Here is a 121,896-nt window from a genome sequence, read left to right as displayed (position 1 = left end):
CATATGCCTGTGGTCCCAGCTACTCTGAAGGCTGAGGTGGTAGGATTGCTTATGCCTAGGAGGTCAAGACTGCAGCACTGCACTCTAGCCTGAGTGACAGAGCGAGACCGTGTCTTTAAAAAAAAAAAAAAAGGCCGGGCGCGGTGGCTCAAGCCTGTAATCCCAGCACTTTGGGAGGCCGAGACGGGTGGATCACGAGGTCGGGAGATTGAGACCATCCTGGTTAACACGGTGAAACCCCGTCTCTACTAAAAAAAATACAAAAAACTAGCCGGGCGAGGTGGCGGGCGCCTGTAGTCCCAGCTACTCGGGAGGCTGAGGCAGGAGAATGGCGTGAACCCGGGAGGCGGAGCTTGCAGTGAGCTGAGATCCGGCCACTGCACTCCAGCCTGGGTGACAGAGCGAGACTCCGTCTCAAAAAAAAAAAGAAAAAAAAAAAAAAAAAAAGCTGCAATCAAAACATCTTGCTCAGAAAGTTACCAAGCCCAATCTTCACGCAGTTCCACCAAGAGTTTAGTGAACAGACATTGCCAATGTTATTTAGGACACAGAACTATTTATTGAGCACTATATTCACTATTTGGGTGATGGGATCAGTAGAAGCCCAAATGTCAACATCAGGTAACATATCCATGTAACAAACCTGCACATGTACCTGTGAAATGAAAATTATAAAAAAAAAAAAGGCGGGGCGGGGGGCGGGGGGAGAAAGAAAAAAATGAAACACTTACTAAAGCATTCTGCCAGAATAGCTTAACTTGGATGCCAAAACCAGGCAAGGTGCTCAAAAGCAAACGTAAACAAAACAAAGTAAATTTATCAAATGAAATCCAGTAGTGAACTATTTAATACATTATGATACAGTTGGATTTAATTAAAGGAACACAGGGTTAAATAATTTGAAAATTTTAAGGTAATTTAGACTTTCCTACATTAAATAAAAAAGTGGAACCCCATGATTTGAGGAAGCCTAAAATTAAAAAAAAAAAAAAAAATAGGAGAGGCAATATCTTAATTTTGATGTGAGCTACAATAACATTTAATAGAAATGCTTCTAACCTTTCACTGCAAAATAAGAAGGAACAAGTGCTATTACAACATTCCTGGCAGTCCGAACCAATGCAACAGGAAAATAAAAATTAAGAGGCTTACATTTTTGCAAAGAGAAAAACTCATGTGTAGATGTCATGACTGCTTATTTAGAAAATCAAAGTGTATCAATTAAAAACTATGGGGGGGGAGGAAGGGGGAAACAAACAAAAATTATTAGAACTAATAAACGAGTTCAGTAAGACGACTGAATATAAAGACACAAAAATCAAAAGCATTCTTTTTTTTTTTTTTTTGAGACAGAGTCTTGCTCTGTCACCCAGGCTGGAGTGCAGTGATGCAATCTCGGCTGCAACTTCTGCCTCTTGGGTTCAAGAATTTCTCCTTCCTCAGCCTCCCGAGTAGTTGGGACTACAGGCTTGCACCACCACTGTAATTTTTGTATTTTTACTAGAGATGGGGTTTCACTGGTCAGGCTGGTCTTGAACTCCTGACCTCAGGTGATCTGCCCACCTCAGCCTCCCAGTGTTGGGATTACAGGCGTGAGCCCCCATCTCCAAATACGTAGATATCAATCTGTACTATCATTTTTAAGACATGGAACAAATATACAAGAACTGCTGTAATCATTAACAAATTATGGTTATGTACTTACTTATTTTTTGAGATAGGGGTCTCACAGGGGAAAGAAAATGTGGCAGGTGGGGAGTACTTTCACATTTTTTTTTGAGATAGTCTTGCTCTGTTGTCCAGGCAGGAGTGCAGTGGCACAATCTCGGCTTACTGCAACCTCTACCTCCTGGGTTCAAACAGTTCTCCTACCTTAGCTTCCTGAGTAGCTGGGATTACAGGCGTGTGCCACCCCGCCCGGCTAATTTTTGCATTTTTAGTAGAGAGGCGGGGTTTCACCATGCTGGCCAGGCTGGTCTAGAACTCCTGACCACAAGGTGATCCGCCCACCTTGGCCTCTCAAGAGTGCTGGGATTACAGGCGTGAGCCACTGCACCCAGTCTTTTTATCCATTTTATGTATTTGTCTTCTTAATAAGATTTTTTTGAACCTGATTCACACAATGGACTAGAACGCTTCTGAAGTCCTATTGAGTACTGACAATCTTAACAGTCTATTAATTAGTTTTATCCCTGTGTGATTAGTGGGCAAGAATATCTTAGTTTTAGCTAACTAAGGCTAAGCTTCCTGTTCTTCTCATATAAGATCATGTATGTTCAGGAAGATGAGTTAGTTTTATTAATATACAAGTAAGAAAATTAGTTGTGGAAATAAGTATATGCATGAAAGGTTAAGTGACAGAAAACTAAAAAAAATTGGTGATTTTGGAAATCTGCCTTTACTTCACCTGCCATCTCCCTAGTGACTTTAAGAATGCTACATAAAGTTTATAAACCAAGAACATTTGGACAGATTTTGAAGGTGTGAATTAATGAAAAAGTAATTTCACCTTTAATGATCAGCTCAGTTACTACTGTAAAGTTTCAAGACACTAAAATTAGCATACTCCAACAAAGTTATTTATATAACAGCTGTTTTTCTAGTCTAATTTTCCAGTATTTCTTGGAAATTCCCCAAATTTATTTCAATTCTCTAATCTTATCCCAGCCAATATCATGTTCTGTTTAATGTTTAACATGCTCGTATTATTAAAATATAGAAGTCCCAGGTCTAACCTTCAATGGACAGAGTTGTATGTCACTATTTTTTTGCCCCAACACTTTTTAGATGAATAATTAAGCAACACATATCCCTTTTGCTTTCATTGCCATTTTAATAAAAAAAGAATATAAACTCCTATATTACAAAATATATTTCGTATTGATGTCGCAATGGAAATTTTACAAACATAGAATTTATAAAAGGGTGTCAAGAAGCCAATTCCAGATGAAGCAAAGACATGAAAACAGGGAAGTTCTAGAAAAAGTCTAAATAAATGTATTCATATTCTATGAGTGAAAAAGATACTTCAAAAGGACATCCGTAAGGCTGGGCACAGTAGCTCATGCCTGTAATCCCAGCACTTGGGAAGGGTAAGGTGGGTGGACTGACTTGAGCCCAGGGAGTCTGACACCAGCCTGACCAACATGGTGAGACCTTGTCTCTATAAAAAATACAAAAATTAGTCTGGTGTGGCAGTGCCCACTTAAAGCCCCAGCTACTGGGGGGACTGAGGCAGAAGGATTGTTTGAGCTCAGAAGGTTGAACCTGCAGTGAGCTGTGATCATGACACTGCACTCCAGCCTGGGTGACAGAGTGAGATCCTGTCTCAAAAAAAAAAAAAAAAAAAAAAAAAAAACCCACAAAGAACTCATATATATTAATTTTGTATAATTCCTCTAAAGGAATTATTCAAAGATCTCAAAATATTTCACTGATATTTGAGTCCTGTAAGTTTCCATTTCATACAGTGATATAAGACCATGGGTAGAATATATCAGCGAATACAGGAAGACATGCCAAATGTCTCATCTGAATGTTTTGACCACTCCATGATCTTTGGTTCTCACACTGCTGCATAGTTAGGTTTCAGAGGCTGGTCTTCGAATTAGGTCACCAAAATATGCAGTGATTGTCTTCAATTTATTGTTAAGGAAGTTCTGTTCTATTTCCACTTGCCCTCCAGGCCCAGCTAAGGATGCCACCTAAAAAGATGAACAGAAGAAAGTCACACACACACATAAGCATAATTTCAAAAGTCTTCCATTTGTACTGTTTTGTCAAATAATAGGAAGACTCTGGCTTTTAAGTCCTTTGAATAACGAGGCATCTCAAATGTTCACTGCTACTTCCCAGGCGTCGATGCAGTATTTGGTGGTAGGAATACTTGTTTCAGGTCCTTTTGATATTATAGGAAAGTTCATAGTGTTACGCTGTTGTATAGGACTTGATCTCTCCAATGCCATAGCTAAAGAACTCAGAGGAAGAAAAAAAATGAACAAATCCTTCCCAAACATCAGATTTATTAAAAATTTTTATTTTTATTTTTAAACATTAGAGGCAGGGTCTCACTTTGTTGCCCAAGCTTGTCTTGAACGCCTGGTCTTAAGTATTCCTCTCACCTCTGTCTCCCAAAGTCATGTTTATTTATTTTTTTTGTTTTTTGAGATGGAGTCCTACTCTGTCGCCCAGGCTGGTGTGCAGTGGTGCGGTCTCGGTTCACTGCAATCTCTGCCTTCCGGGTTCAAGGAATTCTCCTGCCTCAGCCTCCTCAGTAGCTGGGATTACACGTGCATGCCACCATGACCAGCTAATTTTTGTATTTTTTTTAAGTAGAAATGGAGTTTCACCAAGTTGGCCAGGTTGGTCTTGAACTCCTGACCTGGTGATCTGCTCGGCCCAGCCTCCCAAAGTGCTGGGATTACAGGCCACCGCACCTGGCCTAGGTTTATTTTTAAAATATTATTACTATTTTTCTCACCCTTTTTCCTCCTCCTCCCCAGGTTTATTTCTTAACAAAAATATTTAAAGAGTATTTCCCTTTCCTGAAAGCCTTTGTCCTGTTCATCTTACTGTCTGCATCTCACCCTCTCATTCATTCGACAGTATTTACTGAGTACCTGCTACATAATCCTAGCTCTGATCCAGGCCAGGATCCCTACTCTCATGAGGAGTCTAGCCTCTAGTGACTTTTCCTTCTCTCACTGATCTCCTTTCTTTTCTCCCACCTTGGACCACCTCTTCTACCTGTTGCCCCTTTATGTATTTTAAATGCTTTCTACAACAATTTTGGTAAAATACATTGCTCTTTTTGAGGTCTACCAGAATATAGTGACTGACTCCTTTATTAGGAAGCTGAAAGCACTGCTCCTTCCCCACCTCCACAGTTAGCATCAAAAGGATGCTAGCCAAATGACCAGCATTTGACAGTGGAATGGGGCAGTTAGCTGCTAAAGATTCTTTTGTTCCATGACAGTAATGCTTGCACTCACCTTGGTACATTATAAAGTAGTAATGTTTTACCCTAAGTTCTTATACAGGTAAGGTTTTGTTTTTGTTCAGTACTTTTGTCAACCAAACTCTCAGAAATCTTTTAAATAGCAAATATGTTACTTTGTAACTCATGATTATTTCACCAGAGATCAGTTTTTCAGGGTAGTAAGAGGAAAGATCAAGAGAAGGCAGAATGCAGTGGGGAGCCTTGGCAATCAGAGAATAGAATAGAATAGAAGACACAGCAATAGAAAAAAGCACACCCAAAGTATTAGGGACAGGCATAAACAACAAGAAACAAGCATTTTCTGTAACTGTAATCAGCAAAATTATAGTTGTGGATTTTGTCAAGAGAGGTGCTCAGTCAGTCTGGTTTGGTTTTAAGGGTTGAGAGAATGTAATCTCAGTGGTATTATGCATACCACCCCGGCTTCTGGTAGAAGGGAAGATTTATTGTGCATTTCCAGTGAGTATGTAAAAAGTCACAGACACAGAAATAGGGAATAATCAACCAGTCATTCCATGGTACACTATGTGAAAATAAGTCAAATACAGTAGTATCCCTTATAATGATTAAACGCACCCTCCCTACTATCTTTTTTTTTTTTTTTTTGGTAAGGAATACTTAAAGTGAAACTAGAAATGTAAAAATAGCCAAGTAGACTCACAGTAGCAATTATTAGGAATAAATGTTTTAAATTCTATTTTGGTATCTTTATGCCAGTCTGATATTTTTACAAGAAAGGGCAAAAAAAAAAAAAAAAGTTATTTTGTCTTTAGCCAATAAAAGCCATTTTGAACAGTTTATCACTTTTCCACAATAATTTTTCTTTGAGTTGAGATGTAACTCAAATGTAGCATTTCTGCTGTGCCTTTTAACAAATAACTTAAAAATCCCCAGTTCTACCAATAATTTGCTGCATTAATTTAAAAAGCCATTTTTAGGCCCGGCGTGGTGTCTCATGCCTGTAATCCCAGCACTTTGGGAGGCTGAGGTGGGCAGATCACGAGGTCAGGAGATCGAGACCATCCTTGCTAACACGGTGAAACCCTGTCTCTACTAAAAATACAAAAAATTAGCTGGGCGTGGTGGTGGGCACCTGTAGTCCCAGCTACTTGGGAGGTTGAGGCAGGAGAATGGCGTGAACCCAGGAGGCGGAGCTTGCAGTGAGCCAAGATTGTGCCACTGCACTCCAGCCTGGGCTACATAGCGAGACTCCATCGCCAAAAACAAATAAACAAACAAACAAACAAACAAAAAACCACATTTTTGCTGTTGTTAAGAAAGCCATTAAAATAGGCTTTGGCTTTCTAAATCCAAAAAATAGGAATACTGTCTCTCTCCCTAAAAGAGCATTTTAAAGAAAAGAAAAATTTCTGAGGTTTACTTGAAAAAAAAAAATAAAGGTACTATAAATATAATTATTATTTCTTATATAAGCCATATAGGATTACACAAAAACCAATTTCTGAGAAGACAGGGTAGTTTTTTTTGTATCTCTTAACAGCTTTCAGAGGGTTGTCTAGATGTGGCTGCTTGGGATTACAATAAAAAACGAAGGTAAGACGGGAGTTTTCTCAGAAATCGTTGAGTTCTGAAGTCTGTGCAAAAGAGTTCATGAATTACTTTATTCAATAACTATTATTGAGAGCTTACAGGTGTCTGTTCTAGGTAGTGTAGTATAGCAAAAAACAAACAAAAATCCCCACCTTCATGAATTTTACATTCTAGTTGGGAGAGTCAGATGATGGACAAATAAAACAAATATTGTTCCTAATACTGAAGAAGAGGGTGAACCTATGTGACAAAATATAGTGAGAAAACTCTTATCTACTTAGTGTTTAGAAACAAATTTTTTTTTTAACTTAACATGTTACTTTCATGTGTTCTGATTACAAATAATTTCTAACTTTGGCCTTTTTGTACTTTTTCACATTTTCACAACTACATATATTTTAAAAGTTAGAATTTTGGCGTTGGAAAGACTATAAATTTAGTAATTCAAGCAAAATAACCTTGCTTCAGACAAATTTAATGAATGCCATTTTCTAGCTGTCCTTATTTTTCACTAGAAGGTTTAGCTGGCAAAATGTTATTTGGTTCCCTCCCCTTTCTTAGAATGTAGTAAACTGTGAGAGGAAGAGAGGTAGGAAGGACACAGAGAGGGATAACAGCAGGTAGAAACAGATAAAGATTAGCAGCTCTGGATTACTTTCCACTTTTTGGCATATTACCTAAATATATTAATTTTACTAAAATAAATCCCAATTAATTTGGAACAAAACTAGAATTAAGGACTGAACTCTCGACTAGATTTGACATCAGGCAGTAAAGTTATTTGGGGACTGGGAAAGGAGAAACAGAAAAGATCACAATGAAGGTGTTAAAGTACAGAAGATTTAAGCATCAAATATACATTCAAAACTGCATTTTTTCTTTTTTTTGAGACGAGTCTGACTCTTATCACCTAGGCTGGAGTACAGTGGCACAATCTCGGCTCACTGCAACCTCTGCCTCCTGTGTTCAAGCGATTCTCCTGCCTCAGCCTCCCGAGTGGCTGGGATCACAGGCACCCACCACTGCACTCGGCTAAGTTTCGTATTTTTATTAGGGATGGGGTTTCACCATGTTGGCCAGGCTAGTCTCAAAACTCCTGACCTCAGGTGATCCACCCGCCTCGGCCTCCCAAAGTGTTGGGATTACAGGCATGAGCCACTGTGCCCGGAGCAAAACTGCATTTTTTCAAAAGAAACTGAATTTAAAGTAAAAGTGCATGATAACTGAATGAGAGAAAATAACCTCCCAACTGCATCCTACTGGAAGAATATATAATAATTACTAATCACAGATACACTTTACTACAAGAAAGACACAGAAACATCAGAGCACTGAAAAATGCCCTATTACTACATGGAAGAGATTGTATCTACGATATGCAGAAATGTGGGTAGAAGATAATTGTACCAGATAAAGACCATTTTATGTGGCCTTCAGATCTGTGTCAAATACAATGCTAGCAGCAGCAAGCATCTGAAATACTGGCTGTGACTACAAACCTAATGTCACACAGGCCAAGTAAGTGCCTTACCACTAGTTCTTTTTGTCCTCTTTTCTTCTGCTAGATCCAACTAATAATCACACGAAAATAAAACAAAGTTGAGAAAACATTTCTGGTAATTAAAAGTTCTCTGGGAGGTGAAAGAAGAAAATATTTTTTAGTCAGCAGAAAATCAGGCATCATTCAAACTTAAAAATATTCATTAAATTAGTTCCATTCTCTGCACATGGTAAACAGAAATGAGATTTCTATGCTTAAGTAAATAAATCTTAAAGCCACCATCATCAACAGGAACACCTGGTGATAGGTCAAAAAAAAAATTCTTCCAGGCTGCCGGGCATAGTGGCTCAGGCCTGTAATCCCAGCACTTTGGGAGGCTGAGGCGGGCAGATCACCTGAGGTCGGGAGTTCGAGACCAGCCTGACCAACATGGAGAAATCCCGTCTCTACTAAAAATAAATTAGCCGGGCATAGTGGTGCATGCCTGTAATCCCAGCTACTTGGGAGGCTGAGGCAGGAGAATGGCTTGAACCCGGGAAGTGGAGGTTGTGATGAGCTGAGATCAGGCCATTGCACGCCAGCCTGGGCAACAACAGCAAAACTCTGTCTCAAAAAAAAAAAAATTCTCCCAGGCATCACAAGCTAACTTACACTGGTGTCCTAAAAGGAGGCTACCAGGCCAGTTACGGTGGCTCATGCCTGTAATCCCAGAACTTTGGGTGGCTGAAGTAGAAAGACTGCTTTAGCCTAGAAGTCCAGCCTGGGCAACATGGTGAAACCCTGTCTCTACAAAAAATAAAAAAATTAGCCAGGCGTGGTGGCCCGTGCATATGGTTCCAGCTACTCTGAAGGCTGAGGTAGGAGGATTGTTTGAGCTTGGGGTTTGAGGCTGCAGTGAGCTGTGATCATGTGACTGTACTCCAGCCTCGTGGATAGAGCGAGGCTCTGTCTCCAAAGAAGGAAAAAACCCCACCGAAATCCAAAACCAACCAGTTCACTAAGTTCTGTCCTTCACTCATTCTCAGAACCAGATACCGGAAACATGAAGACTGTTCAACAAATTACAGGAAGCACAGGCTATCAGTACAGCACTGGCAGATAGCACTGTGTGGCGCAGAAGAGCTGGGTATCCCTCTAATTTCTATCTCCATCATTTAGTGAGAAAAGTTACCCACAGAAGTGAAGGAGATACAAGCTATATTTAGAAGCATTTCAGCAAAACTGCATTTGTGTCTTCCCAAGTCAACTATGAGGCCAATCAGTCCCACAACCCCTCTAGAGCATGACAATATATACGGTTTAAGAACAAACGATTCTGCTCTAATTGTGCAGCAGCAAACTTCCCAAGGGAAAAGCTGGCTAGTAAATATTAGGAACTGATCACATATTTATCATGAATTGCAGTGTATGATTAAGCAGTGATTTCACTAAGAATCGAGTTGGTCTAGAAAACTGGGAACTGGGCCGGACGCAGTGGTTCACGCCTGTAATCCCAGCACTTTGGGAGGCTGAGGTGGGCGGATCACTAGGTCAGGAGATCAAGACCATCCTTGCTAATATGGTGAAACCCCGTCTCTACTAAAAATACAAAAAAATTAGCTGGGCGTGGTGGTGAGCGCCTGTAGTCCCAGCTACTCGGGGGGCTGAGGCAGGAGAATGGCGTGAACCCAGAAGGCGGAGCTTGCAGTGAGCTGAGATCACGCCACTGCACTCCAGCCTGGGCCACAGAGAGATACTCCATCTCAAAACAAAACAAAACAACAAACAAACAAAAAAACTGGGAACCAGGCTGGGTGCAGTGGTTCATGCCTGTAATCCCAGCACTTTGGGATGCTGAGGTGAAGAATAGCTGGCCAACATGGCAAAACCCCATCTCTGCAAAAAAATATAAAAACTAGCCAGGTGTGGTGGTGCACACCTGTAGTCCCAGGTACTCGGGAGACAGAGGTGGGAGAATCGTTTCAGTCTGGGAGGCTGCAGAGAGCCGTGATCATGCCACTGTCCTCTGGCCTGGCTGTCTCAAAAAAAAATTGGGAACCAATTACTGAAAGAGTCAAATTCTACTTATTGCTCCAATCTCATGGTGAGCTAATATTGTGGTAACAGATAAATCTGTTTCTTCTTGGTAACGAACACTGTGTCAGTGGGAGACAGCAAGGTGTAATAAGACTGTCGCTGTGCGGCAGAATGACCAGGCAAATCTCCATACCTCCATAGTTTAGCCACCAATGAGATCAGGTGCTTCAGAAACATACTGCTCCAGAATCTCATGATGAGTCAATGAAATGGCTAAGAGGACACTGTACACCCTACCTAAGCATGTATGCCAGCTCCTATGCTGTAGATGTATAGTGTATGAATGCAGGGTATTGTTAGTGTGGTAGGAATGAACGCACTGTGGAGTGCTATGAGCTGTAAAGGCTATTTTCAAGTAACTAGCTTGGAGTCTACTATTCCAACATGTACCAGAAGCCCAATCCAGTTCTTAGCCTTCTTTTTACTCTCTCATGCTTCTGGTTCCTAAACCTGGACTAATGTTCTCTACTTATACGAGAGCTACCATTAGATTAGATTTCCACTATATTAACTTAATTCAGAAAAATTTCACACAAATTAAAAAAATCGAATATTTAGAAACCAGTTAGGGCCCAATCTTCCATTTATTAAATACACAGATACTATAATTACTTAGAATATTTGCAAATAAATCTGTGATACATTTTTATTGTATTTAGCCAAAACCACCAAAAATGCTAATAAACTGAATTTAGTTATATTTAAAACATTTTCCACATAACAATATTACCTAATAGTTTTTCATATTTACAAACAGTTCATTATTCAAATACTTACAATTCTATTCTTATATAAGTTTTAGAAGTATGACCTATAAATACCTCATTCCTATCGACCTATCTATCCATCTACCTACCTATCTACCAAAATAAACTATTAGAAGTGACTGTTACAATGAGGAACGTTTCCCTTCCTAGACATTATAGAACAAAATATAAAAAGACAATTGGAGTTTTAAGTACTCTGCCAACTAAGGAGAGATGAGGGCCAGGCGCGGTGGCTCATGCCTGTAATCCCAGCACTTTGGGAGGCCGAGGTGGGCGGATCAAGAGGTCAAGAGATCGAGCCATCCTGGCCAACATGGTGAAACCCGTCTCTACTAAAAATACAAAAATTAGCTGGGCGTGGTGGTGTGCGCCTGTAGTCCCAACTACTTGGGAGGTTGAGGCAGGAGAATCGCTTGAACCCGGGAGGCAGGCAGAGGTTGCAGTGAGCCGAGATCATGCCATTGCACTCCAGCCTGGGTGACAGAGCAAGACTCTGTCTCAAAAACAAAAACAAAAACAAAAACAAAAAAAAAAAAGAGAGATGAATCCCATTATTAAATCTAACATCAATTTTATACTTAGGGTTTATTTAATTATTAGTTAATTTGTAAACTTCTCCACTTTATGAGGAAATAAAGTAGGTAGGGTTTGCCTGGCCCAAATGTTACCATGACATGTGCCTGGGGAAGCCATGGAAGGGTAGAGTGTGTCTGCTAGACAAAGGCCAGGAATTAACATAATACAGTTCATTTTTTAAACATAATTCTTAGGGATGTTGCTTAATGTTGCCCTGCTCTCTGTATTGACCAGCAGACTTCCTCTCTTCGTTCTTGCCTTGGGCTAAGAGACAAGATTCCTTATGTCAGAGATTCCACCCACAAGGATTTCACACAAAGGTGGTGTTTGATAATTGCTGCCTGCATCTTCCTTTGGGAAGGACTAAGTCCTTGTCTGTTCAGAGATTTTTATCTATTTTATCTATTAATATATTCAATAGGTTTATCACTTAAAAGAGAAACCTTTCATGTTTGTGAAGCATGGTAAATCCAAAGCTAGAATTAGTTGGAATTCTCTGGCTGTCCAAGGAAAGAAAGGAAAGCATGGCAAGATACAGGCATCAAGCAGATAAAATATGTTTACTCTGGGCTTTCTGAATTGGATTTGAGATCCTAGCATTTTAGAAAGCTGAGGCAGGAGGATCACTTGAGCCCAGGAATTTGAGGTTGCAGTGAGCTATGATCATGCTACTGCATTCCAGTCCGCGTGACAGAGAGAAACCCTATCTCCATTAAATAAATAAATAAATAAATAAATAAATAAATATTAGTTATTGGGTTTCAACAGCAATTTCAAACAGTAAGGTATATACCTTACCTCCAAAGAGCCTCTCACAAAAAGATATTTTTCTAAATTACTCAGTTCTTAGAGTTCTTAGCAAGAAATGCATGTCTTGGAATCATCTCCGAAGAGAAAAAAGGAATAGAAGATTGAGGTAATAAGGGACCTAGAAAAACATTTCACTAGATACAGAAAACAATTAGCATCATCTCTTACATGGAAATATTTGAGATAAGTTGTATTTGTATTGAGTCCATGCTATTTAGGATGATATAAACATTATCTAAGAGTACAATCTCCCTGGATGGGAAATTAACTATCCTTCACAGACATTTCTATGAGAAAAATACAGCCTGAGTTTCAAACAGCAGACTGTGACACACTTGGGAACTCAAACCATCTGTAAATTCAGGTTGTTGTAACATTCTAAAAGTTCCTTAACAAAAAAAAGTCAATTTCTTTGCAACTGTGATTTCTCTAAATTTTTAGTACTGTCTCCTGTCATTAAAAAGTTCCTACATATGGATACATTTTCTTCATTTAAAAAAAGTTGATTTCCCATTGTAATCTGATCTAAATTTGATAGCAAAAAAATACACTTGAAATAATAATAATAAAATAATACACTTGAAATCTCAGTCTTTCTTGGTTTCATTATTCCCTAGTGTCATTACTCCCTCTAGAGGCAAAAAACATGAATCACCAACTCCAATTCTGGAAAGTTTTTGAAATAAACCAAAAACACAAGTTAAAGAAAAAGTTAACTTTCTCTTTGTGAAACTGTTAATGTAACTAGAAAAAGTTAATCAGCATAAATTGCATGATAAACAGTGATTTCCTCTCATTATTCAAGTACTCAAATGAGCCTGTCTACATTTAATATAACTTCCAGATACTTCCAGTTTTCTAAGAACAGTGAGTCAGGGACTACTCAAAAACACATTCTCTGGTAAGGAAACGTCCTGTATCTTTTACTGTACTTGTAACAGTTAAGACAGAAACTCATGGAAGTTTTTCAGTAATGGCTTACCTGGTCAATATCAGCATTTCTTGGAAGAAAATAAACAATATTATTAGTGATCTTCTTGGAAAGTCTGAAAATTTCAAAGGTGGACAGCAGTTAAGGAAAAATAACGAAAACAGCAGCTAATTTCTAATCAGAAAGAGGTATGTTTTACTTATCGTAACTCAAATGTATTTCAAAATGTAACTAAAAAGCAAAAACTTAAACCCTTTAATGGAACCTAAAAGAGAATTACATATAAAATTTTGTAATTCAGCAAAATACTGTATCGATAATTCAAAGACTAATAGTTAAATCGATTTCAATTATCCTAGTGGTAGGTACTAGGCAAGAGTCAGAAATACAGATCCTTTCTCTGTCATTTCCTAATTATTGAAAAACAGAATAGGAAATAGGAAAGCACAATACCACGTATTCCCAGTAAAGAATAAAGTAACCATGGCCATCGTAGTCTACACTCTAAATTTTATTTTTTAATTTTTGATTTTACTTATTATTCTTGAGATAGAGTCTGGCTCTGCTTATTAATTTATTTTTGAGACAGGGTCTGGCTCTGCTGCCCAGGCTGGAGTACAGTAGTGCAATCTCAGTTCACTGCAACCTCCTCCTGGGTTCAAGTGATCCTCCTGCCTCAGCCTCCTCAGTAGCTGGGACTACAGGATTATAGGCATGTGCCACCATGCCCAGCTAATTTACACTGTAAATTATTATTTTTTTTGAGACAGAGTCTTGCTCTGTCACTCAGGCAGGTTCAAGCGATTCTTCTGCCTCAGCCTCCTGAGTAGCTGAGATTACAGGCGCCCAACATCATGCCCAGATAATTTTTCTATTTTTAGTAGAGACAGGGTTCAGCCGTGTTGTTCAGGCTGGTCTTGAACTCCTGACCTCAAGTGATTTGCCTGCCTTGGCCTCCCAAAGTGCTGGGAGTACAAGCGTGAGCCACCACACCCCGGAGTACACTCTAAATTTTAATAGCAATTTAGAAATGTTTCCTGTTAAGAGTCAAACAGATGATTACTGTGGAGTGGCAGGTAGCGAAAGGGACAAATAACAAATGTTACTCCATGAAATAAGGTTTTGCTTTGACATCTTGGAAGAGTAACAGGAAAAATGGGAAGATACACAGCAAATTAGCCAGCATCAGTGTCAACTGAAGAGTTATAGAATGGTTACCGACAAACTGCAGGGATATTTTTTGAGGAAATTCCCAATTCACAAGACAATAAGTCCAATCTTTGTGTTCTAGTCCTTGTTTTATAATGGTAAAATCGAATAGCAAGCAAGGGAAACATGACCTCATATTTGTCATCACTTTTGGAGATCGACTCCCACATAATTTTTACATCTTGCTTTTTATGTAAAATAAACTAGAATTTACCAAATGCTGTTAGGTAATATTCCGTCTCATCACTAATTTCTCTCTCTTTTTTTTTTTTGAGATGGAGTCTCGCCCTGTCGCCTAGGCTGGAGTGCAGTGGCGCAATCTCAGCTCACTGGAACCTCAGCCTCCCAGGTCCAAGCGATTCTCCTGCCTCAGCCTCCTGAGTTGCTGGGAGTACAGGCGTGTGCCACCATGCCTGGCTATTTTTTTGTTATTTTTAGTAGAGACGGGGTTTCACCGTGTTAGCCAGGATGGTCTTGATCTCCTGACCTCGTGATCCACCTGCCTCGGCCTCCCAAAGTGCTGAGATTACAGGCGTGAGCCACCGTGCCTGGCCAATCTCTCTCTCTCTTTTGAGACAGAGTCCCGCTCCGTTCCCCAGGGTGGAGTGCAGTGGCGCGATCTCAGGTCACTGCAACCTCTGCCTCCTGAGTTCAAGTGATTCTTGTGCTTTGGCCTCCCGAGTAGCTGGATTACACGCACGTGCCACCATGCCCGGCTAATTTTTGTATTTTTAGTAGAGACGGGATTTCTCATGTTGGCCAGGCTGGTCTCGAACTCCTGACCTCAGGTGATCCACCTGCCTCAGCCTCCCAATGTGCTAGGATTACAAATGTGAGCCACCCCGTCCACCCTCCCACACTCCCTGTTTCTCTCACTCTCATGCTCCTTTCTCTCCACAATCACTGTTTCAGTAAACTCTTAAGACTTCCAAAGGATATCCATCAGGAGACATCATCGTCCTAATGTCAAAGGTCTCTGCAGTGGCATAGTCTGGCCCTCCCCAAGGCGGGCTGAGGAACACAACATCAGCCTTTAAACAAGCAGCCAGCAGCAAGAAATCTCCACAGATGAACTCTATCTTATCTGCTATCCCATAAACTTCTGCATTATTACGAGCAAGGGCAATCTTAACAGGATCGATATCAATGGCAATCACTAAAAATGGGAAAAGAAAAAAATGAGTTAATTGACACTGATTATTACTTATATAAGATAGTTTATCTTTTGAATAGTCTGTCATCTTCTGTATAAGAACTCTTTTTAAAGAGGAGGAGACATTTGGCCACATATACCCAATATATAGACTTCCGTTTAAATTTTTTATTTAAATTAGAAAGATTCACTTGTGTTGTACCAAGAAAATGTGACTGCAGGTCTTGGCTTTCTTGTCTCATTCTACAGCTTTTCCTAAGCAAGTGGTAATACTTGCCACAAAATATCTACTGAGTGCCAAATATGTGGCCACCACTGTGCTGTGCTACAGCCTGAGCAGGAAACACTTGAAAAGGTCACTGTATGGACAGCCTGTAATGCTAGGTTTTGGAAAAGACAAACTTCCTCAAAATGTAGCAATGCCCAAATGAACACAAATTCGACAACTTCTAAGGAAAACCAAAATAAAACACATTTTTACAAACTTATATAGCCAAGTGATGAAGAAGAAGTGTAAAAACACCTGCCGATACTTTGGGAGGCCGAGGCGGGTGGATCACGAGGTCAGGAGATCGAGACTATCCTGGCTAACATGGTGAAACCCCGTCTCCACTAAAAATACAAAAAACTAGCTGGGCGTGGTGGCGGGCGCCTGTAGTCCCAGCTACTTGGGAGGCTGAGGCGGGAGAATGGCGTGAACCCAGGAGGTGGAGCTTGCAGTGAGCCGAGATCACGCCACTGCACTCCAGCCTGGGAGACACAGGGAGACTCCGTCTCAACAACAACAACAAAAAAAAACAAAAAAAACACACCTGCCGATAATGTTGAATGAGACATTTTAGGTAGAGGAAACAGATAATATTATGTTTTCACCAAATGGACTTTCATTTACTTTATTCCAATTTTATAATTAGCAACATAGACATAATTTAATTTTAGCCTATCCATGTTTTGCATTAAACTACTCAGTACACTTGCATGTGCACCAGTGTTAATGGCAGTATTCTTTATTTGAAAGGGCTAAGTGGAACAGTGACGCTTACAGCGTGGTTGTCATGGAAATGTAGTTGTTTTCCAGAAAATGCTAGTTCCCAAATTTGTTAACGTTTTTGAGAAATAATGTGCTAAATCACTTGAACAATAAATATAAGCACCAATTATAATGCATTGCAAAATCATACATTTATGATGCTGTTTTTCCGGTTCTAAATAAACTAACATTCACATTTGTAAGAGAAAAGATCCTTTTCAGCTGCTCAGTCTGTTATATTTATAGTTCAGAGACAGGGAAAGATATGCTGATAATACTAAAAATTCAAAAGAAAAAGTGACTTTCAACATCAAATCTATTCAGTTAATCCTATTTTCATCTGTATTTCTTTTGAAGGCAGACTTTTAGGCCTAATAAGAATGGAAGCATTCAATCTATCACATAAAAGAAATGCTGGCTGGGCACGGTGGCTCATGCCTGTAATCCCAGCACTTTGGAAGGCTGAGGCGGGTAGATCCCTTGAGCTCAGGAGTTTGAAACCTCATCTCTATCAAAAACACAAAAAATTAGCCAGGTGGGGTGGCATGTGCCAGCAGTCCCAGCTACTCAGGAGGTTTAAGTGAATCACTTGGGCCTGGGAGGAGGAGGCTGCAGTGAGCTGAGACTGTGCCACTGCACTTCAGCCTGAGTGACAGACCGAACACCTCCACCCCACAACTGAAAAAAAAAAAAAAAAAAAGCTGACAAATGTTAATCCTCAGTCATACTAGCACACCTCAACTGCTTAATAGCCACATGTGGCTATCATATTGGACAGCACACATACAGAACATATAAGTCATCGCAAAAAGTTCTACCAGGCAGTACTGTTGCTAAACTACTGGAATACATACAAAGGGGAAAGATATCTTTAACAACAGCAACATGCAAAACTTTACAGATTCCCTAACCCTTCAGTTATGCACAGACAGCAACTATCTGAGTGGAAATAAATCTGGCACAAAGGATAATCTCAACTATATGCAATGCCATCTTTTTGTATGTATGTTGCATATATATGTAAATGTATAAACGCACATACAGTTCAAGCATAACTGATTATATGAGTATGTATATGAGCACACATGAACATACATTTATGATAGGGAACTCAAAACAGTTAAGTGTAATTGATTATATGTGTATATTTACATATGTACACACAAACGCACTAAATCAATTATACTTTAATTGTTTTGAATTCCCTGCCATAATGTAATTAGCTCAACCATCCTAGGGGCATACTAGGAGGAGTACTGATAACTGACATGCATGGAACACCTGTGAACTACCACTTCTGGTTCAGGGGGCAAGTTATGGGACTCCACTACCCTGAACATGCTGGAGGGTTCCTGAGTTTCCAGTACCACATGCTGCAAAGGCAGAAGTTACGTCATGACAGCACTGGGAAGGCCACGGGGTTTGCTGTCTGCCTCCATTTTTCCCCAGAGGCTGGCAATCTCTAAGTGTTAGTCCCTTTAGCTCGGGACCCACATTAGACATCTTCCTTTAGTAAATGTGCACTAAATACAGAAAGCCTTGGCAAAAGATCTATACTCCTAGAAATACAAATCTATGGGCTAAGGGCGGTGGCTCACGCCTGTAATCCCAGCACATTGGGAGGCCAAGGTGGGTGGTCAACATGGTGAAACCCCATCTCTACTAAAAATAAAAAAGTTAGCTGGGCGTGGTGGCAGGCCCCTGTAGTCCCAGCTATTTGGGAAGCTGAGGCAGAAGAATCACTTGAACCCGGGAGGCAAAGGTTGTAGTGAGCTAAGATTGCGCCACTGCACTCCAACCTGGGCAACAGAGCGAGACTCCATCTCAAAAAAAAAGAAATACATACCAATATATAGATGGTCTGAGTAATAAATCTGAGAAAATTTTCACATCTCTTTGCTACTTTATCAGGGAGCAGGTGTTTCAATCATTGTGTTATGATGTAAGGCCAAAATGAAGAAACATTTTACAACTTTTAAGGAAAAACCATTTTTTAGGCAATAAATATTGATTTTAGCCCATAGGAATGGCTTATCTGGCAAAGTCTGAGAAGAACTTTAGTAGTAAATAGTAAATTCAAGGAAAAAAGAAAATAACCACTACTCTAGTAAACATGAAAATAGCTTATCTCTAGGCTATCAGGAGACCATGTAAAGTTAGCAAATATCATGCCTTGGAGCATAGGAGTATTAAAACAGGGGCCACATTTCATCAGCACTGACCTTAAAAATCTATGTAATGGCAAGGCGATAAGATCATTTTCAGTGCAACTTGATTAAAGTCAGTCTCTCTGACTAAACCGAGCAAGGACTGAGTCTGTTTTTTTCTACAGCTACTACGTGCTTTCCAAAATCATCTTACGCTTCCTACTTAACATTAACTTCATATAAATTAATGAGATTCAGTAGAAATCTGTTGAAATGAAACTATCATTGATATGTATAATATGAAGATATTTAAAAATATGCATCTTCAGAATGAAAACGAAATAAAAACTCTGCTTCTTGTCTCACTGTGGTGGCTCATGTAATTCCAGACTTTTAGAGGCCAAGGGGAGGACTGCTTAAAGCCAGGGGTTTAAGACTAGCCTAGGGAATACAGCAAGATCCTGTCTATACAAAAATTTAAAAAAAATTAGCAGGGCATGGTGGCACATGCCTGTAGTCTCAGCTACTTGGGAGGCTGAGATGGGAGGATCATTTGAGCCCAGGAAGTCAAGGCTGCAATGAGTCCTGATCATGCCACTACACTTTTAGCTTGGGAGATATAGTGAGACACTGTCTAAAAACAAAACAAAGAAACAAAGAAGCAAACAAAAACCCCCCTGTTTTATGACCCAGCTATATCAGTTTGGGCAGAATGTTCAACTTCTTCAACCCAGTTTTTCCCCGGGGAAAAGCACATTACCTACTGGACACAGTCACTGGCAGTTACACAGTGGTAGGGGTTTTCCTTCTTGTGATCCCAAAGTCCAGCAACAAATACTATATGACAATGAGGTAGTATTTAAATAATTTGTAGTCTCTGAAATTTAAAGCTTTTTGAAAGGTGTCACAGAGGTCATCTAAATTCAATGTCTCCTTTAAATTAAGGTTAAATGATGTCCAAAGTCATAAAGATAGTGAGTACAAAGGCTGGGACTCCCTGTCTACTGTTCAATACTCTCCCGTTTTGGTATTTTTGGTTTTATAAAATATTATGATCTTGGCTTCAAGTTAGTAGGTGTGTCAGTATAATCTTGGGCAAGTTATTTCATCTCTTTATGTCTCAGTTTATCTGTGAAGCACAGATAGTAAGACATAACTCACAAGATTGTTGATTAAATAAATTAATACATATAGTTGGCCCTTAACATGGACATTAGGAGCCCTGACCCCTTGTGAAGTCAAAAATCTGTGTATAATTTTGGACTCCCCAAACTTAACTTTTAATAGCCTACCGTTGACCTGAAGCCTCATCAATAAACAGCTAATTAACACATATTTCGTACGTTGTATGTATTATACATAGTATTCCTAAAATAAAGGAACTTAAGAGAAAAAAACTCTTACTAAGTAAATCATAAGGAAAATACATTTACAGTACTGTATTTATTGATAAGGTAGGTTTTTTTTTTTTTTTTTTTTTTGAGATGGAGTCTCGCTCTGTTGCCCAGGTTGGAATGCAGTGGTATGATCTCGGCTCACTGCAGCCTCCACCTCCCGGGTTCAACTAATTCTCTTGCCTCAGCCTTCTGAGTAGCTGGGATGACAGGCATGCGCCACCACACCTGGTTAATTTTGTATTTTTAGTAGAGATGGGGTTTTTCCATGTTGGTCAGGCTGGTCGTGAACTCCCGCCTCAAGTGATCGGCCCACCTTGGCCTCCCAAACTGCTGGGATTACAGGCATGAGCCACCGTGTCCAGCCTATAATTTTTTTTAAGAGCCTGGGTCTCACTCTGTTGCCCCAGCTGGAATGCAGTGGTGCACTCCAGCACCACTGCAGCCTGCAATTTCTGGGCTCAGGTCATCCTCCCATCTCAGCCTGAGTAGCTGGGACTACAGGCACACACCACCATGCCTGGCTAATTTTTAAATTTTTTCTTTAGATGGAGTCTCACTTTGTTGCCCAGGCTGGAGTGCAGTGGCATGATCTCAGCTCACTGCAGCCTCTGCCTCCTGGGTTCAAGTGAGTCTCCTGTCTCAGCCTCCTGTAGCTGCGACTACAGGTGCATGCCACCACGCCCAGCTAATTTTTGTACTTTTAGTAGACGGGGTTTCGCCATGTTGGCCAGGCTGGTGTCAAACTCCCGACCTCAGGTGACCTGTCCACCTCAGCCTCCCAAAGTGCTGGGATTACAGGCATAAGCCACTGTGCCTGGTCAATTTTAAAATTTTTTTCTAGAGACCAGGTTGGTCTCAAACTCCTGGCCTCAAGTGCTCCTCTTGCCTCTAACTCCCAAACTGCTAGAATTATGGGCATAAACTGCCGTGCCCAGGCAAATTTTAACTTTTTACAACAGATTTGTGCATATTTTATGGTAGCAAATGATAAAACAAACTAGTATCTACATATGTTTGATGTATTCATGACATTCTTAACTTTTAAATTATTTCAATGTATCTAGGCTACAGGGGATTCACCTGCATTTTTTTTTTTTTAATTGTCACAAATCTCCAGAACATTTTCCAATTTATTTACTGAAAAAAATCTGGGTATAAATGGACTCATGCAGTTCAAACCTGTATTGTCCAAGTGTCAACTGTAGGAAGCATTTACACCAGTATGCAATACAAAGTATATGCTTAATATATGCTAGCTATTATATCATTTCATATTAAATTATTAATTATATATTAAATCTCAGTAAGATAGGCTGTAGCAAAATCGAAACATTTACTGAATAAACTGGACATAAAATAGTTCTCTCCCATTGATGGCTAATTACCTCTCATTCCTGTTAAGGCAAACTGAATGGTATTTCCTCCAACCCCACAGAATGCGTCTACTACAACATCACACTTGAAGGACTGACTAACACGGCCAGCAATGTGTTCAGCAATCTTCTCGGGTGTAACTGAAAACCAGCCCTCTGCAAAGGAAGAATATTTGTGTTAACATGTTCAATTTCAAGAAGCCAAGGCAAGCATAAACATAGCAAACATTACTATATCTTACATACTTTTAAAAAGCTTAGTTTCCCTTTTTAAAAAATTATAAATTACCCAGTTTTAAAGAAAAAAATTTCAAAGTTTGTTACAAAAAGCAGCACCATTCCCAATTTCCACAGAAATGATGACCTCATTCTTAACCGAATTCTCTTGTAATACTGTGTACCTCCATCTTTGCAATAACTGAATTACAATTTTGATGTTTCTGTTTGAGGCTTTAACTACTGACTCCTGTGGAAAATAGAGAACTAGCTGCTCTAATTGGCTAGCTCCTCACACTCCACTGAGTTTCCCAATAATTTCACTCCTAAGGTTGAAGCAATAGCCTGGATTTGTATTGGACACTCCAGAAAAAACGGAAATTTTTTTTTTTTTTTTTGAGACAGTGTCTTGCTCTGTTGCCCAGGTTGGAGTGCAATGGCATGATCTTGGCTCACCGCAACTTCTGCCTCCTGGCTTCAAGCGATTCTCATGCCTCAGCCTCCTGAGTAGTTGGGACTACAGGCACAAGCGACCACACCCAGCCAATTTTTGTATTTTTAGGAGAGATGGGGTTTTGCCATGTTAGCCAGGTTGGTCTTGAACTCCTAGCCTCAAGTGATGTACCTGCCTCAGTCTCCCAAAGTGCTGGGATTACAGGTGTGAGCCACCATGCCTGGCCAAAACTGCATGTTTTTAAAGGGTCAGAAAAAGCAGGAGCTGATAGCAAAAGGCAACAGGGCTGCAGAAGAACAGGAAGAGCAGAGCCCTCATCATTTTCAGAAATGAGGTCCTGTGTCCATTCTAGAGGAAACAGAATACTGACCTCCTTCTTTCCTAGTAGGAAAAATTCACATTTTTTCAGAAAGACATTTATCTGAACAAAATGATGTGCTGGGCTGGGTGTAGTGGATCACTTGAGCCCAGGAAACATGGCAAAACCCTGTCTCTACAAAAAATTAGCCAAGCATGATAGTGCTTGCTTGTAATCCCAGCTACTTAGGAGGCTGAAGCATGAGGATTGCTTTAGCCCGGGAGGTGGAGGTTGCAGTGAGCCGAGATTGTGCCACTGTACTCCAGCCTGGGTGACAGAGTGAGACCCTGTCTCAAAAATAAATAAATAAAAAAATAAAAATAAAAATAAAATAAAAGAAAAAGAAATAAATAAAAATAATGTGTGTTAATTTTTCCTGTTGCCTCCCCTTACCAAACTTTAAATGGCTCTTCGATACTGGAAAAATAAGAATATACACTTTTATATAATTGCAAGTGTTTTCCACTCTTACTTCTCCTTATAAATTCCTATGTACTTCTTCTTCCAATACACAGCATTTTGCAAATTGTTTTAAAAGGGTTGGAGAACCCCTGATATTCCATCATAGATCAAGAACTTCTGATTTTGATAGTTAATAAAAACCAATATTGAGGTAACCCCAACATGAAAATGAGCATCAGTCTGCAAGACTGAGTTAAGTAAGTTGTTGCAGATCACGGCAGGAAAGTTGGAGAAAGAATTCAAAACTTGCAAAGTTAATTAATTAAATTGTGTCTTTCTGCACTAGGTATTTCTTGATCAGGTTTTCCATTTAATAACTTATCAATCGCTTTTGCTATCTATCCTAAGGTGCTACAAATACAGATTAAACCCAAATCTGAAGTTTTAAAAATACACACACACATATATATACCCAAATTGAAGGACATTCTATAAAATAAATGGCCATTGATCCTTTGAAAAATGTTAGTCATGAAAGACAAAAAAGGCTAAGGAAAGATTCCAGATTAAAGGAAACTAAAGAACATGAAAAATACATGCAATAAATGATCCTATACTGGAAGGAAAAAAAAATGTGATAAAGGACAAGATTAGGACAATTGATGAAACTAGAGTATAAACTGTAGATTATAATATTGGAACAATGTTAAATTGATAATTTACTGTTTTAAACAACAATATACTTGTTCTTAGGAAATATACGCTAAAGTATTAAGGAGTATGGGCATGAAAGTACTGATCAGAAAAAGATACACACACATACAAATGGAGACAGAATGAGAACGTAAATGGGGCAAAATGTTGAAAACAGCTGAATCTGGGAAAGGGGATATGAACATTCCTTGTATTATTCTTACAACTTTCTGTAAATTTTAAATGGTTTCAAAATAAAGCTAAAAAATACATATATACTTTACCTCTGTCCAACTTAATCCCATCATCAAAACGGGAGAAGAGCCTGTACCTCTGGGCCCAGTATTTTGCCAGCTCAGGAACAGCAGCTATTTCAGGAGGCAGACCATTCACCTTTTTGTTCTTCTTCTTGTTCTTCTTCTTTTTAACTTCAGCTAAAATAATAAAGAATATAGATGCTAAGAAAAAATTAGTACCACAGATGAGTTTATCTAAAAATGAAGCCACACCAAATAATTACAAGCAGAAGATGTATATAATGACACGCCCAGAGAAATAGGAAAGCCTGATGGAAATGCCATTGGTTTCAATCACTGCCAGCACTTTGCTACTCATTGGCTTTGTAAGCTTGGAAAAGTAACCGAGGCTCTTTAAGCTCCAATTATTAATTCCTATAAAAGGAATGAATGGGCAGAGCGCAGTGGCTCACATCTGTAATCCCAGCACTTTGGGAGGCCGAGGCAGGCGGATCACCTGAGGTCAGGAGTTTGAGACCAGCCTGACCAACATGGTGAAACCCCATCTCTACTGAAAAAATAAAAAAAATAAAAAAACTTAGCTTGGCACGGTGGCAGGCGCCTGTAATCCCAGCTACTTGGGAGGCTGAGGCAGAAGAATCGCTTGAACCTGGGAGGCGGATATTGCAGTGAGCTGAGAACTGAGAATGTGCCATTGTACTCCAGCCTGGGTGACAGAGAGCAAGACTCTGTCTCCAAAAAAAAAAAAAAAAAAAAAAAAAGAAAAAAGAATGAATTAGTTAGTGAGTAGTATTTAACCAACTTAATTCACAGCAATGATAGGAAATATGTAGAAATACTGCTATAGACATAAAAGTTATTACTTCTGTTAGCCAAGATACTGCTTTATGTGGTGAATTACAGAATCTAAACATTTCCTTTCTATCAAGGACTAGATTAGGCTCTAGCTCTCAGCCACATCAAAGTCACCTGGCATCTGAGAACCTGAAACAAGGGTCACCAGCTCTATTCCATAGAAAACGATCTCATTCATTCAGAGACTGATTTTTTCCTTAATTAATTTTTATCAGTTTGGTTATTTGGTTTCAGTCCTCAGCAAATTAGAAGCAACAACATAGACAGATGAGACTTTTTCAGAGTTAAGTATAAAAACAAGAGGTGATGGCTAACAAAGAATAAGACTCCATTACACACTCAAATGGTCCTCAAGGATTGGGCTATGTCCTAATACATTTATCTTATCATTGTAAATAGTAAAAAGTGTCATCATGAGTCAGTAAGGTCAGATCTTCCCATCCCCAAAAGTGTCACCAATAGCAAAGTACGGTGATTATTTCTCAACAGGGAGTATAATGACATTGTGGGTGGAATAATTCTTTATTGTGCAAGACCATCTTGTACATGACCTAACATTAAGTAACTGAGTACTAAATGCCAGAATTTCTAATGTCATTCTAACAACCAGCATCTTCCAAATGCCTCTATGAAGGTGGTACTACCCCAGGTAAGAACAACCAACATCATGAGAACTGGTGTTCATGGAAGTGGGGTAGTGCAGGAAAATGGGACTTAGCAATCGGAGAAGCTGGTAATGAGTCCTAGCTATGCCACTTACTTGGGTTAATTTTTATATTTCTCTCAGCTTTTCTTTCTGTTATTTCCAGAAGGGAAAATAATTCCACCTACTTCCTTGGGCTACCTTACAGATTAAATGAGAATAAGGCACATAAAAGCATTTCAGAAACCTACAAATGTCATATGAACATCAGTTATTATAACATTGATAATAAAAGAAATGTAAACTACTATAGGTATGCTGTTTAGAATGTAAAGAAATAAGTGATAGAAAGATCAGAGATACACACGCAACCACACTTGCACTAAGAAAAAAAAAAAACAAGACTCAAGTTATTTTCCATAGTAATAAATTAAGAAAAATGATGATCACAATAAATATAATGTTTCATAATACCATTATTAAACTATGTAAGAGCTTTTGTTATAAAAATTCTAATACAAAAGTGCATAAATTGAAGGTATTACTCAGTTCATTCATTAGAGCCAACTACTCTGAATACTTTTTAAATTAATGTGCCATCAAAAACACATGACCATCATTAACCACACACACAAAATAAAAAAATATCAAAAAGAAAACAGTCCGAGCATGATGGCTCATGTCTGTAATTCCAGCACTTTTGGAGGCAAAGGTGGGAGGATTGCTTGAACCTCTGGCAACCAGCCTGAGCAATATAGTGAGACCCTGGATCTCTACAAAAAAAAATTAAAACATTAGGCAGGCATGGTGGTATGTGCATGTAGTCCCAGCTACTCAAGCTGAGGTGGGAGGACTGCTTGAGCCCTGGGGGTCAAGGCGTAGTGAGCTGTGATCGCACCACTGCAATCTACCCTGGGTGACAGAATGAGACCCTGTCTCCAAAAAAAAAAAAAAGGAAAAAGTAAACCAAAGCTACACCACATGTGTAGAGGGCAAAGGATGGTCACCTTTAGCCCGTGGAACTGAGTAGCAGCAGAGGCCAAGCTGAACTGCAGACAGTGGTCTGTAGGCACAATGCTCCCAACAGTCTTTCCTTTTCAACTTGATCATGTTCGCTCAGCCAAGAGTGAGGAGTGCTGTGGGTGCTAAGTCATAGCCAGTTAGAACATGTACACTTAATATGCCTTCTCTCACTTAAAAATAAATAGCAGTGACTCCTTAGGTACAAAAGATTCACAAGTGAAAACTAAGAAAAAACATATTAATGAAAAAAAATTTATCTAAATTCATTAGCAAGTTGAAGTATATTTAGTGTTACCTTCAGTTCCTGCCTGGAGGGAATCTGGTACTTCTTGAATAACACAATCCTGCTCATCTGGAACAGTTGCTACCAAGCTGTCTCCTTCACAGTTTTCTGTTTCAAGTTCACTAGCTGAAGATACGGTCTGACAATGTTCAGGTTCTGGATTACTAGTCTCCAGTAGGTCATCACCTTTTTTAACAGACATGTCTTGTTCCTCTGAATCACTACTTGTGGAAGTGTCATGCACATTGTCATGAGAAGACGATTCCTGTGATGCTTCTTCATCCATTGGTTTGTTAACCCATGTGAGGAATTTTTCTACCTTAAATTTTAAGATGACATCATGAGCAGGAATTCCAAACTACACAGAATCTTCCTACCTTTTACCATCTGTGACTTGACTGACAAGCTGTGTCAAAATTATTGGCTTTGAAAAGTAGACTGCATCACACAAGCTAATAGTAAGTAATTCTGACCTAATCAGAATGTTATCTGGGCATCCTATGACCTTATTAAAGTTTTCTTTAAAAGGAAAAAAGTATCAGATTAAACACTTCCTGCTATCAATAAACACTAAGAGGATAAAGCCAAATTGTCCCAGTGGCTTTTCCATAAGGATTCCTAACAATTTAACTGTGCTGTGTGCAACAGCTACATTACAAATGTACCTACTTACTACTGAATCATTAATTTTAGTTTTTCAAATTATATAGACTTTTCTGCAATGTTCAAGCTGCAATCTATGTAAATGTTATTTAGCATCAAAGATGAACCCTAAAGTTTTAGGGCCAATTTTTCTGTAAGAATAGAAGCAGTGTATCTTGGAAAAAAATGAAAGTTGCCTTTTAATGCAACAGTAGAGCTAGTAAGATATGTCCTAGCAAATGTTTGTTCTTTGAAATGTGAACAAGGCTCAGCATAAGATCATATACTTCTTTGCATCTTCTGTAACATGAATATTCTTCCGATCTTGTCTTCATGACCTTTCTAAGAGTGAGGAAATTAGAATGGAAGTGGTGGACATGATGAGCAACAACCCAAAATCTTCCTCTAAGGGAATATGCCTATAAACAAATTAGGTATCTAAGTTAGACACAGCAGTCACATACCTTTTTTCCTCAGCAATGCCTAGCAGCTATGTTTCTGCACTCATCTATAGATGAATGCATGGGGGCTATTACATCCAACACATTATGGAAAGTCCTACGGCACTGACTGGACTAATACTAGGCAGTCTGTTTTAGATATAACTAGCACCACTAACGTATTTATTAAAATATCACCAGCAGCCAGTCAACCTGAAATGTAATACAAAATAAAACCAGTTACATATATGTAGCATATTTTACAAGTACGCTTAAGTTAGAGAGGACAATGTTTCTTGAGGGGAAACCAGAGTCATCTGACTAGCCTTAAAAACGGACAACAGAAACAGAGTCATCATGGAGTCTAAGATTATGGTCTACTGTCCCAAAGAGCTGCTGGAGATGTGACTGACATCAAGGTTCTGCTCATTAGAAAGCGTTTTTTATCCCTTTGAATAAAGAAGGGTAATTCATCACACAAAGCAATTTCCTAACTAATGTTGTTTCCCAGGTACTTGGATGGTAGATATAGCAAAGTCCAAGAGAGGGAATATGAATATTTCAGGTAATAATGTCAAACAATAAATTGGACTTGTGTTTCATGCTATCAGGGTGAACTTGTTACAGGTATAAACTGACTGATCACTTCTGGAAGAACTCAGAATTAAAGCTTATAATATTAAGCTGTATCAGAATTTGGACTATTAGGATCCTACTGGTATGGTTTGGCTGTGTCTCCACCCAAATCTCATCTTGAATCACAGTTCCCATAATCCCCACGTGTTGTGGGAGGAATCAGGTAGAGATGGTTGAATTATGGGGGCGGTTTCTCCTATCCTCTTCTTGTGATGGTGAGTTAGTTCTTATGAGATCTGATGGTTTTATAAGGTGCTTCCTCCTTTGCTGGGCACTCATTTCTCTCTCTAGCTGCCATGTGAAGAAGGAGTTGTTTGCTTCCCTTTCCACCATAATTGTAAGTTTCCTGAGGCCTCCCCAGCCCTGCAGAACTGTGAGTCAATTAAATCTCTTTCCATCAAAAATTATCCACTCTTAGGTATATCTTTATTAGCAGCCAGAGAACAGACTTATACACCTACTTAGCCTGAAACAGAAGATAAATTGCTCCTTGTTCTTGTCTGTTACTACATAGGTAAGGCAGTGTTTTTGTTTTTTGAGATGGAGTCTTACTCTGTCAGCCAGGTTGGAGTGCAATGGCGCGATCTCAGCTCACTGCAACCTCTGCCTCCCAGGTTCAAGCGATTCTCCTGCCTAGCCTCCCGAGTAGCTGGGATTACAGGCGCTCGCCACCACGCCTGGCTAATTTTTGTATTTTTAGCAGAGATGGGGTTTCACCATGTTGGCCAGGCTGGTCTTGAATTCCTGACCTCAGGTGATTCATCTGCCTCGGCCTCCCTAAGTGCTGGGATTACAGGTGTGAGTCACCATGCCCGGCCAAGGTTGCGTGTTTTTGTTTGAGACGGAGTTTTGCTCTTGCTGCCCAGGTTAGAGTACAATGGCGCCACCTCGGCTCACCACAACCTCCGCCTCCTGGGTTCAGGCGATTCTCCTCCCTCAGCTTCCCAAGTAGCTGGGATTACAGGCAAGCGCCACCATGCTGGCTAATTTTGTATTTTTAGTAGAGATGGGGGTTTCTCCATGTTGGTCAGGCTTGCCTGGTACTGCTGACCTCAGGTGATCTACCCACCTCAGCCTCCCAAAGTGCTGGGATTACAGGCATGAGTCCCCCACGCCCAGCGGCTGCTTTTTTAAAAATCATGTCAGACACTACTACTTTATAGCTTTCAAACACTTCCTTTTCACCCCACCTCAACTTGCCTTTTTGCAGATTTAGTTTACATAATATATGACTTCAAGAAACAAGTCAAAAAAAAAAAAAAATTATGTACCTTGATACCTGTGTAGAAACACGCTTCCTATTTGAATACAACAATTTTAAGAGGTCAAACTTACAAAACATGATTCTATCTACAAGTATACAACAAAATGTATACATACCTTACTCAGAGTTTTGCTTTTCTTGAAAAATGGTTTTTCTGACTCTTTGGTAAAGAAGATGTGTTTGTTTTTCATCTTTACTTGTCTGCGCATGTCCAGGTACTTAGACTTATGCTTCACATTCTTCTCTAAATATCTGACCTGCCGATGACTGAAATTTGGAATTCCACCATATCTGTAACCAGATCAAAACAAGTGATTCACACCTTAAATTCCAGGATTATATTTCCTTAGAGGAAAAGAGAATGAAACTAACATTTTCACTCATTTTTACACCATTTTAGTTCCCTTTTTAAAATTATGAAAGTGAGAAAATCAAGTTCAACTTGCAGAAGAGTTGATGGTCTAACTTTTATGTTAATTCTAAAGCAAATGTGTAACACCAAAGTTGGGAAGCGCAACATATCTAATATAGAGCAGAAAGTATAAATTACATAGTAGACTGCAATAAATAAACAGTGTGTGTGTGTGTGTGTGTATATATATATACATACATAAAACCCTATCCCCTTGTTAGCGAAATATAAATATTCTCAAGGTGGGGTGATGTCAAAGCTCTTTAACACATTTCTGAATGTGTTTGAATTATCTAAATCTGAGCTTACAAAAGCAGCAAAACCTTAGTATCTAAATAATTAGAGAATGTCTGATTTAACCATCTGAAATTTTCTAGTCCTAAAAGATATGTATCTGTTATGAAGCCTCCTTTGATTATAGTAAGCCTCAAATAACTCCCTCTCCTACAAACTGTTAGGAACTTAAGAGTGTCACATACACTTTAGTATTTATAAAATCCAGAATACTTTGAGTTTAAACATCAGGTCTTACTTTGTAGCCATATTATAAACTTCTTTTAATAAACAGGATATTTTATCCTTCTCTTTTAAGTAGAATTGGGTGCTCTAAATAGAAGAGTAGTTAAGTTAAATCTCAGGCAAGAAAAGAAATAGATCTCTACAAGAGTATACTACCAAAATCAACCCAAGGATTCCTCAATAAAACTACATGTGCATAGTAATAAATCCTGCCAGGAATTTAAGAACCTTTTTACATTGCTAAACTTTATGATCTTAGCCTTTAATGATTATATGAACTATTGATTATAGGAACTATAATTGCTTTGAAATACCTAAGGGAGAAAAACTGATAATCTTTAGAAACTGTAAGAGTCAACATGTACTTCTGAACTAATTTGAATTCAATTCAATTTTGAGGCATTCCTCATGTCCCTTTCTTGCTGATTTCATAATGTGTAGGTATCTGTATTTCACAACTTATGACATAGGTAAGTAGGACCTGAAATCTCAACCCTTAGAAACATCAAAGAACCCAGTCATGGTTTAGATTACTGGTGGAAGCTGTCTTTATCAGGCCTTACCTACTCAGTTTAGTCTTCATGTCATGTGCGATAAAATCTCTAGTTGTTCTAACACAATTACCCACTTATTCAAACATGTTCCTTTATATTTAATGCTTGGGCATTTAATCCCAGAGACATCTTATGTCTTCTATACACAAATGTTCACAGCAGCTTTGTTGACTTTTGAAATTTCATTTTATTTTTTAATTTTCTGCCTTGCTATGTTACCTAGGCTGGTCTTGACCTCTGGTTCCAGGCAATCTTCTCACTTCAGCTTCCCCAAGAGCTGGGATTACAGGTGTGAGCCATTCACCTGCACTGCCACTTTATTTGTAAGAGCAAAATGCCAGAAATAATCCAAATGCCCTTCAATTGTTGCATGGTTGAACAAATTTTGGTACATCCATACACTGGAATTCTATTCAGCAATAAGAAGGAATAAATGGTGGCTCATGCCTGCAATCCCTGCACTCTAGGAGGCTGAGATGGGAGGATCACTTGAGGCCAAGAGTTTAAGACCAGCCTGGGTAACATAGCAAGACCCCATCTCTATGAAAAAACTTAAAACAGCACTGCACTCCATCCTGTGTTACAGAGTGAGACACTAAGGAAGGCAGGCAGGCACACGTAATAACCTGGAGGGACCTTCTAAGGCATTATGCTTAGATCTTAGGAAACAATTTACATGTTGTTAATTAGGGCAATTGATAAAACACAAAGCCCTCATTTACAGAATTAGCTAAATGTTTCTACCAACAAGTGTCCATGGTACATTGTTGAGGGAGAAAAGCAACCTGAAGAGTATCTATAATATGATCTAATTTTTCTGTTTTACACAAAGAGAAGCAAAATGCGTGTACATGGCCAGGCGCAGTGGCTCATGCCTGTAATCCCAGCACTTTGGGAGGCGGAGGTGGGCAGATTACCTGAGGTCAGGAGTTTGAGACCAGCCTGGCCAATATGGTGTAACCCCGTCTCTACTAAAAATACAAAAAAAAAAAAAAAAAAATTAGCTGGGCGTGGTGACGCATGCCTGTAGTCCCAGCTACTTGGGGGACTGAGGCAGGAGAATCGCTTGAACCCAGGAGGCGGAGGTCACAGTGGGCAGAGATCACGCCACTGCGCTGCAACCTGTGTGACAGAGTGAGACTGTCTCAAAAAACAAAACAAAACCAACAAACAAAAAATGTGTGTACCTGTATGTAGTCATAGCACACAACAATAAATTTGGAGGGACATATGCCAAACTCTTTTTTTTTGAGAGTCTCACTCTGTTACCCAGGCTGGAGTGCAGTGGCATTATCATAGCTCAGAGCACCCTCAACCTCCCGGACTCAAGTGATCCTCCCATCTCAGCCTCCCAAGGAGCTGGAAACACAGGCATGCACCACTAAACCCAGCTAATTTTTAAATTTTTTGTAGAGACGGGGTCTCCCTATATTGCCCAGCCTCCCAAAGTGCCAAACTCTTTAAAACACTGCCTACATCTGAGAATGACTGGAAGCAAAATATTTTTTACTTTTTACTTGTTATTTGGGTTGTTTTAATTTTACTCTTTCATAATAAAAACAGGTTATTGCAGATTTCAACTTTTCATGGCATGTTTGCTATGGTCTTCACATGTACACACGTGAGATACTAGGTGAGAAGAGAACCATGCTTAGAAGTCACAAGAGCTGGGCCTAAATTCCCTCTCCAGTAAATAATGTGATCTTGACCAAGTCAAAGCCTCTGTGAGCTACAGTTGCTTTATCTATGAAATGGAGTAAGAACACTGGATTGCTATAAAGGGCACCTGAGTTAAAGCATATGAACACATCAAATGTACAGGGATATCTCTACCACAATTCTAACAAGAAGTGCTTTAATGATAACATCTCAACACATGATCATTTATTAGTTATCTGAGTATCAGAGTGCTCTAAGATAGCTGAAGTGGTTAGGACTTTGGGAAAACAATAGCTTTTATGAATAATTACTTTTGTCCTGAGCCATACTTGAATCCTAGAAGGGAACCACTGTCATCAAAGTCTGAAGCTGGGTTTTCATCGATGTCCAGTTCATGGCTAAACAAATAAAGAAAAGGTAAACAGTGATCAGCCATTACTACCAGAGCCCACCAGTTCAGATAAATATAAAAAAGGCAATATAATCGACACATGAAACTTCCCGTCACCATAATCAACCATAGTTCACAGATCCAGGAAACCAGAAAAAAGAATAATTAGAATTTTCCAAATGAGGTAAGTACCCAGGAGTGTTTGGGTAAGTACTCCCGTCTTAATCCATGTCAAGTAATGATTTCTATTCCTGGGTATGGTACAAATATCATCTCTCAATTTTCCTTTTGAAAAACACCAGTAAAAGCTGCAGCCTTAAATTAATCTCCCAAAGTGATTTCTCCAGAGGTTTCCCTTAAAAACAAACAAGGAAAGGTTTGGTAAGTATCAATCCAATCCAAAAAAATTTTAAAAGAAAAAAAATATTAAAAAGAATAACGTTGTGATTCAAGTGATGTTAGGTAACCCTGGAGAATCCACCTACCAGAGATCTTTTAGCAAACAGTGACTACCGCTGGCCATAACTCCAAGTAAAGGAAAATGGTGAGAAATAATTCTTACAAAGTTTGTCCTTAAAAATAAGTTATGCTCATTGAACACACACGATCTTTGCCTTCAGTAACTAGCAGGAACTGGGGAGTTAACAAGCAATGTCTACCATATAGAGGCAGCATAGTAGAGGCACGCTTATTTTTCCAGAAGCCATTTGGAGTACAAGCGTCTTACGTGGAGCACCGCATATCCTGTCAGAGAAATGAAGTGTCCAGCTAACCTCCAAGTTCAGTAATGATTCATCCTTTCCTTGTTACTTACAGCGTTAGCATCTGACTATATCCCACCTTACATTATTCTCTACGTGTTTAATTATGTGTAGAAGTGGTATAAACCTCCAAGAAAAAGATGTAGGGATGAACGCCAAAAAAAAAAAAAGAACTTTTATTTGGTTATAAAACACAAAAACAGAACCGCAGTTTGGGACATAAGCACAGAATGAGGTGGCCTCATGAAATGTCCAAAGAAGAAAGGAAAAGGTTAGAGTTTCACTGAGGAAAGAGGTCACGCATGTTGTTTAGAAAGTTAGTTCACTGGCACTTGCAGCATCTTACAACAAACAGCTGGTGAGCTTTGATTAGGAGAGCCAGAGGTTGTTAGGTGGAACTTGCAATCTGAGAGTTACGGTTAGGCCTCTGTAGTTTTGAATTGGGCTTGTGAGACTGTGTCAGGCACATGTTCCTGTATAAGCAGCTATCTGTTCTTGTGTGATGTTTTGGCTTGGAAAAATTTCTTGTGACAGTTCCTGTTATCAGGCAAATAGTGCATGAGTCTTTCATGGCCTTCCCTGGCGACATTTTACCAGTGTTTGACACAAGTGACTCTGTTTTGACTCTTACAACTTTCACAGTGGTAAATAGAAATTGCACTGCTTTGAGTAGTTGGTCTGGGCTCTGGCTTTAGAGCTGCCATTGCTATGAAGAAACTGAGCAAGAAAGATACTCACTCCTATTTGCCTCAGTGTTCCTATCTATACAATGAAAGCATGACCTTGAGGTCTTTTTCAGCAATACAAATCTGGGATAAGATATATCCAGACCTGAAAAACATTAGAACTGGTGAGAGAGAGAGGATATGAATATAATTATTAGTTAAAAGTTATGATCCATTGATAGCTACTAAGTGTCAGACACATTATATGCTAGCTCCTGTCCACCCAACGATCACAAAAAAGGCATCAGTCCAATCTTATAGATGAGAAATTAAGAAATGTACTTAGGCCAGGTGTGGTGGCTCACACCTGTAATCCCAGTGCTTTGGAAGGTCAAGGCAAGTGGATCACTTGAGGCCAGGAGTTTGACATCAGCCTGGGCAATACAGCGAGACCCTGTCTCTAGAAAAAATTTTAAAAAACTAACCAGGAGTGGTGGCACACGCCTGTAGTCCCAGCTACTCAAGGCAGAAGGATCAACTGAAGTGAGAAGTTCAAGTTCAATTGAGCTGAGGAGTTCAAGATCATAGTGAGCTATGATTGTGCCATGTACTGCAGCCTGAGCGATAAAGCGAGACTGTGTCTTAAAAAAAAAAAAAGAAGGAAATGTACTCAGAGTTTCTGAGTGGCAGAGTTTGGCTCTGACCACAGGTCTAGGTCCAAAGGCTCAGAATCTTACCAGTAGACCCTGCCTCTTCTTACATGATTACCAGTGTTGTGAACGTAACAATCATTTAATAACCACTTGCTTACGGAAACAAATGCTTACTCTAACACGCTCTGGTGAGAGGGGTCTCATGCAACTTACCTCCTCTTCAGTTTGCCTGGCTTATGCTCAGGTGGATCTTCCTCACTTTCATCTCCATCAGTACCACTGGCATGTGGTCTGTCTTTGCTTGTGTTTGTTCCTGAAGACTTCTGTGAATCTAAAGAGGCAGAAATATTGCATAGGTTTTTCCCCTTGGTTTGACAACTTTTCTGCTATTTGCAAAGCCAATCAAAATATTTTAGCACCTTTTCTGCAATGAACTGTACATGTGCATCAAAGTACCAGGTCACATCTACCTGTTTGTGTGTCTACATGCAGAGTCTGAGCATTTTAAAAATCCTAACTATAAGGTTTGCTAAATTAAATTTAGCCTAAAGCTGTCCATGTACACATTTTAAGCTCAGCTTAAAGGTTTCTCCACACATAGTGAACTGTAACCTAATTGATTGTATAAAAAGACTATAACCTACTCTTGTACCAAGCACAGTTTTGGCTAATCACAGGCAGCCAACTGTTCAAATGGTGTTCAAGTAAGGCAAAAACTGGGCTGTAACCAATCTAGCTGTTTCTGTACCTCACTTCTGCCTTCTGTACATCATTTTTCTTTCTTTGTCTATAAATGTTATTCTAATCATGTGGCAACCCTGGAGTTGCTCTGAACCTATTCTGGTTCCGGGAGCTGCCTGATTCGAGAATCGTTCTTTGCTCAATTAAACTCTATTAAATTTAATTTGTCTAAAGTTTTTAACAGGTTTTAAAATGTTCATGATCTAACTACTTAAAAAAAAAACAACAAACTAAAACTACTTCATAGCTGCCCAAATCTACACAAATTAACCCACAAAGTTGCCTTTGTGTAGCTGTTAGCAGTCACATTCTTATGGAATTTTAATTGAAATGACTATAAAGGGGGCATAATCACATTGATTAAGAAGAATTTCTCTTCATTTGCCTTTAATATAGTATGAAAGTAACATCAGTAATGAGAGTAACAAAGACAATACTATCTTTAAGAAGAGTTCTTTAACTTATGGTGACAAAAACTGAGGCACAAATCTGTCTTTGTTCTCTATCTTGTGAGACTGGAAGAAAGCGGGTAGCTGAGACCAGGAGGAAAAAGATGTCTGCAGGGTAGACAGTGGGAAGCTTTGACTCTTTTCAGAAAAGCACCAACCACAAAGAGTAGAAAACATACTTACATAGAAGCATAACCTATACCTTAAATTTTGAACTCATGGGAGGATCTAAAACAAATCAAAATCTAAAACCCTCATATTCATCCTGATGGCAGACAAACTGGAATTATTACAGAAATGGACAATCTATAAACATAAGTAAGGGAACAGGCAACAGAAGGCAGAGACTGTGAGAATTACTGTGTTTGGCAAAGAAAAAAGCAGGCAGATGAGGGAGGAGAACCAAAGAGGGTAAATGAGACAGTAAGTCAGAGGCCAAAACAATGCCCAATGTGTATATTATAAACTTTATGGTCAAAATATGTACAGAAAGGTATCAGGAGAGTATAGAAGAGTATCAGAATATTAATATAAAATCTTCAAATAAAAAAGGATGGCTGTGCATGGTGGCTCACGCCTATGCACTTTGGGAGGCTGAGGCGGTAGGATCACCTGAGGTCAGGAGTTTGAGACCAGACTGGCCAACACGGTGAAACCCCGTATCTACTAAAAATACAAAAAAAAAAAAAAAAATTTAACTGGAAGTGGTGGCACACACCTGTAGTCCCAGCTACTCGGGAGGCTGAGGCTGGAGAACTGCTTGAGCCCAGAGGTGGACCTTGCAGTGAGCTGAGTTCATGCCACCACACTCCAGCCTGGGCGACAGAGTAAGACTCCATCTTAAAAAAAAAAAATTAAAAAAAAGGTGAAAATATATCACCTAAATAGAAAAGAATGAGAATATTATGAGAATATTATGCTGAGGTAGGCTCCACTATAAGAATCTAAGAATACAGAGAAAAAAGCAAGTTGGCAGAGCTCTTTAGAAACTCTCAGCTGGATGAAGTATTATCAGCAATCTGAGATAAGCAAAGCAAATCTGATGGTTAAGTAAAAGGTCAAAACCATTTGTTTCACAAAGGAGTAAGGCTGAGAAGAAAGTTCCTCTACACTAGATGTCCTCAGCATGTAACATCAGGATGCCAAAACTTCAGGATATGCAGATGTCACAATTTCCTCCTCTCTCATTTTCCTGGTGCTGTTAATTGGCAGAACCCTCTCCTTAGCAAGAACACTGATATGGTTTGGATGATTGTCCCCTCTAAACCTCATATTTAAATGTGATCCCTAATGTTGGAAGTGGGGTCTGGTGGGAAGTGTTTGGGTCATGGAGCAGATCCTTCATGAATGGCTTAGTGCCTCCCCCCCATGGTAATGAGCTACTGCAATATCTGATTGCTAACAAGAGCCTGGGACTTCCCCCCTCTCTCTTGCTGTCTCTCTTGCCATGTGGCATGCCTATTTCGCTTTCACCTTCTGCCATAATTGGAAGGTTCCTGGGGCCCTCACCAGGAGTTGATGCTGAGGCTATGCTTCCTGTGCAGCCTGCAAAACTGTGAGCCAAAATAAACCTCTTTTCTTTATACATTCCTCAGTCTTAGGTATTCCTTTACAGCAATGCAAAGTAAACATTCTCATCCCACCCTACTCCGATTAACTCCTTTCAAAGCACTTCTCATTGGCATTCTCTAGTCCTGAGTGGCACCAGTTTGCACAACGAGCCTTTGTTTTTGTTTTTTTTTTTTTTTTTTTATCAGTTATTCAGGAATCAACCAAGTTCCTTATCCTGGATATTTTATTGATGAGAATCCTGAAATTATTCCAGTTATAAATTAATTCTGGGCCCCACTGAGATCTTTTTTCACAGCAAGACTTTGCTTGTCCTACATGAATTCCACTATGACTCATAAGACATTTGCCTAATGTCAAATGTACGTTCTCAATTGCTTTCTAACATGCCTCTTATAAACTCATTTGCTCTGAAAAACTAAAAGTTCCAAGCTCACTCTAAATTAGATTTCTCAAGAGATTCCACGTTTTCATTAGCCACCAAAGTACAAGAAGGAATGTTTTTGAGAACTGTATGCAAATATTCTTATTAACAGAAAAGGGTAACAACTTGTGATATGAAAATAGAATGGATTAAATCATTTCATTACTATATGAAATGTAGTTGGTATTACTGAACTCTACAATAAAGGATTAGTAGTTATTTTGCTGAATGAATTCATTTTGCTAACCATTACATGGCAGAATAAATCTTGGTTAATCTTACCCTGAGCTGGTGGGTCTGTGCTTGTATTCCCTGGTGGGCTGCTTTCCTCATTGGTTCCTCCATTATGTGGTTCACTTTGGCCGGAAGCAGGGCACTCTCTTCTGCTACTAACTTCACTTAGCTGTTGATGACCATCATGACTTGTAGAGGAATCTAATTGGCTCTGTTTTACTGCCTCTGAATTTAGTTTTATGTTACTAATTCCATCAAGTATTTCACTACAATCCTTATCACTTGTACCAGAGCTGTCATTATCAACTGTAATAGGTGAAGATGGAAAAGATACTAAGTCAACTTTCAAGCATTTTTCATCTTTCTTGTTGTCAGCTTCTGTTTTAGATGAGTAAGTATCTGTATCACAGCTTTGCAAGGCATCAAAAGTCCAACCCTGAGCTTCCCAATACTGAAACTGTTCCAAATAATACCAATAAAGTTGACTATAATGTTGCTCCCATTCTTCCTTTGTATCAGGAAAGTTCCAAGGTTCAGAAGATAGTGTTTGATCTGGATGTTTTTCTTGCCAACTCTGCCACAATAGTCCTCCTCCGTATTCATTCCAATACTTTTCCCATTTCTCTGTAATTTCTAGCTTTGGAGATAATGTGTTTTCAACAGGAAGATTTTCTGTCTCAGTATCTTTTTTGCTTTGAAGTTCACATATTCTGGTGTTCTCATACTGTTCAATTGAAGATGGATCATCTGAAGCCAAAATGTGTTCTTCTTCATATTCTTTTCTCCAAGATTCTTGCATAATTTCATCTAAGTATTTCTTTTGATGTTTCTTCTTTTTCTTTTTTATTTTAACTTTATTTCTAGTATTCATAGATACCTACATCAGATAAATAATTTGAATATAAAATGTACTTCATAAAACTATACAAGAAAGCAGAATCCAAGTCTATTTTGACATTAAATTAAACAAACTACTCTCAAAGTCCCACTATGGGCTTTCAGCTCCACAAACAAGTGACATACTGTCTAAGTTTCCAAGAGGAGGAAGAGTCACACGTGAGACATATTACAACTTGCAGTTTTGGTTAATTTATAAATACATACATTTAAAAAGAGGCAGAGAGTACTGATTGTGAATGCATTTAATCTGATAAAAAGTAACTCCCTGCGATATTTTATAAAGAAAACTGAGAGAATAAAAGTAAATTAATATTTACCTCAAAATTCTTATGTGCAGATATCCTACCAAATTGAAGTGGCAATCCCATACTTCTCATGAGTTCAGCCTCAGAATCAAGCTCACTTTCATCTAGGCATATGCCTTTGTTGTCACGTGATTCCGCAGTACCACAAGAATAACCACCTTCTTCCTCTTCTGTCGCCTGGTCTCCTATAGATAGCATTTATTAGCTTAGTTTTAAGGAAAACTTAAGAGGCAGGTTTTCTTATTTTCATTTAAAAAAACCCTGAGATCCAGAGTGACTGATTACAGGACCTGCCCAAAACAAAGGTAGGCAAATGTTACAATATTTATTTTTTATTTTTTAGAGATGGGGGTCCCACAGTACTGCCCAGGTTGGAGTATAACAGCTATTTGCAGGTGTGATCATAATGCACTAAAAAGCTCTGAACTCCTGGGCTCAGTCAGTCCTCTTGCCTCAGCCTCACAAGCAGCTAGGATTACAGTTGCATGCCATCTTGCCTGGCCTGCAAAGTTACAATTTTTAAAGGAAAAAAAGAAAACAAACCAACAAAAAACAACTGATGATATGCTGGGCACGGTGGCTCATGTCTGTAATCCCAGTGCTTTGGGAGGCTGAGGCAAGCAGATCACTTGAGGTCAGGAGTTTGAGATTAGCCTGGCCAACATGGTGAAAACCCGTTTCTACCAAAAACACAAACATTAGCTGGGTATGGTAGCAGGTGCCTGTAATCCCAGCTACTCGGGAGGCTGAGGCAGGATAATTGCTCGAACCTGGGAGACGGAGGTTGCAGTGAGTGAAGATCGTGCCACAAATACCCCAGCCTGGGTGAGAGAGTGAGACTCGGTCTCAAAACAAAACAAAAAACAAAACAAAAAAAACCAATTGATGGACTAGTAACAAAAAAAGCCAATGAAGAATCAAGAGACAATTTCTCGTTGGGCTCTGCCTGCCACTATTCATCCAGCTGCCCATTTAACTTACACTTATTGGGCGTCTGCTCTACGTTGGGCACTGTGCAAAATACTGAGGATGGAAGGAAGACAGAACAGGCCATGTAACCCTGGTCTGTGGAGAAAATATTTATATGTTCACATTCTTTACCTGCAAAATTACTGAACAAAGTCAGTGAATTTAAAAATAATGATTTGTAAAGTTATTTTAGGAGGTGTTAGCAAGAGCAGGTGAGAATTATGTCTTCATGTCCCTCACAGACACTTCAATACATCTGGGACTTAGGTTCTGGGATTCTGTGGAAGAGCTGATTTAATGAAAGGATCCTGCTATCAGAAGTTTGAAATCCTGGGGCTGGGCACAGTGGCTTATGGCTCTAATCTCAGCATTTTAAGAGGCTGCTTGAGGCCAGGAGTTTGAGACAAGTCTGAGCAACACAGCGAGACCCTGTCTCTACAAAAAAAACAAAAAACAAAAACAAAACTACCCTGGTGTGGTGGCACCCATAGTCCCTGCTACTTGGGAGGCTGAGGCGAGAGGAATGCTTAAGCAATCGCCACATGGGCAACAGAGCAAGACCCTCTCTCTCTCTAAAAAAAGAGAAAGGTTTGAAATCCACTGAACTCGAATATTTTTTTTAAGCTCTCTGACTCTAATTCTTATAGAAAAACCATTTATTACAACAAAGTAAGTTTTACTTTACCCTAATATGGTTATCTAACAGTAATTATACCATTAATGGAACATATGCCATTCAAGTGCTCTATTAACTATTTAAAATTTAGATAACAAAAATCATTTTATAGCCGGGCGCGGTGGCTCAAGCCTGTAATCCCAGCACTTTGGGAGGCCGAGACGGGCAGATCACAAGGTCAGGAGATCGAGACCATCCTGGCTAACCCGGTGAAACCCTGTCTCTACTACAAAATACAAAAAACTAGCCGGGCGAGGTGGCGGGCGCCTGTAGTCCCAGCTACTCGGGAGGCTGAGGCAGGAGAATGGCGTGAACCCGGGAGGCGGAGCTTGCAGTGAGCTGAGATCCAGCCACTGTACTCCAGCCTGGGCGGCAGAGCCAGACTCTGTCTCAAAAAAAAAAAAAAAAAAAAAAAAAATCATTTTATATATTAGCATACTCAATTAGCATCGGGCTGCACTCCAGCTTGATGATCTCAGGCAACACAACAGTAAATCTGACACAGCCAAAATGAAGACAGATAAAGAGAAATCTCATATGTGCAAATTCTACTACAAGAGGGAGAAAGATACCTTTCTAAATAATGAAGGGGATTCCACTCGCTACTCCATTCAATATTCTTACGAAAGCTCAGGAGACAGCAAAATGGAGAAGATGAGTAAACTAAGTTTTACGTTCCTTTCATAGTATGCGTATTTTCTTATGCTTGAGGAGCCTAGTGTTATAGGAACTTTATTTGTATAGCATAGCACTGAAACACAAACCGAACATTCCATCCAGTGATCAACTGAAGAAACAGTAATTTGTTCCATCACCATGAGAGTTAAAGGATTTCCAAAGGTAACTATGACACTGTACTTGGGCTGACTTTGGCTTCTAACTCCATGCTGTAATTTTCTCTGTGTCTAGAAACACAAAAGGCCTATGTGGAAGGACAAATGCAGTAGGGAAGTTTGAGAGACCAAAGTGAGCCTCAACGTACAGTATAAATTATATCTGTTATTTGGGAAAGTTAACCAAGATGACAGTCTCTTTACTTCAGGCAAAAGACTATAGATCTTCACCTGGAATTTTTATCCTGCAGCATTTACCTCCATAATACACTTCTGATTAGTATTATGATTAGAATTTACATATTCTAAATTGGAGATGGAGTCTTGCTCTGTTGCCCAGGCTGGAGTGCAGTGGCACGATCTCAGCTCACTGCCAACTCTGCCTCCTGGGTTCAAGGGATTCTCTTGCTTCAGCCTCCTGAGTAGCTGGGATTACAGTTGCCCACCACCATACCTGGATAATTTTTGTATTTTTAGTAGAGACGGGGGTTTCACCACGTTGTCCAGGCTGGTTTCGTACTCCTGACCTCAAGTGATCTGCTTGCCTTGGCCTCCCAAAATGCTGGGATTACAAGCATAAGCCACCACATCCAGCCAGAAACCACATATTCTCTACTTTTCAAAGCTTTAAATTTCAGGTTGCTCATATCTAATGGCGGCAACTCAGGAAGGAACACTGCACAGGGCAAAAGAGGTTGCACTGTCATCACAGGAGCTATAGAAAAATAAAAGATCTGCTTTCATAGAGATTCCAGAACCACGTTATAAAAGAAAATAAAAATTGTCTGATTACAGAATTATTTGGCATTTATATTTTATGCTAACAAATCAATACAATATTATAACAAATTATACATAAACAAACACATTATGGCTAATTTCAGCAAAAAAGGATTATATAATTTTATACTATATTACCTGAATTGTTGTCACTGTCTCTGATGTAATAGCCTTTTAATCCCAAATTGTATAATTTTCGATCCCTGCAAAGCAGATTAAGCAGTTCATATTGAAATGAATTAAGCCATAAGTTTAGAGGGAAAGAAATCTCAAGCCATCACAGATTAATTAATAAAAAGCTTATGAAACAGAAAAGCAATCTGCTAACACATTTTCCTCACTTACAATGTAGAGGCAATAATACATTTCTCATGGAGCTGCTGTAAGGACTGACAGTATATTAAAATATTTAGCACAATGCTTAACACATGGTAGCATTTATTACTATAACTACTAGTTACTAAAATTAAGGCCAGGCACGGTGGCTCACACCTGTAATCCCAGCACTTTGGGAGGCTGAGGTGGGCAGATCACCTGAGGTCAGGAGTTTGAGACCAGCCTGGCCAACATGGTGAAACCCCATCTCTACTAAAAACACAAAAATTAGCCAGGCGTGATGGCAGGCACCTACAATCCCAGCTACTCGGGAGGCTGAGGCAGGAGAATTGCTTAAATCTGGGAGGCAGAGGTTGCAGTGAGTTGAGATCACACCACTGCACTCCAGCCTGGGCAACAAGAGCAAAACTCCATCTCAAAAAAAAAAAAAAAAAAAATTAAGGGTAATTTTTCCTGGACATTGGGGGAAGAATCTGATATTCCTTTTGAAACATAAACAATGGGGTGTTCTCTAAATTTTGTTGTGAGTATAAAATTAACAGTGGAAAGATTTAGCTTACATACGCATAAATCAATATGCACACCCTAATCCATTTGCTAATAAGACAAACTATCCATTGTGAACAATAGACAAGGTATTCATGGTCTGAGCAAAGGTTACCAAAATAAACCTAACAGAACACTTAAAAAAAAGTGAAAGATTTTGCTTTTAATATCTTCCTGACTATAAATTCAGTTGTAATAAACGCCACTGTAACTGCCACAAGAAGGCCAATTGCAAGTGGAAGTTAACATAACTTTTCTAATGGAGCTACAATCAATTTAACTAAATAAAATTCTAGTGTACTTGCTCTATTTCACATTCTCTTGTTTCTTTTTTGGAGATACTATATGAAATGTAAAGTAGGTGGTGACTCAGCAGGATGGTGAACAGGCAAGGGGGTGATGTGCAAATGTGCTTTGGCAGCAACTGGTCCCCAAGAACATAGGCATTGGGGGTGGGGAGCAGGAGCTGCACACGGGGCATCACTGGTCTCCCCAAAAGCACCTAAAGATATGAGGCACTGAGGTGTCAGGTGAAGGAGAGGACCAGTATGGTTGCAAGTTGGTTACAATGAGCAAATATGTAAATATGTTGAAGATAATGTCAGCCAAGATTTTCCTTGTTGAAGGTTACTTATTTACTTTATTTAATATTTTAAAATTTATTTTAATGTTTTTAAATAATTTTTTTTAATATAAATGAAGGTTATTTAAAAACAAGGTGGGCTCAAGACATCATCTGATAGGAAGGCAGGCTAGAAAGAACCCTCAGGTGTTGGGTCAATATTAAGAAATATTGTTATAAACTCATGGCATTTAAGTTTATATACACAGCAGACATAAAAAGTTTTCAAAAGTGTTACGTATGTGTGTATATATGTATGTATACACACATAGACACATTCATGTATGTGTGTAAAACACACATCTATACACTGCTCAACTCTCTCTACTAAGAGGGCACAGGAGCAATAAGCACAATGAGCACCCAGCTTTTGGTTTCTAAATACTATTTTCCACTAAAGGAACCAAGTTGCCCTGGAGAAATGACAATTCCAGGTTGGAGCATGAACTGTAAAAGATAAACCTGGGTCATCTTATGCCAGAAGGTTAGGAAGCACTCAACGCTACAAATACCAAAAGGACACAGGAGCCACTTTAAAGAGTTCCCCACTGGCCAAATTAGAGACAGTATCAGCACCAAATTGATGTTAGCAATGGAATATAACCTGTTAGTAAACTAAGAATCTAGATTCCGTGTTAACATAAATGAATAAATACATGGGGAGAGAAGGGAAAGCGCTCCTTACAGAATGCTAACTAATAAATGCAGTAGGAGCGAAGGAGACAAGAACCAGTCCTTGGCATCCTTAACAGAGGTACCTGATTCAGGTGGAAGTTATCAAAGAAGGACAAGGCTTGTGGGTTTACTGGAAAACAGGACACTGATATAACACTGGAATATGCCCCCACAAAATACTGATTAATACAGAGGGAACCATTGTGACTTTACAGTAGAAAACCTGGCATTCAGCAACATCACCCATGGTGGTATACTATCTACAAAAAGTGCCTCCTGAGGCCACACAGAACTGGGCACAGCCATCATTTCTGTGGCATTCCTGCTAAGCCATGACCCAACTATTCCTGATGAAACATCAGACAGACCCAAGTTATGCAAGGTCAGACCCCATCTCTAGAAAAAATAAAAAAAATTAGCCGGGTGTAGTGCACATCTAGGGTTCTAGCTACATGGGAGGCCGAGCTGGGAGAAATCACTTGAGCCCAGGAGGTTGAGGCTGCAGTAAGCAATGATCATACCAATGCACTCTAGCCTGGGCAGAAGAGTGAGTCTCTGACTCAAAAAAAAAAAAAAAAAAAAAAAGCCACGCCAGACAAGGTGGCTCATGCCTATAAGCCTAGCACTTTGGGAGGCAGAGATGGGTGGATCACTTGAGTCTAGGAATTTGAGACAAGTCTGGCACACACGGTGAAACCCTGTCTCCACTAAAAATAACAAAAATTAGCTGGGTGTGGTGGTGTGGGCCTGTAGTTCCGGCAACTTGGGAGGCTGAGGCATGAGAACTGCTTGAACCCAGGAGGTGAAAGTTGCCACTGCACTCCAGCCTGGGCAACAGAGCAAGACTCTGTCTTTAAAAAAAAAAAAAAAAAAAGAAAAGAAAAAGGGAAAAAAAGAATACAAACGAAATTATTTATAATGAAAAGCATATACGTTTCAGTTCAAAAAGATTAAATTCAATGGAATTGATAAGATGGTCATTAAACAGTGTTTTAGAAGTCATTCTGATTCAAATCCAATTGTGTATTATTTTCTGGAGGTGTGAGTTGTGAAATATTCTCAACTTTTTATATTTCATAAACTTACATTCTCTCTCTCTTCTCTTTTAGAAGTAGGGCTTCCTTTTTTTTTTTTTTTTTTTTTGAGACGGAGTCTGGCTCTGTCGCCAGAGCTGGAGTGCAGTGGCCAGATCTCAGCTCACTGCAAGCTCCGCCTCCTGGGTTTACGCCATTCTCCTGCCTCAGCCTCCCGAGTAGCTGGGACTACAGGCGCCGCCACCTCGCCCGGCTAGTTTTTTGTATTTTTAGTAGGACAGGGTTTCACCGTGTTAGCCAGGATGGTCTCGATCTCCTGACCTTGTGATCCGCCCGTCTCGGCCTCCCAAAGTGCTGGGATTACAGGCTTGAGCCACCGCGCCCGGCCAGAAGTAGGGCTTCCTAAATGTAACATCAGTACCTGATCATACTGTGGGCCGTGAATTAAGCATGTAGTCTTGGCTGCCATTGACTACAAGATGACTCTCCTTTCCTGGCCTGCATCTCCTACATAGAGCCAGGTACTTTTTTCTAGTGGGCTTCTTGGTCCCACCACAGTGCTAGCCTGTAAGCCTTCTGGAGGATGGGCCCAGCTTAACAGGTCAGGTCCTGAGAAAGCGGCAGAAAGGCCTTTCCTCATGGGTGAGAGGTAAATCAGATGTCCAAGGTTATTACTAGTATGTTCCAAGGCTACTGTTAATTTGAGGCAGAAAGATCAGCAACAAGAGAATACCAGCTCTTAAATTTTTATGAAAACTGTTTCTTACTTAAAACTTGCAAGTATCTCCAAGAGCATTCATCACCGGGAATGATGTATTTCTAATGCCTGGCATTTGAAGAATTTCCATTATGCTTGCTAAGTATTCTCTATAAAGCCGTCTTTGAGTTTGATTAGTGTAACTTAATCCACAGAGCATAATGACTCTGGATGAACTGATGGCCTCAAAAATAGAAGATTTGTTGTAATTGCTGGACCTGGCATATGTAAGGACTAAATAAATCTTAACTACTGACTTGAATTATAAAGCAGGAGACCCAACCTGGATTGCAGTAATCCCACCAAGATACTGCTCTCCTTAGAGCCCTAAGCAGCCACCTGAATTCTTATCCTCATACCTCTGAATACAGCAATCATCACCATGATGCCTAAGTCATCTCTCTATTGCAGTACCCGACACTTGGGTGTCTGAAATAAATGCTGAATAAAAGATTCTTGGAAATCTCTGAAGTACAAGTAGCAATTCCTCTTTCGCAAAGGGACTGTGAATCAGCTTCATTTTCCTTTTTAAAAATTTTTTTTTTGAGACAGTCTCACCCTGTTGCCCAGGTTGGAGTGCAATGGTGTGATCTCAGCTCACTGCAACCTCCACCTCCTAGGTTCAAGCAATTCTCCTGCCTCAGCCTCCCAAGTAACTGGGATTATAGGCGTGCACCACCACGCCCAGCTAATTTTTGTATTTTTAGTAGAAACAGGGTTTCACCATGTTGGCCAGGCTGGTCTTAAACTCTTGACCTCAGATGATCTGCCTGCCTTGGCCTCCCAAAGTGCTGGGATTATAAGCGTGAGCCACTGCACGCAGCTGGATTAATTTTCAAGTAGTAAAATGGAAAGGAAGTCCTTTCTGAAAGTGTTAAAAGGGGATCACAGAAGTAATATGTGACTTGCCCAAGGCCACACAGCTGAGTTTTATAAAAGCAGATAGATATGCTGTCTATAAGGTCACTACTCTTTTAAATTCTGACTCAGGAACCTGTTGGGGGGAAAACATATCAAACAATTTTTTTGTATCATATATGAAAGACTAGAGATCACCATCAGACACTGTCACATGAGTATAATCAGAGGGAAATACAGGCTCTTCAGTTTCCAGAATAGTCCTCTATCTCCACGAATCTATATTAATGTTAAAGTATCTGAACAGAACACCAGTTGTTCTAGTGACTTTAGACTACTTAAATACCTTAATGAGGGAGATTCAATGAAAATGTGTTTTATGCCAACTGGTAGCATAGTAGAAAGGCTCTCATGTCATACAGATGTGGGGTAGAATTCCAAGGCTGTCATTTACTGGCTATGTGATTTTTTTTAGGCCACTACTGAGACTCTGAGACAGGGTCTCATTCTGTCACCCGGACTGGAGTGTAGTGGTACAATCACGGCTCACTGCAGCCTCTACCTCCTGGACTCAGTCTCCAGAATAGCTGGGACTACAGGAGTGCCCCACCATGCCTGGCTAATTTTTTGTATTTTTAGTAGAGATGGGGTTTCGCCATGTTGCCCAGACTGGTCTTGAACTTCTGGGCTCAAGCGATTTGCCTGTCTCAACCTCCTGAAGTACTTGGATTACTGGTGTCAGCCACCACAACCAGCCAAGACTCAATTTTCTACTTGAATAAAGTGAGGATAACAAGATACCTCATGGGGCTGCTAGAAGGCTTAAAATTTTTTTAAATTATTCTGACATTTGTTAAAATGGAAAAGAAAGGCTTTATTTAGTATAACTGTGATAGTAATCAACATAATGGTAGCCGTACGCATGTAATCCCAGCACTTTGGGAGGCCAAGGTGGGCGGATCACTTGATGTCAGGAGTTCGGGACCAGCCTCCAAGGTAAAACTTCATCCCTACTGAAAATACAGAAATTAGCCGGGTATGGTGGTGCACTCCTGTAATTCCAGCTACTTGGGAGGCTGAGGCACGAGAATTGCTTGAACCTGTGAGGCAGAGGTTGCAGTGAGCCGAGATCATGCCATTGCACTTCAGCCTGGGCGACAGAGTGAGACTCTGTCTCAAAAGAGAGAAGAAAAAAAAAAAAAAGATAATGGCAATGGAGAAAGAAATTTTGCTTAACTTCAAGTACAGCAAAGACAGGTGAAGATAGCCAATGGGCAGAATTCAGGGGGCGTGGTCAGTGGATGGAAAATTACTGAGGGGAGACATCCAGGGTAGGGGGATTGTTGCTATACCAACAGGATTCTTGCTGAGGGCAGGCCAGAGTGATCAGATACTAAGGGTGGGAAGATTCTTGCCACATGGACTTAGCAGGATTCTAGTTAAAAAAAAAAAAACCCCAAAAAACCCAAAACTAAGGGACTAGGCTGGGTGCAGTGGCTCACACCTGTAATCCCAACACTTTGGGAGGCTGAGGCGGGAAAACTGTTTGTACCCAGGAGTTTCAGACCAGCATGGGCAACAAGGTGAGATCCCTGTCGCCACAAAAATAAAAAAAAATCAGGCAGGTATGGTGGTGCACAGCTGTGGTCCCAGCTCTTCAGGAGGCTAAGGTAGGTGGACTGCTTGAGTCAGGGAAGTTGAGGCTGCAGTGAGCCGTGATTGTACCATTGCACTCCAGCCTGGGTGACAAAGTGAGACCCAGTCTCAAAATAAACCTCCAAAGACCAAAAAAAACAAAACAAACAAACAAAAAATACCCAAGAACCACCCCACCTCCACCAAAAAAAAAACAACAAACAAAAAACTAAGGGACTTGGAAGGACTCTTGTTAAAACTGGACCAGACAGGTTGAAGACAAGTCCCAAATGACAAGGCCTAATCAAAAGGAGAGCTCACTCAGAGGAGCCTGTGTAAAGTTTGGTTAAGGAGCGCCTCTGTCAGTACAAAATATAAAACAATTAGTGGTGGCACTTAATAAGTCATCTAAGGGAGGAGACCACCCCTCATATTGTCTTATGTCCAATTTCTGCCTCCAAAGAAAGAAGTAAAAACTAAAAGGCAGAAACGAAATCTACAAGCAGATAGCCCAGCGCCACACCCTGGGCCTAGTAGTTGAAGACCTAATCGGTTATTTGCATAAAAAAGGCACTACACAGGCTCCGTGGCTCATGTTTGTAATCCCAGCACTTTGGGAGGCCGAAGCGGGTGGATCACAAGATCAGGAGATCCAGACCATCCTGACTAACATGGTGAAACCCCGTCTCTATTAAATATACAAAAAATTAGCTGGGTGTAGTGGCAGGCACCTGTATTCCCAGCTACTTGGGAGGCTGAGGCAGGAGAATGGCATGAACCCAGGGGGCAGAGCTTGCAGTGAGCAGACATCACGCTACTGCACTCAAGCCTGGGCGACAGAGCGAGACTGTCTGAAAAAAAAAAAAAAAAAAAAATTAAAAAAAAAAAAAAGGGCCGGGCGCGGTGGCTCAAGCCTGTAATCCCAGCACTTTGGGAGGCCGAGACGGGCGGATCACGAGGTCAGGAGATCGAGACCATCCTGGCTAACCCGGTGAAACCCTGTCTCTAGTAAAAAATACAAAAAAATAGCCGGGTGAGGTGGCGGGTGCCTGTAGTCCCAGCTACTCGGGAGGCTGAGGCAGGAGAATGGCGTAAACCCGGGAGGCGGAGCTTGCAGTGAGCCGAGATCCGGCCACTGCACTCCAGTCTCGGCGACAGAGCAAGACTCTGTCTCAAAAAAAAAAAAAAAAAAAAAAAAAAAAAGGCAATGAAAAGGACACTGTGAAGATCCCTGTCCAGTTCGGTTCCTTTCTAATTACCGGTGTATGCAGCCCCCAGTCACGTACCCTCTGCTTGCTCAATCAATCACGACCCTCTCACGTGGAACCCCTGAGAGTTGGAAGCCCTTAAAAAGGACAGGAATTACTCACTCGGGGAGCTCGGCTCTTGAGACAGGAGTCTTACTGATGCTCCCGGCCAAATAAACCCCTTCCTTCTTTAACTCGGTGTCTGAGGGGTTTTGTCTGCAGCTCTTCCTGCTGCAATCAATTGATCCAAGGGATTTAGTCAATTCTAGTGGATATATAGTCCTCATTTTGCTTGATATTTTGGCAGCTTTCCAATGTTGATTATATCTTCACTGAAACACTTGGTGACAGTGTACTTCGGCTTGTCTGTCTCCTAGTTAATCCATCTCTTCTTGTCTTTTTTTTTTTTTTTTTTGAGACGGAGTCTTGCTCTGCCGCCCAGGCTGGAGTGCAGTGGCCGGATCTCAGCTCACTGCAAGCTCCGGCTTCCGGGTTCACGCCATTCTCCTGCCTCAGCCTCCCGAGTAGCTGGGACTACAGGCGACCACCACCTCGCCCGGCTAGTTTTTTGTATATTTTAGTAGAGACGGGGTTTCACCGTGTTAGCCAGGATGGTCTCGATCTCCTGACCTCGTGATCCGCCCGTCTCGGCCTCCCAAAGTGCTGGGATTACAGGCTTGAGCCACCGCGCCCGGCCCATCTCTTCTTGTCTTTAAAAAGTGTTGGAATTCCTCAAAGATGGATCCCACTCCCCCACACTTCATTAATGGGTTTAATTACTATCTAAGGCTAAATGGCTCAAGTTTTTAGAACTAGCCCAGACTTCTCCAGTGCTCCAAATCAATATATCTAACTACTTATACTCTTGGTTATCTCACAGGTACTCCCAAATCAAAACATATAAAATCAAACTCATGATCTCATCTTCGTTGACCCAAAATAAAACCCATGATTCTCCAGTTATCCCTACCTCAGTGAAAGGCAGCAATACAATTCAATCCCCACTCCCAACAAGTTTTCTCTTATCTTTCCACGTTTCTCCATTTCTACTGCCATCTATCCTAATTCAAGTCACCATAATCTCTTGCCTAAACAATGGTCTTAAGTGGTTCTCTTCCTCCAAACAATCCTCCACACTGTGGCCTGAGTAGTATTTTAAATATGCAAATCTGATCGCGTCATTCCCCAGCTTAAGGTTTTCCTATAGTCTACAAAGTCCTGCAGGTTTTGACCCTGCCCACCGTGCACACCCTATCTTCTTTCTTTCCCAGTCTTTTTTTCTTTTTTCTTTTTTTTTTTTTTTGGTGGGGGGACAGGCTCTGTCATCCAGGCACGACAATGGCAAACTGCAGCCTGGATCTCCTGGGCCCAAGAGAGCCTCCGGCCTAAGCCTCCCGATTAGCTGGGACTACAAGCATGTGCCACCACAGCTGGCTACTTTTTTTTTTAAAAAAACTTCAGTACAGATGAGGTGTGGTTATGTTGCCCAGGCTAGTCTCCAACTTCTGGGCTCAAGCGATCCTCGCTCCTCGGCCTCCTAAAGTGCTGGGATTATAGGCGTGCACAACCGTGCCCGCCGTTCCTCCCAGCCATTTTGTTCAGTTTGGCAGGCTTTCTTTTGCTCCCTCAAGGCCTTTACTGAGTTCAGCCTGCAGAGAACGCTTCCTCCCACTGAAACTTACGCCAATTTATTCCCGTTAGACCTCTCTGCAAAAGCTACTTCCTCAAAGAAACTTCTGTGACCCCTGGAAAAACTTACTTGTTTTCACAGCACCCTGCACTCCTCTCTCATGGCACTTATAACTATAACCAACCAAGTAATAATGTAACCAATTGTCTTAATATTGATCTTCTTTGCTAGGAAGTAAACTCAAGACAAGTAGGGACAGAATATCTTGTACCTCCGTGCCTACCAGCATACTTGATATACAAGAGCACAAAAAACATTTTCAGAATGATTGTATGATTACATGCATGCCTGACTAAAAAGGCTACAATACTTTTTACATTAAATTTAACACGCTTAACTTCTTTTTGCGTTTTCAAATTACTCCACAAAATTACACGAGAAAAATGAATTCCTTCAAACTTAAAACCTACTATATTAAACTATATTAAAAGTCTATCACATAAAATTCAACTCCACAAGATTTAACTCTAACAAAATAAGCATGTGAGATTAATATACCCGTTATAGAGATTCAAGTGGCTTAACTCACGCATTTAATATAAAGAAAACAATTCCTAAAATTCTCTTGACGGTATTTTTCCTGCATACTAGCTCTTTTCCATGTAGGGCAATTTTTACCTGATACAAAGATTTCCCCAAAATAAAGATATCACAAAAACTGATGTAAATATAGTTGTCTTTTATCTCAACTAGTTTGAAGTTTTAATTATGTGCATCTGGGCTTAAGTAGATTTTCAGGTTTAAAAAAAGACGTTAACCAAAGCAAGTCACTCAACTTTAAACTTTCACTTTATGACATCATATCCACTAGAGATTTCATTTTACATGTAGCTTTCCCCCAATTTTTAAATGTCCCCTCGATTTACAAACGTGAGATGGCATATAGCACCTACGACATTTTTTCATAGCAGCCTAACAAGTAGATGTAGTCCTTCACTTAAAAATAACGGCAGTGGGCGACCACTCCGTCATGTCTGAGGGTTTTGTTTTTCTTAAACATCATCGTGCCCAAGGGTCAGATGCTCTGGCTGGTTTCAGAGATAAATTACAACTACGTTTGCAATACCTACATTTCTGGGTAATGACTGTGCTAGAAAATGAAGAGATTCTCGTTTCTACTTACTCTACAAATGCCCTGGAGCAAAGGCACAGGATCTTAGAATCTTCCCGCTCCTCAATGAAGAGAAACATTTCCGCCACGCGGCTCCACTTCTCGCAGCACATTTTACCACTTCTGAGGCAGCTCTGCCGTTCGCACCCCGGGTCGCGCCTGCCGGGCCTCGGCTCGGTTACTGGAGACCTAAACCAGGCCTCGCCGGCAAGTCCTGGATGAGAAGTTAGGAACCGGCCAGGGGCCGCTCGCGCCGAGAGCTAGCCCGGACGCCGCCGCCGGAAGTGGCTCCGAGCCGCCACGGGAAGGGGCGGGACCACGAGCGGTGTCACCCCCATCGCGGCCCGGCCTGCAGCCTCCGCTTGACTTTTTCACACGGGTAGCTTAGGAGGAATCCGCCGCGCAAATCTGTCCGCCCCCTTGGCCATTGAGCCCCCGAAGAGCTTCTGTCGCCGCTCTAGGGTAAAGGAGAGCTGCTCCTGCCCCCGCCTTTCTGAGGTGCGTCGGCCCCCGCGCTTCTCCCGCTCGGGCGTCGGGTCTGGCGGGGCTGGGAGCGGCTGAGGCCGCGCGCGTCCAGTCTCCCAGAAGCCGCCTCGGAATCCCCAGTCTCTGCGCGGGCAGGCTCGGCTTCCCGCTGGGTTCCGTCGCCAGAGTGGCCGGGTGTGGAGATCCTTCCTCTTCTGGGTCAAATGAGCCTGCTCTTCCCGCCCCTCTTCTCCCCTCGCGCTCTAAAACCTTCGGTTCGGCGAGTTTCATCCTAACGCTTCTGGTGGGGCGAGGCGTCTCTAGCCTCACTAGAGGCCTCTAGGCTTGCCCATTGGCTTCGCTGGTTCCGGGACCCAGGTCGAGCGTCCAGTGTAAAAGCCGAGGGGAAGTGTGTGGTGATCCCGAGAGTGTAGGGGGAAGGCCGCGTGGGTAGAGCGTTCGTATCCAGACCGATCAGGCTTGGAATCCTGGTCCTAACCTGTGACCTGGGCAGGCGACTTCACCTTTCTGAGCCTACCTTTGATCACCTGTGAAATGGGGATGATTAATAGTAACTACTACATGAGGCTGCAGGGAGAACTAAACGAAACGGTGTATATTACACCTTTCTTTTGTGCTCTTAATCGTTGGCGTCGGTTTGGACCTTGTAGGCGCCAAGTGCTGTCTTGGTCCCTGGGGTTTGCAGCCTGTAAAACAGGTCTCTGCCTTCAAGTTACTAATTATCTAATAAGAAAAAAACGTTCATGTGCGCATAAATAGGATGGAGCAAATGGAAACAGCAGCATTGCTGGATCTGTAAAAAGCAGTATTTGGTGTGTGGTATCCATGGAGGCTGCACTGGCAGCTTCTTCAGAGACAAGCTCAGACTTGAGAAGTTGGAGCGCTTAGGACGTGGTTGGTGCTACGAAATGCCAAAATAGTATTCGTACTTCTTTAGAACTATATAAAAACTGAGCTAATATTCAGGCATTTTGAATGGTCACTAGCATTTTGGCCACATTTACTAGTTAGTGGAAGTATGCATTTTCAAATGTTTATGCCCACCTCCTCACTACTGCCCTGCTTTGAGGTCAGAGATGGACTGATTTTGGTGGTTCAAGAAGATAGGAGTGCTGCACAGTTACAGATATACCAGTATAGATGTGCAGCATTACTGGGATGAGTAGCTGGGTTACGATAATAAGGGTAGAACAGTAATTATGAAACAGAGTGTAAGATTTTAGCTAGAAGTTGGGCATTCTAGGATTAAAAAAAGTCTTGAAGGGTCATTTGTATCAACCTCGAGTTTAAAGCTTGAAATAAAAAAAGTATTAAAGCTAAACGGATTAGCTTTACCAGCTATCTTGACAAATATTAAACTGCAGCTTTATTCATGGTTTGAAGTAGAAGTCTTATTCAGTAAAACAGTGCTTGCCTCTGTTAAACCATTATTAAACATGCAGAAAGGAAACAGGAAAACTTGTGTTTCAGTGACTATATCTTTTAATTGGCATTTTCAGAATGTTTTCAATGTGGCTTATGTACTGAAAGTAAAATGGAAAAGTACTGGTAATGGGTGTTCAAAATATATCTTCCTTCCTTCCTTCCTTCCTTCCTTCCTTCCTTCCTTCCTTCCGTCCGTCCTTCCATCCTTCCTTCCATTCTTCCTTCCTTTTTTTTTGAGACGGGATCTTGCTCTGTCACCCAGGCTGGAGTGTAGGGGCGCGATCTCGGCTCACAGCAACCTCCGCCTCCCAGGCTCAAGCAATCCTCCCACCTCAGCCTCCCGAGTAGCTGGGGCTACAGGCATGCCACCATGCCCGCCAAACTGTGTGTGTGTGTGTGTGTGTTTGTGTTTTGTAGAGACAAGGTTTTGCCATATTGCCCAGACTGGTCTTGAACTCTTGGGCTCAAGTGATTTGCCTGCCTCAGCCTCCCAAAGTGTTAGGATTATAGGCATGAGTCACTGAACCCAGCCTAAAATAGATACACTTTCTTAAGGTTTTATTGAAAGCCAAAAAATTCTCTGTTCTGATGTATTAATTTTTGAAATACTCTGATTTTAACCATCTATAAGGTCCATATCCTCACCATCAATGTCAATATGGTGATATTTGAGCTTGTCAACTTTTTTTTTTTGGAAATGGAGATTCCCTCTTTTTGCCCAGGCTGGAGTGCTATGGTGCGATCTTGGCTCACTGCAACTTCTGCCTCCCGGGTTCAAGTGATTCTCCTGCCTCAGCCTCCCAAGTAGCTAGGATTACAGGCATGTGCCACCACACCTGGATAATTTTGTGTTTTTAGTAGAGACAGGGTTTCTCCACATTGGTCAAGCTGGTCTCGAACTCCTGACCTTAGGGGATCCTCCCGCCTATGCCTCCCAAAGTGCTGGGATTACAGGCCTGAGCCACCGCGCCCGGCCTTGTCTACTTGTTTTTACAAAAGTTACATGATTTCTAGATAGGGAAATTAAGCTACTTCATATATAATGCATTAGACTATGTTTATTTTAGATTTTTAGGGACAGGGGGCAGTAGAAAATAGCCTGGAATTTTGGTAACTAAAATATTGTATTTCCCCCAAAACATCTTCTAATACATAGAGTTTTGGGTTTTTTTTTCTACCCTCTGAGACAGGGTCTTGCTCTATTGTCCAGGCTGGAGTATAGTGGTGTGATCATTATAGCTCACTGCAGCCTTGACTCTGTGGGCTCAAGCAATCCTCCTGCCTTGGCCTTCTGCGTAACTGCAACTTACAGGAACGTGCCACCATGCCTGGCGAACTTTTAATTTTTTTGGTAGAGACAGGGTTTCACTATGTTGCCCCCAGGCTGGTCTCAAACTCCTGAACTCAAGCAGTCCTTCCACCTTGGCCTTGAAAAGTATTGGAATCACATGAGCCACCCTGGCCCATGTCATTTTTCTTGGATTGAAATAAAGTGATAAGGAATCAGTTACATCTCAAGGTAAATTGACCGGGAAGGGGAAGGGCCAGGCAGAAGTATAGGGAAGACAGAAATTGCAATCTTAATATTTTCAGTCTTTCTGTCAAGAGGGAAAAAGAGAGATATATCAAAGAAAGTGTATTGGAAGCCAGACCAGGAGGTAAGAGGACTAAATCTTAATTTTAGTTCTTGGCTTTTACTGAATTAGTTTAGTAATTTTAAGCAAGCAAACTTGGCTTTCTGTATTTACTTTTTTTGTTATCTGCACAATTAAGGGGTTGCATTCATTGAGATTTAAAGACACTTTATCATATTATCAAAAGTAAGTGCTACATTTTACCTACTGAAAAGCATTTTATTCAAATTCCTGTGATAGTTCCCTAGTAGCAGGTTTTAGGATACCATTTTGATCCAGATTTTTATTAAAGATTTAGATGAGGCCAAGTGGCATGGCTCACGCCTGTAATCCGAGCACTTTGGAAGGTGGAGGCGAGCAGATTACTTGAGGCCAGGAGTTCCAAACAAGCCTGGCCAACATGGCGAAACCCCATGTCTACTAAAAATACAAAAATTAGCTGGATATAGTGATGCTTGCCTGTAGTCCCAGGTACTCGGGAGGCTGAGGTATGAGAATTGCTTGAGCCTGGGAGGTGGAGGTTGCAGTGAGCCGAAATGGAGCCACTGCAGTCCAGCCTGGGTGACAGAGCGAGACTCTGTCTCAAAAAAAAAAAAAAAAAAAAAAGTTTTAGATGAACACAGTTCAGTTGTATATTTAGCCAGCATTTGTTAGGTGCCTACTATGTGCCAGAAAGTATTCTAAGTGTTTTTCGTATGTTTTCTCAGATAACTATCTATTTTATTTACTGATATATTTAGAATAGTGTCTGGCACAAACTTCTCTGGGCCATCCACTTGTACATTGTATCCTGTCCCCTTTGGCCTAGTCAAGGACAGAGCTCTAACAATTATCTCCTCTCCTACATCATCCATTTCTCTCTCCCATTGATGAATTATCATTGACATTGAGCATGGCTATGTTTTCTCCTACCTTTTTTTTTTTTTTGAGATGGGAGACTCGCTCTGTCCCCGAGGCTGGAGTGCACTGTCAGAATCTCGGCTTACATAACCTCTGCCTCCTGGGTTCAAGCAATTCTTGTGCCTCAGCCTCCCAAGTAGCTGAGACTACAGGTATATACCATCATGCCTGGCTAATTTTTGTATTTTTAGTAGAGACAGGGCTTTACCATTTTGGCCAGGCTGGTCTTGAACTCCTGACCCGAAGTGATCCACCCACCTTGGCCTCCCAAAGTGCTGGGATTACAGGCATGAATCACTGTGCCTGGCCTTTTTTTTTTTTTTTTAAAGACAGAATCACTTGCTGTTTCACTGAGGCTGGAGTGCAGTAGCTTGATCATGACTCACTGCAGCTTCTACCTCCCAGGCTCAAGTGATACTCCCCCTTCAGCCTCCCAAGTAGCTGGGACCACTGGTACGTGCCACCATGCCCGGCTAATTTTTAATTTTTTTTTCTTTTTGAGTGGAGTCTCACTCTATTGTCCAGGCTGGAGTGCAGTGTCATGATCTCGGCTCACTGCACTCTCTGCCTCCTGGGTTCAAGCCATTCTCGTGCGTCAGCCTCCTGGGTAGCTGAGATTACAGGAATGCACCACCACATCTGTCTAATTTTTACATTTTTAGTAGAGATGGGGTTTCACTGTATTACCAAGGCTGGTCTTGAACTCCTGACCTCTAAGTGATTTGCCCCCCGTTTTGGCCTCCCAAAGTGTTGGGATTACAGGTGTGAGGCACCGCACCTGGCCTAAATTTTTTTTTAGAGATGAGTTTTTACTGTATTGCCTGGCTGGTCTTGAACTTATGGTTTCAAGTGAGCCTCCTGCCTCAGTCTCCCAAAGTGCTGAGATTATAGGTGTGAGTTACCATGCCTGGCCTCTATCTTAAAAGCAGCAGCTGCAGCAGCAGCAGCAGCAACAGCAAGGAACAACTCACCTGTGTTCCCTTCTAGATACCCACCTGTTTCCTCTGTGAGTTTTTATATTTGCTGTTTCCAATTCCTTTTCTCCCATTCATTCTTGAACTTCAAGGGTAAAGGGGAGCGGCTTCTGTCCTCTCCAGCCAAAGTGTTTTGCTCCCCACGATACCAAAACAGCTCTTATCAGGGTTTGCCAGTTTCCTCTGTGTTGTAAAATCCAGTGATCAATTATCATTTGTTTCTTTTTTTTTTTTTAAAGCTATCTCCTACAGGAAGGAAGTGATCTCTTACCTTACTAGGCCTGTCAGCAGCATTTAAAACAGCAGAATATACCTTCCTTCTTGAAGTTCTTACTTCCAGGATACTACTGCTACAAGGAGGAAGCTGGCTTGTCATTGTCTTCCCAATTTCTAAATTGTTGGGTGCCTCAAGACTCAGTCCTGGAAATTCTTTTTTTTGAGACTGAGTTTTACTGTTGTTGCCCAGGCTAGAGTGCAGTGGCATGATCTCGGCTCACTGCAACCTCCGCCTCCCAGGTTCAAGTGATTCTCCTGCCTCAGCCTACCGAGTAGTTGGGACTACAGGCGTGTACCACCACGCCCGGCTAATTTTGTATTTTTGGTGGAGACGGGGTTTCTCCATGTTGGTCAGGCTGGTCTCGAACTCCCGACCTCAGGTGATCCTCCCGCCTCGGCCTCCCAAAGTGCTGGGATTACAGGTGTGAGCCACTGTACCTGGCCAGAAATTCTTTTTTACTCTGTATTTGTTCCCTGGAGGGATTTTCTGTAGTTCCATGGTTTGAAATATTGTCTATATGCTACCAATTCCTAGATTTATATCAGGGCCATCCACTTATACCCTATATCCTATTCCTGATCTTCTGCTAAACTACTGATGTCCAGCTGCCTACTTAATGTCTTCATTTGGATGTCCAGTAGACATCTTAAACTTAACATGTTTAAAGTGGAATTCTTGATCTCCATCCCACTCTCAAACCTGTTCTTCCTGCAACTCCGTTTTTTTAGAAGCAAGCAAATAATGATGATAATGATGATAGCAATAGTTAATGCTTATATGGCAGAAAGCACTCCTCTAAGAGTTTTTTAACAAGTAATCTTCACGATAGCTTTATTAGGTAGATGCTGTTATTTTTATTTTACAGATGAAGAAACTGAGGCAGAAAGATATTTAAGTACTTGCTAGGTCACACGGTAAGTGGCAGAGTCTCCCAGGATACAAACCCAGGTTGCCAAAACACCATATAATTATCTCAGATTCTACATCAGTTTATTAGCAAATCCTGTTGGCTTTATCTTCAAAATATATCCAGAAACTGACCATTTCCTACTGCCTTCCCTCTGCCACATGTATGTAAGCCACTTTCATCACTTATCGCAATTATTGCAATAACTTCCTACTTGCTCCCTGTGCAGTATATTCTCAACACAGCAGCCACTTAAAACCCAAACCAGGCAACCTCACCCTTCTGCTCAGTGCCCTCTGATGCCTTCTCCATCTCACTTAGATAAAAGCATGCATAGAAAGCTCTATGGTGTTGCCTCTCTGGTCCATTTCCGAGTGCCCTCCCTGTCACTTTCTCAGCCTGGCATCCTTGCTGCTCCTCAGGCCACACCAAGTGCACATATTTTGCACTTGCTGTTCATTTAGCTAGGAATCTCTTCCCCTAAGTATCCACACGGTTTGCCTCCTTACTTCCTCAGGTTTCTGCTCAAAAATATCTTTTAGAGAGGTCTTCCCAGAATGCCCTATATAACATAGCAACCCCCTCCTTTCCCCTATTCCTGTGCCTGACATAGAACTCTATATTCTTCTTTTTTTTTTTTTTTTTTTTTTTTGAGATGGAGTCTTGCTCTGTCGCCCAGGCTGGAGTGCAGTGGCCGGATCTCAGCTCACTGCAAGCTCTGCCTCCTGGGTTCAGGCCATTCGAACTCTATATTCTTCTTACACTGCTGTTTATCTATCTCCCTAGCACCTGTCATCATCTGACCTAGTATGTATTTACTAGTTCTTTGTTTATTGTCTATCTTCCCCCTCTAGGATGTAAGCCACTTAAGGGTGTAGACTTTGCTTTATTTGCTTCTGAGGAAATGCTTGGTATATATTAGGATACATAGCTGCTAAATAGGTCTTTATAGAATGATTTATCATCTTCATTTTCAGAGAAACAATGAGACACAGAGAGATGTAACTTGCTTAAGGTTGTAAAGCCAGTATTCCAGTATGTGCAGTCTGGCTCCTGAGCCCATTCATGTCATCCACTGTGTTCCTGAAACAGACCGAAAGGATGGGCTATGTCTTAGCCCATCCCATGAAAGTTAATAAGCAGATTAGATGTATAATCTTTGCTGGACTCAAAAAGGTTTTTTTCAAGTGCAGTTTGTAGAGATGTAGAAAATAGTAGCATATTTTTAGCTGAATGAGTTAGCATGATAGAGTTACCAAAAAAGCTGCTGTGATTCTGTGAATGATAGTGATAGCAAACATGTAACAGTGATTACATGTAAGGTATTGTGCCTAGAACAATCTTTACACAGATTAGCCCATTTAATCACAGTAATCTCATGAGGTAGATAGGATTATTATCCTAGTTTTATAGGTTTTAGCAAACCGAGGCACAGGGGTTACCATACATGGTATTGTCAGTATCAGATATCTGGAGTCAGCAACTTGGAGTGGTCTTGAGTGCCGAAAGGTTAAGAAACCAGGGGCTGATAAGTGGTTGAAAGAATTAAGGATTCTGACTGGAGAAGGAATTTTGTGGCTCATGGCAGCTGTTTTTAAACTTACAAGGTTGTTTAGTGGAAGAGGGTCTGTGGTACAGAACTAGGTCCAGTAGGGAAAAGTTACCGGGGAATAAGTATAAGGAAGACCTTTTTAGTAGTTCTGATAGATGGTTGTGGAGACTGAATGGGACACCTTTTGAGTTTCTGTTCTGAAAGGGTTTAAATCAAAATCAAGTTTGAATGGCCATTTGTAGGCAGGGTTCTTACATACAGCAGTGTTAAGGGACTACTAGGTCTCAACAAAAGTTTACACGTAGTCCACTCACTGGATCTCTGCCTGTACTGTGACCCTCTTCCCATTACTGTGTTCTTTAAGTATGTATAATCAATCACAATGTAGATTAGGAGGATAAGAGGTGTAATTCTATTACCAGTTTGTCTGGGGAGGTCTGAAACAAAGTTTTTAAATCACAGAATTTGGCCTGGTGTGGTGACTCACAACTGTAATCCCAGCAATTTGGGAGGGCGAGGTGGGCAGATCACATGAGGCCAGGAGTTGGAAACCAGTCTGGACAACATGGTGAAACCCTGTCTCTCCTAAAACTACAAAAATTAGCCGGGCGTGGTGGTGCATGTCTGTAATCCCAGCTACTTGGGAGGCTAAGGCACAAGAATCATTTGAACCCAGGAGGCAGAGGTTGCAGTGAGCCACTATACTGTAGCCTGGGTGACAGAGTGAGACTCTGTCTCAAAAGAAAGAGAAATCACAGGATTTTACTATCCTGTTAAAAATTGATAATGTGGGCTGGGCGTGGTGGCTCACGCCTGTAATCCCAGCACTTTGGGAGGCTGAGACGGGCAGATCATGAGGTCAGGAGATTGAGAACATCCTGGCTAACACAGTGAAACCCTGTCTGTACTGAAAAAATACAAAAAAGTTAGCCAGGTGTGGTGACGGGCGCCTGTGGTCCCAGCTACTCGGGAGGCTAAGGCAGGAGAATGACGTGAACCCGGGAGGCAGAGCTTGCAGTGAGCACCACTGCATTCCAGCCTGGGTGACAGAGCGAGACTCCTTCTCAAAAAAAAAAAAAAAAAAAAGGAAATGTGACTAGATTATTGTAGGAAATTTTATTAAGCAGTAGTTAGGGTCAGATCATAAAAATGCTGATTGGTTTTCAGGGCTAGGAAAAGCTGCTTTTAACATATATGAGGGGTTATGTATTTCGTTAATTTATTAACAACATTTAAAAGCTCTTTTTAAGTTGAGCTATAATTTACCATAGCATTCACTATTTAAAAGTGTATAGTTCAGTGGGTTTTAGTATATTTACAAGATTTTACAACCATTACTACTAATTCCAGAACATTTTCATTATCCCAAAGATACCTCTGTTTCTTCCATTAACAGTCACTCTTCATTCTCCCCTCCCCAGCCCTGACAACCACTTAATTTTTCTGTCTGTATGGATTAGCCTGCTCTGGGTATTTAATAGAAATGGAATCATACAGTATGTGACTTTTTTGAGGCTGGACAACATCCTATTGTATGTATATGCCACATTTTATTTATCCACTCAGTTGTTTCCACTCTTTGAGTATTATGAATAATGCTGCCGTGAACATTTGTGTACAAATTTTTATGTGAATACATATTTTCAATCGTTTTGTGGATATATACCTAGGAATAGAATTGCAGGGTCATATGGTAACTCTGTTTAGCTTTTTGAGGAACTGCCACACTGATTTCCACAGCAGCGACCCCATTTTACATTCCCATGAGTAGTATAGGAAATTCTAAATTCTCTACATCATCATCAAGTACTTGATAATTTCCATTTTTGGTGATTTTCTGTAGCTATCCTAGTGGGAAAAGCTCTCATTTTAAAAAGTATTACATTTCAGCTGGGTGCAGTGGCTCACACCTATAATCTGAGCCCTTTGGGAGGCCGAGGCGGGTGGATCACCTGTCAGAAGTTCACGACCAGCCTGGCCAACATAGCAAAACCTCATCTCTATTAAAAGTACAAATAAAAAAAAAATTAACCAGCCGTGGTGGTGCACACCTGTAGTCCCAGCTACTCGAGGGTCTGAGGCAGGAGAATCACATGAACCCGGGAGGCAGTGGTTACAGTGAGCCAAGATTGCCACTGCGCTCCGGTCTGGGCGACAGAGCGAGAATCTGTCTCAAAAATAAAATTAAGAATAATTAAATAAAAGTTTTAGATTTTGATATATTGCATTCTAAATGATCAAACATGGGTAAATTATAGTGATTTGACTTTTTTATTTTTATTTTTTGAGATGGAGTTTCACTCTTGTTGTCCAGGCTGGAGTACAATGGTGCAATCTCAGCTCACTGCAACCTCCACCTCCCAGGTTCAAGCGATGCCTCAGCCTCCCGAGTAGCTGGGACTACAGGTGTGCACCACCACTCCTGGCTAATTTTGTATTTTTGGTGGAGATGGAGTTTCACCATGTTGGTCAGGCTGGTCTCAAATCCCCAACCTCAGGTGATCCGGGTGCCTCGGCCTCCCAAAGTGCTGGGATTACAGGCGTGAGCCACTGCACCCGGCCAGTGATTTGGCTTTTTATGTGGATTGATTAGATTATGATATAAATAAAGCCCAAGTTGTGGGCTCAATGTTTGCTATGTTCATCTCCCGTTACCATAACAGACCCAGACTTCTCACAAGTAAATGCTATTGGTTACAAAGAAGTTAGATGAAATGTTTCATTCCTGGGAGAACAAGTCAGTGCCTGCCTTCCTAATAAGCCAGTTAGCAAGATAATCTTGGAATAAAAACAATAAGTTTTTCTTACATGTACGTCTCCTCCTCTCCTTTCATCCTTTGCTTTCACGTATTCACTTTTTGCCTCAGATACAAAGGACTTGAGATAATTTTCAGTGAGATTATATAGTATGGAATAATGATAAAATAGCTGTAAGAATAGAATCAAAGTATGGAGAAAGGAAATCTTTTGTAGGAAAATATTATCATAGGGCTAATATAATTGTGTAATTGAATATTATGTTTCACCTTCAGCTTATCTGGCAAAGTTACTAAAAAGAATCATAGTCAGTTATACATTTTCATACTTTTTCTCCTAAGAAACAAAGCTTTTGAAAGCTTTGTTTAAAAAAAATTCTTAGGTGGGGCTCTGTATAGTGACACTAAACAGTATAGAGTTGTCCTCACCAAAGCAATGATAGCATGAATGTACTTTTTAATTGTAATATACCAGTGTGGGCCTGTAATCATATTTCCCAAACATTTATGAATGTCTCTTGCTGTTGATTTTATAGAAATTCTAATTTTAGGTATTAATGATTATCTTTTTTTCTTAGTAATTTATTTCTTACATTTGTTTACTGTGCTTTCCAGAATACAGACATTGAAGTTTGGGACAAGATATTTATCTAACTTCTGGTAAGTCAAATAACTGTTTTAGAGAGTGAATTCATAAAATAATTATACAGCTATATTTTCAGTCATTTAAGATTTAAGATAAAAGCAGTACTGATAAATTTTTATTGCATAATGAACTTTTTTGTAAATCTGTTTCTCTATTTAAAAAAAAATCCATAAATGTATGTCATCATTTCCTAAAGAATTGGCTTACTTTTACTGAATTAGATAGATATTGATGTTTTCTTTTGTGCAAAGTTATCTCAATATGGCTGGGCACGGTGACTGATGCCTGTAATCTCAGCACTTCGGGAGGCTAAGGTGGGTGGACCACTTGAGGTCAGGAGTTTGGGACCAGCCTGGCCAACATAGTGAAACCCTGTCTCTCCTAAAAATACAAAAATTAGCCAGGCGTGGTGACACATGCCTGTAGTCCCAGCTACTCGGGATGCTGAGGCAGAAGGATTGCCTGAACCCGGGAGGCGGAGGTTGCAGTGACCGAGATCGTGCCACTGTTCTCCATCCTGGGCAACAGGGTGAGACTCCATCTCAAAGAAGAAAAAAAAAAAAGTGATCTCAATATGACCTGGTTTAAGATCTAAGTTTTCAACATGATCCAGTTAAGATAGGAGTCAAATTATTAAAATCAATCTGAAATTGTTATCCTCATCAGCTTTATTTTCTTCTCTTTTTTTTTTTTTTTTTTTTTTTTGAGACGGAGTCTTACTCTGTCGCCCAGGCTGGAGTGCAGTGGCCGGATCTCAGCTCACTGCAAGCTCCGCCTCCCGGGTTTACGCCATTCTCCTGCCTCAGCCTCCCGAGTAGCTGGGACTACAGGCGCCCACCACCTCGCCCGGCTAGTTTTTTGTATTTTTTAGTAGAGACGGGGTTTCACCGTGTTAGCCAGGATGGTCTCGATCTCCTGACCTCGTGATCCGCCCGTCTCGGCCTCCCAAAGTGCTGGGTTTACAGGCTTGAGCCACCGCGCCCGGCTTTCTTCTCTTAATTATAGCTTTATTTTCTTCTCTCAATTATAGTGAATTATTTCAAAAGCTAAACATGACACACTTCATGAACAGCTAGATGAAACCTTATAATTTTCACATTTAAATCTGCAACAAAGTTAACCATTAACCATCTACTCATTTTTGGTATTAAGAAATGACTCTATATACTATTTAAGTAGAGTAAAACATTTAACTTTATAGCTGTGGAGAAAATAACGCTGGATTATTTTTCTCTTCTAGTGTCAAAATTAACGACCTGCTATGGCAATGAAGAAAGAAACTGAATTTGTCATTTTCACCTAAAGAAAAATGATAGACAAAAATCAAACCTGTGGTCTAGGACAGGATTCTGTGCCCTATATGCTTTGTCTGATTCACATACTCGAAGAATGGTTTGGTGTGGAGCAGTTGGAGGACTATTTGAATTTTGCAAACTATCTCTTGTGGGTTTTTACACCACTAATACTTTTAATACTTCCTTACTTTACTATCTTTCTTCTCTACCTTACCATTATTTTCTTACACATTTATAAGAGAAAGAATGTATTAAAAGAAGCCTACTCTCATAATTTATGGGATGGTGCAAGGAAAACGGTGGCAACTCTGTGGGATGGACATGCAGCCGTTTGGCATGGTAAGCAAGGATACTTTCACCTCTGTGTTGCCATTCATACGTGTTGCATTGGAACTGTGTTACCTTCCATTTTATTGATTGAGAAGATCCTGAAAAATACAATAGAAGTGGTATTTACTATTCCCTGTTATCTGTTTGCATGCATTGTACATATGCATGTGTCTTTCTTAAAATGAGTTTTCCCATAGACATTAGTTTCTATTAAACAACCATGCAGCACTATAGACTATAAGCTGAAATATGAAAATTTATATTTAAAACATCTAAAAGAGTAAGAGACTAATTAAAGCTATAGAAACTGCTTTAAAAATGCTTCATTTGGCTGGGTGCGGTGGCTCATGCCTGTAATCCCAGCACTTTGGGAGGCAGAGGCAGGTGGATCACGAGGTCAGGAGATCGAGACCATCCTGGCTAGCATGGTGAAACCCCGTCTCTACTAAAAATACAAAAAAAGTTAGCCGGGCATGGTGGTGGGCACCTGTGGTCCCAGCTACTCGGGACGCTGAGGCAGGAGAATGGTGTGAACCCGGGAGGCGGAGCTTGCAGTGAGCCGAGATTGTGCCACTGCACTCCAGCTTGGGTGACTGAGCAAGACTCTGTCTCAGAAAAAAAAAAAAAAAAAGCTTCAATTATTTAGCGTTTACTTCTGTTCAAAATAAGTTTGACTTTACCAGTGTGGATTTAATAAAATGAAATATTAAATAATATTACATTAAATATAATTTGCATACCAAAATTTACGCATTTTCTGTTGATTCATTCCTGGGGTTGGTGTGTCTTTCTGAATAAATAAAATAGCAATAGGTTTCTCTCCAGGATAGTCATTCTTTTCTTTATTACTCAAGAAATTTTGATGTTGTATACTTAATGATTGGTGGTTCTTCTTTGTTTGGCCATCATGAAAATTGCCCTCTGGTTTTTAAGTGTTTAGTGTTTCACTCTACCAACTTTTACTTCATTATTCTACCAATACCTAGTTTGTTGGTCTCTTTTGTTTTTAGACTACACAGAAATACTGAAGGTTCAATAGCCATGTAACAAACATTGGCTTTCTGTATTATGTTGTTGAGCATCAAAGTGGTTTCATAGAAGGACATGGAAGGAAGCACAGACTTTAAAATGACGCTTGAGGATATATATCACTGAACTATTAGGCTGCTATTAGTAGAAATCACCACCAATGACATGCTTATTACACTAATGTGTGTTGTCATTTTAATACTACATACATATTTAACGAACCTACAAATTTTTTTTGAGCACCTACTATGCCAGACACTGTCAAATGCTTAACATAAATTAACTGCTTTAAGTCTCATAACATAATGGAGTCTATGTGGTACCCCGATTTTACTCATGAGGAAATTGAGGCACAGAGAGGTTGTTATTTGCCCAGGGTATACTAGGAATAGAGCCAGGTTACGACCCCAGATACCTGGGAGTATACATTTGAGAGAGCTCTTGGAGGTAAAATAGACAGAACTTGGAGACTGAGTGTAGAGTCTTGAGGGAGGAGGAGTTAAAGTGCAGTAAGATTTCTACTGCTAGACAGGGAAACATGAACAGGAAGTGCTCCAAGTAATAGCAACCACGTGAGCAGAAGCACAAAGGTGGAAAAGTACTCTGGGAGCCACAGTTAGTTCATATGATATATGAAATAATGTAATGTCACTTCATAGGCAATGGGGGCCTCAAGGGGCTTGAAAGTGTTGGACTAGAGTGGTATTGCACTGATACTTTCTCAGCAGGGAGTAGTATGATCACATCTGTTTTAAGAGTGACACATTTAAATAGTACTAGGTTTTCATGTTTACTGGCACTATAGTAAACTTTAAAAAAAAAATATTTGATTAATTGGGTTTTTCCGCTTTCAACCAGGTGGTTTGGTATTATGTGAATAGTTCAATTGTTTATTATTTTAAAAAATACTCTGTAAAGCCAGAGAGAACCTCGGTAATATTCTATATAGAATCCTTCAAAGGAGTTTCTTTATTGCTCAGAAAATGTATTTGATGGGACAATTGATCCTCAGACAAACTCAGTGACTGTTTTGTAGAGCTTAAAGTAAATTGAATTACTTGAGTTAGAATTATATAATTGGAAAGAAATGATATAATATGGAAACATAAAATCTCGGAATATCGTTAAATTATTTTTCAAAACATTCTCAAGTCCATTTGAGTAGCTTATTTCATACTAGAATCACAGTTATCATACTTAATGTAATCTGTTTTGTGAAGATCTTTTTTTTTTTTTTGAGACGGAGTCTCGCTCTCTCGTCCAGGCTGGAGTGCGGTTGCCGGATCTCAGCTCACTGCAAGCTCCGCCTCCCAGGTTCACGCCATTCTCCTGCCTCAGCCTCCCGAGTAGCTGGGACTACAGGCGCCCGCCACCTCGCCCGGCTAGTTTTTTGTTTTTTTTAGTAGAGACGGGGTTTCACTGTGTTAGCCAGGATGGTCTTGATCTCCTGACCTCGTGATCCGCCCACCTCGGCCTCCCAAAGTGCTGGGATTACAGGCGTGAGCCACCGCGCCCGGCGTGAAGATCTTATAAACTACTTTAGAAATGTATTTCCTGCTCTGAAATTTAGACTGAAGTCTTTATTTTTTGAATGTTTATTTCTTAGCTGATCAGACAGGAATACACTTAAGGAAAGAAACAGACTGATATTTTCAGATTTCTATATTCTGGACTTTAGTTTTGTCTTCTATACAAATGGCAGCCTTTCTAGAGACAGCTGTTCTATGTGGAGGAATATGGCCCTAAGAACTTACTTTCCTATTACAACCACTCTAGATTTCCTTCTTTTTCACGCTTTTTCTTTGATCCTGATTCTGCCCTTGATCTCTGGATGCTCACTTTTTTCTTTTTGCCAGGACCAGTGGAGGCCATGGTCTGTAATGGTGTGTCTGACAGTGGTGACATGGGAAGGGAATGTGGATTTTATGGCTAGTGCCATGATCACCATTTTATTCACTCCTTAGAATATCTTGACTTCCCAACTTCTGTAATCAAATACATAGGATATTTTCCTCTGAGGCATAGGTGGATCTTACTTAAATCTTTTCTATTCCCTACTAACTGCCAACAGTACAGCGCTGCTGTAAGAAATAAATTTGTTGGCCTTGGTAGCCATATAGAGGACAGCAGGCAGGTAATGTTAGCGAAGGGAGGAGAACAAACAGCCAGCCTGGAACTGGGCATATGTTAGCAGGAAGCTTCCAGATATCATCCTCTCTCCAGGTCCACCACCTTTCATCCTGTCGTTTACTCCCACTGCTGAAACCCTTTCTTCCATTTACAGAGACGTAAAATAGGGCTTGCAGTGTGGAAGGAAGGGGCGGGGATGGCATGAGCCTCTGATCTTGCTTCTACTACAGGACAGAGATTTTCTTGTAATCTAGTTCAAATCTGTGATTAAAGTTTTTCCCCCACATGTAATAAGGTTGTACAAAATCATTTTTTTTTTTTCATGAATAGAATGAGGACATTTCTAAGGAATTGTTTAAATACATAAAAATGAAGTCTTACGTTTGTGAATTAACTTAAAGTTTACAGCATTGTGGTATCTGTGTATATGTAACAGTGTAAATGGTATTTTATTTTACATTGGGTCACTAATAATTTTTCCTGTTTTAAAAATATGTATTTTTTATTTTTATTTATATTTACTTAGGGTTGAGACAGAGTCTCTCTTGTGTCCCAGGCTGGAGTGCAGTGGTGTGAGCTCAGTTCACTGCAACCTCCGCTTCCCAAGTTCAAGCGATTCTCCTGCCTCAGCCTCCCGAGTAGCTGGGACTATAGGCGCATGCCACCACACCTGGCTAATTTTTTTATTTTTAGTAGAGACAGGGTTTCACCATGTTGGCCAGGCTGGTCTCGAACTCCTGACCGCAGGTGGTCCTCCTGCCTCACCCTCCCAAAGTGCTGGTATTATAGGCATGAGCCACTGTGCCCGGCCTGTATTTACTTAAAATTTTTTTTTTTGGTAGAGACAGGGATTTCACTGATTTGCCCAGGCTGATCTTGAACTCCTAGCCTCAAGCAATCCTCCTGCCTTGGCCTCCCAAAGAACTGGCATTACAGGCTTGAGCCATCACACCTAGCCTACTGTTTCTGTTTTTATTGATGAATTATTTTATGACTCATTTTTAAATTTACTGTAGGTCATGTTATCTCAGGGAAGTTGTAACTTATTTGATGGCTTCTGCAAATAAGGATGTTCTCATACTTAACCTCAGTAAACCCATTAAAATTGGAAAATTAACATTATTATGTTACTAACATCAAATCTTTAGAGCTCATTTAAGTTTACAGCCTTCCTGTTTGACTCTATTTTCTTATAGTTTCCATCTTTCTGCTGAAATTGCTAATCTGATTGCGCATGTATCCACCTTTTCCACTAGATCCTTTAAGTTTATTTATTTATTTTTATTTTTAGAGTCAGGGTCTCGCACTGTCACCCAGCCTGGAGTGCAGTGGCATGATCATAGCTCACTACAGCCTTCACCTTCTGGGCTCAAGCAATCTTCCCGCCTCAGCCTCCCAAGTAACTGAGACTACAGGCACATGCCACCATGCCCAATTAATTTTTTTACATTTTTGCAGAGGTGGGTCTTGCCGTGTTGCCAGGTTGGTCTCTTAACTCTTGGGCTCAAAAGTCCTACCACCTCAGTCTCCCAAAGTGTTGGGATTACAGGCTTGAGCCACTGCATTCCCCTTTAACTTATTAATCATAGTTATTTTATAGTTTCCATCTGATAGTTTCAACATTTGGGTGTGTTAATTGTTTTAGCTCTTGACAGTGGGTTTTTTTTCTTGCTATTTTACATCATTTTTTAATTCAATTATGGCCATTGTAAAAGAACAATGGGTAAATAGTATTTATGACTGAGAATTGGCTCATAAATAGTATTTATGACTAAGAATCTGTTAGGCCACTGGCGGTTGGTTGGAGGTGGATTCAATCTACTGAGTGGTTGAACTGGATTTGGCTTTTATTGCTGCGCTGCAGCTACCTTCAGTTCAGCACAGACTTCAGACTCCTACTGTTATCTTGTGCATAGTGTAGGGCCTGAAGTAAAGGGATTTTTTTGGTTGTTTCTGCTCCACCTTCACTCCTGTATGCCTTTGCCACAGGAGGAGTCTCTTCATGCCCCTCCTGTGACCCCAGAAAAAGGTCGCCTTTGCTTATAACTCCACATGGGGGTACATGGGGACTCCTCACACCCCTTCTTCATGCCCCTGCCCTCATTCCCCCGGGAGCTGAGGTATAGCACTCCTCAGTTTTCAGGTTTAGCTAAAATCTTATTGGGCTCTTTATTCCTGGGGCTTAGGGGTGAGGCTTTCTGTGTTCCCTTCCCTTCTCCTTGTGTTGGGGGTTTTGTCATGGGAGCAAGTTTGCTGCCACTGCCTCCGTGGTAGATCTCTGATTTATGTCACTTAAGGACTCTGGGCCCCCCAGAGTTTCCTGCCACCCACCCCCACTGCGCAGCGGTAGATATTTTGCTTCTGCCCCTTCTCTAGAATAGTGAGCTTTTACCTGACACTGGGCTGGTGAGGGTGGAGGAGTGTGTGGGGAAGGGGAGTAGAGCTCTGCCCCTCCCAGCATTACATGCCTTTTGCATATACCCTTTTCTCAGAAGGAGTGAAAGGGTTTCCTGCCCCTTTCCCAGTGTCTGACAGATTTTGCTTCCATGAGAGAAAATTCCAGGAAATGAGTGGGGTTTTTTGTTCCCTGTACCATTAGCAGGGGCTCTCTTTACTCTCCAGCTTCACCTCTAATCTTTCTTGTGAGCACACACTGAGGTCTGTGGAGAAGTTGGAGAGTGACTACCTGGGGCTTCCAGAGATTCTACATTGAATACTAGCCCACCCTGGGACTTTAAGTATTTTTTAATGTGTCACTTCTTACCCACTTTTATGGCATCTGCCTCTTCCTCCCATTCTCAGTTTTTATCTTTCCTTAGAGGGGTTTATCACCCTTTGAAGTTCAGTTTGCCTGGTTGCCTTATGACCTCTGCTCTCTGATATGCTTAAGAAAAAAGATTTGTATTCCAGGCTTTTTCTCATTAGTAGGGTGGGAGTGATGTTCCCTTGTGGCTACAGAGTTTCTTTTATTAATAATACTCTCCTTGTTAATGTTTTCAACCCTCTCCTCTAACAGTGAAACCTGGCTCCCATTATTCTTGCTATGTTGACTCATTTGATCAGTGCCCCTGTGTGTTACCCATCTCCCATCATTGCTGCCTTCCCCTACAACTCATGGATGCCCTCTTCCTGCTTGTGCCAGGCTACCACTCTGCGCAGTGCCCTGGCTAGCCGCTCAGGCTGTGATGCCCCACACCAGGCCACCTGTTTTGGGCTCTGGCCCCTCCTGCCAGGCTGCTGCTGGTTGTGGATGCCCCCATTTCACTCAGGCTGTGACCCCCAAGCTTCTGTGACCCTTGCCTCCTCTCCTCCCCCTCAGCAGCCCCCTACCCTGTGATAGGCTGTCTTCTGTGTGGTACCCTCATGACTGCTTTGGCTGACTCCCCACTCCACGCCACCTGTGTTGGTGCCCTCCTTAGTGTCTGGTGCCAACACTCCAGGCCACCTCTCCAAACAGGTGTCCGCTTCACTGTGGCCCACCTAATGGCTGTAGGACTGATTTGTTCAAGAAAGAAAGAGAAGAGGAAAGAGAGGGAAGAAGGGGGAAAGGGGAAGAGAACCAGGAAGACTAGTGGACTTTTGTGAGAAAAGGCTGAGCTACCAACCATCCTTTAGTGTAAACAAATTAATGAATTTATCTTAAGTGTATGCATTTTGTCTTTTGAACAGGTTATGAAGTTCATGGAATGGAGAAAATACCAGAAGATGGACCAGCACTTATAATTTTTTATCATGGAGCTATTCCTATAGATTTTTACTATTTCATGGCCAAAATATTTATACACAAAGGCAGAACTTGCCGAGTAGTAGCTGATCACTTTGTCTTTAAAATTCCAGGTAAACTTTCACTGTAGATAGTAATGTAAAAATGTTTTATTAACAAAACCAAGTTATGTGATCATCTCTATCTTGAGCTCTCTAATGTCATTTGAAAAAGCTTTTTGCCTTTTTAGGGTGTATGTAACAAACTTGGAACTCTAATATGGGAATAGCTAATCATCCTTTTTAGGCAATATATCTAAAAATAAAGACATTGTGGCCAAAAATGTTAGCTCATTTTTTATTTCATACATTTTTAAATTGTTTATTTTTAAGTGAAAATTGTACTTTATGGTATACAACATAATGTTTTTTAAAAATGTTTTTAAATTTTCCTTTTTTAAAAAATATATTTTTATATATTAAGGGGGTATAAGTGCAGTTTTCTTAATGCATCTATTGTGTAGCGGTGAAGTCTGAGCTTCTAGTGTACCCATTAACTACATAGTGAATATCTACCCAATTAGTAATTTTTTCCTTTTTAAGCAGGTATTTACTTGTTATTTTTCTAAGTTGTGTCTTGAACTGTAACTTTAAAAACATAAATTGTGATTTTTGCCAATTTATATTTTGATTTAGAGTTCAGTTGATTTTTCATGTAATGAAGTTTTTCATGAAATACTGATTTTTGGAGTTTAATTTTGTTATAATTAGAGTTTGATAACTCTCAGTTTGATAGCAAATTAAAATTAGTTTGAAAAAAATAAAAAGTCATGATATATTTTGTCTTGACCGAGCACAGTGGCTCATGCCTGTAATCCCAGCACTTTGGGAGGACGAGGTGGGCAGATCACCTGAGGTCAGGAGTTGAAGACCAGCCTGGCCAACATGGTGAAACCCCGTCTCTACTAAAAATACAAAAATTAGTCCAGTATGGTGGCTAATAGGCCTGCTGTAGGCCCAGCTACTCGGGAGGCTGAGTCAGGAGAATCACTTGAACCTGGGAGGCGGAGATTACAGTAAGCTGACATCGTGCCACTGCACTCCAGCCTGTGCAACAGAGTAAGACTCTGTCTCAAAAAAAAAAAAAAAAAGATGTATTTTTGTCTTCACATAATATTATACTACCCTAAAGAATATATATATCATGTCTCTTATCATGTGTAACTTGCCTGATAAAATTTATAACAATAAGATTGAGTACTACATTATTTATATTTATTTATTTAGATATGGGGTCTTGCTATGTTGCCCAGGCTGGTCTCAAATTCCTTGCCTCAAGTGATCGTCCCACTGTGGCCTTCAAAAGGTTTGGGATTACAAGTGTGAGCCATTGCACCCAGCCGTGAAGATTACATTAAAAAAAATCTGTTTATAAAGGTCATATGTGTGTGTGTGTGTGTGTATATGTGTGTGTGTGTGTGTGTGTGTATATATTTCTATTTTATTTTATTTTTTTATTTTGAGACAGAGTCTTGCTCTGTCACCTGGGCTAGAGTGCAGTGGCACAATCTTGGCTCACTGCAACCTCTGCCTCCTGGGTTCAACCAGTTCTCATGCCTTAGCCTCCCAAGTAGTTGGGATTGCAGGCGCCTGTCACCAAACCTGTCTAATTTTTGTATTTTTAGTAGAGAGGGTTTTACCATGTTGTCCAGGTTGGTCTCGAACTCCTGACCCCAGGTAATATACCCACCTCAGTTTCCCAAAATGGGATTGTAGGCATGAGCTGCCATGCCTGGTTGGCCATATGTGTGTGTGTGTGTGTGTATGTGTATGTGTTTATGTATTTATTTATTTTGCGAAGGAATCTCTTGTTGCCCAGGCTGGAGTGCAATGGTGCAATCTCGGCTCACTGCAACCTCCGCCTCTCGTGTTCAAGTGATTCTCCTGCCTCAGCCTTCCAAGTCTCTGGGATTACAGGCTCCCGCCACCATGCCTGGCTAATTTTTGTACTTTTAGTAGAGATGGAGTTTCACTGTGTTGGCCAGGCTGGTCTCGAACTCCTGACCTCAGGTGATTCGCCCACCTCGGCCTCCCTAAAGTACTGAGATTATAGCCATGAGCCACTGTGCCTGGCCACCCATATATATATATATATATATATATATATATTTTTTTTTTTTTTAAAAAGATTAATTAACCAAATGGTTTAGAGTTTTACAAATATCATTCTTGAGTAAACTCATTGAGATTAAATCTTACTTTCTTCTGTCACTGAATCACCAGAAACAAGCCAAGAGAGTTGATAGTATGTTCTGTGAAATAAAAGCAAAAGCTGACATATCAACCAGACAAAGACAACCAAACAGTGAATTAAGTAATGATCTACTTCATTGCCTATAACAGCTAATGCTTTGGGTATCCGTGTGTCACTAAAAAACCATTTGTACTTTGTGTATAAGCAGTATTGGCTATGTTTTCTGTAAAAAACTAACATGATCACTGTAGTAGATTTGGAAACTAAAAAACAGAACATCATTATAATTTTACCATCTTAACATAATGTTACCATTTTTTATTTAGTTTATTTTTTTTACTTACAGTCACATAGGCAATTTTGTGGGTTTTTTTTTTTTTAAGATTTAATGTTAGCATTAACATTTTTACCATGTTTTATAAGAAAAAGGTTTAGTGTATGACTGGAACGTTTACTTAACTGTTTTTCTCTTATGGAGCATTAGGTTGCTTCTATTTTTTTTTTTTTTCGTTTTTAGGAATAATAAAATGTGAATATTTTTAGCATTTGCCTTTTTCAAAAAATTACCCTTTATGATTTTTTAAATATTTTGACACTAATTTACCTTAAGTCCTTCTTTGCTTTCTGAAGGAATAAAATCATAATTCTCAGCACAAGAGAGATTTTAGGGTGAGTGCTGTGGCTCACAGCTATAATTCCAGCACGTTGTGAGGCTGTGAAGCGGAGTATTGCTGGAGCTCAGAAGGTTGAAACCAGCCTGGGCAACATAGCAAGACCTCGTCTCTACTAAAAGTTAAAGAAAAAAACATCAGTCAGGCATGGTAGCACAGTGCCTGGAGTCCCATCTACTTGGGAGGCTGAGTGAGAGGATCGCTTGAGCCCAGTAGAGCAAGGCTCTAGTGAGCTACTATTGTGCCCCTGCGTTCCAGCCTGGGTGACAGAGCAAGACCCTGTTTCCAAAAAAAAAAATAGAAAATTTATGTTTTATTATGTATAAATCCTCCCCTGTTCATTCATTCATTATCAGAATGCATCTAGTTGAATCAGCGAACATTTAGTATGATGTGGGGTGACAAATTTTTATTTTTACTTTTTTTGAGAGAATCTCGCTCTGTTGCCCAGACTGGAGTGCAGTGGCTTGATCTTGGCTCACTGCAAGCTCCGCCTCCTGAGTTGAAGCCATTCTCTTGCCTCAGCCTCCTGAGTAGTTGGATTACAGGCACATGCCACCATGCCAGGCTGATTTTTGTATTTTCAGTAGAGACAGGGTTTCCCCACGTTGGCCAGGTTGGTCTTGAACTCCTGACTGTAAGTGATCCGCCTGCCTCTGTCTCCCCAAGTGCTGGTATTACAGGCGTGAGCCATTGTGCCTGACCAGTCTGCGTAGTTTTTATCATCAAATGCATCCCTATATTTCCCATTGTCAGGGAATAATGTATACTAACATCAGTCCTCAGAAGTTCCAATATGTGATTTGATTAAAATATTTAATTACAAACAGGATTATTTCTTTCATCCATAAATAGTTGTAATTTGAAAGGCAGTAAAATATTAAGACTTGGAATTAGCTGTTCCTGAGTCAAGCACTCTCACTTTATTAAAATCTTTTAATGATGTTTGCTATTATTATTTTAAAAATTTAATTATAGAATTAGCATTATCTAACTTTTAATTTAAATAGATTTGATCATGATCTTGCCACTTTTGGCAGAGCTAAGCATAGTTTGATTAACATTCTCCTGAGTGATTCTCTTTTTTATAGGGTTAATGGAAGATTAGATTTCTGATTGCTGATGAGATATCATTTTTGAATCCCATCAGAATCCCATTTCTGGAGTCTGCCCTGCCACTTCTTAGATGTGTGACTTTGAGCAAGCTATTATTCTGTAAGCCCAAGTTTTCCCATTTGTAAAGGTGGGGGAAGAATACCTGTTTGTCAAGATTGTTGTGAGTTTTACTTAAGAATTTGAGCCAGAGTAGTAGGTAGTCAGTATGAGATGGTAATCAATGGTAGGTGATAAGTAAGATGCAGCTATTACTTAACCAACAATATCAAGCTTAAGTTAACCTTTCGAGTTTTTGTTGATTTTAAAACGTAAAAGTAATGATTTAAGTATAAATAGTAAACTATGTAGTTTGTGAAGATTTTTGCTTTAGAAGAATCAAACAAGAAATAATTATGTCGTATCTTCATACTCATGTTTCTTACAGGCTTTAGTTTATTACTGGATGTGTTTTGTGCTCTACATGGACCAAGAGAAAAATGTGTTGAAATTCTGAGGAGTGGCCACTTGTTAGCTATCTCACCAGGTGGAGTTCGAGAAGCCCTAATTAGTGATGAAACTTACAACATTGTATGGGGTCATCGCAAAGGCTTTGCTCAGGTTGCAATTGATGCAAAAGTGGTAAGTTGTATAAAATTAATTATTAAAGTAAAGCTTAGTCAAATTTAAAATACATGGTTAAGTAATGAGCCAAAGTGTATAAGAACTTAGACACTTTCACTGCAATACTTTAAAAATTAGTATATAGGCCAGGTGCAGTGGCTCACGTCTGTAATCTCAGCACTTTGGGAGGGTGAGGCGGGTGGACCACCAGGTCAGGAGTTTGAGACCAGCCTGACCAACATGGTGAAACCTTGTCTCTACTAAAAATACAAAAATTAGCTGGGCATGGTGGTTCATGCGTGTAATCCCAGCTACTCGGGAGGCTGAGGCAGGAGAATTGCTTGAACCTGGGAGGCGGAGGTTGCAGTGAACTGAGATCACACCACTGCACTCCAGCCTGGGTGACAGAGCGAGACTCTCTCTCAGAAACAAAACAACAACAACAACAAAAAAACATGACTGGAGAATTTGAATGTCATTTTGTTCTTTTATTTTGGCTTTGGAAAGTATTTCCTAGCCTTTTGGTCTCCATATTGTACTTTAGCCTATGAAACACTTATCTATTACCTATGGGATGTTTCTCCTTCGGTTTCTGTTTAATTTTGATTGTCAGAAAAAGAAGTTATGTTTGATAGAGTATTGTTCTTTTTCCAGGCCAGTTAAAGAATATTGTCAGTAACTTAGTTTTTTAGTTGTATAGAAAATGAATTATGGCACATTTTACTTATTTCTCAAAGTCTTAAGCACTGATGTAGAAAACAAAAACCTAGGCTATATGAATAATATAGAATATAAAAGGATATATGCAGTTATACAAAAATTAAGAATAATATAATGTATATGAAAACAATGATAAAAGCTAAAATCCTAATCAAAGATAAGGTTAAGTTTTCAAGTTTATATTTTCAAAGAATTGTTGCCTCAAAAGTTTAAGATAAAGATGACAAAAATAGATTTAAAATCACATAAATATGCCATAGGATTCTAATTCCTCATTCTTTAGTTTACATTTTCAACAGCATATTGCTTGGAAGAAGGCCTGAAAGGGATAAATGATATAGAGAAAAAAACTCTTTCTAATCCTCGAGTTTCCAGATAATTAATTTAAATAATCTAAATAATTTAATTGAGATTTGTATATAAAACTTCAGAAAGTTTAAGAAATACCTTTCTATAAGTTTAAAAACAAACAGAAATCTTATACATTTGATAAATATTGTGCTACCCTAACATCTCATAGCACTTTTAAACTCTATCTTGTACTCTTATTCAGTAAGGAGGTGATGCATATAATTATTCCAATGTTGCAGATGAGGAGACTCAGGCACAGAGAGATGGAGGGATGGAAGGGATCTGGTCACTCAGCAAGGCAGCAGCAGAGCAGAGCACACAGTTCAGAACTCGAGGCAACTGGTACTGTTGCCATTCCTGACTACATTGCACAGTGAGTCTGCTGACATCCGAGACTGAAGGGGCTTCCCAGATACGTGAGGGAAACCTTTCAGTAATATATATATACATATATATATATAGTTGTAAGTGGCACAAGTATCCCATCTGGAAAATCCCTTAATAGACCTCACAAAATTATAAGCTGTGAACAAAATTTAAGGCTATTGTTACAGGATTAACCACATTTAAATTGTGACATAGTAATAGAAATTAAAGGGGAAAAAGCCTGATTGTCAAGGCAAGTTCACAAAATATTGGTAGAAAATATTAAGGTTTATTTGAAAGTGACATACTTTTTGATATAATACAAATCACCCTGGTTTTGTGAATTTTTGAGATTTATGACTTTGATAAGAACTTTTTAGCTAATTTCATGTCTAAATAAGTTGAGGAGAAAACTAGCCCATTTAATTGTAAAATAAATAGCAGATATAAAAGAAAATATTTTGTTTCAATAAAATTATATTAATTATCTCACTTTATCCATAAAAAGCTTTGAGATAGAGATAATTATTATTATTTATCCCCATGTTTTGCATGAAGAAAGTGAGGCTTAAACATGGTAAGTAACTTGTACAATGGCTACCACATTTTTAGTGACAGAGTTAAGATGTCAAGACCCCAATAATAGTTTTTAAAAATATACATTCTTAGCTGAACATGGAGGCTCATGCCTGTAATCCCAGCACTTTCGGAGGCCAAGGCAGGAGGATCACTTGAGGCCAGGAGTTCGAGACCAGCCTGGGCAACGTGGTGAAACCCCATCTCTGCTAAAAGTACAAAAATTAGCTGGGCATGGTCTTAGCTACTCCGATAACTGAGGTTGGAGGATGACTTGAGCTTGGGAGGCAGAGGTTGCAGTGAGTCAAGATTGTGCCATTGTGCTCCAGCCTGGGCGACAGCAGGGCTCTGCCTCAAAAAGAAATATATATATACTTTATCTCTCTCGCTGTCTCTCTCCCCCGGGCTCTTACACACACACATACATATAGACACATTTATATATGTAAACAATTGAATTCTAGGTTGCTGATGCAACTCCTTTGTGTACAAAGTATGCATAAAAGAAGGAATGAAGGCTGAGGCGGGCAGATCACTTGAGGTCAGGAGATCCATACCAGCCTGGCCAACATGGTCAAACTCTGTCTTTACTAAAAACACGCAAAAAAATTAGTTGGGTGTGGTGGCGCATGCCTGTAATCCCAGCTACATGGAAAGTGGAGGCAGGAGAATCACTTAAAAACCCAGAAGGCGGAGGTTGCAATGAGCCTAGATCATGCCACTGTACTGCAGCCTGAACAACAGAGCAAGACTCCATCTTAAATAAGAGGAATGAATAATTATATTGCAAGATCAAGTTGGGGTAAAGTAATGCTTGTGGCTTTAAGGATGAAAGCTTGAGTGCCAATGTAGAAACCATATTCCCAGACTATAGTGGGGAATACTGAGCCTGCTAGGGTAAGCTTTCTTTTATTTAGTGGGCTCTAGAAATGTCCAGCTTCTGGAGAGGTAGCTATTTAAGGAATGATATTTCAACAGAAAAGTCTTTATAAATGCCTACATCAATACAGAATTCTGGGATCATGCCAGTCAGTAGATATAAATCCAGCCATACTGGTTGGAAGTGGCAAATGGTATATGCATGAGCTGAAATATTTCTGTTTCTTCTTGGACATTTTTGGTTCTCAACTCTAAAGACATTTTATAACTATTTAAAACATTATGATTTCAGCCATCCTAATATTTTATTTTACATAACTAATTTTATTTTACAAAACTAGTAGTGATTTCCAGATAATAATAATTAATAATATAATTATATAACTATTATATAATATTTATATAATAATAATTATTATTATTAAAAGCCAGGTATGGAGGCTCATGCCTGTAATCCCAGCACTTTGGGAGGCTGAGGCAGGAGGATCCCTTGAAGCCAGTTCAAGACTAACCTGAGCAACAAAGCAAGACCCCATCTCTACAAAAACAAGCAAATAAACTATATTTACTTATATATATAAATAATTCAGTGTATTTTATCTTCTTTATCTTCTTGTGTTTTAGCTTTATGAGTTAACTCCATCAAATTTTAATTTCTTCATTTGACTGCTGTTTTTTATTTTTTATTTTTTTTGAGACAGAGTCTTGCTCTGTCACCCAGATTGAAGCGCAATGGCGTGATCTCTGCTTACCGCAACCTCTGCCTCCTGGGTTTAAGTGATTCTCCTGCCTCAGCCTCCTGAGTAGCTGGGGTTACAGATGCCGGCCACCACGCCTGGCTAATTTTTGTACTTTTAGTAGAGATGGGGTTTCACCATGTTGGCCAGGCTGGTCTCGAACTCCTGACCTCAAGTCACCTGCCTCGGCCTCCCAAAATGCTGGGATTACAGGCGTAAGCCACCTTACCCAGCCCTGACTGCTTTTCTTTACCTAACTTCTCCCCTTTTCCTAACTGGTTTTGAGATTGCTGCTGTCTACTTCTGACTTTTGTATTCAGAGAGTACAAATTAATTCATTTAGCAGCATTATCTCTTTGTTTAATTCCTCCGTCTCACTTTCTTTTAGCACCTAGTGGATTCCAGGCACTGTTCTAGGTGCTATACAGCAGTGAACAAAACAATGTCCCTGCAGTATATTAGGCATCTTCCTTCTGGTGAGAGGAGAGAGATATCAAATGATTGGTTAGTTATATGTGAAGTAGTAGGTTTTATGAACGCTTTGCCTGTAGTCTCTTTCCTTCGGTCCACTGTATTTTACTATTTTCCAAAGCTTAGTAGGAATGACTTTTCAGATATCAGCTTATTTAAATATCTCACTCATTAAGCAGGTAATTTGGTATTAGGCATTTACTCATGGTTGACTGTAAGTAATATAATATTCCCCCGACCAAAATTTTATCTATTCTGAAGTATCATTTAATTCAGTATCTTATGTATATTTTCAAGTGTTTCAATTTTTTATCTACTTCAGTATTCACAGTGGCATAACCTCTTTACATATCAATATTTCATTATTTTATATGTATTTAAGGTCTTCATTATTAAAAAACATACTGAATCATTGATATTTTTGGAAAATAAAAATCATGAACTTATTAGCAGAAATTCTCTAACATCAAACAATTATGGAGAATTCTTTTTTTTTTTTTTTTGAGACGGTGTCTTTCTCTGTTGCCCATACTGGAGTGCAGTGGTGTGATCGTGGTTCGCTGCAACCTCTGCCTCCTGGTCTTAAACAATCCTCCCACCTCAGCCTCTCAGGTAACTGAGACTACAGGCACGTACCACCACACTCGGATAATTTTACATCTTTTTATAGAGACAGGGTTTTGCCATGTTGCCTAGGCTGGTCTCAAACTTCTGGGCTCAAGTGATCCACCTGCCTTGGTCTCCCAAAGTGCTGAGATTACAGGCATGAGCCACTGCACCCGGCCAAATTCTTTAATATATGTGCTTTTCCTTTTTGTCTATGTGGTTGAGTCTTCTAGTTACTTTTCATTGATGTTGAGTATTTTAGATTTAATAGACTCACAAAAAATTGTAGCAATTCCATGACAGCATCTTGCCAAAACTTGTCATTTAAATATACATAAATTTCCCTTTGGAGCCAGGTACAGTGACTCATACCTATAATCCTAACACTTTGGGAGACTAAGGTAGGAGGATTGCTTGAACCTGGGAGGTTGAGGCTGCAGTGAGTCATGATCACACCACTGCAATCCAGCCTGAGCCACAGAGTGAGACTCTGTCCCCAACTCCCCCTGAAAAATTCCCCTTAGAATCCCTGCTTGCAACTTTTCTCCAGTGAGCATACTATTCAGTAGCCCACTAAAGCCAATTCAGTTTACCACATTCATTTTATTTAGTGAAATTAGTGATTACTGTAATCTCTATTTTGAGTTTCAAGGTTTTATGTGAAATGTTAGGAAAATTGGTCAATGAAATATATATTACCACTGGAGGGTAGTATTTCCAATTTCTATTTTTACAAATGATCAAGTTGAATTTAGTTGATAAACCGATCATATGTGCTTTTATTTTAAAAATATTTTGTTTTCATAATATCAAACAGGCCCTCAAAAGTTTGCATAATCACTTTGTGATCCCCCACACTCCCATGCTAATAAATTTGTATGCCTTTTCTCTTTCTCCTATGCCAGTACTAACCAGACCCGACCCTGCTTAGCTTCTGAGATCAGACGAGATTGGGCATTGTAGGGAGACCCCCTGAAACTATTGCTACAGAATAAAAGATAAAATGCTCCTGATTATTGTAAATGTAAAATTGCATGCAGGATTGTGTAAAGACAATGCCAGGCTGGACTGCCAGAATGAGCCAACAGCGCGTGATGTACTTCCCCCTGCAGAGAGCCTATGAATGGACGTGCAGTCAGGGAGGTTTCACATCACCAAGATTCCTATCCCAGAAAAGCAGATGTTCATAGCTCTGGGAATGGAATGTGACCCTTGTGGAGAGCCTATAAATGGATGCATGAGGGACGCCTGTCCATATGGATAAGATAGGGCTATAAACACCCTCATCTTGCCACGGCTCATCTAGGCCTCTTTAGGGTTAAGGCATACTCCCTTCTGAGAATTTCTGGTCTAACCGGTTGTCTAGCTTCACATCCTGTTTCTGTGGATTGTTTGTAACCAGCTCTTGCTGCAACTGTTACTGCTGATTAATATCTTGCTAATCATAGGTTATAGAAAGACTGTGTTTCTGTTTCAGTGCTCTGTTAGAAATTACTGATGCACACACTATATTGTAAATTCTTATCTCTGTATACTGTACTTCTGCATACAGATGTTATGTTAAAGAATTACTTCATCCCCATGTGACCATCTCTCATCATAATCAAATGACCCTAAATCCCTCACTAAACTACCCCTGCCCTCACTAAACTTAATAATAAATGCTGGCATATCCAGTGCATTGGTGGCACCACGGGACCAGAAGGCGGTGACGCCCCGGACCCAGCTTTCACTATCTTGTGTGTGTCTATTATTTCTCGACCTGCCAATCTGCCTGGGAACAAAGAGAGAACCCCGTTGCATTACGGGCTGCTGGCCTAATCCTGCAATAGGGCATGTTCAGGGTGGCATGGCCATAGATGCCTTTTCTCTTTCTTAAAAAAAAAGTTTGCATTAGTTACTTTAATGGAGACATTGAATGGATTATTTACTTTTTAATTCAAATTCTCGTTTTCTTTAGCCCATTATTCCTATGTTTACACAAAATATTCGAGAAGGATTTAGATCACTTGGAGGAACAAGTAAGTTCTGATTTGTATGGTTTTGAATTACAATGTAATTTTAAAAATATTTGGGCTGTTGAACCCTACAAGGAAACCTTTTGAATTATTATCTTTAGAAAATTGATATACTGTTTAGACGTTTTTCTGTTTAAAGTCCAAATGATAACTAGTTTTAAGTAATGGCAGTTCTTAATGCTCTATTTTTGTTGAGAGTATCATATACATACTGAAGTTCTTCAAATGGGCTTTTAAAAACTTTACAGTGAGGCCGGGTGCGGTGGCTCACGCCTGTAATCCCAGCACTTTCGGAGGCCGAGGCGGGAGGATCACCTGAGGTCAAGGGGTCGAGACCAGCCTGGCCAACATGGAGAAACCCCATCTCTACTAAAAATACAAAATTAGCTGGGCATGGTGGCAGGTGCCTGTAATCCCAGCTACTCGGGAAGCTAAGGCAGGAGAATCACTTGAACCCAGGAGGTGAGGGTTGTGGTGAGCCAAGATTGTGCCATTGCACTCCAGCCTGGGCAACAAGAGTGAAACTCTGTCTCAAAAAAAAAAAAAAACAAAACTTCACAGTGAATTAGCTAGTTTATTGTTTTAAACCATGATGACAAGGTTTAGAATACATTTACAAACTATCCCAACAGTCTCGTTAACTTACCCCAGAAGTTACAGCTTTAAAAATGGATGATAATATGATATTGAACTAAGATGAACTACCTAAGGAAATAGCATATGCTTTGGTTTATTTGTCACTTCTTGTTCTTTTTAAAAATATTTTGCAGCCTAATACATTTACACTGGAAAGTTCTTTTTACCTATCCTTTATTTATAGATTTTAAAAATCAGATTTTAATATAGTTATAGCAATGTTAATGATTGGGTGTGCTCATGGAATACTGTGCAGCCATAAAAAAGAATGAGTTCGTGTCCTTTGTAGGGACATGGATGAAGCTGGAATCCCTCATTCTCAGCAAACTATCGCAAGGACAAAAAACCAAACACCGCATGGTCTCACTCATATATGGGAATTGAACAATGAGAATACTTGGACACAGGAAGGGGAACATCACACATCGGGGCCTGTCGTGGGGTGGGGGGAGGGGGAATAGCATTAGGAGATACACGTAATGTAAATGACAAGTTAATAAGTGCAGCACACCAACATGGCACGTGTATACATATGTAACAAACCTGCACGTTGTGCACATGTACCCTAGAACTTAAAGTATAATAATAAAAAAATGATTAGGTGTGCTTTTTCTTTGCAATACCTGTTTTCTTATTTTGAAATATTCAGCTTGTTGTTGTACCCTATGGTTTGCATATTATATTTAATTGATTGTATTACATATTCCTAGCATTATTATTTGTTTTGTTTTGCTTTTTATCCTAGCACTATTATTATTAGTATTCCTATCCACTTATAAGTCCCCTTCTGAAGAGCTTTAAACTGCCCTTGTTTCTTATATGTATAACATTGCTATTTTGTTGATACTGCATTCTGTTTTTTAAGTCTTATTTTTTTCCCTTTTTATCAGATTTAAAGTGGAAAGGAAGATTGATGAGATCTTTAACTTTCATGGTGGATTTATTTCATCTATCTATCTATTTATTTATTTTGAGACAGTCTCTCTGTTACCCACGCTGGAGTGTGGTGGCATGATCTCGGCTCACTGCAACCTTCACCTCTCAGGTTCCAGTGATTCTCCCACCTCAGCCTCCAGAGTAGCTGGGACTACAGGCATGTGCCAGCACGCCTGGCTAATTTTTGTATTTTTAGCAGAGACATGGTTTTGCCATGTTGGCCAGGCTCGTCTTGAACTCCTGACCTCATGTGATCCACCCCGCTTCAGTCTTCCAAAGTGTTGGGATTACAGGTGTGAGCCACTATGCCTGGCCTATTTCTTCTAATTTTTTCTTGGCTAATTTATTTAGAATTTAGTGACAAATCAGAAATTATTCCAGACGTTTTGTTTATTTATTCATTTTGCCTGTGCTTTTTTTTTTCACTTTTTTTCACTTTAAAGTTGAATATTCCAAAAACTAGTATCTAGTGATTTTGTGTGTGTGTGTGTGTGTCCTGTAGGATAGGGTGTATTCTGTGTTTTGATGTGTAAGCAATACTTTCAACTTTTGGTACAATCCATGACTGTTCCATGTGGCCTATTTTGGATTCCTTTGATGATATTTTAGATTTTTTAAAAAATTTAGTCCATCAGTTTATTTTTACATTATTACCACTTTTATTTAATCCTGATAAATTTCATATTTGGTCATTAGTATTAGTAGTTATTTGCTTTGATGTGTTTTTCCTAATTTATAATAATGTTTTGTCTTTACCTAGTTTATTTTGCATTATAGTCTCATATTTACATAAATTTATTCTTCCTTTTTTTGGTCTTTTATTTATCAAAGTTTCTTATTTGTGAGTCTCTAGACTTTTTCACCTCTAGTAGTTTGGTAGCAGTTTAACCTTTGTTTTGCAATAATAGTAACTTGTTTGCCTTTTAAATTACTGTATTTTTATTTTTATTTTTCATTTTTACTTATTTTTGTTAAATTTCTATACTTTTAAAAGCTCATTAAAAAATAATTAATAGACTTTTTTTGGGGTGCATTTTTAGGTTTATAGAAAGTACAGAGAGTTCTCATAAATCTCCTCACCACCCCCCAATTTCTTCTATTTTTAATATCTTGCATTGGTGTGATATATTTGTTATAATTGATGAAAAACTCTTCTTTTTAAAAAATTGTATGAATTGCCAAGAAATGATACTTTTTGCCACCTTCCTGTAAGTTCTACATAATTAATTTGAAAGTTTACAGTTACATGATCAGAATACTTAACAAGTTAAAATGATTGTGTTTACTCTAAAACAGGGTTATTTAGGTGGCTTTATGAAAAATTCCGCTATCCATTTGCTCCAATGTATGGAGGTTTTCCAGTGAAGTTACGGACCTATTTAGGTGACCCCATTCCGTATGACCCAAAGATAACAGCGGAAGAATTAGCTGAAAAGGTAAATTGCTTTTTCTTTTTTAGTTTTAGGACAGATTTTTATTTTCAATTATTATATTTTGAATGTCACTGATTTATTTTTATATTCTACAAGCATGTCTAGGTCAGTGGTTCTCAACCAGAGGTGATTGTACCCCCTAGGGAACGTTTGCTAATCTCTGGAGACTTATTGTCACTACAGGCAGGAGTTGGGGTGTGAGGGGGTGCTACAGACATTTAATGGGTGGGGGCCAGGGATAGAATTTATGGTAACCTATAGGATAGGAATATATTTCTATGCATATGATTTTGGAAATATTGGACTGGAGTTTGGGAGAAAGTCAGAATTAATGATGGAGATTTCAGTCATTTGCACTGAGACAGTTACTTAAGCCATGAGCTTTATAAGGCAGGTGAGAGAGAAAGAAAAGTGCTGAGAACAGACTGCAGGAGATGTAGCACTGAAGGAGAAGGCCAAGGAAGAAGTGCCAAAGCTGACTGAAAGGGAACTGGCAGAGAGGTAAGAGAACAAGTAAATTTGTGTGACAGAAGTCAGCAGGTGAGGTTTTAGTAAAAAATGGGAATGGTCAGTAATACTAGTTTTTGAAAAGAGATGAAGGAAGATGAAGAGGAGAAAAGCCTGCCTACCTTGTAATTATACTTTCAGAGAGTATAATTACAAAAAAAAAAAAAAATCCAACAAATGTCATGTTCTCTTTTTCTTTTTTACCCTATTCTTGTTAAATGCAATACATGTCATGTTAACTGAATCACTTAGAAAATGGGATGAATGGGCCATGCTTGGTGGCCCACACTTGTAATCAGAGCACCTTGGGAGGCTGAGGTGGGAAGACATGAGGCCAGGAGGTCAAGGTTACAGTGAACTATGATTGTGCCACTGCACGCCAGCCTGGGCAGCAGAGTAAGACACTGTCACTTAAAAAATAAAATGGGATGAATATATTTTGATTATGATTTTTATATAGTCTTTGGTGTATGTATAGTTTGATTTATTTAAAAAATATAAATTATGGTAAAAACACATATTATGGTAAAACATATGGTAAACACATAATATGGTAAAACATAGTAAAACAAATTATTCTGAAAACAGGTACAGGTACTATCTTAACCATTTTAAAGCATACAGTTCAGTACTATTAAGTACATTCACATTGTTGAGCAACAGATCTCTAGAATTTTTTCTTCTTGCAAAATGGACTATACCTATTGAACACCAACTTCCCATTTCCTCTTCCTCCAGCTCCTAGCAACCAACATTCTCCTTTTCTAAGACTTTGACCACTTTAGATACCTCATATGAGTGAAATCAAATGGTGTTTGTCTTTTTGTGATTGACTGATTTCAGTTAACATAATGTCCTCAAGGTTCATCTATGTTATATCATGTGATGGGATTTCCCTCTTTTCTTTCTTTCCTTTTTGATACAGTCTTACTCTGTAACCCTGACTGCAGTGCAGTGGTGCAATCTTGACTCACTGCAACCTTTGTCTCCCAGATTCAAGTGATTCTTGTACCTCAGCCTCCCAAATAGCTGGAATTACAGACACACGCCACCAGTTTGTACTTTTTTACTTGGTACAAGTCTATACTTTTTTGCTTTATATACTCAAAGTCCGTGCTTTTTTACTTGGTATTTAACTCCCTTCATGATTTAATTGAAATTAATTTTAAAGCCTTACCTCACCCACCTTTGAATACCTGAAACTCCAGCCAAACTGGCTAACTCGCCATTCCTTACAGTAGTTTTCCTGTACTCTTTTCTCCTCATGCTCCTTCCTTTACCATTATTAGAATATTATGGGTCCTTGGAGACCCGCACGAAACAGTACCCTGTTCATGTGTCCTCTCCTGCTCACTGCCCACCCAGTGGGCTCTCAGGTCTGAACTTCTGAACACTTTCTTTTCATACTTCAGATGATACCCATCACCAATGATCTCACATTTTAGTTATTTTGTACTTGATTCTTCCTTTTAAGTTATGAACTCCTTGAGATTAGAGACTTGTTTCACTAATATTATAATTTCCAAAGCACCTAATATTTTTTGAATGAATGAATAAAATTCTAGAGGTACACTTAATACACATCACAGAACACAACCTATGTGCCAGTCACTATGTTAAGTACCTGAAGATGTCCCTTCAGTTTCATGTAATCCTTATAACTGTATGAAGTAGTTCTCATTTTACAGGTATGAAAACTGTGGTTTAGAGGGGCATTTTTTTGTTTGTTTGTTTTGCTTTGTTTTGAGATGAAGTTTCATTCTTGTTGCCCAGGCTAGATTGCAATGGTGCTATCTTGGCTCACTGCAACCTCCGCCTCCTGTGTTGAAGTAATTCTCCTGCCTCAGCCTCCCAAGTAGCTGGGATTACAGGCATGTGCCACCATGCCTGCTAATTTTGTATTTTTAGTAGAGATGGGGTTTCACCATGTTGGTCAGGCTGCTCTCGAACTCCTGTCCTCAGGTGATCCACCCACCTCAGCCTCCCAAAGTCCTGGGATTACAGGTGTGAGCCACCATGCCCAGCCAAAGGGGTGTATTTTTAAAATACATCTTTGGCCTAGTGTTTATTAATCTTCTTTAAAGATTAAAGTCTAAAAAAGTATATATGTGTGTACCATGAACTATGTAAATACATATATCAGAATTTTAAATAGCCATAAACCAATTTAAAAATAAAAATTGACCAGGCATAATGACTCATGCCTGTAATCCCAGCACCTTGGGAGGCCAAGGCAGGAGGATCTCTTGAGTCCAGGAGTTCGAGACCAGCCTGAGCAACACAGTGAGACCCTGATATAATTATTCAGTATATATGGTGATAAAAGAAAATATACATTAGTGTTTACTAATAGCTGGAAAGAACTAAGTCTTCCATTTGCCTACTTGAAAATTTTCTACTTTTTTTCCTTTTAATATTTTTTCTTTAAGTCTCCTTTAGTGTTTATCATGTACAAGATATTGCTGTGCTTAATGCTGGAGAAATACTAAGATGTATCTTAAGGAGCTTACAGTGTGGTATAGAAAATAGACACGTGTACAACAACTATAATTCAAGGCTTAATAAAATAAGTATAAGAAATGTGTTGCAGCCAGGCACGGTAGCCCATGCCTATAATCCCAGCACACTGGAAGGCCAAGGTGGAAGTATTGCTTGGGCCCAGGAGTTTGAGAACAGCCTGGGAAACATAGTGAAACCCCATCTCTATAAAAAAAAAAAGAAAAATATATATGCTTCGGGTATACTGAGAAGGAAATCATTAATTCTTAGGGGTGATGGGAGGTAAATCAATCTATATTAAGATCTACTAACAATAACTTTTGTTTTCTTAATAGACGAAGAATGCTGTTCAGGCTTTGATTGATAAGCATCAAAGAATACCAGGAAACATTATGAGTGCTTTGTTAGAACGTTTTCATTGATAATAAAGGGTCAACTAGAAGATGATTTAATACATTTATATTTATATTAAGTGTTTGTATCTAAGGTACTGTCTTCTGAATTTTGTAGGTCCTATAATTAGTATTTTTTTAAAAAATCATGTTAGTAAGCATCTTTCACAGAATTCATTGGTTTAAAATTGTATTGTCAAATTTGTTTTTGCTATTGTGTCAAATACTAACAAATTACACACCTAATAATTCAGAAAAATATGTTTTATTTGTAAATTCCTAATAATGTATGCTAAACATATAGATTCTTAAAGTTAAGTTTATTAATAACAGCAGTTTAGGTTAAACAAACATTCCTGGATAATGCATTAAATTTCTGTATCTGTTGCCCTGAGCTGATTTTGATAGATGGCGTAAGCTAGGGGTTAGTATAGTTGTTTAAATTAGAAAAAAAGTGCTGTTTTCTGCGCCTCATTCCCTTCATGACCTTGGGCAAGTCATGTAATGTTTTTGTGCCTCAACAATTCACTTTTTAAAAACATGATCGTATGGTGAATGATATTATTTTGTTATTTATATTTGCTGTGATTGATAACTATTGAACCAAAATTATAATTAATTTAAACAATGTCAAAATCCTTTAGGAGTTATGTATATATTTTCTCCATTGTGTGTTTAAATTATGTCTTCAGATATCATGTCCAGTTGCCAAGCACAGTGAAAAAGATTATTATTTTTTAAATTGAATAAAAAAGAAATTAGGAAAAATAAAATTTCTTATTATTTTTAGTATGATATTTTTAACAAGAGTCTATAAGCAAACAATATAGGGTGTGCTGTGCATTGTCACCCCTATACTATGGTCTTAATAACGCCAGTTAAAAATCACTGTTGTGCTCTGCATTTCGTGTGTTAGAAGCTGATTCTAAGCTGAGGAAAGCAGAGTTCTCTACTTTTGCTCACTATTGAGGCTTACCCAGTTTGACTCTGCGGCCAATGAAGTGGTTTATTGCTTCAATAAAAATATACTTGAATGATAAATTTATTTATTTTTGTTTTGTTTTGTTTTTATTTAGAGATGGGGTTTTGCCACATTGGCCAGGCTGATCTCGAACTCCTGACCTTAGGTGATCCACCCGCCTCAGCCTCCCAAATTGCTGGGATTACAGGTGTGAGCCACCATGCCCAGCCTGAATGATAAATATATGGGAACACAGAGCCCTCTGAAAAATTAATGATTTTCAATTTGTCTTCTTGAAAAATGAATTTAAGTATTATTTAAACAGAAAAGTGTCAGAAATCAAATACAGTATCTCCCTCTCCCTTTTTTAAATGTTAAATTACTAGGGTTTTTGTATAGCTTTTTGTATTGTGTGTATTTATGACATGTGAAATGTGTATAAAATTAAACAATGTGAAAATAAACCTGAGTTGCAATTAATTTTCTTGTGAAATTACATGTGACAACATTTTAAAAATCTTTTTTTTTTTTTTCTTTTTTGAGATGGAATCTTGCTCTGTCTGTTGCCCAGGCTGGAGTGCAGTGGCGCCGTCTTGGCTCGCTGCAACCTCCGCCTCCAAGGTTCAAGCAATGCTCCTGCCTCAGCCTCCTGAGTAGCTGGGATTACACAAGTGCGCCACCACACCTGGCTAATTTTTGTATTTTTAATAGAGACAGGGTTTCATCATGTTGGCCAGGCTGGTCTTGAACTCCTGGCCTCAGGTGATCTGCCCACCTCAGGCTCCAAAAGTGCTGGGATTATAGGTGTGAGCCACTGCACCCACCCTAAATAATCATTTTAAATTGATTTTTTTTTTTGTACTCTTTACACATTTCTCACCTAGAATCATATTCTTTTATGTAACCACAATGAAGAAACCTCACTTTCCAGTGTAATAAATATATTTTAATTTTGTGGTCAATGAGAAGAGTCAATTAATAATTACTTGCAATTTCCTCCCCCCAGCAGTGAGAAGTGTTTGGTTCAAAATTGATGAAATATTTCAGAATGAATGAATAAATGATCATAAAATGAATGAGAAATTTGTTTTGGGTCAACTATTGAGTTTTAATGACTGAAGTTAGCCAGGAGTGGTGGCGTGAACCTGTAGTCCAGCTACTTGGAAAGCTGAGGCGGGAGGAATGCTTGAGCCCAGGCGTTGGAGGCTGCAGTGAGTCGCAATTGTGCCACTGCACAGCCTGGGTGATAGAGCAAGCCCCTGGTTCTGTTAATAAAGACTAAAGAAAGAACAGCATTTATTGCTAATTTGGCAAAAGCTATTATTTTTACAATATTTAAGTTTTACTGTTTTAGTTAAATTTTTTTTTTTTTTTTTTTTTTTTTGAGACAGAGTTTTGCTCTTGTTACCCAGGCTGGAGTGCAATGGCATGATCTCGGCTCACCGCAACCTCTGCCTCCCAAGTTCAAGCAATTCTCCTGCCTCAGCCTCCCAAATAGCTGGGATTAGAGGCATGTGCCACCACGCCCAGCTAATTTTGTATTTTTAGTAGAGACGGGGTTTCTCCATGTTGGTCAGGCTGGTCTTGAACTCCCGACCTCAGGTGATCCGCCCGCCACGGCCTCCTCAAGTGCTGGGATTACAGGCATGAGCCACCGCGCCCGGCAATTAAAACCTTTTTTGTTTTAAAACCCTGATATTCAGACTAACATCAGTGCTTCAGATCTTTATCTTTGCTATTTGAGTTTAATTCCCATTTATAAGAGTCAGAGAATATGACTAAATATAGAAATATGTCTGGGCATGATGGCACACACCTGTAATCCCAGCCCTTTGGGAGGATTGCTTGAGGCCAGGAGTTTGAGACCACCTGGGCAACATAACAAGACCCCTTATCAAATAAGTTTTTTTTGTTGTTTGTTTGTTTGTTTTCTTTTTTGAGACGGAGTCTCACTCTGTCGCCCAGGCTGGAGTGCAGTGGCCAGATCTCAGCTCACTGCATGCTCCGCCTCCCGGGTTTAAGCCATTCTCCTGCCTCAGCCTCCCAAGTAGCTGGGACTACAGGCGCCGCCACCTCACCCGGCTAGTTTTTTGTACTTTTTAGTAGAGACGGGGTTTCACCCTGTTAGCCAGGATGGTCTCGATCTCCTGACCTCGTGATCCACCCGTCTCGGCCTCCCAAAGTGCTGGGATTACAGGCTTGAGCCATCGCGCCCGGCCTTGTTTTTTTTTTTTAAGCTGGGTGCAGTGGCTCACACCTTTCATCCTAACACTTTGGGAGGCTGAGGCAGCTGGGTCACTTGAGCCCAGGAATTCAAGACCAGCCTAAGTGAAACCCTGTCTCTACAAAAAAACCCACAAAAATCAGCTGGGCATGGTGGCGCACACCTGCAGTTACAGCCTCCTGGGAGGCTGAGGTGGAAGGTTGAGCCTGGAGAGATTAGGGCTGCAGTGAGCAATGATTGTGCCACTGCACTCCAGCCTCAGCAATAGAATGAGACCCTGTCTCAAAAAAAAGAAAAAACAAAAGAAACATAAGTAATGGAAAGAAGATGTATTAGTTTTTTTTTTCCCATAATTTTTCTTTCCCTTCTTATCACTTCTATTCATGTGTCTTGACCCTTTTTTGAGGAGTGTTCACAGTCAGAACCTGATGCAAGCATGAAGAGCCTCTCTCCAGAAGCGTAAATATGGCCCACTTATGGGAAGTTTTTCTTACTCATTTTTAAAAACTTTCATTCTGAAACAATTTGAAGCTTACAGAAAAGTTGCAATTATAGTGCAGAGTACTCCCATATACTCTTCACCCAGATTCACCAATGTAACATGTCACATTTGTTTTATTCTTTTCACACTCCTGTTGCCCTTGCTGTCTCCACATATATATCTATACTTTTTCTCCTGGATCATCTGATAGTAAATTGCAAATACCATGCCCCTTACTGTTACCTGGACTGTGAAATCATCCATTTATAAAACCACAAGACAATGATTAAAAAAAAAAATCAAGAAAATCTTGATGGACATAATACTACTATCTATAGACCGTATTTAAATTTCACCAGTTGTCTCAGTAATATCATTTATATCAATTTTTCTTCTTGATTCATCCAAGGAAGGATCACACATTGCATTTAGTTTTCCTATTTCTTCAGTCACCTTTAATCTGGAATGATTCCTCAGCCCTTCTTTGTCTTCAATGATAGTGACCTTTTTGGAGAGGAGGGACCATTTATTTTGCAGATAAGCCCTCAGTTTGTTTTTGCCTCACATTTCATTACGAGTTGATTCAGACTATGCATTATTTTAGAAATACAACATGAATGATGCTGCAGCTCTCTCCAGGACGTCACATCAGGAGGCACATATGTTGGTTTGTGTCATTAGTGGTGGCAATGACTTTGATCGCTTGGCTGAGATGGCATTCACCAGGTTCATTCCCTGTAGTTACTATTTTTTCCCTTTTTAATAAGAAAACTTACTTTGAGATTCTTTGAGACTGTGTATAGTCATGCATTGCTTAATGATGGGAATATATTCTAGAAATGCATCGTCAGGCGATTTTGTCATTGTGTGAACATCATAAAGTGTACTTACACAAAGCTAAATATATTGCCTACTACACAAATAGGCTGTATGGTACAGCCTGTTGCTCCTAGGCTACAAAACTGTACGGCATGTGACTACTGAATACTGTGGGCAATTGCTACACAATATTTGTGTATCTAAACACAGCTAAATATAGAAAAGGTACAGTAAAAATAAGGTATTATAATCTTGTGGGACCACTGTTGACTGAAATGTTACTATGTAGCACATAACTGCATGTAGCTGTTTCAGGATATGAGTATATGGGGAAACTTTTTCTTGGTCTCCACTATCTAGAGGGTGAAAATTTTGGGGTTCATGTCAATAGTTGCCCTAAAAATTATAGGCCACTGAAAATTTTGGCCAAAACTTTTGGCCATTTCAATGGCCAAAACTATGATTACTTTTGCACCAACCTAATATCTTGGGCTCTTAAAAGCCTTTGTAAGCTCAGAATTGGCCATTCTAGGTTCCTTCTGGGAAGGGCAATAAACACTGCCCAGTGCTGTATCTCAGAAGCTAAGGCTTTGCCATTTCACAATGGTGACTTGGGTTCAATTCCTAGCTTAGGGAATGAGTACTTTCTGGTTGATATTTGTGTGACCTTTGCCATTTGTTGATTCTCTTCACCTTCATGAACAACAACCTCTGACTTTCCAGCTTGAATTTTCCTTTCTCTGAGCTACCTTTGAAGTTTCTAGATCTTGTAAAAACTGCTTACCACCTCTTTGAAAATACCTCATACACCCATGGTGAAGTCATAAACTTAGTTGAGGCTTATTGTTTCACCTGGGAAGTTACCTTTAGTAAAGTTCAAAAGCCAGAAATACTGGCTGTAGGTCCTTGCTAGAGTCTGGTAATAAGAGATCTGGTTAAACGTCAGCTTAAGTAAAAGCAGATTATTCAAGCTATACATATATTTAAAAGGTCTTTATGGTTTTTTCCCCCCTCTGGTTGAATCTTGTTTTTCTGAAAAAAGTTATTTTCTTCTCAGTTGATGGAATTGTTTTTCTCCATTTTATCGACTTGCCACTATTGACACCCAAATGAGAGGACCTAAGGTAATTTCTAACAGCCTGGGACTCCTGGAGAAAGGCAGAGGAGGTGCCACAGACCCCATTTTGGGAAAATCTTCTGATTTACTCATGGAACCCCAAGAATCGAAAGTGAATAGATCCCTCTCAAAATCTAAGGTTCTGTTGTGTTTTGCATTGAGTTACCTGACATCTTTGATGTTGGTGGGTATCAGAAATTACTTTGCATTATGAGAGAGCTTTAATGGTAATAACTAGGTAGGAAAATATACTTTTAGGGATGGCTAATGGCAATTATGGGGAGATAACTCAGCTTTTTGCATGTTTGGATAAGGGAACCATGCTCTTGGCCACCTAGAAGGTATGGATACATCCCTACCCACTGCCACTGAGAAGTAAGATCCCCATGGAGGATAAGCTAATTCCCTCTTTTTGGTATCCAGGACCTGGTATAAGAATTGAACTCTTAATTTTCGGCAATCTGTTTTTGCCTTCCAGCTGTGCCTTCTTATTTGGCCATAGAAACTGCATGCTTCCTGGTCCTATTTCTTGAAGGGCTGTACCCAGAAGCCAGTAATCTAATTAAGAAACTCAAAAACTGGGAAATGAAAAATCTTACAAGTACTGGATCTTCTTCTGTTTCTGTATTTATATGTATTGTGTGTGTGATGTTTATATATGAGAGCTCTGCTTAATTGGCTTAAAAATAAGCACTTATTTATCAAAGATTTTCTCAGAAAAATAAAGACTTTAATGCCTTTTAGTTCATATGACTTTAGCAATCTTTAGGCAATAAAGACAGTTTTAAAGATTATTAGTAAAATAAAAATGCCTTCAAAATTTAGACATTTGGTCTAAATTAAGTCACAGATTTGATAAATGCCTTAATGTCATAAACTACTTCTTTAACTTGATAATTGTTCGAATTACTTGCCTTGGAGCCACTAAATTCCAGATAAGGCAGGGGACATGTGGAGTTAACCATACCCCCTAGCTATGCTGGAAAGAGTCAGACCTTATCTGTACTTCTGTCTGGTATCCTAGGCTCCACACCTGGTACCTAAATAAAATCACTTACTTGCCAGAGTTTTTACCAAAATAAAAGTTGCTAAGAGTTAATACTGAAACATATATAATTGAGACTACTAGCAAAATAGTTTTACATGCAAGGTGGGTAAGGAAAGTAAAATGTGTTTTAGTACAAGATTATAAGAAGGCATGGGAATGTGGAATTTTTCTATGTGCCTAGATTAGAAAGTTAAAGGATTGTTTTAAGTTAGACTAGAAATGAAGCTCTGTGAAGTTAATCTTGTAGAAAAATTCTGTATATGAACCTATTGACTAAAGTTAAAGGAATATTATTTAATTTTTAAAGAAATTGAACATCAAAATAAAAGCACAAGAGGGTTTTTTTTTTTTTAAGAATATTGATCTCTCTTTTTATTTTTTTAAATTTATTTTTATTTATTTTTTTTTTTGGAGGCAGGGTCTCACCGTATCACTCAGACCAGAATGCAGTGGCACAATCACAGCTCTCTGCAGCCTCACCTCCTGAGCTCAAGTGATTCTCCCACCTTAGCCTCCCTAGTAGCTGGAACTACAGGCGTGTGCCACCATGCCTGGCTAATTTTTGTATTTTTTGTAGAGATGGGGTTTTGTCATGTTTCCCAGGCTGGTCTCCAACTCCTGGGCTCAAGGAATCCACTCACCTTGACCTCTCAAAGTAGTGGGATTATAGGCATGAGCCACTGTGCCTAGTCTTAGCTAATTTTTTGTATTTTTTGTAGAGACAGGGCTTTGCCATGTTGCCTAGGCTGGTCTTGAACTTCTGGGCACAAGCAGTCTGCCCATTCAGCCTCCCAAAGTGCTGAGATTACAGAAATGAGCCACCACACCTGGCCTGATCTGCTGTTTAGCAGAAAATTGCTAAAAGGTTTATGATAATCTTACCTCATGGTCAAACTGATAAAGGTTGAATACTTTGTCTATAAGATTTTATTAAGAATTGGATTTGACATTCATAGTACTCTAATGCAAAGGTGAAATTTGGCTTTCTCTCAAACAAAATTTTCGTGTAATATTAAAAGATAATGAAAGATTTCTGTTTGCCTTTTGAATAAATTACAATAAAAAGAGGGGAGAAAAGAGATGGTTTGGAAAATGAAGTCTTCCTTCTATCAATGAATACAGGTTTTTGCCTTTAAAAAAATTTTTAGTCATCATTTTGGCTAAATAAATGACTAATGGTGACATGGAATTTTATTTTACAAGCATTTTAAACCTTTGATACTTGACAAACTTTCCAGAATCAAATTGTAAGTGATGTCTTTTTCTTACCTAACTAATCTTTTAGATATTAAGTCCCCTAAAGTCCAAAAATGACATATTTGGATTATTCTGGTATATTAAAATCATACAGGTAGCATTGTCAAATATGAAATGGTGTTTGGTTTTCTTTAGGTTGTATTTGTATAAGTATGTTATTAGTATGTGTTCCAAAATTATGGGAAAATCCTGTAATTCTGATATGACTTGGTATATGTTTTGAGTAATAAATATAATTACTATGTTAAATTGTTGTGTACCAAAGTAGTAACCAAATTTTCTTATCAATTTTGTCTTTGATTGTGACTGCTCTAAGACTTTTTGTCATCCACAGACAATTGTTGCCTTATTTTGATCATCCTTCAAAGACAGTTTATAATTAGCTATACCACTGTCATGAGTACTCTTAAATGTAGTCTCTGATAATTTTGGGAAGTGTGCTGTCAAAATAAAGAGGAAAGAACTTCCAAGATTCTCTTGGAAAACCAATGTGTTCATAAATGTTGAGCAAAACAGGAGTTAACTGTGAAGGCTAAACTAATAAAAGGTCAAAGTAATCTTTTTATGACTTTTTGCTTAAAATGTAGCAGTTAAGTAAAGGATAGTCCCATAAATAAAATTTGGAGCATATCTCGCTGCACCTGATTTTACCAGAATTTGGAAACTATTTGTGAGTATTTGCATGGCGATACAGTTATTTGCATAAGTGCAATAAGAATCTGTTTTCTTTTGTAATAGGACACAATTGGAGAAATTTATTTATTTATGTATTTATTTTTACCAAGACTTTGACTGGAATGGCATGCTTTCAAATAGAAACAGCCTGCTCTAAGGAATCAAAGTTGACTCATAGAGCCAATAAAAGCCCCTTGGAAAAACTAGCTTCATACCTTGTCTATGCATTCCCTGTACAGGATTCTTGACCTGTGGTAAGTAAAGAATTTCACTTTCTGATAGGCCCAGGAGCCCCAGGTTATCTTGAGACCTCAAGAGAAGAGGAATTTACCCAATTCATATAGGTATTTGCAGGCACAGATAAACCCATCGCTGGGCTCAAAGCTTCAAAGGTCCAATCTGAGATTCCTTATGGAACAAAGTTCCTTCAAAGCTAATTCAAAAAGAGCCTACATGGCAAGTAATTATTCTTGCTGCACCTTATACAAATAATCAGGTCAAGTATAATAAAACTAAAACTTATTTTGCAGACAAATCCATCCTATTGCAGTTTGTTTTTAATAAAAATGGGGACTGGGGAGAGAAAAATTATGTTTCAAAAACTATGGTTTTTTTTTTTTTATTAGATTCTAGTCTCAACCATTTTGAGATTTTCTGCATTTTAGACTGACTCTGCTTATTCCTGTGAACCAACCAGTGATCTCTGGCTGCAGCTCAGAAGAAATAAGAGGGATGGGAAATGTAAAAATCTGGATCAATAATCTAATTCTGGGCACATATTGGAATTGGCTAGTGACTCCATATCAGCTTCGTTCTATCAGTTGTCTAGCTCATGGAAAGCCTTATTTAGTTTACTTTGGGATAATTTTACTTGTTTTGCTTTACTGTTATGGAATATATTGCTGTTGTACTCTTTGTGTAGGAATGCAGGATAAGCTTACTAAACGTTTTCTTAAATGGAACAGACATTCATCTTCCAGATATCACCTTTTGTTAAGACTCAGAGTTATGAATGGCTCTCACCATTCTGATGCTGACTGAGCTCCTCTCTACCCTGAATACAAGAGACCCTGGTAGTTAGGCAGGAATATCATTGCCCCTATTCAACCTGAAGAATTCACAGAAGATGGATCTTTATCCCGCTACAACCCTTGGGATTAAGGGTCCCCTTTTAAAAGCTGGCGTGGGATATGTCAGAGGCATTCGAACCAGAGTGACTCCAACTTGAATAGGGAATGGGTAAAATGAGGATCTGAGCTGCTGGGCTGCATTCCCAGGAGGTTAGGCATTCTTAGCCACAGGATGAGATAGGTTGGCAGGATTGGTATCACAAGATACAGACCACAAAGACCCTGCTGATAAAACAGAATATGGCATAAAAGCTGCCACCAAAACCAAGATGGCAATGAAAGTGAACTCTGGTCATCCTTGCTGCTCATTATACACTAATTATAATGCATTAGCATGCTAAAAGACTCCCACCAGCACCATGACACTTCACAAATGCCATGGTAATGTCTGGAAGCTACCCATATGGTGTAAGAAGGGGAAGAACCCTCAGTTCCAAGAATCCTCCACCCCTTTCTGGAAAATCCATGAATAATTCACCCCTTGTTTAGCATATAACCAAGAAATAACTATAACCTATAACTATACTCAGTTGAGCAGCCCATGCTGCTGCTCTGCCTGTGGAGTAGCCATTCTTTTTTTTTTTTTTTTTTTTTTTTTCAGATGCTAAGTTTGCTATAATTTGTTACGCAGCAGTAGCTGACTGATACAGGAACCGAAGAGAGGCCATGCTTTCCAGCTTCAGGACAGAGTGTGTGCTACCTGGGTGGGTGGTCTGGTCTGATTATCAGGTGACAACCGACGAGTCCACCTGTTGGGAATCCCAGGTCTAGTCCAAGCCCCTTGTTTAGCTTTTCCCTCACAGCAGGCAGCAGAGCTTTGAAGCACGTGGCCAGAAACACCCCTCCTCCAAAGGTGTTGCAGAGAGACAGGATCTTTTTGGAGCGATGGGCCTTCTCAAAATCTGTCTCGATGATCTTCACGGGGAGCAGGGAGCCAAGCAGCATGAAGAAGAACACGCCCACCATGCAAAGGATTTTGGCCACTAGCAATTTCACCATGGTGGCGGCTTGGGTTGCTCTGGTCACCGCAGGGCCAAACCCCACGATGTGCTACCGAGCCCAACCACGCAGTTGGAGGCTCATGTCTTAGTCCAGCAACTCCCGGGGAACCCTTGTCCCCCTACAGGCGCCGCTCCCCGCCCAACCGCCGCGCAGTCTCGACCCCACAGACGCGGCCTGGAGAGCGAGTAGCCATTCTTTTGTTTCTGTACTTTGTTAATAAACTTGCTTTCACTTTACTATATAGACTTGCCTCAAATTCTTTCTTGTGCAAGAACCAAGACCCCTCTTTTGGGGTCTGGATTGGAAACCATTTTTGTTAACAATTTTACTTCTTCTTTTCCAGTCGGGATACATTTTCTTTCTTATGCTTGCCTCATGAGCTCTGACTAGAACTTCCTATAATTTGTTGAATAGATGTGGTGAAGACACACCTAATTAGTTTTATATGATTATTTTTTATTTACTTATGTATTTATATTTTTATTTGCTTAGAACAGGCTCTTGCTCCATCATCCAGGCTGGGGAGCAGTGGCACAATCATAGCTCACTGCAGTCTTGAACTCCTGGCTTCAAGGGATCCTCCCACCTCATCTGAGTAGCTAGTACTATGGGCATGTGCCACCACATTTTTTTTTTTCATTTATTTTTTAGGGTAAGTCACTCCAGCTGTAGAGATGCCACATTTGGCTACTTTATTTTTTAAAAATTTATTTATTTATTTATTGTAGAGACAGAGTCTTGCTATATTGCCCAGGCTGATCTTTAACTCCTGGTCTTAAGTGATCCTCCTGCCTCAGCCTGTACAGGAATTATAGGCATGAGCCACCATGCTCAGCCTCATTTTTTATGTTCAGAGATGATGCCTATTTGTGTGAATGTAATTAAAATAATAAGATATGAACCTATAAATCTCTTCCATATTGCATATATTAACGTCTACACATCAGGCTGGCTGTGGTATTAGGGTTATTTTGGTACTTGAGAGACTTTATCATATTATTTTAGGTTTAAACTCAATATCTATGAAGCAGTTTTTTTTGTTTTAAAAATATTTTTCACAAGTTATTTGGGTACAGGTGGTATTAGGTTATACGAGTAAGTTCTTTAGTGGTGATTTATGAGATTTTGGTGCACCTATTACTCCAGCAGTACACACTGCATCATATTTGTAGTCTTTTATTCCTTGCCTCCCTTCCCACTCTTTCCCCCAAGTCCCCAAAGTCCATCGTATCATTCTTATGCATTTGTGTCCTCATAGCTTAGCTCCCACATATCAGTGAGAACATACAATATTTGGTTTTCCATTCCTGAGTTACTTCACTTAGAATCATAGTGTCCAATCTCATCCAGGTCACTGCAAATGCTGGTAATTCATTCCTTTTCATGGCTGCATAATATTCTATCATATATATATATGATATATATAATATATAATAAGAAATTGTGATATATTTTTATATATATATATTATATCACAATTTCTTTAATCACTCATTGATTGATGGGCATTTGTGTTGGTTCCACGAGTTTGCAATTGTGAATTGTGCTGCTATAAACATGCGTGTGCAAGTGTCTTTTTTGAATAACGACTTCTTTTCCTCTGGGTAGATAATAGTGGGATTGTTGGATCGAATGGTTATTCTACTTTTAGTTCTTTAAGGAATAGCCACACTGTATTCCATAGCGGCTGTACTAGTTTACATTCCCATCAGCAGTGTAGAAGTGTTCCCTGTTCACTGCAGCCATCCCCAAAATCTACTGTTTTTTGATATTTTTTATTATGGCCATTCTTGCAGGAGTGAGGTGGTATTGCATGGTGGTTTTGATTTGCATTTCTCTGATCATTAGTGATGTTGAGCATTTTTTCATATGTTTATTGGCCATTTGTATTATCTTCTTTTGGGAATTGTCTATTCATGTCCTTAGCCCACTTGCTGATGGGATTGTTTGGTTTTTTCTTACTGATTTGTTTGAGTTCATTGTAGATTCTAGATATTAGTCCTTTGTCAGATGTATAGATTGTGAAAATTTTCTACTACTCTGTGGGTTGCCTGTTTACTCTGCTGACTGCTTCTTTTGCTGTGCAAAAGCTCTTTAGTTTAATTAGGTCCCAGGTATTTATCTTTGCATTTTGGGTTCTTGGTCATTAAATCCTTGCCTAAGCCAATGTCTAGAAGGGTTTTTCCAATGTTATCTTTTAGAATTTTTATAGTTTCAGGTCTTAGGTTTAAGTCCTTAATCCATCTTGAGTTGATTTTTGTATAAGCTGAGAGATGAGGATCCAGTTTCATTCTCCTACATGTGGCTAGCCAATTGCCCCAGCACCATTTGTTGAAAAGGGTATCCTTTCCCACTTTATGTTTTTGTTTCCTTTCTCGAAGATCAGTTGGCTGTAAGTATTTGGGTTTATTTCATGGTTCTCTATGTTTGTTTCATTGGCCTATGTACCTATTTTTGTATGACTACTCTGCTGTTTTGGTGACTATGACCTTATAGTATAGTTTGAAATCAGGTAGTGTGATGCTTCCAGATTTGTTCTTTTTGCTTAGTCTTGCTTTGGCTATGTGGGCTTTTTTTTCTTTCCATATGAATTTTAGAATTGCTTTTTCTAATTCTGTGAAGAATGATGGTGGTATTTTGAAGGGGATTGCTTTGAATTTTTAGATTGCTTTTGGCAGTAGAGTCGTTTTCACAATATTGATTCTACCCATCCATGAGCATGAGATATGTTTCAATTTGTTTGTGTCATCTATGATTGCTTTCAGCAGTATTTGTAGTTTTCCTTGTAGAGGTCTTTCAACTCCTTGGTTAGGTATATTCCGAAGTATTTTATTTATTTATTTATTTATTTGCAGCTATTGTAAAAGGGATTGACTTCTTGATTTGATTCTTTGCTTGGTCGCTGTTTGTGTATAGAAGAGCTACTGATTTGTGTTCATTAATCTTGTATCTGGAAACTTTGCTGAATTCTTTTATCAGTTCTAGGAGCTTTCTGAAGGTTATGGTTTTCAAGGTAAATGATTAAATCATCAGCAAACAGTGACAATTTGACCTTCTTTTTACCGATTTGGATGCCCTTTATTTCTTTCTCTTGTCTGATTGCTCTGGCTAGGACTTCCAGTACTAGGTTTAAGAGGAGTGGTGACAGTGGGCACCTTTGTCTTGTTCTAATTCTCAGAGGGAATGTTTTCAACTTTTCCCCTTTCAGTATTATGTTGGCTGTAGGTTTGTCATGGATGACTTTTAGTACATTAAGGTATGTCCCTTGTATGCTGCTTTTGCTGAGAGTTTTAATCATAAAGAGATGCTGGATTTTGTCAAATGCTTTTTCTGCATCTATTGAAATGATCATGTGATTTTTGTTTTTAGTTCTGTTTATGTGGTGTATCACATTTATTTATGTATTTATTTTGAGATGGAATTTCACTCATCGCCCAGGCTGGATTGCAATGGCGTGATCTAGATTCACTACAACCTCCGCCTCCCAGGTTCAAGCGATTCTCCTGTCTCAGCCTCCTGAGTAGCTCGGGTTATGGGCATGTGCCACCACACCCAGATAATTTTTGTGTTTTCAGTGGAGATGGGGTTTCACCATCTTGGCCACGCTGGTCTCAAACTCCTGACCTCAGGTGCTTCACCCACCCTGGCCTCCCAAAGTGCTGGGATTTCAGGCATGGGCCACCTCACCGTACCCATATCATGTTTATTGACTTGCATATGTTAAACCATCCCTGCATCCCTGTATGAAACTCACTTGGTCATGGTGGATTATCTTTTTGATATGTTGTTGGATTCAGTTAGCTAGTATTTAGTTAAGGATTTTAGCATCTATGTTCATCAAGGACATCGGTCTCTACCCTGGTTTTCGTAGTAGAGTGATACTGGCTTCATATAATTAATTAGGGAGGGTTTCTTCTTTCTCTATCTTGTGGTAGTGCCAAAAAGATTGACACTAATCCTCCTTTGAATGTCTGGTAGAATTCTGCTGTGAATTCATCTGGTCCTGGGCTTTTTTTTTGTTGGTAATTTTTAAATTATCATTTCAATTTCACTGCTTGTTACTGGTCTGTTCAGGGTATCTAATTCTTCCTGACTTAAGCTAGGAGTGTTGTATTTTTCCAGGAATTTATCCATCTCTTCTAGGTTTTCTAGTTTATGTGCTTAAAGGTGTTCATAGTAGCCTTGAGTGATCTTTTGTATTTCAGCGGTGTCAGCTGTAATATCCCGTTTCATTTCTTAGTGAGGTTATTTGGATTTTCTCTCTTATTTTCTTGGTTAATCTTGCCAATGGTCTATCAATTTTATTTATCTTCTCAAAGAACCAGCTTTTTTTTCATTTCCCTTTTGTATTTTGTTTGTTTCAATTTCATTTAGTTCTGCTCTGATCTTGGTTATTTCCTTTCTTCTGATGGGTTTGGGTTTGGTTTGTTCTTGTTTCTCTAGTTCCTTGTGGTGTCACCTTAGAGTGTCAGTTTGTGCTCTTTCAGAGTTTTTGATGTAGGCATTTAGGGCTATGAACTTTCCTTTTAGAACCACCTTTGCTGTATCCTAGAGGTTTTGATAGGTTGGGTCATTATTGTCATTTGGTTTGAAGTTTTTTTTTGTTTCTTTGTTTGTTTTTTTGAGACGGAATTTTGCTCTTTCACCCAGGCTAGAGTGCAGTCGTGTGATTTCAGCTCACTCCAACCTCTGCCTCCCAGGTTCAAGTGATTCTCATGCCTTAGCCTCCCAAGTACCTGGGATTACAGGCAGGTACCACCATGCCCAGCTAATTTTTGTATTTTTAGTAGATTCAGTATTTCATCATGTTGGCCAAGCTGGTCTTGAATCCTGACCTCAGGTGATCCACTCACCTTGGTCTCCAAAATGCTGAGATTACAGGCATGAGTCACCACACCCAGCAGAATTTTTAAATTTTCATCTTGATTTCATTTTTTGACCCAATGCTCATTCAGGAGCAGATCATTTAATTTCTGTGTATTTGCATGGTTTTGAAGGTTCCTTTTGAAGTTGATTTCCAGTTTTATTCCACTGTGGTCTGAGAGAATGCTTGATATAATTTCAATTTTCTTAAATTTATTGAGGCTCATTTTATGGCTTATCATATGGTCTATCTTGGAGAAAGTTCCATGTGCTGTTGAATAAAATTTGTATTCTTCTGTTGCTGGATGAAGTGTTGTGTATATATTTGTTAAGTACATTTGTTCCAAGGTATAGTTTAAATCCATTATTTATTTGTTGACTTTCTGTCTTGATGACCTGTCTAGTGCTGTCAGTGGAGTATTGAAGTCCATTATTATTATTGTGTTGCTGTCTATCTCATTTCTTAAGTCTATTAGTAATTGTTTTATAAATTTGGGAGCTCCCATTTTAGGTGTATATATGTTTAGTATTATGATATTTTCCTGTTGGAGAAGGCATTTTACCATTATATAATGTTCCTCTTTGTCTCTTTTAACTGCTATTACTTTAAAGTTTGTTTTGTCTGATATAAGAATAGCTACCCCTGCTTGCTTTTGGTGTCTATTTGCATGAAATGCCTTTTTCCACCCCTTTATCTGAAGTTTATGTGAGTCCTTATGTGTTAGGTGAGTCTCCTGAAGGCAGCAGATAGTTACTTGGTGAGTTATCCATTCTGTGGTTCTGTATCTTTTAAGTGGAGCATTTAGGCCATTACATTCAATATTGGTATTGAAATGTGAGGTGGCATTGGATTCATCATCCTCTTTGTTGCCTGTGTACTTTGGTTTTTTGGTTTTTTTTGTTCTTGTTTTTTAACTTGTATTTTTGTTTTATAGTTTCTGTGTGATTTATGCTTTAAAGAGGTTCTGTTTTCATGTGTTTCCAGGATTTGTTTCAAGATTTACAGCTCCTTTTAGCAGTTCTGGTAGTGGTGGCTTGGGAATGGAGAATTCTTTCAGCATTTGTTTGTCTGAAAAAAACTGTATCTTTCCTTCACATAGGATGCTTAGTTTCTTTCACTGGATACCAAATTCTTGGCTGATAAATGTTTTGTTTGAGGAGGCTGAAGATAGGGCCCCAATCCCTTCTAGCCTGTAGAGTTTCTGCTGAGAAATCTGTTGTTAGTCTGATAGGTTTTCCTTTATGGGTTACCTGGTGCTTCTGTCTCACAGCTCTTAAGATTCTTTCCTTCGTCTTAGCTTTGGATAACCTGGTGATAATATGCCTAGGTGAAGATCTTTTGAGATGAATTTCCCAGGTGTTCTTTGTGTGTTTTGTGTTTGTATGTCTAGGTCTCCAGCAAGGCTGGGGAAGTTTTCCTTAATTGTTCCCCCAAATGTGTTTTCCAAACTTTTAGAATTATCTTCTTCCACAGGAACACTGACTGTTCTTAGATTTGGTCATTTAACATAATCCCAGACTTCTTGGAGACTTTGTTTATATTTTCTTCTTCTTATTATTTTTTTGTCTTTGTTGGATTGTGTTAACTTGAAGACCTTGTCTTTGAGCTCTGAATTTCTTTCTTCCACTTGTTGAATTCCGTTGCTAGACTTTCCAGAGCATTTCCCATTTCTAAAAGTGTGTCCAAGATTTCCTGAATTTTTGATGGTTTTTCTTTAAGCCACGAATTTCCTTGAATAATTGTCCCTTCACTTCTTGTATCATTTTTTGGATTTCCTTGCACTGGGCTTCACCTTTCTCTGGTCCCTCCCTGATTAGCTTAATAACTAACCTCCTGGACTCCTTTTCAGGTAAATCAGGGATTTCCTCTTGGTTTGGATCCATTGTTGGTGAACTAGTGTGATTTTTGGGAGTGTCAAAGAGCCTTGTTTTGTCATATTACTAGAGTTGGCTTTCTGGTTCCTTCTCATTTGGGTAGGCTCTGTCAGAGAGAAGGTCTAGGGCTAAAGGCTGTTGTTCAGATTCTTTTGTCCCAAGTGGTGTTCCCTTGATGTAGCACTCTCCCTCTTTTCCTATGGATGTGGCTTCCTGTGAGCTGAACTGCAGTGATTGTTGTCTCTCTTCTGAGTCTAGCCACCCAGTGAGTCTACCTGGTCTGGGCTGGTACTGGGGGTTGTCTGCACAGAATCTTGTGATGTTGTTATGCCCAGACCGTTTGTTCCCCAAAGAAAACCACCAGGGTCCAGAGTCAAAGCCAAGCGGCAAGGATCTTTACTACAAGTTCGAACTTGGTCCCTCCATTCCACAGCATACAGGAGGGCCTCGAACAATGCGAGTGCTTGCTTTTTATAGCCCAATGTAAACAGGATATGTAAAGTTACAGGGAACAAGGTAATTCTCTTGGTTACAGCATTACAATTGGTTAACATTATACATTTAGCATTCCTTATCGGAGATCTCCCAGGTGATGTTTTTCTGAAGTTTGAAAGAAATATGGAGGAATGTGTTTGTGCTGGACTCAGGAAGTTGGGAGATATATGGGGGATGTGCCTCATTCCTTTCATTCCCCCCTTCTTTTCAGGTAACTCTAGAGCCAATCTTGGGTCTTATAAGTCTGACTCTGTTTCAGCGTTTACAGGTTGGTATTGGGCTCTGAGGACCATGAGCTGAACAGTGTCAAACCTTTCTCTGACAAACTGCAAAATTCTGTTAACAACACAAGGTCCTATGGTTAGCAGAAATAGTAGACTTAGCAGGGGTCCAAGGATGGGGGCTAACAGAGAAAACATAGAGGAATTCCACCACTGGTCTGCAGCTGAAGCAAACTGCCGTGTTTTTACTTCAGTGCTTAACTTGCGTAACTGTTGGACCTGGTCTTCTACAAGCCCTGATTCATTTATGTAGAAACAACAGTCTTCTTTTAGAAACATACATGTACCACCTTTTTCAGCAGTGAGTAGGTCTAGGGCCCTCCGGTTCTGCAAGGTTACCTGAGCTAGGGACGTGAGCTGCCGCTGAAGGGATGCAAGGGACTCAGCTGACTCCTCCATAGCAACGGCAAATTGTTGGTACAACTTGTTGCTTTCTATGAGGGTGTGACCTAGGGCTTCCCCCGCCATCCCGGCCGCAATGAGGGATGCGGTGAGGGAGATTCCTGCAATGAGGGGGAGAAATATGGCTCGTGCAGGTCTTGGTCTAGGGGCTGGGTGAATAGCAGTACTAGTCCAGTTACCGGTGTACCCTAGGAACTCGCCAGCAGTTAGTAGAGTCAACCGGGGAACTAATGTGAAAGGAAGACACAGTAGGTTGGTAACAGAGGGACTAGATAGGTCCTTAGATAATGTCCTATTACACCAGAAGAATATGCCCGGCGGAGCCCTTAGGGTGATATTAGGGGGCACTGCAGTGATGCTGCAGAGGCTGGAATTGGTGTTTTCCCCAGCGGCCACTAGGGCGGCTAACATTAGGGCTAGACTACCTAACTGCATGTTTGCAGTGAGCTATATTGCCGGCGCAGGGTGAGTTTTAAGGGGTTGTTCTTAGCTCTGTCCACAGTCCACGTGGCCGGTGCTTCAGCTGCTACCGTGATTGGTTCCAGAAGGTCGGAGGTTGGGTCCACCAGCTTGACGTGGGTGTAGTGGATCCACGACGTGATGCCTTTTACTTTCAGGGCGGTGGGTGTGGTCAGGAGTACCTGGAGTGGTCCCTTCCACCTGGGTTCTAGGGTCTCTTGTCGGTGTTGCTTAACCAGGACCCAGTCTCCCGGCTGGTACGGATGGGGTGTCGGTGGGGGACCGGTCTCATATAGCTCTTTCAGCTTGGGCCAGATCTCTTGATGAATTTTCTGCAAGGCTTGTAGGGAAAATAAAAATTCAGGAACATTTTCTGTTTCAGATTTGAGCAGATCATCTTTTAGACTGGGAACCAGGGGTGGGGGTCTGCCATACATGATTTTGTAAGGGGTAAGGCCTAGTCTGTAAGGGGTATTACGGGCCCGAAACAGAGTGTAGGGGAGAAGGACCACCCAATTAGCGCCAGTCTCTATAGTCAATTTAGTTAAGGTCTCTTTTAAGGTCCGATTCATCCTTTCTACCTGTCCTGAACTCTGGGGCCTGTAAGTGCAATGTAGTTTCCAATTTGCCCCAAGGATGGAAGCCAAATCCTGACTTACCTTAGCGACAAAGGCCGGCCCATTATCTGACCCTATCTGGACGGGGAAGCCATACCTGGGGATGATATCTTCCAGAATTTTCTTTACTATAACCTGAGCAGTTTCTCTTTTGGTTGGAAATGCTTCAGTCCACCCTGAAAAAGTATCTACAAAGACAAGTAAGTACCGATACCCGTACTTTCCTGGCTTTATTTAAGTAAGATCTACTTCCCAGTAGATATCGGGCCTGGTTCCCCTAAGCCTTGTTCCCGCTGCAGCCTGGGACTGGGGGTAGGCGTTGTTAAGCTGGCAGACTTTGCAACTTGTCACAATGCTGCTGGCCGTCTCGGCTGTATGTCTGAATTTGAGCTTAGAGCGTCTGATCAGGTCTATCATCCACCGAGCACCCAGGTGGGTAGTTCGGTGGATGTGTTCTAACACTTGTTGTCCTAATTTTTCTGGTAGGATGGTTTGGTCATTGGTATCAGTCCACCACCCATTCTGGATCTGTTTCAGGGGAAGCTTGTCAATCCACTGGAGATCTTGTTCTGAATAATCAGGGAAATATGGCAAGTCCCGGGGGCCCGGGTCAGGGAGCTGGAGTGCAAGGAGTTGGCTGGGAGCCTTTGCCACATTTCTTGCAGTTTGGTCTGCCAGAAAGTTGCCTTGAGCAGTTGGAGTGGTTGGTTTCTGATGCCCTGGGCAATGCACAATGGCTAACTTTTCTGGCTTTCATAGCACTGTTAACAGGGCTAGGATCACTTGCTTGTTTTTTATCTCTTTTCCTTCAGCCGTTAGTAACCCTCACTCCCTGTAAATGGCCCCATGTATGTGCGCCGCAGCAAAAGCATATCGGCTGTCTGTATATACTGTCAGCTTCTTCCCTGCCCCTAAGGTAAGAGCTTGCGTGAGCGCCATCAGCTCGGCCTTCTGGGCCGATGTCCCCGGGGGCAGGGGTTCTGCCCAGATTACCTCAGTCTCTGAAGTCACTGCCGCTCCAGCGTACCTCTGGCCTTGATGCATGAAGCTGCTCCCATCAGTGAACCAGACGAGGTCAGCGTCAGGGAGTGGGCGGTCCTGCAGGTCCTCTCAAACTCCGTGCACCTGAGCTAGTATCTCGGTGCAATCATGGAGTGGTGCGTCCAGGTCAGGATTGGGCAGCAGCGAGGCAGGGTTTAAGGTCGTTGGGGGCAGGAAGGTTATCCTGATAGGATTTAGTAATAGTCCTTGGTAGTGGGTGAGCCAGGCGTTACTTATCCATCGATTAGGTGGCTGTTTGAGTACACCTCAATGGCATGTGGGGTAATGACCCGCAATTCTTGACTTATGACAAGTTTATCAGCATCTTGTACCATCAGAGCCGTGGCCGCAATCATTCAGAGACAAGGGGGCCACCTGGCAGCCACTGGGTCTAACTTCTTTGACAGGTAGGCAACCGGCCTCCGCCAGGGGCCTAAGTTCTGAGTTATTAGTGCCTTGGTGACACCCTTACTCTCGTCCACGTATAAGTGGAAGGGCTTGATGACATCAGGTAGTCCCAGTGCAGGCACAGAGAGTAGGGCGGTTTTGATCTGTTGGATAGCCGATTCGGCTTTGTCTGTCCAATTAAATGGCTGCTGCCCCCGTGCTGCCTGATACAGGGTTTAGCCAGTTCTGCGAACCCAGGTATCCATAGTCTATAAAATCCCGCTGACCCCAGGAATTCCCTCACTTGTCGCGTGGATTGTGGCCTGGGGATCTGCAGAACAGTCTTCTTCCGGGACATTACAACAGCTGCCTGACTTCCTGGAGCCTCTGGGTCTATGGGGGTGTACTGTCTAAAAGCTTCCATTAATCTTTCTAAGTAGGTAGCTGGGCTCTCTGTCTTTCCCTGCAGAACAGAGTATACTTTAGCCAAATTAGTGGGCTTGTGAGCAGCTGCCCAGAGACCCGCCATTAGAGTCTGGCTATAAAGGCGTAGCCGTCCCCTACCTTCTGCCGTGTTGTAGTCCCACCCCGGCCTGGTCAGAGGAAAAGTCGCATTTATGAGGTCGGGGTTGGCAGTCGGTTGACCGTCGTCCCCCGGGGCCAGCTTTCTAGCTTCTACCTGTATTCTCTCTCACTCCTCCGTTGTGAACAAGATTCGGAGGAGCTGCTGACAATCATCCCAAGTGGGCTGGTGGGTGAACATGACACTATCCAATAAAGCCAGTAAATCTTTGGGGTTGTCTGAAAACCGAGCACTCTGAGTCTTCCAGTTATACAGATCACTGGTGGAGAATGGCCAGTACTGGAGCCTGGGGATTCCTGTATCATCTAGGGGTCCTATTTCCCGAAGGGGTAAAGCCACCATGGAGTCAGGTGGCTGGTGGGGGGGGCTAGCCCGCAAAGTGCGCCCTCGCGTCCGCCCCACGGCCCCTTCAAAGTTACTTTCCCTTTCAGCGGGCTCGTGTGTGCCGGCCGCCTCCCGTCCACCTGCTCCCTCCCGCATCTTAGCCCCGGGGGCTGGGGCCTGGGGCCCAGAGGGGTACGGAGGGGGTTCTGTGAACAGTGGGTCCCTGCTATCAGGTAGAACAGGATGGGGGGGGGCAGTTGGTTGCTTGGATTTTAGTGGTCGAGCAACCAGTGCCTTACAGGGTTCAGGGGCTAACTGGAAAGGGGACAGCCAAGGAGGTGGGTTCTCAACAAGGTCCTGCCATATGAGGATATATGGGATTTGATCTAAGTGGCCTGCACGCCCAGGTGGGAAAATCTTGGACTTTACTCTAGTGATGACAGCAAGTCAGAAGGTCCCTTCAGGTGGCCACCCCACATCAAAGGCAGGCCATTCGGAGCGGCACAGAGTAATTAGCTTTCCTTTCCTGATTTCTATACCAAGATCATGGCCCCTTGCTCTTACTTCTTTGAAAATACTTGTAAGGAGAGATAGAGGAGTGCTCTGGGTATTACCTATCCTGTAATAATTTGTAGTCTCTTCCTGTAAAGGAATGTGGGTTAGAATCACTGTAAAGGAAATCTGATCTGACTTATTAATGATATCTAGTCGCAAGCGCGCCCCGGCAGCCCGGGTCAGAGACAGCTGCTGCCCAGATCGCAAATGTGCTCTGGCAGCTCAGATCGCGAGCGCGCCCCGGCAGCCCGGGTCAGGGACAGCTGCTGCCCAGATCGCAAATGCGCTCCGGAAGCTCAGATCACGAGCGTGCCCCGGCAGCACAGATCGCAAGGGGCTCCGGTAGCACAGATCGCAAGTGGCTCCGGTAGCACAGATCGCAAGCGCACACAGGAAGCACAGATCGCAAGCGGCTCCCGTAGCACAGATCGCCAGCGTGCACCGGAAGCACAGATCGCAAGTGCGCACCGGAAGCCTGGGTCAGAGTTAGGTGCTCGGATCGCGATCACTCTCCGGCAGCCCAGATCGCAAGCACGCACGGGAAGCACAGATTGCAAGTGCGCACCGGAAGCCCGGGTCAGAGTTAGCTGCTCAGATCGGGATCGCGCTCCGGCAGCCCAGATCGCAAGCGCCCACTGGAAGCCCGTGTCAGAGTTAGCTGCTCGGATCGCGATGGCGCTCCGGCAGCCCAGATCGCAAGCGCGCACCGGTAGCCCGGGTCAGAGTTAGCTGCTCGGCAGCTCAGATCGCAGTCTAGATCAGACAAGAGCCAGGGGACGTCTCCCACTGGTCTCCGCTGGCTGTCCTATAGCGCGTCCACCAGGACTGCGCCAGCTCCAGTTTCAGACCTCGCGAGTCACAGTTTCAGATTCAGAACAGACACAGACAGACAAACGGAGATGAGCAGGCTCACCTATCAGTAGATCGTTCCTAGTAGATCCCTTGACCAGGGGTCTGGTGGGGTTGGGGAATCCCGGACGAGCCCCCAGATGTTATGCCCAGACCGTTTGTTCCCCAAAGAAGATCACCAGAGTCCAGAGTCAAAGCCAAGCAGCAAGGATCTTTACTGCAAGTTCGAACTTGGTCCCTCCATTCCACAGCATACAGGAGGGCCTCGAACAATGCGAGTGCTTGCTTTTTATAGCCCGATGTAAACAGGATATGTAAACTTATAGCCCAATGTAAACAGGATATGTAAACAGGATATGTAAGTTTGAGCTCAGACTTTCCTTGGGTGGGTCTTGCTGCCACTGCTGTGGGGAGTAAGAGTGAGATTCCCAGGTCATAAGAGTTGTGTACTTAGGAGGATTATGGCTGCCTCTGCTGAGGCATGCAAGTTGTGGGAGAAAGCCAGCAGTTCCAGGCCTCACCCAGCTCCCACACAAACTGAAGGGCTGGTCTCACTCTCACAGCGCCCCACCCCCAACCCCAACCAACAGCCCCCAGTTGTTTCCAGGCTGAGAGCTATTATGGACTTGAAAACCTGCCCCAGGCTCTCTGCTTCCCAGCTGTGAAAGAAAAGGGCTTGGTTCTTCCCCTGCTGTGGAGTCTGCACACTGGGTTTTTGCCCTCCCCTGAGTTCTGGCCAGGAGGCTTCTCACCCCATTCAAATTTTTACCAAGTTGGGCATTTCCTTGTTCCTGTGTAGTTTTACCCTCTGCTCCTTTCCCATTGGATCCCTGTGGTGCCAGGCAGGAATGGCCTGCTAGGGGACCCAGTGAGCTCCCCTCACAGGGCCTATCTACTGCTTCCTCTACCCCTGTATTTTGCTCAGCTCTACAAATTGACTCAGCTCCAGGTAAAGTCAGAAACTTCTCCCGCAAACAGACCTTCAACTTCTCCAGTAGGAAGTGTGCCCACTTCCGCAGTTGGGGCACTCACATTTTGGGGGACGGTCTCCCAGGTCCTGCAGGAGCAGTCCGCTTCCTTCACAGGGTGTGTGGGTCCCCTTGGGACTGCTGATTTGTTCTTGTAGTTGATCTGGAGCTAAAACTCACAATGCGGGCCCCCACACACTGCTCTGTCCAGAGCAGGAATGTAGTCCTGCCTCCCGCCAGCCATGATGATCTTAAATCTCAGTTCAGTATCTATGAAATATTTCTGTGTTGGTCATCCCATTTAATTGGCTCTAACAACTATTTGCTTATCCTATTATTACCTCTTCTTTAACATGAAATGACTATTTGATTCTTTTAACCTGAAAATTTATTCCTTTGTTTTGTTTTTAGTCTTTAAATGATTAAATTGTGAAATATGTAATTTATCTCAATGTAACTATAATGCATATGTACATCTGACTGTAATTTTTTTCTTTTAAAGTTTTGTCAGATTTTAGTATCAAGATTATTTTATAAAAATACAAAAAAGAACTTTTCTGTAATTTGGAAGCTTTTCTGTATCATTGATACTTCTTCATAAACAAATAGAAGAATTTACCAATAAGGCAATCTATGCTTGGAGTGTTTTTTTTTTCTGGAAGGTTTTTACTTACAAGTTTACTTTCTGTAATAGATGTGGTTTCTCTTCTTGGTGACATTTTCTGTTTCTTCCTGATAAGTTTGATAAGATATTTATCTAGGAATCTATTTCTCTAAAATTTTGATTTATTATCATGAAGCTGTTCATGATATCTTATAAGATTTGTAGTGATATTCCTCTTTTTCATTCCTGGTATTAGTAATTTGTGCTTTCTCACTCTTTCTGTCTTGTAATGTTTTTGTCTCTCTGTCTCTGTCTCAATCTCTCTTTTTCTTTCTCTTTCTGCCTTGATACCACAGAACAGGGGCTGTCAAGCTTCTTCTATAAAGGTGGTCCTTTACAGTTAATATTTTAAGTGCTGTGGGCTATAAACTAATCCTAATTGATACAGTGAAGTTCAAAGTCTATAAACTGATTGGTTGTTTATTTATTTATTTTTCAAGTCATTAATCAGTAGGTTGTTTTTAAGTATATGTACTCAAGCATTGGTATATGTCAGGGGTCAAAAAACTAAGAAGAGCCAGATAGAGAATATTTTGGACATTCCAGTATCTGTTGTGACCACTCTGCTATTGTATCATGAAAACAGCCATAGACAATATGTAGACAAATAAGCATAAGTTCCAATAAAACTATATTATGGATACAGAAATTTGAATTTCATGTGCTACAAAACATTCTGCTTCTGATTCCCCCCACCCCAAAACATTGAAAAATGTAAAAACCATTCTTAATTCGTGAACCATAAAAAAACAAGTGTTCAAAACAGGTATTGAGTGGATTTGGCCCATAAGCTGTTGTTTGCCAATCTCTGTTGTAGAAAATTTAGTTTCATTGTCCTTTTCAGAATTTTTGCTATTGTTGTTTTTCTTCCTATTTATGTTTATTTTTTTCTTTGGTAGTTTCTGCTCTTATCTATAATTTTTTTATCTGCTTTGTTTAGGTTTAATTTGTTGTCTTTATAACTCTTTTTTTTTTTTTTTTGAGACGGAGTCTTGCTCTGTCACCCAGGCTGGAGTGCAGTGGCTGGATCTCAGCTCACTGCAAGCTCTGCCTCCTGGGTTTACGCCATTCTCCTGCCTCAGCCTCTGAAGTGGCTGGGACTACAGGCGCCTGCCACCTCGCCTGGCTAGTTTTTTTTTTTTTTTTTTTAATTTTTTAGTAGAGACGGGGTTTCACCATGTTAGCCAGGATGGTCTCGATCTCCTGACCTCGTGATCCGCCTGTCTTGGCCTCCCAAAGTGCTGGGATTACAGGCTTGAGCCACCGCGCCCAGCCTGTCTTTATAACTCTTAAAGGTGGACACTTGGATTATTGATTTTTCAGCCTTTTTTCTTTTCTAATATATGTATTTGAAGCTGTACATTTCTTTCTTTTTCTGTATTTTATTTTTATTTATTTTCACAAGTATTTGATAGTATGGTAGATTCAAAAATGATTGTAAGTTTAAATTAAAATTGTAAAAATTGCTTATGTATTACTCTGAAATGCATTAGGTTGAAAAAGTAAGATGTTTGTGGTGACTCTTATTTCTTGTCCGCTATATGTTTGTTTTTTGTTTTCTCACCAACAATGTCATCATATTGGAACCTATTCAGTAAAGACATAAAGCATAAAAATGCTAGTTTGTATTCACTGATATCTTTTAGCCACACATAGAAAGATTGGAACCCAATGAAATAGAAATAAAATATTTGAAGTCAAAAATACAGATTTAAAAAAATTAAAAAGTAGCTTTTCATTGGCTGTATTCTTATGCCATCAGCTTTTGAAAATGTATTACCATTTTACTGAAGTGTTTTCTGACATCAAAATATTAGAAATGTTTTTGTTACAAGTTTTTTTTAAGGCATTTTCTTCATAGACAATACATTTAGTAATCACAAACATTTATGATGTCAAGATTAATAGGAAACATGGACTTTTCTAGTTAAGAACTATACAGTTAAATGACAAAAGTTATCAGTGATGAGTATTTAATGTTTTAGACCATCATATTTAAAATTAAAAAGAAGTGTAGTGAAAATTTCAGATTAGACATGTTTAATTTGTACTCAATTTTCCTTAGGCTAGAGGTGAACACTTAACCATGAGTAGAAGCTCTGGAGATGAAAAAATATTAGAAAAACACAGATAACAAAGAATCATCAGGGTGCTTAGGTATTTATTTTCATCACATGTGTATATATTTTACACGCTAATTATTTTTTAGTATTAAGATAGGTGGATTCAATAATATAGTCTTTTAAAGTCATACATCTCTTTCTAAGCACTGCTTTAGCTGTATCTCATAAATTTTTATGCCATTTTTAAAATAATTCAATTAAAAATATATAATTCTTATAATAGTCTCTCTTTTTTGCTTTATTTCCTTCTTTGATACTGGGGTAACTTAGAAGTATATTGCTTAATTTCCACACCTTTAAGAATTTTCTGTTTTTTTTTTTAAATTTTATTATTATTATTATTATTTTAGTTTGTTGTTGGGCTATTGTCGTTCGTTTCTTTCTCAGAGGGTTGCCCAGGCTATATTTAAACTCCTGGGCTCAGGTCATCCTCCAGAGTAGTTAAGACTACAGGTGTGTGCCTCTGTCTGGGTTTTGTTGTCATTGTTCTTTGTTTTTAGTTGACTTCTAGTTTAATTCCACTGTGATCAATGAACATACTTGAAAGATTTAAATCATTTGAGATTTACTTTAGGGTCCAGCATATGGCTAATATTGTCAAATATTCTGTGGTCGCTTACAAATAATTTTTACTCTTTCAGTCTTGAATGAAAGAGTAAATTGAATGAAGTGTCCTATATGTCATTTAGTTCTATGTTCTATATATGTCATTAACTTTTTGTTAACTGTGTTTTTCCAATTTCCTCTTTCTATTTATTTCTCATTTTAGCTCCATTTTGCCTTATGTATTTAGAAGCTACGTTTTTAGTGCATTCACATTTGAGAATTTGTATACCTTTCTAATGAAGTGTTTTTTTAATCACTATGAAATATCACTTTTTATCTCTTGTTATATTTCTTGCCTTAAAATCAACTTTGCTATTAGTATAACCATACCAGCTTTCTTTAGGTCAGTGTTAACTTCTTATTTCATTATTTAACATTTAGCTCTTTTATATTCTTGTATTAATGCTGTGTTGCTTGAAAGCAATATAGTTAGGTTTTGTTTTGTAGTCCTGTCTAACAATTTGTCTTTTTTTGTAACTGATGTATTTCATTGTATTCATTTAAATTTAACATAATTACTGGTATATTTGGGCTTATGTATGTAAAGTTACTTTCTTCCTTTAAGTTTTCCCTTCTATTTTATATTCCTTAATTTCTTTTCTGTTGTCTTTTGCATTAATCAAATATTTTTAAGTGTCTACTTCTTTTCTTTTATCTTCTTCTAGAAATGAGTAGACATAGGTTAAACCTTCTCATTCTCCCCTCCATTCTCCTTTATTTCCTCTTCATATTTTCCATTTTTTTCCTCAGTGCTTCACTCTGAGCAGTTTCTTCTGCTATATAATTTACTAGTTTTTGCTTTAGCAGTGTCCGTTCTATTTAACATATCTATAGAGTTTATAATTTTAGTATTATATTTTGCTTTTATATTTCTATCCTTTTGCTTTTTTTCAGAAAAATTCTGCTTGATCAGAATGTATAGTCTCTTGTTTTTAGATAACTTATTTTTGTTAATAGGAGAAAAGGCATACAAATTTATTTAATGTGTATATACATGGGACCCTTCAGAATGAAGCCCCACAACTTCACACTGAGGTTCACAAGTGTATATACCATCCTGGCACAACAGGTTATGGAAGGGTGAAGAATAATAATTCTGTTGAGGGGATTTCTAGGGAGAATATATGAATCTGGGAACAGAGATTTACTTGTAAATCACTCTTTCTGACAGTGAAAGAGGCTTTTCAGGTGTGGTTACATTCTTGGTCTTATGAGGAGGGGAAGAAAAAATTACTGTTCTTTTTGGAGGGTCTGGATCTTAGGCAGATAATGGCCTGTGTTTTGAGAGAGACAGTGGTATGGTTGAGGGGGTGTAACATCAGAGGGACTTTGAGGCTTCTTCAATTCAGCATGTCAAAACGCCATATTTTGGGTTGTCAGTTTCTGAGCCCCAATATTCCCCCATCTGAAACTTCCCTAGAAGTGTCACGCACTAAAAGCTGAGTTGGTGGCTGTGGAGAGAAAAATTGAGTTAAAAGCTGAATGGTAAAGGATCCCATTAAACCAGTTTCCCATTTCTGGGAATAGGCCAGTTCCATTAAGCATCTGTGTCATTGAAGTTAGTCTTTCAAACAGAATAAAAACAAAGGTTAATGTTGAGAGCAATCTATAAGCCAGTTTCCTTCGAGTCTGGAGGGCAGTCAATTGAGGTTAGACTAAAAGCATCTTCAGTCAAACTGGAAAAAGGTAGTGACAATTTGACTAGTTTGTCTTGCTTGTATCACAAGGTATGAGCTTCAGCTTGCAGGGCCTCAAGAAAACTTTTCGGTAGTAGCAATTTTGTTGAATCCAAGTCAGAAAAATGTGAAACCAGTAGTTTGGAGACTTGTAGCCAGGAAAGAATTACGGATTCAGTTCAAATCAAAGGCAGATAATAAAAACCCAAAAATTATGAACAAGACTGGAATCTAATAATGGGTGTACTATAATTTTCTTCTGAAATATAATTTTCTCTCTCCAGCTGCCATTTTTACCAAGGATAAATCATAGCAAGACCAATTTACTTGCAAAAATACGTTTTAGTTTTACATATCTGATTATTTGTATAAAGTGCAAGTAAAAAAATATATATATATTTTAGAGACGGGGTCTTCTTTTGTCACCCAGGCTGGAGTGCAGTGGCACAATCAGAACACACTACTGCTTCAAACTCCTGGGCTCAAGGGCTCCTTCCACCTCAGCCTCCTGAGTGGCTGGGAGTATAAGACCACATCACCATGCCCAGCTAACTTAATTTTTTTTTTTTTTTTTTTTTTTAGAGACAGGATCTTGTCATCTCACCCATACTTGTCTCAAACTCCTGGACTCAAGTAATCCTCCCATCTTGGCCTCCAAGAGTCCTGGGATTACAGGTGTGAGCCACAGCAAGAATAGTTATTGGCTTCATTAGGCTCTTTTAAAATTGGCTTTGCTGCAACTTTTTTTCACAAGGAATCTCAGATTAGATTTCTGAAAGCTTCCCAAGCCAAGCCAAAGATTTATCTGTGTCTGCAGATACCTGTATGAATGGCATCAATTCCTCTCTTCTCGAGGTCCCAAGATAATTTGGGGTTCCTGAGCCTTTCAGAAAGTAACATTCTTTACATATC

General features: G+C 40.0%; 2 protein-coding genes across 23 annotated transcripts; one reads left to right on the top strand and one right to left on the bottom strand.

Moving 5' to 3' along the window:
- Positions 1-2,813: 2,813 nt before the first annotated feature.
- Positions 2,814-53,993, bottom strand: TGS1 (trimethylguanosine synthase 1). Of its 4 annotated transcripts, none has more exons than XM_005563334.4 (13): positions 53,704-53,993; positions 43,319-43,383; positions 39,935-40,107; positions 38,766-39,594; positions 35,514-35,631; positions 33,142-33,228; positions 29,803-29,977; positions 26,717-27,023; positions 23,928-24,077; positions 21,533-21,676; positions 15,360-15,576; positions 13,263-13,341; positions 2,814-3,704 (listed from the first exon to the last, which is right to left on the bottom strand). In XM_005563334.4, exons 1-13 carry the CDS (start codon positions 53,802-53,804, stop codon positions 3,582-3,584), a joined length of 2,568 nt encoding a protein of 855 aa, XP_005563391.2. In that variant the 5' UTR covers positions 53,805-53,993; the 3' UTR covers positions 2,814-3,581. The 4 variants fall into 4 exon arrangements, with proteins under 4 accessions (XP_005563391.2, XP_005563393.2, XP_065375312.1 ...); XM_065519240.2 differs by lacking the exon at positions 2,814-3,704 and adding an exon at positions 10,693-11,387; XM_005563336.4 differs by lacking the exon at positions 15,360-15,576 and having other exon boundaries at positions 13,263-13,326.
- Positions 53,994-54,044: 51 nt separating this feature from the next.
- Positions 54,045-92,927, top strand: TMEM68 (transmembrane protein 68). 19 transcript variants are annotated; one of them, XR_010577285.1, is made up of 9 exons: positions 54,045-54,189; positions 65,218-65,262; positions 66,489-66,882; positions 73,702-73,869; positions 78,200-78,393; positions 79,686-79,819; positions 85,042-85,102; positions 87,968-88,107; positions 91,446-92,927. XR_010577285.1 is itself a non-coding variant. In XM_065519244.1 (8 exons), the coding sequence occupies exons 3-8, from the start codon at positions 66,558-66,560 to the stop codon at positions 91,530-91,532; spliced, it is 975 nt and encodes a 324-aa protein (XP_065375316.1). In that variant the 5' UTR covers positions 54,045-54,153; positions 65,218-65,262; positions 66,489-66,557; the 3' UTR covers positions 91,533-92,927. The 19 variants fall into 19 exon arrangements, 15 of the variants coding, with proteins under 15 accessions (XP_065375316.1, XP_005563394.2, XP_045254209.1 ...); XM_065519244.1 differs by lacking the exon at positions 79,686-79,819 and having other exon boundaries at positions 54,045-54,153; XM_005563337.4 differs by lacking the exon at positions 79,686-79,819.
- The last annotated feature ends 28,969 nt before the right edge of the window (positions 92,928-121,896 follow it).

Source organism: Macaca fascicularis, chromosome 8 (assembly GCF_037993035.2).
Source record: "Macaca fascicularis isolate 582-1 chromosome 8, T2T-MFA8v1.1".
In the NCBI taxonomy this organism is placed as follows: Eukaryota; Metazoa; Chordata; class Mammalia; order Primates; family Cercopithecidae; genus Macaca; species Macaca fascicularis.
The sequence above is the reverse complement of the archived record's forward strand: the minus strand, read 5'-3'. Positions and strand labels throughout refer to the sequence as shown.

What these genes read in the sequence shown, in the direction of transcription:
- TGS1 (XM_065519240.2), bottom strand. Translation starts at nt 53,804, where the DNA reads ATGTGCTGCGAGAAGTGGAGCCGCGTGGCGGAAATGTTTCTCTTCATT. An exon ending in TGCTCCAGGGCATTTGTAGA is followed by an intron (nt 43,384 to 53,703) that starts GTAAGTAGAAAC and finishes TCTGCTTTGCAG; the next exon opens with GGATCGAAAATTATACAATT. An exon ending in ACGATGATGTCTCCTGATGG is followed by an intron (nt 13,342 to 15,359) that starts ATATCCTTTGGA and finishes ACTGCTGTCCAC; the next exon opens with CTTTGAAATTTTCAGACTTT.
- TMEM68 (XM_065519242.2), top strand. Translation starts at nt 66,558, where the DNA reads ATGATAGACAAAAATCAAACCTGTGGTCTAGGACAGGATTCTGTGCCC. An exon ending in ACATGCAGCCGTTTGGCATG is followed by an intron (nt 66,883 to 73,701) that starts GTAAGCAAGGAT and finishes TCTTTTGAACAG; the next exon opens with GTTATGAAGTTCATGGAATG. An exon ending in TAGATCACTTGGAGGAACAA is followed by an intron (nt 85,103 to 87,967) that starts GTAAGTTCTGAT and finishes ACTCTAAAACAG; the next exon opens with GGTTATTTAGGTGGCTTTAT.